General features: G+C 53.0%; 7 protein-coding genes, 1 non-coding gene and 1 pseudogene across 11 annotated transcripts in view; 4 read left to right on the top strand and 5 right to left on the bottom strand.

The window, feature by feature from the left end:
* Positions 1-2,183, top strand: part of SLC8A2 (solute carrier family 8 member A2) — a 25,890-nt gene extending 23,707 nt beyond the window's left edge. The window contains exons 8-9 of the mRNA XM_069457523.1: positions 192-470; positions 1,807-2,183. Coding sequence (XP_069313624.1) covers positions 192-470; positions 1,807-2,183 — 656 coding nt within the window. The remainder of the gene's footprint in view (positions 1-191; positions 471-1,806) is intronic.
* A 14,021-nt stretch (positions 2,184-16,204) lies between these two features.
* Positions 16,205-26,593, top strand: MEIS3 (Meis homeobox 3). The gene is made up of 13 exons (XM_069457064.1): positions 16,205-16,352; positions 17,979-18,160; positions 18,408-18,567; positions 18,664-18,714; positions 19,509-19,559; positions 19,687-19,836; positions 21,817-21,928; positions 22,117-22,265; positions 23,243-23,319; positions 23,520-23,578; positions 23,683-23,766; positions 24,128-24,197; positions 26,393-26,593. Exons 1-12 carry the CDS (start codon positions 16,341-16,343, stop codon positions 24,175-24,177), a joined length of 1,137 nt encoding a protein of 378 aa, XP_069313165.1. The 5' UTR covers positions 16,205-16,340; the 3' UTR covers positions 24,178-24,197; positions 26,393-26,593.
* Positions 26,594-41,066: 14,473 nt separating this feature from the next.
* Positions 41,067-67,781, bottom strand: DHX34 (DExH-box helicase 34). The gene is made up of 17 exons (XM_069457163.1): positions 67,757-67,781; positions 60,385-61,379; positions 59,325-59,636; positions 57,079-57,333; positions 55,900-56,002; positions 54,227-54,444; positions 51,772-51,946; positions 49,992-50,185; positions 49,253-49,354; positions 47,585-47,827; positions 47,177-47,350; positions 46,750-46,867; positions 45,738-45,844; positions 43,360-43,638; positions 42,384-42,560; positions 41,861-41,999; positions 41,067-41,215 (listed from the first exon to the last, which is right to left on the bottom strand). The coding sequence occupies exons 2-17, from the start codon at positions 61,087-61,089 to the stop codon at positions 41,082-41,084; spliced, it is 3,435 nt and encodes a 1,144-aa protein (XP_069313264.1). The 5' UTR covers positions 61,090-61,379; positions 67,757-67,781; the 3' UTR covers positions 41,067-41,081.
* C5AR2 (complement C5a receptor 2) lies at positions 66,778-71,810 on the bottom strand. Its single transcript, XM_069457164.1, has 2 exons — positions 71,652-71,810; positions 66,778-67,888 (listed from the first exon to the last, which is right to left on the bottom strand). The coding sequence occupies exon 2, from the start codon at positions 67,871-67,873 to the stop codon at positions 66,860-66,862; it is 1,014 nt and encodes a 337-aa protein (XP_069313265.1). The 5' UTR covers positions 67,874-67,888; positions 71,652-71,810; the 3' UTR covers positions 66,778-66,859.
* A 4,679-nt stretch (positions 71,811-76,489) lies between these two features.
* On the bottom strand, positions 76,490-87,816 carry C5AR1 (complement C5a receptor 1). Its single transcript, XM_069457812.1, has 2 exons — positions 87,780-87,816; positions 76,490-77,884 (listed from the first exon to the last, which is right to left on the bottom strand). The coding sequence occupies exon 2, from the start codon at positions 77,876-77,878 to the stop codon at positions 76,832-76,834; it is 1,047 nt and encodes a 348-aa protein (XP_069313913.1). The 5' UTR covers positions 77,879-77,884; positions 87,780-87,816; the 3' UTR covers positions 76,490-76,831.
* A 17,564-nt stretch (positions 87,817-105,380) lies between these two features.
* LOC138375162 (U6 spliceosomal RNA) lies at positions 105,381-105,484 on the top strand. The gene has a single exon (XR_011231424.1). It is a non-coding gene; the product is annotated as a U6 spliceosomal RNA (small nuclear RNA).
* Positions 105,485-112,467: 6,983 nt separating this feature from the next.
* Positions 112,468-113,330, bottom strand: INAFM1 (InaF motif containing 1). The gene has a single exon (XM_069456847.1). It carries the CDS (start codon positions 113,328-113,330, stop codon positions 112,914-112,916), a length of 417 nt encoding a protein of 138 aa, XP_069312948.1. The 3' UTR covers positions 112,468-112,913.
* Positions 113,331-114,087: 757 nt separating this feature from the next.
* On the bottom strand, positions 114,088-125,994 carry CCDC9 (coiled-coil domain containing 9). Of its 4 annotated transcripts, none has more exons than XM_069456842.1 (15): positions 125,929-125,994; positions 124,183-124,256; positions 123,933-124,037; positions 122,221-122,322; positions 121,848-122,096; positions 120,252-120,335; positions 119,988-120,161; positions 119,113-119,294; positions 117,608-117,654; positions 117,365-117,500; positions 116,886-116,979; positions 116,416-116,806; positions 115,967-116,059; positions 114,736-114,785; positions 114,088-114,152 (listed from the first exon to the last, which is right to left on the bottom strand). In XM_069456842.1, the coding sequence occupies exons 2-15, from the start codon at positions 124,183-124,185 to the stop codon at positions 114,135-114,137; spliced, it is 1,728 nt and encodes a 575-aa protein (XP_069312943.1). In that variant the 5' UTR covers positions 124,186-124,256; positions 125,929-125,994; the 3' UTR covers positions 114,088-114,134. The 4 variants fall into 4 exon arrangements, with proteins under 4 accessions (XP_069312943.1, XP_069312945.1, XP_069312944.1 ...); XM_069456844.1 differs by having other exon boundaries at positions 121,848-122,093; XM_069456843.1 differs by lacking the exon at positions 125,929-125,994 and adding an exon at positions 124,949-124,991.
* A 5,254-nt stretch (positions 125,995-131,248) lies between these two features.
* On the top strand, positions 131,249-131,305 carry LOC138375176 (U7 small nuclear RNA; annotated as a pseudogene).
* Positions 131,306-140,001: the final 8,696 nt, after the last annotated feature.

Here is a 140,001-nt window from a genome sequence, read left to right as displayed (position 1 = left end):
TATCCTCCTAGCTGCAAGGGATTCTGGGAAAGTATCTGTGTGGCTGCTGACATGGCCACACCTAGCTGCAAGGGATTCTGGGAAGGTAATTGGTTACGTGGGACTTGCTGTCTGGAAATTAAAATGGGGCCTCTGTAGGCGAGGAAGAAGGAGGTATGGGTGTGTGCCCCAGCTGGGTCGTGTGCCCACAGGGGACGAGGAGGAGGAGGAGGACGGGTCCCGGGAGGAGCGGCTGCCATCCTGCTTCGACTACGTGATGCACTTCCTGACGGTGTTCTGGAAGGTGCTGTTTGCCTGCGTGCCCCCCACCGAGTACTGCCATGGCTGGGCCTGCTTTGGTGTCTGCATCCTGGTCATCGGCCTGCTCACTGCCCTCATTGGGGACCTCGCCTCCCACTTTGGCTGCACCGTTGGCCTCAAGGACTCTGTCAACGCTGTTGTCTTCGTGGCCCTGGGCACCTCCATCCCTGGTAACACCCCGGGAGGCTGCTTGTTGGGGGCGGGGGTCTCAGAGAAGCCTGGCGGGGGCAGCACAAGGCAAAGATGCTGCAGACACAGGGCAGTGGAGGGTCCCAGAGAAATACAAGCCAGCCAGCGGGTCCTCCCAAGATGCAAGGTGTGACCTGAACCCTCCCCACAAGCGACCAGGTGGAATGTCCCACAGAATTAAAGCGTCGGGAAAAGGGAGGAACCAGACAATGGATTCCACAGAAAGAAGGGGGCTGGGCATGGAAGAGACAGGTGTCGGGAGAGGGGTCCCCTAGAAAGAAGTTGGGGACATCATAGAAACCACTCAGTGCGTCCACAGAAACAAGATGTTAATGCCCCCTCCCCCAAGAAACCAGACAGAGATTCCATAGAACCGTGCCGGCAGGCGGAACCAGAGCCAGGGCCGCGTCTCAAAGACTTAACTAATTGCAAACCGGATGTTAGACGAGGGGCTGCCACAGAAATCAGGTGGCCGGGCCTCCGAGACTAAAGGGTGTGTCCCATTGAAACACAACGGCCATGACCCCCTCTTCCCAAATAAACCCAGGGAGGGTCCCTTAGAAACAAGGTGGCAAGACCGAAATTCTTACAGGAGTGGGAAGAACAGGTGTGGAGGGGCTGAAACCTTTGTTTTCCCTGTCAATGCGTTCACCAGCCAGGTGGTGGCGCTGTAGGCCCAGAGAGCAGGCAGTGGGGCGGGGGTCTCACCTGCGGCTTTCTCATGCCTGCCCCCCACACCGGAGACCTGAGTTAGCAAGATGTCCGGGATTTGGGGAGGCCACAGAAACCAGGCTGTGCGCCTGATAGGACCCAGTGCGGGGACCGACAGGAAAGGGGTGCGCGTGGATGCGGTCTGGCACTTGTTTCTGTCCCGCCAGGCGGCAGTGGGATGGCTGGGCTCGTAGAAAACCAGCCAGTGGGTTCGTGGAATCGGACGGTGATTCCCATCAGTGGGTCCCGCAGAATGCAGGTGGCGGGTTCCGCAAAAATCGGGCACCGAGTCCGACAGAAGGCAGGTCACATCGAAAGCAGGAAGCAAGTCTCGTAAATCCCCTAGAAAACAGACAGCGGGTCCCGCTCAGGGCAGGCAGGTCCCTCGGAAAGCAGGGGGCTGGGCGAGCAGACAGGTGGCGACGGACCCTGCCTCTTGGGTGGGGTCGGGGGCCGCTAGCCCACACTGCCCGCACAGAGCTCCGGGAATGGGGGGCGGCCGCAGAAACTGGGGTCCTAGGGACAGCAGGCGACGGGCGCCAGGCGATGCCGGTCGTGTGGGTGGCGCGCGGAGCCCGTCCGACTCGCGTGTCTCTGCCCCCACAGACACGTTTGCCAGCAAGGTGGCGGCGCTGCAGGACCAGTGCGCGGACGCGTCCATCGGCAACGTGACCGGCTCCAACGCGGTGAACGTGTTCCTGGGCCTGGGCGTGGCCTGGTCGGTGGCCGCCGTGTACTGGGCGGTGCAGGGCCGCCCCTTCGAGGTGCGCACCGGCACGCTGGCCTTCTCCGTCACGCTCTTCACCGTCTTCGCCTTCGTGGGCATCGCCGTGCTGCTGTACCGGCGCCGGCCGCACATCGGCGGCGAGCTGGGCGGCCCGCGCGGACCCAAGCTCGCCACCACCGCGCTCTTCCTGGGCCTCTGGCTCCTCTACATCCTCTTCGCCAGCCTCGAGGCGTACTGCCACATCCGGGGCTTCTAGGGCCTCCGCGGGGACGCGGCCGCCCCCGCCCCCGGGGAGGGGTGGCGGGGCCTCGGCCGCACCTGCTCTCGGACCCTCGGCTCCTTTGCCCTCCCGACTCAGCCTCCTGTCCTGGGACTCAGCCTCTCTCTCCTGGGGTCTGATCTCCCCGGTCCTGTGTCCCCAGTAGCTCAGCCTCCTCCTCCCCGCCAGGGGCCTCCCCGGCTCCTCCTCTGGGGAACAACCCTGTGGTTACCCCACTGCCCCAGCTCGTCCCTGTTAGTCACCATCTGCACCGCCGCCAGGGGGACCACCCCGGTGACCATTCTTCTAGGAAAGTTAAGATCTTTCTCCCCAGACACCCAGCCTGGCTCTGTCCGATAAGTCTCCCTTCCCCGCGCCCCAGGGCCTCAGCACTTACCCTCCCTGGGGACCCGCGGAAGGAGGCTGATCTAGCCCAGGAAGTCCTAGATCTTGGCCCTTCCGCGCAGCCCTCAGGGAGTCACGCTCAGCCCCAGCGGGGAGGAACAGGTGCGTGTGACAAGGGCGCACACCTGTCCTGGTTGGTTTCTCCGCCCAGGCTCATGGGAGGACGCTCATTCTGGAGGCTTGGAGAAGCGAGGGGAGAAGTTTGGGGTTTAAGTCCCAAGGCTTAGCTGGAGGAGGCACATTTTGAACCTGCAACTTCTCACATTCCAGCGCCCCCACTCACCCTCCACTACCTCTGAGAGCCCAGCCACGCCTTGGAGGGAGGGGCCTGTGTGTGTATATAGTGTGTTTGGGGGAGGGTGGACGTGGGAGGGTGCATGTCCTGGGGAAGGGGGGTGACAGACTTAATTTTTGAGAGGGCAGCGGACTCCCTCAGCCATGAGAACCGGCTTGGGGAGGAGGCCGGAAATCAAAGGAAGTCCAGCTGATCTCCCCTGACAATCTAGAAGGTTCATTTTGCCCTCAGTGCCAGCCAATCCGGGCAGGACCCTCGAAGAGGAGACCGAGGGTCCCAGAGGACCAATGCTACAAGCCAGCAAATGCTGCCACATCTCTGCCTGATGGGGGGGTGGGAGGGTGGGGGTGGGGGGGTGGGACTGGACTAAGGGATGTGGGTGGGCATTTTTAACTTTGGAGGCCACCCATCTGTTGGTAGGCCATCTGCATTTTCTTATTGTTGATGTTTCCTGCCCAAAGGACACACCTGGGGTATGGGGAGTGCCACTCACTCCTTGGGCCCCTGGGATGACCCTGCTACCCCTATTCCTCCTGCTTCCCAAAGGTTTTTAGCATTCTAACGTCCTGTCGTGCATCGCATCAGCCCCAACATTCCAGACCCGTCACCCACTTCCCTTTTCTTCCCCAGCTCATCAGCATCAGTCGCTGTCGCTCTTCTGTGATTTCTGTAAAAGTTGCCATAAAACTTTGAAATTCTGCCTGAAAACAGTCATCCAGTGGGAAGTTGGGATTCAGGGCTAAGGTCTCTGGCAGATTTGGTCAACTGTGAAACCAGGTAATCTGGGTTTTTGCGGGCCCCTAGAGCTCTGCGGGACACACCCACATCTACCAGCTACACAGAAGGTCCACGGTGGGCTTCCACTAGCCACGCCCCCACCACCAACCTGGGGCTTCCACTAGCCACGCCCCCACCACCAACCTGGGGCTTCCACTAGCCACGCCCCCAACTATCTGCCACAGACTATTCCTCTTCGAAGGGAATCCTGGGAACACAAAAGGGAAGGACCCTAATTTGCCTGAGCCGGAGAGCTGGGGCTGATGGGGCTTCCCGAATAAAGCAAGTCACTTGCTCAGATCCTGCAATAGGAGGGGGGTGTGTGTGTGTGTGTGTGTGTGTTGCAGATAACAGGCACAGTCTATGGCAAGGTGTGCGGACTTGCGAGATAACGGTTCTTTCAGAGTCCTGCAAGTGGCTGGCGTGAACACCGTACGGTGTGTGGGGAGCAGCGAGAACTAAAGAGGGCCAGTTATAGGAGGAGAATGGACGGGGCTGGAGAGGGGGTTCAGGGAGAGCACGCTGGCCGGAAAGAGGTGGTGCACTCATTCGAATGCCGCAGCCGCAGCCGGGGCTACCGAGGAGCCGGCAGGGTTAGGGGAGACCACGAGGGAAGGTGCAGCACCCCAGGCCTAGCAGCAGGGGGAGCAGTTACCACACCTGGGCTGGAAGGGGTGCGGAGAGGTGCCCGGGGCCCGAGAGACCCGCAGCGGCGGCTACGGTGTAGAAGAGCGTCGCCACCCCCCCATCCTTGTCCCCACCTGCCAGTCTCCTGCTGTTGCCTCCCATGGCTGAACCCAGCCAGAATCCAGAGGTCAAGACAGGCAATGGGTGCCGGGGCACACAGGTCGGTGGTGGGGGGGGGGGGTGCAGGGGGCGCAGAGCAGAAGGGGGAAGGGGAGGGTGGACCTGGGGCCGCGGGTGTGCAAGTTGGGGCACTTCCAGCGCAGAGAGCGAGGGCCCTGCCAGGCTCGAGCAACCGAGGTGGGATAAGTGGAAGGACAGGTTCGGAGAAGATGCTGGATTGAGGTGGGTGAGTGCTGAGGGTGAGATGCCTATGCGACATCCAGAGATGCCAAGGAGGGCGACACCTAGGGGGGGCGCCTGGAGCTCAGGAGAGGGGACCGGACTCGAAAGAGGTTTGGGAGCATGTAAGGAGAGGGCATAAGCGGTGCCTTGAGGCACCGCAACACTCACGGGGCACAAGGGAGATGGGAGACCTGCAGATAGATGGAGAAGGAGAAGCCAAAGAAGTAGGAGGGGAGCCAGGAGAAGTTTCCAGAATGAGGGCGTGGCCCACGAGCCGGGGAGGGAGGTGAAGACTAAGAGGCGCCGAGGGTGTGCGGGCAGAAGGCCGACCTGGAGCGCGCAGGGAGTGGAGTGGGGAAAGTGAGGCAGAGCATGCAGATCTCTCTTTGGGGAGCCCCGATGTGAGGGACAGGGACGGGGTTGCTGGGGGAAGAGCAGGGGGGCACTGGCTGTGGGGGCACAGGGAGCAGGTGAGGGACTGAAGGCAGGGGGACCAGGGGGACCACAGCTGCAGTGATGGTCCCCCATGAGAACACCCCATGCTGGCACTGTGCTGGGCCCCCACTCGGTCTCCCTAAATCCACCACCAATTCTGCGAATCAGCCCCATTCTACAGAAGAGGAAACTGAGGCTCAGAGAGGTGAAAGTCTCACAGCTTGGAAGGGCAGAGATGGGGGAGGATGAGGTCCTTGGTGCAGAATGGGACGAGGGACACCTTTGTATTAACAGGTGCAAACAGGGGAACGGGCGGCGAGGCAGGCAAACGAGCGAGTCTGGGAGCAGGAAGATGAATAGGGTCTCAGCTTCCAGGAGGGACGTATTGAGAGCTTGGGACTTGCAAAAGACAAGGAACATCACAAATGTCCCTTCACCTCACCCCAAAGGTCATGATGCTCACCTGGATGTGAAGAACTCCATGGGGCCAGCCCGGGGTGATTGAATTGTCATGGGAGATGACACGGTGTAATGACTGGCTTTCTCTGTGCCTCAGTTTCCTCGTGTGGAAAGTGGGGACGATAATGATGCTAACGGGACCTGTTTCACAGGGCTGTTGTGAGAATTAAATGAATGTATATCAGAATCGCACATGGCACATAGTATGAGCTCAATAAATGGAAACAGTTATACTTTCCAGACTCGCCCGGCTTCCTTCCTCACTCTCAGATTCTGTCTGTCTGTCTGTCTCTCACACACATACACATACGGCACAACTGCCATCCTAGAACAGTCTCAAAAGGACAGAAAAATGCACAATTCCCACAGACCTGCTTTGCTACCTGATTCCATTTGCTGAATTACCCAAAAACCCAAGGGAGAAGAAATGGAGGCAGGGTCCTTCTTGTCCCTACAACCCCTGGAATTCTGTTGTTGTTGTTGTTGTTTTGAGACTCCCTCTGTTGCCCAGGCTGGAGTGCAGTGGTGCCATCATAGCTCACTGCAACCTCAAACTCCTGGGCTCAAGCGATCCTCCTGCCTCAGCCTCCCAAGCAGCTGGGAGTATAGGTGAGCCACAACTTCCTGGCTAATTTTTCTATTTTATCCTAGAGACAAGGTCTTTCTTGTGCTCAGGCTGGTCTCGAACTCCTGGCCTCAAGTGATCCTCCCACTTTGATCTCCCAAAGTGCTAGGATTACAGGCACGAGCCACTGTGCCTGCCCCTAATATTTTTATTAATAGTAGTTAGATATGGGTTTAGATGTGAATAAAAGGGATCTGAAATAATAGTGGCTTAAATAAAATAAGTGTTTATTTCTCTCTTGTGTAACAGTCCTAGTCTGGTACGACAACTCTATTTCATGAGGGCAGTCAAAGATCCAGCTCTCTTCTGCCTTGCTTCTCTGACATGGCTAGAGTGTAGCCTTCATCCGCTTAGCCCAGGGTGGCTGACCTCCAGGGTGTCATTCTAACCAGGAGGATGGACAAAGGGGACAGAAGGAAAAGGAGGGCCAGGGTCCACCTTCTCTTTCAGGCTTTGACCCAGGAGTTCTACACATCACATCCTTCTACACCTCAGTGACCAGACCTGAGTCCCATAGCTACATCTAGCTTCAAGAGGGGTTTAAAAGTATAGGGTGTTTGTTCTGAATCATCATGCTAAACGTCATAGAGAATTTTTCAGGAAAAGTGGGAGAATGGATGTTGAGGGACAATTAATAGCCTCTTCTGCAGAAAGAGTTGAGAGAACACAGAGCTGGTGCCCATGAGACGATGGGTACTGCGTGGAACCGCCCCTGACGTCAGTGCCAGAGGGTGTCAGACTCTTTGCCTCACCTGTGTGAAGATCAGGGTGCCAGCTGGAGTGTCTGACAAAACTTCCTGGGGCCATGTGCCCATGGCCTAGAAGAAGAAGCATTTAGCCCTTGGAGTTCCACTTTTACTGAGACCCACAGAGTAGTGAATTCCCCACACATAGGAAGCCAAACATTCGCCTCAACCAATGTCCACTTCTCTCTCTGAGCCGCAGCTTTCTCATCCATAAAATGAGGGTAAGCAAAGCACCTACGTCCTGGGTGTGTTGTGATGATTAAGTGAGATGATCCATGTAACAACCTCTGCACGGTGAAGACTTCCTGTCGTCATCATTGCCACCGTCATCAGCATCGCCACTTCAGCAGCAGCATCACATCATCATCGACACCACCACCGTCACCATCATCATCCTCACCATCATCACCACTGTCAACATCATCATCATCATCACCGTCATCACCACCATCACCATTATCATCACCACCATCGTCACCACTGTTAACATCACCACCATCACCATCACCACAAACATGAGCTTCACCAGCACCCCCTGACTCTCACCGTACGCCTCATTTACATTAGTTAAGTTAATGCCAACTGTGGTAATAGATGAACTCACAATTCTCAATGGCTTAACATAATCAAAGTTTATTTTGGACTCGTACTGCAGTCAGGCAGCCTGCCATGTGACTCTGCCTCCGCCAGGTCCCTGGAATATTCTCCATGTGGCCAACAGATGGGAGCGAAAGTGGTGAAGAAGGTACACCCACTTCTTAACCCCATCTGCCACATCACTGGGGCTCACGTGCCACTGGCCAGAACTGAGTCACATGGCGCACACTAGACTCGAGGGTCTGGGAGTGTAGTCCGTACCAGCCACTTCCCGGGGACTCTCTACTATGCAAGGGAAACACGAATGTTCGGTGGCCGGCTGGCTGTCCCTGCCACACAATAGGAAAACAGGACGACCCAGGAGAAGCTGAGGCTCAGGTCTTTTTTTCTCCAAACCCAATGCCTGCTGTCTCCTTGGGCCTTGGAAACTTGCCCCAGGCCCATCAACTGCTTCTTCCAATTCAGTGCGACCCTCGAACGCTCCCAAACACTGAAGCCCACATTTCCTCAGCCTCATCTTTCCAAAGAGTCCCCCCAGGTCCTTAGCCTCTTTTCTCCAAATAAATCTCCAGTTTAAGACCCCCTGCCTACCTTCCCCAATTTCCTACCCCTCGCACACCTTTCTCCGACGCTCCAAGCATCCTCCTGGCCCCCGGGATGCTCCAGATTCCCTGACTCGCCCCCTTTTCGGAAAGGCTGTCTGCTGCTACACAACAAGCCGCCCCCAAACTTAGTGGCTTAAAAGAGCAACGTGTTATGATCATGTCTCATGGTCCTGTAGGTGGACTTGGCTCACGTAGGCCCTGGGGGTTGACTTGGGCAGTCTTTGCTTGGGGTCTGTCCCACGTTTGCAGTCAGATGTCCACACTCAGATGTCTCCGACTCAGATGTCACTCACTCCCGAGGCTGACAGCTGACACGGGCTGTCACTGAAAGCTGAGCCGGGGCTGTCGATGGAGCTGTGTCTCCTGCGACCATTTCCATCTCTATTTCTTTGCTTCTTGTCCCTGCACTGCCGTCTCCCCTGTTTCCAGAGGTCTCTGCCTCTCTTTCCGCCCTGTCTTCTCCATTTTGCTAATCCCACCCCCACTTCTCTCTCCCCCCCTCTTTGTATCTTTGTTTCCAAGTGTGTGTGTGTGTGTGTGTGTGTGTATAGCATTTTCTATTGCTGAGCAACGAACTGTGCCCCTGAAACTTGGGGGCTTAAAACAACAGTGTGTTACTGTCCACAGTGCCTTGTGTGGACACAGTGGCCCTTCTGCTTCATGTGGCGCTGGCTGAGGTCACACATGTGGCCGTGTGCATTTCGGAGCTTGGCTGGAGCTAAAACATGCAAGACGCCCTGGCTTGTGCTGGCAGTGGGTGCCATCTGTGGGCTGGGGGGGGGGTTCCGTTCCCCATGCCGCCCCACTCCTGTGATAGGCTAGACCAACGTCCTTACCACATGGGGACCGGTTCCAAAACAGCACACTGGCAGCTGCAAAGCCTCAGGTCACTTCTACCACATTCTGTGGGTCAAAGCAAGTCACAAGATTCAAAAGGGAAGGGAAACAGATGTCATCTCTCGATGAGGTAAGCGTGTGCATGGAGCGGGGCAAGAATTGTCGGTGGTCGCTCACGGCAGCCCGAATAATAGCTCCCCGGAAGGTGTCCACTTCCTAATCCCCAGAATGTGTTACCTTATGTGACGAGAAAGGATTTTGCGGATGTGATCAAGTTAAGGATCTTCAGGTGGGGAGATTATCCTGGTTTAGCTAGGTTGGCCCTACATGCAGTCCCAGGCACTTCCATAAGAGGGAGCTAGAGGGAGAGTTTGCTACGCACAGGAGGCAGCGATGTGCACAGAGCAGAGAGAGACTGGAAGATGCTGCTGGTCTTGAAGACTGGGGTGATTCCGCCACAAGCCAAGGGATGCCGGCAGCCACCAGCATCGGGCAGAGGCAAAGCACTGACTCTGCCGGAGCCTCCGCAGGGAGTGTGACCCCGCTGACAGCCTGTTTTCAGCCCAGTGAGGTAGGTGGATTTTGGACTTTTGGCTTCCAGAACTGCGAGAGAAAAAACAACTGTGTTTAGTTTTAACACTAAGTTTGTGCTAATTTGTCACAGCAGCCACCAGAAACTAATATGGCATCTTTGGCGACGAGGCACAGCCACCTTTTGTCTTAGTTTCTATGTATCTCGACATCTTGACTCTTTTTTAAAAATTGTACTAAAAACACACATAACACGCAATTGACCATTTTAACCACCATAGTGTACATTCAGTGGCATTCAGTACATTCACAATGTCCTGCAGCCATCGCCACTATCTTGTCCCAGAACTTTGTCATCACCCCAAAAGAAAACCCCGTAGCCATCAGTGGTCCCTCCCCTCCTCCCTCCCCCCAGGCCCTGGCAACCACTGATCCCCTTCCTGTCCCTATGGACGTTTCACATCAATGGACTCAAATAATATGTGGCCTTTGGAGTCTGGCTTCTCTCACTGGGCATCGTGTTTTCAAGGTCCACCCGCGTTGTAACACGTAGTGGTGCTTTGTTCCTTTTTCTGAATGAATCCCTGTGACATGAGCGCCCACTGTAGGGACAGGCCCTGTTTTGTTCATCTACCATCAGTCTTGAACTCTTCTATTCCTTTCCACAGTTTAGGGTTGGGAGGTGCGTTAGGGTTCTCCGGGGAAACAGAGGCCGGAGGCTGGAGGTAGGGGAAGGGCTGTTGTTGCAGGTCAAGTTCAAAGGCCGCCTGCAGGTGGAATTGCTTCCTCCCGGAGAGACTCAGTCTCTTTCCCTTAAGGCCTTCAGCCGACTGCATAAGGCCCCCGGTCCCGCCAGTGCAATCCGCTGCGCTCACAGCAGCATCTAGGCAGGTGTCTGAACAAACTGCTGGGCACCACCGCCGAGGACGCACGTCGTTAACCACCACAAGAGGCATCTCTGTTCCCCTTGTGTCCTCTCTCTGCCCACCGCCAAGTCCACGCCCCCACCGGCCACTGTCTTAGGCTGAGCACCCCAGAAGCCAGCCCAGGCCGGGGTGGGAGGCAAGGGTCTTGTTTGGGAAGTGACCCCAGGAGGCACTGGAGGGTGACAGGGAAGGGAAGGAGGCCATTCAAGGCCGTGTTGATGAGCAGGTCACCCCGTGGGCAGTGGGGCCTCAGTCTCGCTGGGACCTCTCAGGGACCGTGCAGAACTCGCTCGGAGGTGCCCCGCCCGAGGGTGAGGACGTTGGGGTGTTTATCCATCAAGTTCTGTGTGAGGGTGGTCGTGCTGACCCCGGCACTTCCTGCCCCGGCCAGAGAGCGAGTTTGGTGAAGGGTTGCGGATGCTGGTGTGAGCGCTGCTGTTGGGTCCTAGGGGATACGAGTGGGGTGGTGACAGCCTCTGCTATGATTACCTCCCAGAATGGGGGGCTCACTACCTCCCTCTTTCAGTAAGTGGAGGCACCTCCCAGCCTGCAGCTTCCGGGCCCTCCAGGGAATCAGGAGGGGCTGGTTTCAGGTACCTCCTTCACTTGCTGTCCCCCTGAGGATTGAGGTCAGACTCTGGGGGGGACTTCCGTGCACACAAGGCTCAGGGGGAGAAGGGATGGGCGGGCCTCAGCACCCCCGGGGGAACGTGCGTGCTGGCTCCTGTCCCTGCCCTCTCCCTGCGAGGAGGAGGGAAGGAAACGTCCAGGGTGCTGGATCAGAGCAGGCAGCTGGGGTCAGCAGGGGCGGGAAGGCAGGGCTGGCGGGGCAGGGGCACAAAAACAAAAAGGGGGGGCACAGAACAGAACCTGGGGGCCAGGGAGGCAACAGAGTCAGAAATAAAGACAGAAGGACAGAGAGAGGAGGGCACAGGGAGAGGAAACCCGGGGACTTCAAAACTCAACGCCAGGGAGTTGAGAGAGAGAGACAGAGACAGTGAGGGCGCCGGGGGCTAAAGTGACCCTGAGACCCCTTCACCGGGGGACAAAGCCGGAGACAGGCGGCCGCCTAGGGATGCGCACAGGGCAAACCAGGGGTTAAAAAGGCACCGGCCGGACAGAGTCCGAGACAGCAACAGGGACAGAAAGAGACTCAGCAAGAGAAACGGGGCGAGGGCGAGAGGAAGGGTGAGGAGGAGGAAGAGGAGGAGAAGGGGGAGATCCAGAGGCGAGGCACAGAGAGAAACCAGCAGAGGAAGCAGATTCAGACAAAAAGGACAGAAAGGGCAAGGAGAAAACAGAAATGGAAGACGGGGGAGGGTGGCGGGTTGTTGGAGGGGGGAGTCTTGGGGTGGGAGAGTCACAACCCCGCGCCCCTCCCCCGCCCAGGTCAGGCGGGGTCCTCCCGGTGGCCTCTGCTGAGCCATGGCTAATGGTATGATTGCTTGGTGGGGCGGGAGGGGAAGGGGCGGCAGGCATTTGTCAGGGCGGTGACAAATGAGCCGCCTGAGTCGCAGCTTCGGTGATGGATGTCCCAGCGGCAGGCGGAGGGGCGGGTGCGGGGGTGGGGGGACCCACCAAGATAAATGTTTCCTTCTCCTGGAGCCAGGCCGGGCAGGGGAGGGGGGGCCGGGCAGGGGAGGGGGGGCCGGGAGCCAGGGCGGCAGGGAGTGGGGGAGGGGAGAGGGAGGAAGGGGGTGAAGGCGCAGAGAGATGAGAGGAAGGGGGCAGGGAAGCGCAGAGGCCCCCAGAGACAGAGAGAGACAGAGAAAGAGACAGAGAGATCATCCAAAGAGACAGAGGGAGAGACCTGTGAGACAGACAGACACACACACACACACTCACCCCAGGAAGAAACAGAGACACCAGGCCCGTCTTTTAGGGTCCTTCTTCCTCCCCCCAGTGGAGACACAGACCCTCAGAGAAGGTCTAGGAGGGAGAGAGGAGGGACAAAGTCTGGGCCCCGGGGAAGCAGGGAGAGAGACAGACACAGCGCTGTTGACAAAGAGGGGAAACTGAGGCAGGGCGCCAGTGGGACCAAGAGAGAAGACAGGAGGAGCCCTGAGCAGGTGCTTGCTCATGCGGTCTGTTCCTGCAGCCTTGGAAATCTCGTCCTGGGGACCGCTGGGGATAGCTGGGGATACCTGGGGGTCGTGGCTGCTGTCCCAGTGGTCCCTGCTCAGGTGGGGGCCGAGAGGTGGGGACTGCGGGGAGCCAGAGGGTCCTGGCCAGGCCAGGAGAGGTTGCCCAAACTGTGTCGCGGGGACCCAAGAGGTCCCCCAGATGTACTCACAGAGGGCTCCACGGGTGGGTGTGGCCTGGGGCTCTTCCCATATGTAAAATGGGGGCCGGGAGTCGCCCCCACTCTGAGGGGCACACCTGGACATGCGCAGCTGCGCAGTGAAGACACTCCAGATACCTGCATAGACAGGCCCGAATCCCACTCACAGAGGCACCGCAGCGACGCTGGGACCCCCTCCAGGACGAGGCCCGACCACCACCTGCTCCCTGCCCTGGGAGCCCGCTGAGAGGAGGAGTGTGTGTTAGAGACAGACAGACAGACAGACAGGCTGGGGTGGGGGAGCCGGAGCACCTCCCCTCTCCCCCTTCTGTCCCCAGCTCCCCCAGCAGTTTCTCTCCCAGACACCCTTGTTTTTTCCCTTCCCAACATCTCACTCCTTTCTTTAATTAAAAAGATTTATGCCGAGAGTCCGAGCCCCTGCTCTTGTCTGGGGGGCTGGAGGGGCCTTCTGAGCTCACAGCGACGGACGACAGACGGCAGGAACAACTCTGGAGTCTCTGTGTGTGTGACACCCCTGCCTGTCCCCTCCTCTGCCTGTCTCTCCCATAACTCAGCGCCTCTCCCCTCTCCGTGTCCCTCTCTGTCACTCCACCTTGCCTCTCTCCCAGCCACACCCCCTCATTGGACTCACGCCCCTCCCAGCTCCGTCCACTCACCCCCCACTGGGACAGTCAGACTCGGCCACACCTCTGGTTTTCAAAATCAGCTGGGGCCCAGGCGAAGGGGACTTCAGCCTACACCCCCACCTCAAGGTGCAAATTGAGGCAGGGTCCCCCGACCCCTGGGTCCCCCAACCCTGAATCTTGGCTGAGGGCGGGGCAGGTGGGGCAGACTGAAGAGCTTTGCATCTTTAATGTCAAAGTGATTTAAATTAATTTTCTGCTCCAAAACCCCGATCTTGGGGGCGGTTGCGTGGCAGTGATTAAAGGCTCTCCAGACCCCTTCGCCTCCCCTGCCTTAAAGGGCTAGCATCACCGTGGGACAGTCAAGGACTCTGGGGTCCTGGCACCCTCCAGTTTAACGGTTTCCCCACTATCTGTATCCCTCCCCTACCCCAAGCTCATTGGCCACCCTGCAGATGGGGACATCGAGGCTCAGAAAGGGAAGGACCTGTCTGAGCTGGGTCCAGACTCCAGATTCCCAAGGGACTCCTGGAGATGGCCAGGGACAAGGGTCAGTGGTGTGTCCAGGTGTCAGAGGAGAAAGCAGGGGCCGGGAAGAGAGAGGGAGAAAGGACAGGAGAGAGAACGGAAGGAAGAGAGAGACAGAGACAGGGACAGAGTGAGACTGAGAAACTCAGAGCAGGAGCTGAGCCCTAGGTGGGAGAAGAGGGGGCCTTCCAAGGGGCTTGGGGGGCACCAGGGCCACGGTCTCTTCCTCTCCTACCCCCACAGCTTTCCAGTGCACCCTCTCCTGCCGAGAAGTGCAGCAGCTGCCCTGACCCAATGCCTGATGCTGCGACTCGCCCCTTGCCTTGGGCCCTGGTGGTTTTGTTTAATTTCCACAAGACAGGAGGGGAGGGGAAGCAGGTTGAAGCAGGCTAGCCTGTTTATGACAGTCAGAAAACATACTCTGCGAGCACAGCAGGGGTGCTTGGGCCGCCAGCCCCTCCCAGCTCCCTCCTCTCTGCGTCCCTGTCCCCTCTCCCTCTGGGTCTGTCTTTCTCTGTATCTGTCCCCTTCTGTCCCTGGGTCTCTGCAGCCCCTCACCTCACCCCCATCTCTCTCTCTCTCTTTATTTGTCCTTGGTGATAGTCCTCTGTAGTGATGGTTTATAACTTTTGGGGGGAGTCAAGGATCCCTTTGTGAGAACAGGCACCTCCGTGGGGAAAAACACATCAGCACCACGTCCACGATTTCCCATGCAATTTTAAAGGTTCAAAGGTCTCCTGACACCCATTCATTCACCCTAACAGGAGTCTGAAGACACCAGGGGATAAAGACCCCTAATGTAGAAAATGTCACGAAGAGAATGAGTCCCGGCTGTCTCTCTCTTCTCCCCTAGACCCTCCCTCGCTGGCCAGGCACACTCCCACACTCATGCCCCAGGGCCTTTGCACCTGCTGTCCCCCCCAGCCAGGAATGATCTGCATGGCTCAGATGTCACCTCCTCCAAGAACTTTCCCTGTCCAGCCTATATAAACCACCTGCCCCATGCTGCCCTGTCTCAGAGCACTCCGCCTGGGGCATTATTTGGTATTTATACACTTACTCACTTGACTGGTCTCCGCCGCCCTCCTCCTCCCCAATGGAATGTGAGCACCATGAGGCCAAGAAGTTTGTCTTTTGCTCCCTGCTAGGTCCCCAGAACATCACCTGGCACACAGTAGGTGCTCAGTAAGTTGTGTTGCACAAATCTGTTTCTTGATCTCATTGGAAAGCCCGTTTCAAAGCTCCTCTTAGGGAAGGGGTGAAAGGTGTGGACCTTCTCTCCGACACATATGTAAGCAGGCACATTTACCCTCAAGTTTGGAGATTCCACAAACTCCCTGACAGCAGTTGAGGGGACTTCAGGCTAAGGACCTTCTAAAAGGCAGGGGCCAACGGCGGGCAGAGGGAGGGACAGGCACACGCACACACCGTCCAGTCCCCACTAGGTTCAGAGACAGAAACAACACACGCCCCCAGGCACACACACACTCTGACACCGCCGGGGACACACGGGCAGGCACAGAAGGCCACAGACACAGGCCCAGGAGTCATTGTCTCCCGGAGGAGGGAGGGGAAGGGCCGGAGCGAGCAGAGAAACCAAAATAAGAGGGTTTGCTTCCTCCCGTGGCGGGTTCTCCTCGGGTTCTTCTCACCAGAGAGGGGGGAGAGGAGGGGCGGGGAGGGGCAGGGGAGGGGGAGAACGGGGACCCGGAGTCCCGGCGACAGGCAGAGGCAGGGGGAGGGGCGAGGCGAGACCCGCGGCGCCGAGCGGGGAGAGGCAGAGGCGCCCCGGGGCGGGCGGGCTGGGGGACAGCGACCGCCGAGAGCGAGGCGGGAGGGGCGCGGGGCGGGACCGCGCGACCCCGCACAAAAGCGGCGGGAGGGCGGCGGGGGAGGGGCGCCGAGGCGCGCGCCCCGCCCCGCCCCGCGGCCGAGCCACCGGCGGACAGCGGGTTAAGCATCTCCGCCGTGGAACTTCCGGATGTGACCACAGAGCGGGGGAGACGCGGGGAGGAGGGAGGCGGCGAGGAGCCGCGCACCCTCCGGCCCCGACGCCGGCCCCGCGCCCCGCGCCCTCCGCTCTGCGCCTCCCGGTCCGTCCGCCCCGGGCCGGTTCAATTCGCCCCGGGCCCGGGGGACGCACGGGGGCCCCGGGGAGGGGCCTCGGGCCACCCTCCCCCGCCGGCTCCCCGCTCCCTCGCGACGATGAGCGCCTGGCCGTGACCCCCGCGGGGGACGGGCTGGGGGTCCATGCTCGCGGCCTCCTCCCCGGCCGGCGCCTGCCACTGACGGCGGTGGGGGTGGGGGGCGGGCGCCCAGCCTCCTGCCCACCCCCTGGCGTCCGCGCCCGGGCCGTCCGGGGGCTGCCCCTGCCTGCGCCCCCCTCGCCGGCCAGGCTCTGGAGGGACCCCGCAGCTGCCGCCGGCGTCAGCCCATGGCCCGGAGGGTAGGTCTGAGGGCGGGACCCCCGTGTCCCAGCCCGTTTCGCCTCCCCCCTCCCTGCATCTCCCCCTTTGGGGGCTCCGGCCCCATCGGCCCATCCGCCCTCTCCACCGTCTCTTTCTCTGCCTCTCCTCCCCTCCCTGGGTCTCCTTCTCTCTTCCCTCTGTCCTCCCTCTTGGCCCTTAAGTGTCCCCTCCCTGCCCCTCGGTCCCCCCCTGCCATCCCCCCTCTCTGTGTCCCTGGGTCGCCCCTCCCCCTTCTCTGTGTCCCTGGGCCGCTCCATCCCAGGCCCTTTATCTCTGCCTCCCACCATCCCCTTCCTCTTCTGCCCGCCCCTGTCCTTCCCGGGTCTACTTTTGTTCCAAGCCCCTCGCCCTGAGGGTTAGGGGTGGGGACACTGCTGCGAGAGGGTCTCACCCGCCGCCGCCGGCCGAGGGCTTCTGTCCTCTGGCCCGGGAGGGAGAGGAGGGAGGAGGCAGAGGAGGCAGGGGGGAGGCTCCCAGTTTGGGAGGGCGGGGCAGGGGCTGGGCGGGGTGTGAGTCCCCCACTGGGTGGGTGTGCGAGGGACAGCGGGGGGCGGTCGGATTCAACTTCAGGGCTCAGGAGAAGTTAGAAGAGGAAGTGGAAGAGGGGGAGCGGGACAGGCAGGCAGAGCCGCCCTGGCCGGGTCCAGGCAGGAAGGCTCCTGTGCCTCTTTGAGCCTCCGAGTCTTCCTCGCCAAGAAAGGGTTTGCCCTGGTGACTCAAAGGTCCCTCTGGCTTCCCGGGTGCGTGGTTCTGTGACAATGGGACATGCAAATCTCACCCCCTGCTCCTGCGTGTCTTCCGGGCTGTGTGCACAAGTGTGTCAGTGTTGTCACATGGAGTCGTCCTTTCCTTCAACAAGTGTTTGCCGGCTGTGAGCCAGGCACTGTGCCGACTGCCTCATTCATTCGTTCATTCCTGTGCTAAGCGTCTCAATCATTCATTCATCCCGGTGCCTGGTGTTTGGCTCTGTGTGTGCGCGCAAGGGGGTGTCTCTGGTGATTGGAGGGTCCCCTAAGCCTGCACGTGTGCTCCAAAGTGTAGTATATGGGGGGGTGACGGATACACTCGAGTGGGCTGGTGTGTGTGGCTGTGTGTGTATACGTGTGTGGTGGATCACGTGGCCAATGGGGGGTGACAAGTTGTTAAGACACACTCAGGTGTGCATTTTTGACAAATGCAGAACGAAACGGAAGTGGGGAGGCTGGGTGTGGAAGTGCACCTTTGGGTACAAACAGTGTCCTTTCCGTGCGAGGCTTCTGTCCCTCCCGGCTCCCTCCCTCAATCTCTGCCCCTCCCTTCTCCCACCCCTCTCGGAATCTCTCTCCCCTCTTCCCTCCCAGCTGACCCTACCTCTCTCCCTCTGGGTCCTCCTGCCCACATGTCAGAAGTCTCTGAGGGGACAGTTTTCAGTCCTCGCCTCCCTCAGACAACTCCGTGGGATAAGAGGAGCTTACAGGGGTCGGGGCTCAGACACTGGGGGACCAGAAGGCGGCTTCCTGGGACACAGGGGGACATCTCCTGGGTCCCAGGATAGGGAGGCTCCTCAGCCGCACGTCTGAGTCTCTTGACACCTCCCTGGGGCTCTCCCTCTGTCGCCTCCCCAGTATGATGAGCTGCCCCACTACTCAGGCATCGTGGACGGCAGCGCAGCCCTGGCCGGCTTCTCGGAGGCAGTGTCCTCAGCACCGAGAGCCCCGGGGCCCTATGGCCCACACCGGCCTCCCCAGCCCCTGCCCCCAGGCTTGGACAGCGACAGCCTGAAGAGGGAGAAGGATGAGATCTATGGGTGAGTGGGGACTGGGGCCGCTGGGGGCTCCACGTGGTCTGGGCTGGGTCTCTGGCTTCTTCTTTCTCCAAGGCTGCCTTTCCGTGTTGTCTCTCTCTGACTCTGTCTCTGTCTCTCTCTGTCTCTGTCTCTTCTCCTCCTGCTTCTCTTGTCCCCTCCCAGTTCCTCCACCCCCCCCCCCGCCCGCCCGCAGCCCTCCCCTCCCCTCCCCTCCCCTCATGAGCTCTCTCCTGTCCTGCCTCCCCAGACACCCGCTCTTCCCCCTCCTGGCGCTGGTCTTTGAGAAATGCGAACTCGCCACATGCTCCCCCCGCGATGGGGCCGGGGCTGGGCTGGGCACACCGCTGGGCAGCGATGTCTGCTCCTCCGATTCCTTCAACGAGGACATCGCTGCCTTTGCCAAGCAGGTGGGCACCCCCCGTCTGCCACACCCGGGGCGCCCGCGAGGAGGGGCGGGCGGAGGATGCAGGCTGTACCCCACTGGCCTCTCTCTTCCCTCCCAGGTCCGCTCCGAGAGGCCCCTCTTCTCCTCCAACCCAGAGCTGGACAATCTGGTGAGACCCGGGCCCTGGGCGGGACCCCTCCTGCACGGAGTCTCCTGTCCCGCCTGCTGTAGCCCTGGGGCCGGTTGGGGGTGCGGAGAGGAGGTGCCCCGGCCACCTTCTCAAACCGTGATCCCGTTGCCCCTGTGAGTGCGGTACAGCCGTCACTAGCTCTGTGACTCAGGGCAAGTGGCTCCCCCTCTCAGTGCCATGGCGTCCCCGTCTGTACAGCGCAGCTGCTAGTAACTCCTGTCCAGTAGGGCTGCCGTGGGGTTGAACGAGTTCGTGCGAGTCAAGTGCTTAGAACAGCGCCTGGCACGGGGTGGGACTCCCACCAAAACCAGTGGGAGCCGAGAGGGGAGGAAGGAGCGGAGGGAGGGAGAAGTACCCCAGCCTCTCCTGTCCTTGGCCCCCCAGCTCCCCCCAGGGCTCCTATTGGCCAAACCCTTTGGCAAAGGCTTCTGGGAAATGTAGTTTTCAGGTAGAGGGTGGGCTGGGGCTGGGGGGCAGGTCAAGGCGGGTGCACCTATTGCTGGAGCCCACCTTAGCTCACACCTCCTGTGACAGGCCCCTCTGTTGCTTCTCTGTCCTTGTCACTACCTCTGAATCTAACACCCTCCTTTTCCTTAATTCTGGTCTCTGTCTCTGTTCTGTTTCTCTGTCTGTCTGTCCCTGTCATTCTGTCTCACTCTTCCTGTTTCTCTGTCTCTCCTTTCCTCTCCTTCCCCAACTCCTCCTCCTCCTCCTCCTCCTCCTCCTTCCTCTCTCATCCCCGACCTGCGGTCCCTTCCTGTCCCTGCTTGCAGATGATCCAGGCCATCCAGGTGCTCCGGTTCCACCTGCTCGAGCTGGAGAAGGTGAGTGCTCCCACTCCGCCCCTCTTCCCCCAGGCCTCCTCTTCCCCCAGGCTCTCTCCCCACCCCACCCCTGTGCACCCAGCCCTGGCCCCCGGGTGGCCCCCCCAGTACCCCGGTGCCCCCCCAGGTCCACGACCTGTGCGACAACTTCTGTCACCGCTACATCACCTGCCTCAAGGGAAAGATGCCCATCGACCTGGTCATCGAGGATCGGGATGGCGGCTGCAGGGAGGATCTCGAGGACTACCCGGCCTCCTGCCCCAGCCTCCCGGACCAGGTGGGCCGGGCACAGCGTGAGGGCACGCACTCCCCGCACAGCCTCAGACACGGCCACCACACGTGTGCACGTGGTCACACACCAACTACACACAGGCTCAGGTACAGCCAGACGCTGGGACCCAGACTGGCCACGGTGCCCTTGCACACACACACACACATGCACGCGACCCTGACCATGTCACAGCTGGGCCCCAGCACGTATGCGCACCTGCGTATGCCACTCAGAGCCTCATGGCCCCGGACTCATCTGCAGATTTGGAAATAGACTCGCAGGCTTGGATCCAGCCACACAGAATCACACCCAGCGAAGCAAGGTGCTGCAGCGGCACACTGCAGGCACAGCCTGCACAGAGATAGCGTGGCAAAGCCTTGGGGAGATGTCACATGGGGACCACCCCTAGGCGGTTATACTTTCTACACAAGCAGCAATGACACAACAGGACACGAAGTCAGATACAGGCTCACAGCAGTCACAGAATGGCCTCACAGCCCATAATATGCACATGCTCAGCGAGAACCCCTTGTGTGTGATGATCGGTGACAAGTCACTCAGAGGCTCATATTCAGAGGTCTTCAATTCAGCCTCAGCTACACTCTCGTGACAATCACCCAACAGTCAGACCCACCCAGACATAGTCCCGGGTCATACAGTCACTGTGCGGGAATCATAGTAACCACGTGCACAGGACGGCAGAACCCTCAAGCTGCAGTCACACGCCCCCGTGATAATCAGTGTCACATCCAGCCATGTAGGCGTGGCAGAGGCAGACATAACCACGCTCGAATGCAGCTGCATTTCTGAGCTCCACCCCATGTAACAACCATGCCACAGCCACATCCTCTTTGGGGACAGCCATGCCATCTTGGGATCCTTGGATACAACTGCAGGGATGTAGGTACACTCATGCGCAGATAAGCCGTGTTCGCTTACGTGACACAAGAATGTCTCAGAACAGCTTTGGGACATCAACTTGGGTACATTCACTTTCAGCGTGCAGTCAGGCCTGATCCGCTAACAGCTCCAGGTGACAGCCACGATTGTGCTCACAAGTCTTCAGCAGCTGCACCCAACTCATCCCCCAATGTGTCGAAACACACAATTCTGCACACACACATTGAGCCTGGACAAAACTCCCCAGCAGGACACGCAGGGTGCACCCACGCTCGGTGATTTGGGGAGGGACTGGTCACAAAGTGGTGGGCACCCTGGGGCTCAGCGACAGTGGGCAGCTGTCCCGGGTCTGAAGGGTGGGTGAGGGAGAATTGCAAAGAAGCCCGGATGCAGTGCTTGTGAGTTGATTGCCCTGGACCACGAATCCAGCACATTCTCAAGTCGCTTGAATTGTGCTGGGGTCCTTACCCGGACGCCCTTACCTGCAATTCTGAGACACCAGAATCTCTGGAAACTCCAAGTTTGAATTGTTCTTTTTCATGAATTTAGTGCAGACTCACTCGGCAGCAAAATCTGACCTGAACTAATGAGAGGCTATTTATAGCCTTTATTTATTGCACTCAGTTAACTGTTCACCCACGTTGCTGCAGAAATGTTAATGAGTCTGATGATGAGGTTGCGCCCCAGACCCTGCTGGCGGTGGTTATGAGCTGCACGGTGCACGCGCTGATTTACTGTCTAAAAATGTGAAAAGTCCTGGATTCTGAAACACCTCTGGCCCCAAGGGTTTTACGGTGGGTGCCGTAGACTCATCTTTGTTGAGTGATTGCTGTGCGCCTTTATGTAAGCTAACTCATTGAATCTTTACCACACTCAGTAAGGTGGAGGCTGTTACCATCCTCCCTTTTCCAATTGAGGAAATGAAGGCACAGAGAGGTAAAGTGACTTGCCTGAGATCACACAGCGAGGAAAGAGGCAGGGACAGGCTTCCCCTCCAGGAGTCCTGGCTCCAGAGCCCATACTCTCAGCCATTGTGCTATCCTGTGCCCCAAGCCTTGGCATTAACTTCCAGCTCTTGTTTTCTAGAATAATACATGGATTAGAGACCATGAGGATAGTGGGTCTGTACATTTGGGGACTCCAGGTCCATCCAGCGGGGGCCTGGCCTCCCAGAGTGGAGACAACTCCAGTGACCAAGGTGAGAAGCTTGGGAGTTGGAAGGGAAACATGGGAGTCGGCCAGAGGATTGAAGTTAGATCACAAGTAGGACTTCCAGAGGGGCAAAGATAGCTGGGGTGTGGAGTGGTGTCTGGGGTGAGGGTTCTGGGGCCCTCTGGTCCCCCACTCTTCACTGTCCCCAACACAGCATGCCTGTCCCCCCCCCAGGAGATGGACTGGACACAAGTGTGGCCTCTCCCAGCTCTGGGGGAGAGGACGAGGAGTTGGACCAGGAGCGGCGGCGGAACAAGAAAAGAGGGATTTTCCCCAAGGTGGCCACCAACATCATGAGAGCCTGGTTGTTCCAGCATCTCTCGGTGAGAGCCCTGTGGCCCCAGGTACACGGTGGGCAGAGAGAGATGGAGAAGGATGGTCTCCAGAGACTGAGCCCCCAAGAGACACCGAGAGATGGGAGACTGAGGCAGGGGGGATATTGGGGGAGGTGCTCACGGGTTGGGGAATGACAGAGCAGCCATCAGTGAGCGTGACCTGTGTGCCAGGTGCTGCTAAGGGCTCTTAACTCACTCAGTCCTTCCCCCAAACCACCCACCCACCCACTCACCCATCATCCACCCACCCACCACCCACCACCCCTAGGAGGGAAGGGCTATTATAGTTCCACTGTGCAGATGAGGAGACTGAGGAACAGAGAGAGGTTAGGAGAATTGCCTAAGGCCACACAGCCAGAAGTGAGTTCAAACGCAGGCAGTCTGGCCTTACCCACTGCACCACACTGCCTCATGGGGAGAGACAAAAAATAGAGACAGGAAGAGGCTGGAACAGGAGGGACACAGATAGGGGGAGGACGAAGACAGAGCAAGGTAGAGACAGGGAGAGACTGAGTCACAGAGGAACAGAGACAGAAAAACAGAGACTCAGAGACAGGGAGGAACTGACTCAGAGAGAGAGACAGACACAAGAGAGAGACAGAGACAGAGAGAGCCGCAGAGAAAGAAAGCAGTAGGGAGAGACACACAGGGGCTCTGACAGAGACTCAGAGAGGGACAGGGCTGGGCTTTGCCTCCCTCGCCCACACCGCTGGGGCCCCCTCCCCAGCACGGCTCCCTAAGGACGCCTGGCCAATTAGCCTCTAATTGCTGGAGGGGGTGGGGGCGTAATTGCCGCAGGAAGCTGGCTGAGCGTCGCCGGGTCACCGGGAGCGAGGCGCTCAGACGCACACGCGGGCCCTCCCGGCCCCGCCCGGCCTGGGCTCGCCATCCCTGGGGCCGGGCAGGCCAGGCCTCCGGGATCGGACGGCGCGGGCAGGCGGGGTGACTCTCGCTGGTGGCCACAGCACCCGTACCCCTCGGAGGAGCAGAAGAAACAGCTGGCGCAGGACACGGGGCTCACCATCCTGCAAGTCAACAACTGGTGAGCGCCCCGAGGGTCGCGCGCTCTGTGTGGCCGCCGGGGCAGAGGCCTGGCGCTGTCCGCGGTGCTGACGGAGGCCCCGGAGCCCGCAGAGCCTGTCCCCCTCGCGCGCTTTCCTCTCTTCCCGGCTGTCCCCGAGTTCACCTCCGCCTCTCTCCTCCTCCCCTCTGCACCCCTGCGCTTCCACGACCGCCCCCCAGGTTCATCAACGCCCGGAGACGGATCGTGCAGCCGATGATCGACCAGTCCAACCGCACAGGTGCGGGCAGACTGGGGAGAGAGGGCCTGGGGTCCTGGGGGGACGTCAAAGCCGGGAACGGGCTTCCTGGGGCTCAGCCTGCAACCCCTCCACCCTCCTCGCAGGGCAGGGTGCCGCCTTCGGCCCAGAGGGCCAGCCCCTGGCGGGCTACACCGAGTCGCAGCCGCATGTGACAGTCCGGCCACCGGGTAAGCCCCGCCCCCAGGCCCAGCCACGCCCCTTTGCACCCGCCCCTTCTTTACACAAAGGCGCCTCACCTGAGATTGGGTTCCAGAGTGACACAGTGCGTCATTTGTATACTAGGGGAGCAGCTGATGCCAACGCAGATTCCTGGGCCCCCACCTTTTCCTCACAAAGCTCACTTCTTCCAGGCTCCGCCCACCACATTGGAAACCTCCCCTTTTTATTAAAGAGCTAACACCCTCTTAAAACACTACTCAGTCTATCCTGGTCGGGGGATCCCCTGGTGAAGGAAGGGGTGAGAGGGACTTATGGGGCATCCGGGGGTGTCTGGGGAAGACCCGCCAACCCTCCGTTTTTGTCTTCCAGGATCGGTGGGGATGAATTTGAACTTGGAAGGAGACTGGCATTACCTATAGAGGCTGGATTCAGGAGAAGTGTGAGTGCCCAAGGTCTAGGGGTATGCAACTCTCAAACCTCCAGAAGACCTCCGGACTCCAATAGTAGGCCCGCCCAGGGCAGGGTCAGCTTGGGTTCCTGAATTGAGGGCTCTCCTAGGGAAGATGTTTCATCCATCCATCCATCTGTCCATCCATCCATCCCCTCCCTCAACCATCCATATATTTATCCATCCATCAGTCATCCATCCAAATGGAATCCACTCGCCTACCCATCCAACCATACATTCACCCACTCACTCCATTCATCCATCCATCCACCCACCCACCCATCCACCCACCTCCACCCTGACGCACCCACCCACACATCCACTCATTTGTCTATCCATTCACCCACCCACCTACCTGCCTAACCATGCATCTACCCCTCCATCCATCAGCCATGCCTCCACCCGGCACCCACCATCCATAGGAACATACATCTGCCCACCCATCCACCCACCCTCACATTGGTCCAGCCACCCACCCACCTACTCAGACATCCCATTTGTCCGTGCATTCACCCCCTACGTACCCACCCAGCCATAGGTACATCTCAAAACATACACTGAACCCTTGCTCCAGGCCCTGACATGCCTCAGGTAGGGTTTGGCTCTTGAGAAGATTCTGGTCTTAAGGGAAATGGACATCCCCAATGACAGTCTGGTGCAACGGTTGAAACCCAGAGAAGGGAGTCATTAGCTAGTGCTGGAGTTTCGGGGAAGACTTCCTAGAGGAAGTGGCCTCTGGATGGGGCACTGGAGGATGAATAGGAGTTCACTGGGCAGAGTTGGGGATAAGGTTGGAGGTCATTATTTTACACTCCCAGGCCTTGAGACTCTCCTCTGGTATCATAGCAGCACTTCAGAGCATCTTCTCATTTAGTTCTCACAACCCCGAGGGAGAGAGAGAGAGAGACTATTATTATTTTCATTTTACAGAAGAGAGACTGAGGCTCAGAGAGAAGAGGTCACTTGTGCAGGTCCACCTTGCTCAGAATAGCAGAGGGAACAGCATGTGCAAAGGCCGGAGGGTGGGGGGTGGGGAGGCAGCCTGGAGTTTCTAAAGCACAGATCAGATCTTGACTCTCCCTGGATTAAACCCTTCTGTGGCTCCCTAGTGCCCTCTGGACGAAGTCCAGACTCTTTAGTTCAGCATCCATCCATCTACCCACCCATTCATTCATTTAATACACATCTTCTGAGCCCCTCCCTGTGCTGGGTGATGCTGGGGACACAACAGTGACCATGACAGCCCCAGCCCTGTGGGGCTTACCGTCCAGCGGGGGAGAAAGGCCCATCCCCAGGCAGTGGTGACCAAGAGTGGGCAGGGCTGGGATGTGGAAGCCCAGGAGCGACAGGAGCCCAGAGGGGACATTCGACTCAGGCTTTGGGGGAGGGGGATGGTTCAGGGAGGGCTTCCTGAAAGAGGGGGCATCTGACCCAGGATGGAGGATTCAAGGAGGGCTGCCTGGAGAAGAGGAGATGAGACCAGGAGAATGGGAGGAGTGGGGCGGGAGAAGGGTATCTAGCAGGAGATCACATCCGTGAAGGCCACAGCACTTGGAGATCTCCTGGCTGGGAGGCAGCCCCCGTCTCCCAGCACACAGAGGAGGGGAAGGACTTGGGCTGGAGCCGGCAGGCTGGGCGGGTGGGTAATAGGTTCAGGGCCAACAGAAAGGCCTAGCGGGTGAGAATGGAGGCCTGGGCAGGGCTGAGGCACACAGGGGGCGCGGGCAGCTGAGCCTGGGCAGAAGAGGTGGGCCAGCGCGTCCAGGGCCTCAGCTCCACCATGGCCGAGCATGGGGCGGGGACATGGTCCGGTGTGTGTCTGGTGACCTCTGGGGTCAAAAGTAAGGGAGGGGACTTCTCCTCCCACCACCTGGTTCCCCAAATGGGCCCTGTCCTCCCCCTCCTTTTGGTCTCTCCTCTTGTCCTTTCCTTGTCTCTCTATGTCTCTCGTTGTCATTGTCATATGTATGTCCACCTGACTCCTTTCTCTCCTCTCTCCCTCTGTCCCACTCTATCTGTCTCCTTGTCATTCTCCGTCGCTTTCTGGGTCTCATTTCCCTCTTTCGTGGTCACTGCATCTCTCCTGTCTGTGGCGCCCCGTGTCCCTGCTCTTTGTCCCCTCCTCTGCGGCTGTGGTGGGGCCAGTGCCCTCCTGCCTCCTCACCTGGGCTCTCCCTGCCCCACAGCCCCCGGCCTCCAACTGTGACCGCCAGCCTCACACCTGTTCCGGTCCCTGCCCGGCCCTCCGGCTCCAGGACCCACCTCCAAAGGCCCCTCCACTCAACGCCTACCTCCCTGGGGCCCCGCCGGGACACGGGGCCTGAGCGCCCACCCGAGGGTCTCTCCAGGACACCCACAAGGCCTCCAGGCCCTGAGCCTCACCTCTGTCCTCACCTCTGCCCAGGACTGAGCTGCGATCCTGGGCCTTGGTCTCCAGAAGGTGGTGGCTGGGGGCCCGCCTCCGGGACAGAGAAGGGACTGCGGGCGGGCGGGCTGGGCAGTTGGGGAAGGAGAGTCGCTCGGATCTGGGCGACATTTTGGGGAGATTCCTTCAGCCTCCCACGCACCCCCCTGTGCTCCCCCACTTCCCTTCTCTGATGTCTTCTTCTTCTTTTTTTTTTTTTTTAATGATAAAGTCTTGAAAACACAAAGGTACCAACTGGATTTCTTGTGTCTCTTCCAAGATTTCAAATTCTCATCGTTTGAAGTTTCTGGACCTCTAACAGTAATAATTGTTACTTTTTATCCCACCCGGGCACCCCATGTGTGTCAGTTAGCTGTCACTGTGGAACAAACCGCCCCAAAACTTTGTGACTCCAAACAGCAACTATTTTGAAGCTCATTATTCTGTGGGCTGGTATTTTATCCCAGGCCCTGTGGCCATGGGACTCCTGGCGCATCTGGGGCAGCTATGGGTCGGCTGGGGCCTGCTCCTGGCCATAGGGACAACGGGAGGGGACCTGAGGCCGTCCGGTTGGTTCACAGGGAGGCCTGGCTGGACATCCAGAGCGCTCAAACCTGGCCTGTCGTTTTCTCGGCTGGATTCTCTTGGCCACTGAAAGTCCACGTTTAAGGAAGAGAAATAGACTCTGCCACTTGTGGTCCGGCAGTGGCAGCTGCAAAGTCACCTTGCGAGACATATGGGTCCGGGAGGCATGAAGAATTGTGGCCCATTTTGCAGCAAGCTGCCACACTGTGGCTTCCTCTGCTGCCCTGCAGGAGGTGAGCACGAAGGTCCTTGAGAGTGGTGCGCACGATGGACGTGGGTTCAAATCCCATGTCTGCAACGCAGTAGCTGTGGCACCTCAGGCAAGTGAGTTCGCCTCTCTGGGCCTCGGTTTGCACACCTGGAAAATGGGGACAGTGGCGATGCCGGCCTGGTGGGATTGTTGTGCTGAGATGGAGACAGCGCTAGGGACGTGCTGAGGATGGTGCCCCGAGTGTAGCAAGCGCTCAATCGCAAGCGGAGGTTATTCTTTGACACAGGGGAAACTGAGGCTCAGAAACTGGGTTGATGGAGTCCACTGGGGCTCCCAGCTTACAAGGCCCCTCTCTGCTGCCCTGAGAGAGACCACGAAGGTGGGGTTGGGGCGTGTCCCTCTGCCCCTGTCTCCCCCTCCTTGTCTCTCTCTGTCCCCCTGACCCACATCCACAGGGTCCCCCCTCTTCTGTGTTCAGGTGAGGTCTCTCCCTCAGAGCAGGGAGAGACTCGTCACACCACCCGCGGGTCCCCTCTCCTGGGGGCCCTCAGCCCCTCTGCTGTCCAGGCACTTTCCCCGCCTGCTCCTCAGAGCCGCCTCGGCCTGGTCTCAGGCACCCCCAGCCATGTTCACTGCCGTGGTGTTCGAGGTCCTTGGGCACATGGTGTGTCACGCTGGGCATGGGGGGGGGCACCATGAAAAATGTGCTCCTGGACACCCCGAGCCCCTTCCGGGTGGGCCCCAGACAGAGATTCACAAAGGAACACACACAGTGCTATAAACAGACACTCAGATGCCAAGATGTGCGTGCATCAGAAACACACGGCAAACGAACAATATGCCACACTCAAACACAGTCACACCCAGGTGTGGGAACACACACACAGACACACACAGACACTGGGAAACTCCAGGAAGACCCACAGGTTAACCACACACACACTTCTGTCTCCACACGCACGCACATTTGCACAAAGTCACTCAAATGTGTTCTTGCACACTCACACACAGCTGCACAGTCGTGCTCATGCTCACACCTTCAGGCACATGTTCACACACTCACACATGTGCGTGCTCACGTGCTCAGAGGCGCGGACACATTCGCACACACATGCTCACACAGACGTGGTCCCACACAATCACACACACGTTTCTGCTGGCTGCTACACATTCGGGCCCACTGACTCACACTCGCACCCTTGCACGTACGCTGGTGTTCATGTACACGCACACCCCGGCTCCAGGACGAGCTGCTCGGCCCCACGGAGGCCACGACCCGGACCTGGTGGACTCGGATCAAACATCCCTCCTGCGCACGTCCCCTGCTGCGGGCGCCCGGCTCTCACATGGTGCCGCTTTGTTCCCATGAAGACGCCGTGCAGCCCGCTGCAGACTTGGAGTCGCTTAGGTTTAGACACTGACTCGTGCAAAGTGACCAGCTCGGTCCCCCTCCTGGGCCTCTGTCCTGGCTGCTCCCTTTGCCTGGGACACCTTGCCCGGCTCAGAGGTCACCTCTCCAGAGAAGCGGGAGCAGCCGAACCAAAGCACCCGGCCCAGTCACACTCTCATTGCCTCATATCTTGTCCCATCAACCACTGTCCTTGGAATTCTCTCGGTCACTTATTTGCCTGTTTTATTATTGGCTTGAGCCTCAGCCCGAAAAGCAGGGCAGGTGTTCATCTTTCTCCATCATCCCTGAGGCAGCAGCTGGTGCCCGGGACACAGGTGGCGAGGACAGGACCCAAGCTCATCGTTCTGAGGCTCAAACTTTGTGTATTCATGAAACAGGTGTTTCCTGCTCTGGGACGCCAGGGAGCGAGTGACTGACAGTGGACTGAGCAATTAAGCACGCTATTCAGTCACTTAGACGGTGGCAAGGGTCACGGAAAGAGGTTACGGGGTGGGAGTGTGGCTGCCACTTCTGTGACTTTACTGAGGCCTTCAGTCAGTGATTGCTGTGGCCCAGGCTCTGTCCTAGGAGCCTGTTAACCCTCAGACAGCCCGGGAGGTGGGTACCACCGCCGTCCCCATTTCCCAGATGAGGAAACTGAGGCCCAGAGAGAGGAAGTCCCCACCCCAGGTCGCACAGCTGGAGAGTGTGGAGCTCCATTCGAACCTGGGCAGCCTGGCTCCGGGGCCCGTGTGCTACCCACTCTGCTCACAGCCTCTTGTTTTAAAAATAGAATTCTCTAAGATTCTATGATTTTTAAAAAGCCTAACAAGAACTGTTTTCTGGGTGTGATATTGTTTTTGTGACTATGATTGAGTGTTTCTTTCTCTCCAAACTCCCCAGGACTAAAGCAGGAAGGGTGACGGGTAGACTGCAGGAAGGACTTCCACTCCCCCCACTTTGAAGGAAGATCGGGGGAGGGCTATGGGGGAGGCGGCAAGGACGGGCCAAGGCCTGAGGTCGGCTTCAAGGGGAGGCATTGTGTTCCAACCCCTGCCTGGCACAGGGGAAGGGTCTCCAAGGTTAGGACAGTGGGGGAGTGGGGGAGGGGCAACTCCCCTCTTCCCCTCCCCCATCTTCTCCCAGCGACTGGAAATGCCTCTCACTTAATCCTCTCTAATTAAACCAATTGGATGAGCCACCGGGGAGGAGGGAAATTGGACGGGCGATTAATTGTAACTAAAAATACCTCCCCTACTTCCTGGTTCTGGCAGTGGGTGGGCTTCGCTGAGCGGGAGGGGCCCCTAGTCCTGGGGGCATTCCACATCGTGGGGGGACCCAGATGGGTCTGCAGGGTGGGCCCAGCCAGGCCTGGACGTTGGTGTAGGGTCGCCATGGCGCGTCTGCTGTGGCTGTGGTCTGGAAGGCGGGGCTATGGGGAAGGATGGCTGCATAGTTGGAGCCACCGCCAGGGTGTCCTGCTGCTGAATGTGGTGTGTGGGTGTGTCACTCAGGAAAGGCTGTCTGTCACACCATGCCTCGGTATAGGTTGTATGTCTCTGTGTGAGTTTGCATCTGTGACTTCGAGACTCTGGGTGTCACTACGTGTACCTGGCTAGGATTGTGCGACAAAGCAGGAATTCACCATTGGGGCCACCTGGTAAGTATGTATCGCTGTGTCTCCGAAATCGCTCTTTCTGTTAAGGCGGAACTTACTGCTGCCGCCAAACTGGAAAGGCCTAAACCCAACAGGGACAATTGGACCCCAGGGTGGCGGGGGCCACGTGACCCAACTTAATCACCAAGGGCGAGGCAGGCGTAGTGCTGTGTGGACAGCAGCGTGAAAGCAGCTGTCACAGTAGTCTGACAACTGTCACGGTGTCCCTAGAAGGGTAACCGATGGGCAGGCTACTAAGGTCTTACTCGATCTGTGTAAGTGGGACAGTTCCACGTCAGGCGAACAAAAGTTTAACTTTCCATTCATAAAAACAGAGAGCCCCGCCCCTCAGTCAATTTCCAGACTGGAGCCAGTTCACAGGCCCAGAACCCCCTGAATGAGGCGGCAGGGGGTCCCCTCTGGGAAGGACCCCTTTATGCTACTGAAAATTTGTGCTGTTCATCTTTCTGCTGGCCTTCCCCGCAGGGACCTTTGGGGACTGTCGGACCCTGGCTCTGAGCTGACAATAGTTTCCGGAGATCAGAAACGCGCTGTGGCCCGGTGCTCGGAGCAGGGGCTTATGGGGCTCAGGTGATGGGTGGCGTTTTAGCTCAGGTCTGCCTCCCGGTGGCCCAGGGGGTCCCTGAACCCACCCTGTGGGCATTGCCCCGGTTCTGGAAGGTGTCTGGAAGGCACGCACACGCGGCCGCTGGCAGAATCCCCACGTGGTGTCGCGCTGCGGTGGAGGGCACAGGGGACCCCCCGGGGGCCACCTCGCGTGGTCCACCCAGCATCTGGGCGCAGGGTCGGCTGGTGTGTGGCCACGGGAGTCCCCCGCATGTCTGTAGCAGTGTGTCACTCCGGTGTGCGGCTTTGCATCCGCCTGTGCATCCCGCGTCCGCGGCAGCGTGACCGGGACATCCAGCTCCGCCGCCTCCGAATTCCACGGACCCGCCCCTCGCCCCACTCGGCAGGGGGGGCCGTGCAGCGGGCCGGGGGCGGCTTCCCGGAGGGAGGTCAGAGTCGAGACCTGAAGGATGACGAGGCGTAGGTGGGTCGGGTCGCTCCAGGCGGGACGGAAGGCGCAGGCCCAGGGGCGCCGCCGGGCGGCCGAGGGCTCGCGGGGACGGCAGTGAGCCTGCCTCCCTCCAGGGGGCGCTCGGGAGCCATGGGTTTTGTTTGTTTGTTTGTTTGTTTTGAGACAGAGTCTCGCTGTGTTGCCCGGGCTAGAGTGCCATGGCGTCAACCTAGCTCACAGCAACCTCAAACTCCTGGGCTGAAGCGATCCTCCTGCCTCAGCCTCCCGAGTAGCTGGGACTACAGGCACGCGCCACCATGCCCGGCTAATTTTTTCTATTTTTAGTTATTTGGCTAATTTATTTCTATTTATAGTAGAGACGGGGTCTCGCTCTTGCTCAGGCTGGTCTCGAACTCCTGAGCTCAAACGATCCACCTGCCTCGGCCTCCCAGAGTGCTAGGATTACAGGCGTGAGCCACCGCGCCCGGCCTGTTTGTTTTTCTGATAACAGCTTTATTAGGATCTGATTCATATACTGCAAAATCCCCCACTTAAAAGTGTACAATTCAATAGCTTTTAGTACGTTGACAGAGTTGTGCACCCATCAAATCAATTCTAGAAAATTTTCAACACCCTAAAAATAAACCCTGTACCCCCTTAACAGTGACCTTCCATCCACAGCCTCTGGCGACCCCCCAGTCAGTTTTCTGTCTCCCGGGACTCGCCTGTTCTGAACGTTTCCTGCGAGTGGGCTCAGGTGACCCTTCCAGCACGAAGCCCCAGATCGACATTTGGATTTCCAACTTGGTAAATAGCCCCACTTCTATAAGCAAATCTCGGTTACTTTTCTTATTGCCTCCGTGGTCGCCGTAGCTGACGTTTGCTGAGTACCTGTTAGGTGGCAAGCCCTGCTCAGGTGCGTGGATTAATGCGTCCAATTCTCACAGCTTTGTGAGCGGGGAACTATTATTGGCCTCAATTGGCAGGTGAGGAAATAGACGTGTAAAATGAGGATGGCCCTGTTCTCCTGGCTCGGGGGACTCTCTGTGATTCAGCAATATCAGCCCCAGAGGTCAGCAAACTGTGGCCTATGGTCTTGCCCTGTGGTTGTGCAAGATCCATACACTGAAAACTAGGAAATGTTGCTGGGAGAAATCAGAGAAGAAAGGAGAGAGAGAAAGACCATATCCATGGGGTGTAAGATATAATATTATCGAAATAGCGATTCTCCCTAAATATCTATGGATTCGAGACAATCCCCGTTGAAGTGTCAGCAGGCTTTTGTAAAAATCAACAAGCTGATTCTACACTGTATGTGGAGACGCCTAGGACCTAGAATAGCCAAAATTCTTTTGACAATAAACCAAGTTGGAGGATACATCGCCTCATGCTACAGAAGCCAGGACAAGGTAGCTACTTACAGGGAAAAGCTTCAACAACTAGATCAATGGGAAACCCGGAAATAGACCCACACACAATCGATTGATTTTCAATAAAGGTGTCAAATGAATCCAATGGGGAACGAATAGTCTTTCCAACAAATAGTGCTGGAACCATTAGACATCCTTATTGCAGAAAAATGAACATTTGAAAATGAATATTAGCTCACACCATACACAACACCTAACTGGAAGTGGACCATAGAGCTAAGGGAAGGATCTAAACCTAAAAAATTTCTAGGAGAAAAACTTCACAACCTTGAGGGTAGGTAAAGATCTATTAGGTAGCACACAAAACAGTACAAATAATAAAAGAGAAATGATAAACTGAACTTCATAAAAATTAAAAACTTCCATTCAGCAAAAGACACTGTTAAGAGGCCGGGCGCAGTGGCTCACACCTGTAATCCTAGCACTCTGGGAGGCCGAGGCGGGTGGATTGTTTGAGCTCAGGAGTTCGAGACCAGCCTCAGCAAGAGCGAGACCCTGTCTCTACTAAAAATAGAAAGAAATTAGCTGGACAACTAAAAATATATAGAGAAAATTAGCCGGGCATGGTGGTGCGTGCCTGTAGTCCCAGCTACTCGGGAGGCTGAGGCAGGAGGATTGCTTGAGCCCAGGAGTTTGAGGTTGCTGTGAGCTAGGCTGATGCCATGGCACTCTAGCCTGGGCAACAAAGTGAAACTCTGTCTCAAAAAATAAATAAAAAAATAAAAAGACAAGTATAGACCATATGCATATCTGACAAAGGACCTGTATCCAGAATATATAAAGAACACTTTCAAATTAATAATAAGATCTACAGCCCTTTTATAAGTGGCAAAATATTGTGTATAAACCACAAAAAGGAGGTAAATGAATGGTTAATAAGATCATGAAAAGATATTTGGCATCATTAGTCATCTTGAAAATATAATTCAAACCACAATAAATATCATTAGAATGGCTAATAAAAAATACTGACAACACTAAGTCAGTTTGTGAAGCAGTTGGAGCGATACATTGCTGGTGAGAGTGTAAATTAGTAAAGACTTTGGAAAACAATTTTGCAGACTCTACTAAAACCAAATACATGCATGTCCTGTGACCCTGGAGACCTACCCCACAGAAAAGCACCAATGTGGTCACCAAAATCCGGGTACCGTGTGGTCAAAGTGGCATTATTTCTAACAGGAACCAAGACCAATGTCCACTGACAAAAGAATGGATATCTTGTGATGAATTGATACAATACAACGAGTCAACCACAGTTGCAAGCGATGTCATGTTGAGCAAAAACAGCCACACACAGAAAGATATTTTACACTGGGCACCACCAGACGACAGTGTGAGAATGTTGGTCACTTCTGGGGGTTGGGGGAGGAGACCCAGCCAGGCCGCTAGGTTGGGGGACGGTGGTCTGGTCGTGTTTTATTTTTTGGTGGCCACAGGTGTTTCATCTAGGAAAATTCACCGAGCTGTTAAGATTCGTGCACTTTTCTGTATGTTATGCTTCAGGGGGACATTTTAAAAGCTTGCTGAATGGATGCGAGAACGCTGCGTTTGGAAAGATCCCGCCAGACGGCTTCCCGCAGACAAGTTCGGCTCCACGGTGGATCAGAAAGTGCGCGCTTCCCCACGGCCTGGCCAGGAGGGGGCGTCATCAATCTTTTTAATCTGTGCCGGTTGGCGATGGGCGGGAAATGATGTCTTGGTGAGGCTTATTTCACGCAGGGACGCGAGGATGCCAAAGCCACCGCCCCACCTGGCGTTTTTGTGGGGCCACAGCCCCACCGGGAACAGACGTGTTTTCCCAGGTAATTAATGGATAGCGAGAACTTCTGGTACAGTTAAGGGCCATAGAATTCGCCCTCCCGGGGCCGTGAGCCCTGGGTTCCCTGCATCCGAGGGACGCCTTGACGGCCACTCTGGCTGTTGAGGACTCCCCGGCCCCAGCTTACATCAGACTCTGCCCAGAGTGGGTCCCGGGACCTGAGGCCTCAGGCGTGCTTAGGGCTTCCGTTTTCAGCATCCCCCCACCCCCACTCTGCATAAATAAAAAACCCTCTTTCTTGCCCACAGAACATTCATTTTATTTTATTTTTTAAGATGAGGAAAGGGAGGAAAAGCAGGAACAAGCTGAGATGCTCTCGGGGGGCGGGGGGAGTTAGTCTCTCCCTTCATCCATTTCTTTCTCTATTTTTCATACCTTGAGTTGGGGAGATTTTCAGGGGTCACAACAAAAAGGGGATAGAAAGTTGATCACCAAAAAATTGAAAAGATTTGAGGGAGTAAAGTCACTGTAAACAAAGCCAGAAGACAAGCAGCAGACTGGAAGAAATGTGTGTAACATCTCTGGTGAGGCTTCAGAGCCACAACATGTAAAGAGCTATGACAAATCAATAAGAAAATGCCAAAGAGCCTAGGAAGAACATAGTTCACATATTTGAACCAGCACAGAGAGGAAATACAAATGGCCCAGAATAATATGCAAAAGTGCTCAAGCTCACTGGCCATCAGGGCAGATAAGAATAATGTGAATTAGTACAGCCTATCTGGAACGATGTTTGGGAGAATCTCTCAAATGACCAGTAAAAATGCACTTTACCTTGAACCAGTGATTCTACCTCCAAGGATTTATCCTACAGATGTCCATGTATCCAGAAATCACAAATGTACAAAGATATTGCCAGCTTTGTTTATAGAGGCAAAAGATTAGAAATGGCTTAAATGTCTCCCCATATGGATCTGGTTAAATAAAGTTTTGACACATCTGTATAATGAAATACTATGCAGCCATGCAAAAGAGTAAGCAAGCTTTGTACTGATTTGGAAAAATCTCCAAATGGTACTAAGTGGAAAAAAACAAGTTGCAGAACCATGTGTGGTATGACCCCATTTTTTAAAAAATCAAAACATTGTATTTCCAAATGCACATGTAATTGAATAGATTTACACACCAACTGGGATGGAATGATTCACAGCAAACTGGAACAATGACTAATTCTGCAGAGGGGAGGGAAGAGGAGTCGAATGAAAATGGGAAAGGGTGAGTTTTCTTTTTAAATCAATTTGATTGAGGCCCAGTTTACCTACAATAAACTGACGACACATTTAGACAAACACACCCATGCAAATACCGCCCCTACCGCAATGCAGACCATTTCCGACACCCCATAAAATTCCCCGATCACCCATCCAACTTCTGATCAACGCCCAGCCCCACCCTCAGCACCAGACAATCACTGGCTTGTTTTCTGTCTGTGTTTACTTGCCTTTTCTGGAATTTTGAACATTTCACACAAATGGAATCATACGGTGTATATATTCTGTTTCGGGCTTCATTCTCTCAAAATCGCGTTCCTGCTGTTCATCCGGGCTGTCGCGTGCATTAGCAGTTTGTTCCCCTCTTTGCTGAGTAGTATCCATTGTCTGAACGTGCCACCGTTTATTCGGTTTCTCAGCGATGGCCCCCAGGGTTGTTCCTGGTTTCAGACTGCTATGATTAAAGCTGCGAAGAACATTCACGTGTGAGGTTCCATGTGGACGTGTTTTCATCTCTCTTAGGTAAATATGTAGGAGTGGAACTGCTGTCGTAGGCTAAGTGGATGCTGAAGTTTAAAGGGAACTGCTGAACACTTTCCCGAGTGGCTCTTCCATCTGCTCCGGGAGACCCACTTTGGGGTCCTCCTTTGCATTTCCCGGAGGGCCAGCGAGGCCGAGCATCTCTCCGGGTGCTAACTGATGCTTTGGATATATCTTCTCTTTGTGAAGCGTCTAAGTGGTCCATTTTCCGTAAGTTGTCTTTTTTTCATGAAATGTCAGAGTTCTTTGCATACTCCGGGTATGAATCCTTGTTGGATATGTGGACAGCGCATCTCTCCCTGTGTGAGGTTGCGCCTTTACACCTTACTGTTGCTTTATTTTTTTTATTTTTTTATTTTTTGAGGCAGACTCCCACTCTGTCACCTTGGCTAGAGTGCCGTGGCGTCAGCCTAGCTCATAGCAACCTCAAACTCCTGGGCTCAAGCGATCCTCCTGCCTCAGCCTCCCGAGTAGCTGGGACTACAGGCATGCACCACCATGCCCGGCTAATTTTTTCTATATATATTTTTAGCTGTCCATATAATTTCTTTCTGTTTTTAGTAGAGACGAGGTCTTGCTCTTCCTCAGGCTGGTCTCGAACCTGAGCTCAAACAATCCGCCTGCCTTGGCCTCCCAGAGTGCTAGGATTACAGGCATGAGCCACCGCGCCCGGCCTTTACTGTTGCTTTATGATGAACAGTTCTTACTTAATATAGTCCGTGTGCTCCTGTTCACCTATACGATCAGCATTTTTGCATCCTGTTCAAGATAGTCAACAACTAGTTATTTATGTTCAGGCAGACTGTTGTAGGCATTGAGGGCAGAAAGTGCAGGCTCCGCCCCTAGGCATCCTGCCTCCCGAAACACTTGCTCGTGCGCAGAGCTGTGCGAGGATATTCTCCGCAACCCGCTGTGGCTAGTGTGCTTTCTGCAACGCGGGGAGCACGGGGATTGATTGCAACGCTAACACAGCCCAAGCTTCAGAGCCTCTCAATTGCACAGGCCTTTCCCAGGACCCTGAGCCTAATTTTGCTTGTAGCTCTATATTTTTTCCAAAAGAAAGCTCCCAAATTGTATGCGCCTTCGCCCCCACAAAACCTGGATCCACCCCTGATTAGATCAGAAAATTGGAAGTCACAAAGACAGTTGGGTAATAGCTGAAATCAATTATATTCTATCTATGTTGTGGTGTTGGCTGAAATCAATTGGGTAACAGCTGAAATCAATTATGTTCTATGTTGTGGAGCTCTACTTGGCTGTTAAAAAGAAGAAACATCTGCAGACAGCCTAGAACTGTAGTTAAGCGTATGGGCTTGAGGGCCAGGCAGCCTAGGTTCAAATCCCAGCTCTGTTACATATTTGCTGTGTGACCTCGGGCAGGTTACTCAACCTCTCTGTGCCTCAGCGCCTGTATCTGCAAAATGGAGGTAATGATAGTATCTATCTTGCTGAGTTCTTTCAAAGATTAAATGACTCCTTACATGTAAAGTGCTTAGAATGGTGCCTGGCACATAGTAGGCATTATTTGAGTGTTTGCTATCATAACACAGTGCATGCAATTTTTCTTGTAAGTTGGACAGAGATACAGATGGTCTAGGCCAGGCACAGTGGCTCACGCCTGTAATCCTAGCATTTTGAGAGACTGAGGCAGGAGGATCCCGTGAGCCCAGGAGTTGGAGGTTGCAGTGAACTATGATGAGGCCCCTGCACTCTACCTAGGGTGACTGAGCAAGACTCTGTCTCCAAAAAAACCCAAAAACAGGAACTCAAAACAGACAAAAATTACTATGAAAAAGCGTATGCACAGATGTTTACTTCTGTGCTATTGGAAGAGAAAAGAACAGAAAGAGTCCAAATCTAGAAGAGGAAGAAGGATTTACAGTGGTGGCATGCCAAGCAAGGGGATATGTCACAGCCACCAGCAAATCTAATTTTGGAAGAATTTATGATACTCTGGAGAAATCCTCATGACTTGCCCCAGAGAAGTATTAAATGGAGAGGACACGCAAGGACATACAGTGGAATCTTGAATGATTTAAAAATGCACATTTAGATACACTGTTATGTATTTATACATAGGCAGAAAGAAAGGTGTTGGGGAGGCTGCTCTCCACAGTGTTAACAGGGCTACCCTCGGATGGCGGATTGTGGGGGGGTTTTATTTTCCCCCTCACATCCGCTTCTCTGCACCTCTGCATTCGCTACCACGCTCTTCACTGCGGTGACACTGGGTGGGCTCGGCTGACTTCCACCCTCCTCCCGCAGCACAGGCTGAAGCAACAGCTGTATTTCCCAGACTCCCCAGCAGCTGGGTTGGAGAATTAGATCCCAACCTACGAGGTGTGGATGGCAGGAGTGACCCCAGAATCACAGCCAGGACCCATGTTCTGGAGCCAGCAGTTCCAGTGGCCTCAAGCGGCAGCGTCCCTAGCCAGTCAGTTCTGGCTGTCATTCCTGAGGGCGTGGCCTAGAGCCACTCCTCCAGCCTTCCACAATTTTGTAAGCACCCAATTCCCTGTATTCAATCCCTTCCTGTTCAAAACACCTGGAGTGGTTTCTAGTTAGGCTCTGATCCCTGCCAAAGACAATCATGCATTGCTTTTCCACTCAGGAAAAAAATATGTATTTATTTAGTATATTAGGCTTTCCAAGGTTTCCATATCTAAATGAAATCTTTGGGGAAAACAGACAGTTTAGCTGTGTTCATTTGTCAGGGGAAAAAAAGTGTCACAGAAATATTGAGGGGTTTATTCAACGTCACAAAAGTTGAAATTTACCACATGCTTTTTCTGTTTCTAATAACAGTGAATCACATTGATTTTCAAATGTTACACCAACCTTGCATTCCTAAATAAACCCCACTTGGCCATGATGTACTGTTTTCATATATTGCTAAATATCATTTACAAAACTTTTATTTTATTTATTTATTTATTTTGAGGCAGAGTCTTGCTCTATTGCCCAGGCCATGGGCAATACAGTGCCATGGCGTCAGCCTAGCTCACAGCAACCTCAGACTCCTGGGCTCAAGCAATCCTCTTGCCTCAGCCTCCTGAGTAGCTAGGACTACAGATATGCGCCACCATGCCCGATTAATTTTTCCTATATATTTTTAGTTGTCTGGCTAATTTCTTTCTATTTTTAGTAGAGATAGGGTCTTGCTCTTGCTCAGGCTGGTTTTGAACTCCTGACCTCGAGTGATCCTCCCACCTTGGCCTTCCAGCTGAACTTTTATTAAGGATTTTTTTGCCTATGTTCATGAAGGATATTGGCCTAGTGTTTTCCTTTGTTGTTCTGTCTTGGTCTGGTTTTGGCACTAGGGTAATGCCGGCCTCGTTAGCAGTCAGGATGTGTGTTCTACATCGTGGAAGGGTTGTTTGTGCTGGGTTGGTATCATGTCTTCCTTCCATGTTTGGTAGAGGTCGCCAGTGAGCCCACCTGAGCTTGTGCTTTGTTAACTATGAATTAAATTCCCTTAGTAGAGTTGTACAATTTTCTGTGTCTTCTCAAGTGAGCTTTAGTAGTTTCCGTCTTTCAAGAAACTCCTTCCATTTCAGCTGAGTGGATGAGTCTATCAGCATCGAGCTGTTCACAGTATCCCCTGACCTTTTCGCCTCCATGGTGGTGCCATTTTCATTCCCATACTGCACCTTCTCTTTCCCCTGATCCATTTCATTGCTCTTTTCAAAGTATCAGCATTTTATTTCATTTATTTTCTCCACCGTTTTCCCATTTTGTTTTGTTTTGTGGTTTTTTTTTTTTTTTTTTTTTTTTGAGACAGAGTCTCACTCTGTTGCCCAGGCTAGAGTGAGTGCCGTGGCGTCAGCCTAGCTCACAGCAACCTCAAACTCCTGGGCTCAAGCAATCCTCCTGCCTCAGCCTCCCGAGTAGCTGGGACTACAGGCATGCGCCACCATGCCCGGCTAATTTTTTCCTATATATATTTTTAGCTGTCCATATAATTTCTTTCTATTTTTAGTAGAGATGGGGGTCTCGCTCTTGCTCAGGCTGGTCTCGAACTCCTGAGCTCAAACGATCCGCCCACCTCGGCCTCCCAGAGAGCTAGGATTACAGGCGTGAGCCACCGCGCCCGGCCTGTTTTGTGTTTTTGAGACAGAGTCTCGCTCTGTCACCCCCGCTAGGGTGCCATGGTGTCATCATAGCTCACTGCAACCTCAAATTCTGGGCTCTGTAGTTCAAGGGGAAGCAGAGACTACAAGGACAGACTCAGGAGAGAGCAGCTGCCAAGGCGCGGTAAGATCCTGCACCTGGAATCGGGGGGGAAGTCCCTGCTGGGCTCTAACTCCCCAAGCCCACCCAGGCTCCCTCAGCTGGCACACTGCAGTAGGATGGATGGAAGCCAGATCCCACGGAGGACTGACAGAGGGCAGCTGCTGCATTCGGAACGGGCAGGAGCAGGCCTGGAGGTCAGAGTCGGGATACAGGCTTTATTGGCACATGTACTCTCTCCCCTGGCCGGGACTGGACCACAGTGCTGAGCCCAGGCTGGGAGTTCAGGCAGGAGTCCTGGCCCTGGCCCCGGGCTGGGGGACACACAGCCTTGTGGGCAGGCACCCCCTGCCCCTGGCAGGCACCCCCTGCCCAGCTCACAAGTGCTGCTTCCGGTGCCGCAGCACCTCTGTGGGCGTGAAAAGAAAGTCCTTCTGGCAGTCCTCGCAGTGGTAGGGCCGCTGCAGGGCAGACGCCTTCTGGAGGGGCTCGGGGGCAGCTTCCTCATCCCCTAAGGAAGGGAAAGGGGGAAGCCGTGACGGGCGTGCCACTGCATGCTCCCCCCCCCCCACCGCCAAATCCTGGGCACTCATGGGGCTCAGCTTCTCTTCCGGCCTTTGAGGAGTCCAGTTTTGCTTCCTCCAGGAAGCCCTCCTTGATTAACACACACACAGAGCCCAGTCTTTACCCTTCATCCACAACGATGAGACAGAGACTGAAAGACGCAGGCAGAGCGAGCCCTGGGGGGGAGGGGGCATGCAGCCCCGCTGCCATCTCCCCCACTGAATGCCAATGTGTGGCACAGACACTGTGGAGTCCCCTGGGTGACAACAGGGTGGACGTAGCCAAGGCAGAGACGTGGGACAGAGAAAAAGAGCAAGAGACGTAGCCACAGAGACACAGAAAGAAACAAAGAGACACAGACATGGCGCGGACCAGAGAGAGACAGACGCGAGAGGTGGCACTCCAGGCCTTTCCTGTCCTGGGCTCTGAGTCTTTGTGACAAGACCTGTGCGTGGCACCAGGCAGGGCCAGAGGGTTGAGGTCTCAGTCCCCAGAGGGTCCAGCGAGTGCCCAGATACACGGGAAACCCCCGTGGGATGGACACACAGCCGGACAGGCAGCGGGCCCGGGTCCCCCACGGCCCTGTCCTTGCCTGGGGGGCCGTCCTGCGGGGCCTGGGGGCAGGTGTTCTCGTGGGCGATGCGCTCCAGGGGCGTGAAGGGCATGTGCAGGCCGCAGCGGGGGCAGGTCCAGAAGGTTCGCAGACAGTCGCTGTACAGGTCCGCGTCGCTCTGCACAGGCGGGAGTCAGGCTGGGCCCACCGCCCTGCCCCACCCCCCCGCCGCCCTGCCCCACCCCCCGCCGCCCTGCCCCCCCCCCGCCGCCCTGCCCCCGCCCGCCGCCCTGCCCCCCCACCGCCCTGCGCCTCACCCCCCCCCCCCCCCCCGCCGCCCCGCCACCCACCGCCCTGCCGCCCTGCCCCCCTGCCGCCCACCGCCCTGCCGCCCACCGCCAGCGGGGACCCTTCCCAGCAGCCCGCGGGACTGCAGGCCCCGTCTGGAAGCCACACCCCTGGACTGAGTTGGAACGCGGTTGGTGGGCTCGGGGATGGGGGCTTCCTAAAGCCCCATCTTCAGGACGGCAGGGTGGGGGGATCGAGGTGGCTCCATGCTCACCGTGAGGCAGTTGTAGGTGAGGAGGTCAGTGACTGCGTAGCCCCCCTTGGTGGGGTGGGGGGACGGGGTGGAGCTGCCAAAGAGGCCAGGGAGATTGGGGGCAGCTGTGACGGTCTGGGGTCCCACATAGAGGTTCTGGGTTTCCAGCCCCGTGAGCCGCCGAAGACTGTAGGGAACCTAAAGATAGAGAGAAAGGAGACAGGGGGAGACGGCCTCAGGGACATGCCACCCGAGCACCTGGATCCAGCTGCGCCTGAAGCCCCCCCTTGGACTTTCCAGTTGTGGAGACACTCATGAGCACAGGCTCGTTTAAAACATGCTCTGACGCCCCATCCCTCGTCTCAACTACCCTCCCCAGACCCCCCTCTCGGCTCCCTGTCACAGGTGGGACCACATCCAGACCTTGGGCCTGGCCTTCCAGTCTGGTCATCTTGCCCTTTCTCCTGCTGGCACATCAGCCTTGTTCCCCTCTCCCCGGCTCACTGGGTTCCTGGCCCTGTCCTCAAGCCCCTCTACTCCAGGAAGTCAGCCAGGATTGCACCCTTCTCCCTGCACCCCATCCCCTCCCACAGGAAGAAGAATCAGAAGCAATTCTCCACTCCCACCTAAGAGGTGGAGGGTTGGTTTCCGGTCTGCTCTGTCCAGTTCTTCCTATTGTCCTCCACGAACACACACCTGGGGCTCCCCTGTCACATCCCGCATGTCCCGTTAACTAGGGAGTATTAACCACACACGCAGGTGCTTGGTTAACATCCGCTGAGTGAGTGACGCCGGGGGCACAGGGCCGTGGAGCCTGGGGTCAAATCCTGGCTCCACCCCTGACCAGCTGAGTGACTCCGGGCACATTATTTAACCTCTGTGGCTTAAAACCCTCCAAACACGCCCACGTTGAGGGAACTGGAGGCCAGGCCCTCTCCGGTTCGAAGCTCTGCAGTGGACGCTCCCCCTGGCCACAGGCAGCCCCGGTGGCAAGTACCTTGGATGCCATGAACTGCAGCAGGTCCCTGCTCAGGGCTGCCACCTCCTTGGGACTGATCGGCAGCGCCTCCTCTTCCTCCTCCTGTGGCCGCGGCCCGGCCTGCCGAGCCAGTTGCCGGTCCAGGGCGCCTTCCCAGCGCGCACGGAGCCGCAGGGCCGCTGCCAGGAGCCGCACGGCGCTCTCGGCATCTGCCAGCTGCAGCTCTAGCCAGCCGTCGGCCACCAGGCGGGAGCAGTCACCATTGGTGTCCAGGGACCGGCTGAACAGCAAGAGGGACTGGCAGGCAGGGGGCGGGAGGTAGGGAGCGGCTGTGAGGGGCAGGGTGCCATCTCTGAGAGGCCCGCCTGGGCTCCCACCCACTCACCCGCTCACGGGGATACCACTGTGAGCAAGACAAAGGTCCTGCCCGCAGGAACCGGCATTGCACTCAGACAGACAGACAAGGTTCAAGAGTAGAATACATTGTGTTTTAAGAAGCTGCAAAGCCAAGGGAGGGGACAGCAGTAGTGGGGGGCAGATTTGTGGTGTGCTGGGAAAGGGAGGCTGCATTTTAAAACAGGGTGGCCGAGGGACAACCGCCACTCACAGACATAACGTGGACCCACGCGCACACTCGCTACGGGACAGGGTCAGGGCCGTAATCCCCGACATTGCGTTTCATGAGAGTATGCGGGGAAATGCTCTGGGCTGGGGGCAGAGGACGGGATGGGATCGGCCCCAGGGCGATATTGTGGGGGCTGGGGGATGGTACAAGAGGACTCTGTACTATTTTACCTACTTGCGTGTGTGACAGTCTCCAAAGGAAAGGGGACTATATAAGGTGACGGAGGTCCTAATTACCTTGACATGATCTTTAAACATATGAATGCATCAAAGTATCACATGCATTGGTACCAACTTGGTGTTGTTTAAAAAAAATCACACGCACCCTGGAAGTTTCTATGTCTATCACGTATCAATAGGAAGTTTAAAAAAGATTCTCCATCACAGACAAGCCATAAAGGGGGAGGAGGGGCAGCACCTTGGCTGGCAGCTGTCGCCCCTATCGTGCGGGGCAGTTCCCCCGCCCCACCCTGCTGGCTTTCGTCCGAGCACCCGCACCGCCTTGCACTCCTGTGTGGTCACCTGCGCTGCCTGCCTCCCCCAGCGTCCACGAGCAACACGTGCACGGGGAGTTTTGTCCACTTGGACCACGGCTGCGACCCCGCACCCGGACACGATAGTGCCTGGCGCAAGACAGGCGCTCCAGGAATGTTTCAACGACTACAGGAATGGAGAGAGCAGGGCGAGTTTTCGTGGTGTCGGGGACGGTGTCACCAAAACCTCCGGAGGCTCTAGAAGCCCTCGGGGTTTCTCTCTTTCCTCCACAGTCCCTGGGACTGACTGAGAGGGTGCTGGTCACAAGGCCATCCAACCGATGGGGCGGCACGAGGGTGTGGTGTGTGAGCCTGAAGCTCTGGCTCAGCCCTACTGCTCGCTGTGTGACTGAGGCAGGTGACAGGCCCCCGCCCCTGCCCGAGCCTGAGTCTTCTCCTCTATATAGTGAGAATCGCAGGCTGCGTGACCTGGGACCACAGAGTGACATACAGGGAGCACTCGAGGTATGGCAGCTACCCTCTGGCGCAGGCACACGTGCAAATGCATCTGCAATTTGAGCGTCCTCCGCCCCCACCCGAGGCCAGCTCTCTCCCTCTCGCCTGATGGCTGCAGTCACCTCCTGGCTGGGCTCTGTGCTTCTGCCCCACGTCATACCAGTCCTGGCCCTGCTCAGAGCCCTCCTGGGGCTTATGCCTCACTTGCCTCTCCGGCCTCGTCTCCACCACGCTGCCCCCACGGACTCTGCTCCAGCTGCTCCAGCTGCTCCCCATGTCTGCCCCAGGGCCTTTGCACGTGCCCGCCCCCTGCCTAGGATGCTCTTCCCCTGGGATCCACATGACTCCCTGCCTTCCGGTCTCTGCTCAGTGAGGCCCACCCTGCCTCACCTCACACCACACCCACTGCCCTCCCCTCCCTCTTCCTCCACCCCCTCCCCCTGCTCTTTTGATCTCCCCTGACTCTTCCCACCCTCTCAAATGCACTCAGTGCTCTACTGCCTTTACTGCTACTGGCTGTCCTCCTGGCCAGGGAGCCCCAGGAAGGCAGCGGCGGGGCTCGTTGCCCAGTTCCCTGCTGCGTCCTCAGCACCCGTAACAGTGCCTGGCCCACAGCAGGCACTCGGCAAGTAACTTGAACAAATCCGTGAATGAAAGAAAAGCCGGCAGCCTCACCAACAGTCCGAGGCTCAAGCCTGCAGCCAGAGGCAGAAGCCAGCTCCTCCAGGCCCGCCCTGGTGCCCCCAGCCCAGCGGCCTAGCAGCTACCAAACCTGAGACCCACCTGGAGGGCGGGGACGCGGACGCAGTTCACCAGGTATGGCTTGTTGGTCTCCAGCAGGGAGACGAAGGTGAGGAGCTGGTGCTTGCTGCTCATCTTGTCCTTGTCCTCTGGAAGGGTGAACAGGGCAGCTCAGGCCCGGCCCTCACCCCCACCCATCCGCCCCGAGGGCTGCCCGTCCCACCCGGTCAGCTTACACATCTGGACAAAGATGTGCTCACGTTAACAATAAGATGTCTGCAACTTGTTTTTAAATACTTTGCCAGAACGGATACGAACTGGACTATTCGGCAACATTAAGAAATCAGTTAATTTTGTGAGTAATGTAAAAAATGGTCCTTGTCATTTTTATCACTAAATGACATGATATCTGGGATCTGCCTTAAAATGCTCCATCCAGAATGAATGAAGGAGAAGACAGAGAAGAAACGAGGGTGGCACATGCAGACGGTCCCTGACGCTGGGGACCCCCCAGGGCTCATCACTCTCCACTCGGATGATATTTAGATATTTCAAAATTTAAAAAAAGAGGAAAAGTAATAGGAAGAGGGTAACCGGACTAGGAATTTACAGCTGTTAAAGGTTAGGGAGAAAAGTTTCGAATTTTCTTAAATACTGAGAGGACAGACCTTGTGTTTCAGGCTACTATCTATCCCTTTACTAAAGCAGCTGTCTTCTCTACACACGGGAGGAAGGGCGGCGTCCTGCAGAGCTCAGACAGACACCTGAGGTCGCAGGAGTCCAGTCCCTGCCCCAGCACACAGGCCGCACCCTGCGGGGCCTGGCACGGCCACACGGGCTCAGTCAGCCACCAGCGCCGTGGGACAGGTGAGGCTCAGCGGGGGGTGATTCACCCAAGGCCACTCGGGGAGGTCCGGCCCTGGCACCTCCCCTCCTGCGCCATCATGGGTGGGGTGTCAGAAGGAGCAAGGCGGAACCCCAGCTGCTAAGGAGCCCCTGAGGTCCCCCCTTCCCATCCCAGAGGGGGGTTCCCTCCGGCTCGGGCTCACTGTACCTCGGCTCCCTTCGCGGCCCCCGGCCTCCTGCTCCCGCGTGTGCAGCACCTCAGGGCTGCCGGCGAAGACGCAGGTGGGGTGCAGCACGGTGCCCTGCTTGGCCCGGGTGTGGAAGATCTGGAGAGGCCCAGGGTGGGACAGAAGCCTCTGATCTGCTCTTCCTCTGCCCTCCCAGCCAGGTCCCCTCCTCCAAGGAGCCCTCCCCGATCCCCTCCCAGGCTGGGTCAGGTGTCCCCTCTGGGCTCCCACAGTCCCCTGGGCTCCCCCATCTCAGCCCTGTCCACTCTGGTTCTCTAATTTGGGATCACGTCTGTCCCCCCTACTGGACTGTGAGCCCCATGAGGGCAAAGCTAGGGTTGTTTCGGTCACCGCTGTGTCCCCAGCACAAGGCAGGCACTCGGGGAATGTGTGTTGCAGCAGGCCCACCTGGTCAGACTCTTTGCGGCCGCTGTTGAACACGTCCGGGATGGCCAGCTGCGGGTACAGCCCCCGGGCCAGCACCAGCTTGAGCAGGGCCAGCTGATCGCGGCTCAGGTCCCGGGCGGAGCTGGCAGCTGCCTGTAGCTGCTCCAGGTTGTGCCGGAGCTTGAACTTCACATCCTGGTGGGAACGCGGGAGGCGGGTTCCTGCGGGGCCCTCCCCGCTACCTAAGGGGCACGTGCCCGAGGGGTTCTGTAAACCACGGGGCCTGATCCTGTCCCCGGAAACCTGGCTCCTGGGGTGAGGGCAGGCTGTGTCCCCTCAGACCCCGGGGCAGGGCTGTGTCCTCAAAGTCCCCCAAGGTGGGCCAAGGCTCCACCCACCCAGCGCAGCCCGGCCAGCCCTAGACCCCACCTGGATGTCCACGCTGTCAGCAGTGCCCTGGGAGGCTGGGCCGGCCCGGTCCTCGTCGCTGGAGCAGCCCTCCTGCTCCTCCTGCAGCCGCAGCACCTTGCGCCTGCGCCCCCCGCCCTCCTCGTGCTGGCGCTTCAGCTGGTACAGGGCCCGGCGCTCGCGGCGCTGCTGCAGCCGACGGTAGCTGTCCTCCGCCTTCGTGGCCTGGGCCCTGGCCAGCAGCCCGTGGTCCTCCAGCAGGTCCTGGGGGAGGGCGGCCGAGAGTGAGGGACACAGGGCAGTGAGTGGGCTCGGGCTTCGGTTCCTGCCCCACCGGCCTGGGGGAGGCCCCTCTTCCCTGGTCCCGGGTGCCGCACGGCCCTGTGGGTCTCCTACATGAGCCCTGCTGAGTGTGGCCTGGCAGTGCAGCATCTGGGACATCTGAGGACTTGGCAGAAATTCCAAGTCCCAAGCCCAAACCACAGCCACCGAGCCAGAATCTCAAGGCTGAGGCCGGGAATCTTGATCCAACAGAACCTCCAGACAACTCTAATATACATTCAACTGGAGACCTCTGCCCTCGCCCCTGCCCCCAGCATTGTAAACAATCCCCAAATGACCCGACTTGACTGGACCGTGTTTCCTGCAGCCCTGACAATGGCTGTGTGCACGCGCGTGTGTTACAGTGTGCCTGTGAAAGGGACCCACACTTTCCAGTAGATTCCAAAGTGTCTGAGGACCAACAGAGGCCGAACGCTGCTCTAGCAGCTGGAGACGTCAGTCAAGAGGGACACTCTGAGCAATGGGACATCAGTGGTCTCCAACACGGGGACCTCAGAAATTGCACAGGAAGCCTTGCCTAGGTGACTGGTCGCCCACTCTGGGCCTCAGTTTGTCCATCTGCAACCAAAGGGGATGGATTACAGAGGGAATTTTATTTTATTTTCGTTCTGTGAATACTACACAACCACTGAGAAGTATGTAACTGCCCATCTTTCTGTACCCAAACGGAGACACGTCCATGGACTATTAACGAAACAAAGTGCAGAACTGTTTGGGTATAGGAGGAATCCAAATCTTTTAGATTTTAAAAGAAAAGTATCTCCCCACCCACTCACCTATAATAATAAAATCACTGCAAGCCCTTGTATAGACCCACCTACATGCTCGGCCCTGTTCTAAATGTGCTACGCATGTTAACACATTTAATCCCCACAGCCTCCCGGTGAGGCAGGTGCCATTGTCACTTTCTCTGTTTTCTGAGGGGAAGCTGAGGCCCAGAGGTGAGCAGTGACATGCCCAGGGTCACACTGTTAGCACGTGGCGGAGCCAGGATCTGCCACTGGGACGTCCAGCTCCGGTGTGCCGGCCCCGACCACCACCCTAAGCTGCCTCCCAGCACTGAGCCTGCGCCGCCAGCTCAGCACCCCCGGTCCAGAGGACCAGGTTCTTCATGAGGATGTGGCATGTCACTGCTGACCCTGTCAGCCCCATCCAGGAAGCCCTCCTGGATTTCTACGCCCCACCGCCCAGGCTACCCCCGCCTGGTCATCTGCTGGGGGAGGGGTGGACGCAGGGTGGGACTCTGGTCTGGTGGCTGTCGGGAAGGAGAGGCAGAGTGCTCTGGAGGGTGCTGACAGGATGTCTGTCTGGGCAGGCCTGGCCCCCACCCCTCCACCTGAACCTCACCTTGAACTGACGCCGCAGGTTGGCCATCTCATAAAGCCGATGCTCCTCTATGCCCCGGCGGCGGCACCACTTGCGTGAGTTTCTGCTCCGTTCGGATTTCACCTGGGCAGAGGTGCAGACACCAGGGTGTCAGGGCCTGGCCAGCTCCGGTGGGCGGTGGGTAGGGGCTGACCACCCAGCATGGGCCCAAACACCACCCCTCGGAGGACGCAAGGAGGTGGAGGCCCTCACCTTCTCCAGGGCTCAGCCCCAACGCACCCCCCTACAGAGAGCCCTCCTTGACACCTACGCTGGGGCGGGCAGCCCCTCTGGGCTCTCCCAGCCCCTTGGACTCCCCACTCCAGCTCTCTCTGAGTTGCCACTGTCACATCACTGGCCCATCTCTTTGCACTGGGTTGTGAGCCCCAGGAGCACAGGGCCAGGGTAGTTTCAGTCACCCCTGGGTCCCCAGGGCTGCCCAGTACAGGGCCAGACCCAGAGCCCTAAGGCGTCTGGACTTCCTCCAGATGGCGCTGGTTCTTATCAGCGCCCTAGGCCCCAGGCCCCGCCTCAACCCTGGGCCTGGGCACTCGCTGTCCCCTCAGCCCGGGGCATGAATGGTGGAGACTAGGTCCTCCCCAGGCAGGCCTGGTGGGGCGGGGTGGGGGTGGGGGTGGGGCGCAGGGAGGAGCCACAGCGCAGGCGGCCTGACCCTGCGCAGAGGAACAGACAGGCAGGAGGGCCCCGGCGCCAGCCTCACCTGCACCCAGGTATTGAAGACATTGAAGAGCGTGAAGGGGTCACCCTGGTCGCTCTCCAGCGGCCGCCGTGCAGCCGCACACTCCGGACTGCTCTGGGCGCTGCGGGTGAAGGGCGACTGGACGCTGAGGGCGGCCGCGATGGTGAGCACGGGCTCCTCCAGGTTGAACATGGAGCCCAGGATCAGCATCTTCCCTGCGGCAGCGGGCACAGGCTGAGCCTCCTGGGCTCCAGCACAGCCACACCCCTCACCCCTGGGGCTCTGGGGGGGGGGGGGGGCCCTGACCCTTCCTGTCACCCTCCAGTCCCGCCCCCACCTCCCTCCATCTCACCCACTGACGGTCTCAGGGCCCAGCTGGGCTGATTCAAACCCACACACACTGTGCTTTCTGGTCACATGACCTCAGGTAAGGGCCTCAGTTTCCCATCGGGCACACAGAGGGCACTGTTTAAGTGCTGGCTGCTACTGTCACCAACTTCCCTGCTCTTCTATTTACAACCCGAGCTGCCGTGGTGTATGTCTCCCCTCCCTCTGGAGTGTGACCTGCACTCGAGCTGTCACTTGGTCTGCTTGGTGCAGTACACAACAGGAGCTGCCTTTGTGCCTACGGCAGGACGAATCTTCTGCCATCCTTGTTTAATTCCAGGGTGGAGGAGGAAGAGGGAGGAGGGAGAATATGCGGGGAGGGAGAAAGGCAGAGGTGGGGTTGGGGCAGGGAGGCAGGGAAAGAGGGAGGAGGGGCAGAGGGATGACAGGGAGGACGTGGAGAAGGAAAGTGACAGGAACAGTATCCCAACATGGCCAAAGAGCTGGTAAAACACCGTCTCCACCTGTAAACACTCAAGAGTGGGAATCTCGGCTGGGCATGGTGGCTCACGCCTGTAATCCTAGCACTCTGGGAGGCCGAGGCGGAAGGATCGCTCGAGGTCAGGAATTCGAGACCAGCCTGAGCAAGAGGGAGACCCCCGTCTCTACTAAAAATAGAAAGAAATGATTTGGACAGCTAAAAATACATATAGAAAAAAAAAAAATTAGCCAGGCATGGTGGCACATGCCTGTAGTCCCAGCTACTTGGGAGGCTGAGGCAGGAGGATCGCTTGAGCTCAGGAGTTTGAGGTTGCTGTGAGCTAGGCTGACACCATGGCACTCTAGCCTGGGCAACAGAGCGAGACTCTGTCTCAAAAAAATAAATAAATAAATAAAAACATAATACGAAATACTGCAAAAATTTTTATATTGATTACACGTTGAAATTATGTTCTGGATATATTAAATAAATTATCAAAATTCATTTCACCTGTTTCTTTTTGGTTTTTCAATTTGCTTATTAGACAGTTTTAAATTATGGGGCTCACATCACATTCCTATATTTCTACTGGCAAGCATGCGCAAGTATTTGCACGGCTCCCGCCCCTCACCTCCATTTCTTTGCACAAATGTCACCTTCCCAGTGAGGCTGCCTCGAGGCCTGTATTCTAAATGGCAATGTCCCAATCAGGCCCGACACTTCCCATTCCACCTCCTTGCTTTCTCTTCTCCGTAACACTTAGGACCACCTGATCTACTATATATTTTCCTGATTTATTGCTGGCCTCTTTCACCAGAATGTCACCTCCATGAGGGCAGAGATTTGTGTCTGTTTTGTCCACTGCTACACCCCCGGCATGCAGGACGGTGCCTGGCACAGAGCAGTCATGAATGAACGAATGGGCCCTGGGAAAGAACAGGCCCTGTACCTGCTCTTGGTGCCCTGTATGATCACGCACAGGGGGGTCCTCACCAATCACGACGTCCACAGGCAGCTGGGCCAGCAGGGACCCGATGGGAGTGAGGGCCTCGGAGCTGTCCAGGGCCCCCTGGTCCTGGAGGTAGAAGATGGCAGTTTCCAGGCTGGCTGTTGGGGGGGGCTCGATGAAAGGGAAGGTTCGGGGGTCCCCCACGCTCATGCTCTTCATCTGAAATGAGAACCATATCTCCGGGATCAGGGATCACAAATTATGATATTTTAAAACTCCCAGTGTCAAGATCCATTGTACAGAGGTCGGAGGATGGGGCATTGCCTGTCTCTGTCTGCCCAGCACATCTTCCCCCAGACCCTGACCGTGCAGGAGGAGCACCTGACCTGAGCTGGACCAATCACGGTTCCTCAGTCCCTGGTCATAGCAACTGACCATAGAATGAACACATGACCTGAGCTGGGCCAATCAGAAGCCTTCCCTGGGACTTTGCAAACTGAAGCTGGGAGAAAGCAGTCCCAGCATCCTCTCTAGTTGTAAGTGGCCAGGATAGACGCCCAGAAATGCTACAGTTACTTTTTCCATTGCCTGGAAATCTGCCCATCTAAAACAGATGGGGAAATGCTTGTATTGTTCCTAAGCTAGACACGCACCCACTACATCTACATACAAATTGATAAAAGCCCCCTTTCTGTCTACAATAGTTTGAGATGTGTTTCTTTCACTTGCAATTAAAAGAATCCCAATTAATTCAGAGGCCCACACAGGTAGCAGGTGGTGGGGAAAAAGAAGTGACAGCACACACCCATCACCAGGCCTAACAAGACATTCATAAGCAAACACTAGATGACTAGAAGTCTTCTGGTGATTAGAAGAAAAGGCTGGCGTGGCAGCTCGTTTGACCGCCAGTGAATGAGAAGAAAGCTCAGAGAGCCTGCTCACCTGGCCCCTGATCCAAGGACACTAGAAGTTCTGGCCATCCACCCAGCAACCAGCATTCCACCTTCCTCCTGCTAACCAAGCCTTGATGTTTTCTGGGAGATCACCCAATACTCACTAAACGACCTTTAAGTTAGAAGTTAGAAGCTCTGGGGTTGGGGGCAGGGCATGGATTATTTCTTAAGATCTCTAGGTGATTCCAGTATGCAGCTGAGCATCACTGCTCTGACCCAGTCGGCCAATACCACAGCCCCAGACACACACAACCCAGTTCTGCTGACAAGACAGGACGGGAGATTAGCCAGGGACTTCTGGAAAAGGTTTCCACAGCCATAAAAATTAGACCCACGAAGGACAGTTCCTTGCTTCTGCCTCTGGATGGTAAAGAGGGAGGTGATGATGTGCCCACAGATGCCACAGCCAGGTGGCATTCGAGAGGCAGGCTCCGGAGCCCAGTGGCCTCAGATAGAATCACAACTCTGCCACTTGCCAGCTGTGTGACCTGGGGCAACTCACTTTACCTCTCTGTGCATCCTTTTCCTCATCCCTAAATTAGGATGATAACATAGAGCTTTTATGAGGATCAAAACAATTATAAACATAAAACACTTAGAACAGGACTTGGCCCACAGTAAGCACTAGATAACTGTTTTTTATTATCATCATCATCATCATCATCATCATCAAGAGAGCCGCTGACTGAGGTTGGAAAGATGGAAAGAATCTAGGCCTTATACGACATCGCTGATCCACTTCAATAACCAAGTCTGGAACCTCCCTGACTCAGGGCTTCTTATTAGGTGAAACAGATTTTCTGTATCGTTCAAGCCAGCATTATTTTAAATGGCAGGCTGTGAGTCACTAGTGGGTCAGAGAATCTAAGCAGTGGCTCACAATCAGCATTCTTTACAAAAGATGAAATCGAACAGAATAGCAAACAGCATGCACCACCGCCAGGAAGGGGCTGGTTTGTGCTACTCCCACACGTGGCCCGTGGCAGACACCGTCACTCTCTACCCAGGAGGAGGTGAGCAGATGGCAAGTGTGCTACGGGCAGGCCTGGCCTGCAAACCCTCCTTTGCTCCTCGCCCACCCTCTGTCCCCTTCAGCTGGCTGAGTGCACACGTTGAAAAGGCCCCAGGGAGGCGCTGGAGCCACGAGAGGGGAGGGGCCTAGGTGCACGAACAAAGAAAACTGCCTGCCAACCTCAAAACTAAAACTCTGCTGTGTTAGTCATTTTAGTGATTGAGTCTATCTAGGCTGAAGTAACTAATGAAATGACACATCATGACATAAAATACATTGAGAAACATCGCTTTTAAAAGTCACTTCCTGTTGGGTTTCCTGTTGCAGTTGAAAGCATTCTGATTGAGTCACGGGTTCCTGCTTTGGCCCTGAAGATCTGAGGAACGATTCACCCCTCAACATGGGCTTTGACATGTGGAAGGCTTGAGTTCCACTCAGTGGCGCGGCCCGCCTTGCCCTTCCTGGCCCCGGGACCCTGGGACCGGTCCTGTCCCGATGCCTCCCTGTACCAGCCCCTCCCTGCCCGTGCCTCACCTGCAGCACCAAGGCGTCCAGGGCCACCCGTCGAATTTCGGGGACAGGGTAGGGGGCGAAGGCATCATAGTCCGATTCGGCATAGAGGCGGAAGCAGACCCCAGGGCCCGTGCGGCCTGCCCGGCCCTTCCGCTGCTCCGCGCTGGCCTGGCTGATCCAGAACTCCTGCAGCCGCTGAAGCTTGGCCTGCGGGTCGTAGCTCATCTCCTTCACCTTCCCTGGGCGGGGCAGGGCGGGGCAGAGGGGACGATGAGGGAAGGAGTCTGCGTAGCAGTCACCTGCAGCATCCACACCGTCCCCACGCCGGGCATTCTACCCACTCCACTGTTCACTTACGCTCTCACTACTCCTTTACGCTCCTAACGCTGAGAGCTTATTCTGGGCCCAACCCTGACATTTTGCTCATTTATTCTTTCATTTCCTCATTCACACATACTGTCATTTATTTTCTCAAGTCTTTGCTCCTTCAGAGGTGTGGTCATTCAACAAATAACTTATTAAGCACCTACTATGTGCCAGGCACTGTGCTAGGCACGAGGGATACAGCCACAAAGGAAACAAAGGCCCTGGTCTCACAGGACTGAACACAGCACCATCCTTCATTCATTGCAAGACCAAACTTTTTCGCATTTTCTTGTTTCTGAAAACGGGACACACCTTAAAATCAATAACATGTCAATGTTTGGCAATCTCTTTAAACTTTCTTAATGGTACATGAAATTTTTTACCATAATGGTAAAATGTTTTACCATAACGGCACCCCAGAGTCGATACAATAAGGTAAATGCTAACATTCACTGAGTATTCACTCTGTGCCAGGCACTGTCTTGAGCACCCAAGTGTATTAACTCATTGAATCTTCACAGCCTGAGTTTGCTGTTATTACTGCCACGTCACAGAGGAGCAAACTGACACATGGAACGTCAGTAACATGCCCCTGATCACACAGCCCCAGTGAACCTGGCCAGGCAGGCTCCAGTGTCTCCTAACCACTATGCTATTCTGAATTTCTAGAGAACATTCTAGTTGGGAAGATAGAAAATAAAACAAATATGGCAACAAATATAAAATACTAGTCCCACTCATATGGGAAGTGACAGTGGAAGGAGAAGGGGGATACCACTTAGAATGGACAGGGTGGGCCTCTCTGATGGGGAGACATTTACACAGGCCATGAAACAAGGTGAGGGAGTGAGCCATGTGGATATCTGGAGAAAGAAAGCTCTCAGCTTAGACAACAGTAAGTGCAAAGGCCCTGGGGCAGAAACTAGCTTGGAATGTCTGAGAAAAGTTAGGTTGTGGCCACTGCTCCACAGCCCCAAATGCCACCTGCAGGCTGAGCATACCAATTCTGAAAATCAGAAATCCGAAACGCTCCAAAATCAGAAAAATTTTGAGTGCTGACATGGCGCTCAAACGAAATGCCTGTTGGAACATTTCGGATTTCAGGTTTTCAGAGTTGAGATGCTCAACTGGTTAAGTCTAATACAAATATTCCAAAATCTGAAAAATCTGAAATCTGCAACCCTTCTGGTCCTAAGCATCTCAGATATGGGCTGTTCACCCTGTACTTCTTGCTTCAACCTGGAGCTCCTCACTGCATGTGCACATCTAGAGACCTGGCACTTCCTTCTCGGTCCTTGGGGTGGGGGGCGGGGCCGGAGACCCCTTACCAGAATCTACTACGAAGCGGATCCCATCAATGGTGACTGACGTTTCAGCGATGTTGGTGGAAAGGATGCATTTCCTAACTCCAGGGGGTGCCACATCAAATACCTGGGGAAAGGGAGGAGGTGGCATCAGGGACTAAACTCAGCTCTGATTGACCTGTGTGTCTAGTGACTTCCTGGATGTCCCATGGGCACCTCACACTCGTGTCTAAAACAGCCTTGGCAGCCTCCCGAGTCTCTTCTTCCTTCAGGGGTCTCATTCTGAAGATGGCTCACCCTCCAGCTCACTCTCCAGCCCATCACCTGGGCCGTCCCAGGCCCTCCACCCCTCAGCCCCACAGCCATACCTGAACATTCTGGAATTTCACGAATTCCTTCCCTCCTCCCCACACTCCTGACCCCTGCCCTGGTCCGGGCCCCTCCTTCCCGCTGTGATCCTGCTCCAGCTTCCCCTCTCATTTCTGGCCTCTAGTCTCACACCCTCCAACCCACCCACCACGCGGCACCCAGAGGGATCTGCTAGCGCGCCAGCTGGCCTTGCCCTTGACCTTGCCCAGAAGCTCCCCACGGCAGGCACCACACTGGGTTAAGGCCGCTTGTGGTCCAGCCCTGCCCGCCTCTCCGGTCCCGTCTCCTGACGTCCCCTTCACAAGCTGGGCCCCGCCACCCTGCAGGCTGTTTCCCAGTGACCCCATCTTTCTCTCACTGCTGGCCCTTTGCACACGGCCTTCTCTTGGCTCTCAGAGACGGTCAAGCATAGTGGTTGGGACCAGGAGTCAACAACTACAGCCTGTGGCCAAGTCCAGCCTGTCACCTGTTTTGTAGATAAAGTTCCATTGGAACATAGCCTGGCCCGCTCAGCGTACGGCTGCTTTCATGGTGCAACAGTAGAGCAGAGCAGCAGTGACAGCCTGTGGCCCGCAGAGCTGAAAATATTTACTCTCTGACCCTCTAAGGAGGTTTGCCATCCTCTGGTTACGAGCGTGGGCTCTGGGGCCAGATTGCCTGGGTTCATAGCCTGGCTCTGCCACTTGGAGGCCATGTGACTTTGCATACGTTGCAGCCCCACTGACCAGCGTTTGTGGAGTCACATCCGTCCTGCGTGGAACCGCCCTGACCCCCTCCCCTCTCTGGTCCGCACAGACCGTTGCCTGCGCTGCTCCGCCCGGCGTCACGCGGTACCTTGTCCTGGTCGGCCACAGAGAGGGCACTGTGTAGCGGGAGCACCACCCAGCGCTGCGTGTGGCTGGCGTAGGTCTGGGCGGCCTCGAGCACGGCACCGATCTCCGCCATGCCGCTGAGGAAGACGAGAAGGTCACCGCGCTCCTCGGGGGGGTACTTATTGTCAATGGCCTCCAGCACCCTCAGGAAAGGCCGAGGGTCCAGCTTCTCTGACTTGGATGCAGTCGGCTCTGCCTCCTGCGGCTGGTACACGACCTGCGAGGAGACAGCCCCCGGCGGGAGCACACCTGTCCCTCCAGCTCAGGGCAAGGGCACAGGGAGACCGCAGGCTTATGGAGAAGACGTGGGTCAGTCAGGTGGCAGACAGCACACGCCAAGTGCACAATTTAGCGGATGTAACAAAAAGACAACAGCAAGGTAACTGGAGAGATTCTGGGTGCTGCAATGTTTGGTTTTTTTTGAATCTGTGTGCTGGCTACATGGATGTATTTCATTTGTGAAAATGAATTGAGCTATACTGTTATGATATGTATTAATACATTCTTTTGTATTTAGAATATGATAACTTCTACGAGAAAAAAAAATTCTACGTGATAGAACCAGTATTAAAACCCTAGAAATCACTTCTCAGGAAGCATCCTCGTTCTTTTTGTATGGCTGCTTGGAAGACAGATTGACGGACATTTAGAACTGGAAACCATAGGGACAATGAAGTCCTTCCTGCAAGTTTCTCCCATATGGATGAGGACACTTCCTAGGACAGTATTCTCCACCAGAGGAATATGTGGCAACGTCTGGAGACATTTTTGGTTGTTACAACTGGAGGACGAGAATGCTACTAGCATCCAGTGGCCAGGGGAGCTGCTAAATACCCTACAATACACAGGAGAGCCCTGACCACAGAGAATTCTCCAGCCCTTCTATCCAAAGGAAATCAATATATAAAAAAGATACCTGCACTCGTTATGTGTATCACAGGACTATTCACAATAGCAAAGACACGGAATCAACCTCAATGCCCAGCAATGGAGGACTAGATAAAGAAAATGTGGTATATACACACCACGGAATACTATGCAGCTATAAAAAAGAATGAAATCATGTCTTTTGCAGCAACACGGGTGGAACTGGAGGCCATTATCTTGAATGAAACAACTCAGACACAGAAAGACAGATACTGCACATTCTCATAAGCAGGAGCTAAATAATGTGTACACGTGGGAGCAGAGTGTGGAACAATGGAGACTTGGATAATGGTGGGAGGTTGCTTGGTGGGTACAATGTGTGTTGCTTCAGTGACACATGCTCTGAAGGCCCTGACTTCATCACGATGCATTATATCAATGTAAAAAAATTTCACTTATACCCACATGAATATATAAAAATAAAAAATAAATGGGAGAAAAGAATCATCCAGCCCAAAATTTCAATACTGCTGGCTTTAAGAAATCCTGCCCTATGAGATGGTAGACTAGCAATAAAGGAAAAGGAGCCTGGGTCCCTGAATGACCACATGGAAGAGAGCTGCTCACCAGCCTGGACTGGCTGGACTCTTACATAAGAGAAATAAATTTTTATCTTATTTGAGCCCTTATATTTTTAGGTTTTTTTGTTATAGCAATTTAGCTTTTACTCTTAACAAGCACTTAGCACCCTACCTGGCACATTGTAAATGCTCAGAAAAAATGACAGCTTCAAAAAAAGAGAGAATGTCCTTAATAGAAGAGATGCAAAATATAGCAGTAGAGAGAAGAGAATGCCCAGGTTTGGCCAGTGCTATGGTTTTGATATTTGACCCTCCAAACCTCATGATGAAATCTGATCCCCAGTGTTTGAGGTGAGGCCCAGTGGAAAATGTTTGGGTCATGCAGGAGGATCCCTCATGAAAGGCTTGGTGCCACCCTCAAGGTACGTGGGTTCTTGATCTATTAGTTCCCCTGAAAGATGGTTACTAAACAGAACCTGCACTCCCCTCCCCTCTCTTGCTTCCTCCCCGACAATGTGATCTCTGCACAAGCCAGTTCCTCTCTACCTTCCGCTGCAAGTGGAAGCAGTCTGAGGCCCTAACCAGAAAGCCAAGTAGATGCCAGCATCATGCTGCTTCTACAGCCTGCAGAACCGTGACCTAATAAACCTCTCTCCTTTATAAATGACCCTGTCTCGGTTATTCCTTTATAGCAACACTAAATGGACTGAGACATGCAGAGACCAGGTGGGAGCTCTGAGTGGGAGGAGGAAGCACTCACCGTGATGGGGAAGAGCCGGCCAGGCACCTGCACCACAGGGGCATCACCGAAGTAGCTGGAGAAGAGCGAGATGTTGATGGTGGCCGACATGAGGATGACCTTGAGGTCAGGCCGCTTGGGCAGCAGGCGCCGGAGGACACCCAGCAGGAAGTCGTTGTGGAGGTGCCGCTCGTGGACTTCATCCACGATCAGGACCTCGTACTGGGGCAGGCTGGGCTCCCGCTGGATTTGCCGCAGAAGCAGCCCAACTGTCAGGAACACAATCTTGGTGGCTGCCGAACGCGTGCTCTCAAAGCGGATCTGGTAGCCAACCTAGGGCGTGAGGAAGGCCCAGAGTGCTGTCAGGAGAGGACCCAGAGCCTGGGCACTAGCCCCCCACCCTGCCCAAACAGAAAATCTGAGCAAATGCCATGCCTCTGCATCAGACTCCGCAGTCCAACGGGCCTGAGTTTGAATCTCAGCTCTGCGACATTGGGCAAGCAATGGCATCCCTTAGAGACCTATTTTTTTCTCCTAAGTGCTGTGAGAATTCCATGTGATAATGCACATAAAGTATCTGGCACAGTGCCTGGTGTATATATATTAATTATAATAACAATAATTAACCTTTCTTTGTAATTAACCTTCTCCCTTACTATGTGCCAGGAACTACTCTAAATGCTTTTTGTTGGGCATGGTGGTGCACGCCTGTAGTCCCAGCTACTCGGGAGGCTGAGGCAGTAGGATCGCTTAAGCCCAGGAGTTTGAGGTTGCTGTGAGCTAGGCCACTGCAGGCCAGCTTGGGTGACAGAGCAAGACCCTATCTCTTTAAAGGAAAAAAAAAAAAAGATTGATAAACATTTAGGACATTTCCAGTTTTGGCTGTGAAATTGCTATCCTGGTAATGCTAGCACCTTTGTCATCTGGCTCATATAGAAACCAATCTGTAGATAAAGTTCTAGAAGAATCACTTCTGGGTCAAAGGATAAGTGCTTAACTTTTCTGAAACTGCCATGTGGACAAGCAACCTATTCCCCAAGGTCACGCTGGAAAAATCGGAAACCTGGCATGTCGCACTCACCTGCGAGCCGTACTGACTGAGGCTCTCAAAGCCAACACGCTTGGCCAGCGAGATGCAGGCGATTCGCCGGGGCTGGGTACATGCCACGTGACTGAAGCCGGCAGCCAGCAGGTACTGGGGCACCTGAGTGGACTTGCCACAGCCCGTGTCACCAGCCACCACCACCACCTGATGCTTCTTGAGCGTCTTCAGGATGCGGGTCCCATACTGGGCGATGGGAAGTGCTGCCCGCTCACGCTGCAGTTTGGCCAGCCGCCCAAACACCTGCTTCTGGCCAAAGTCCAGGTAGTGCAACAGGGCTCGGCGGAACTCAGACACTCTCTCTGGGGGCAGGCGCCCGCCCGGCCCCCGAGAGCCCCGCACGTCAGGACCGAGGACAGAGAGGTTGATGCGGTACCGAGGGTCGTAAGTGCGAGGTAGGTCAGCCAGGGCTGGGATACTGTGCTTGGGATGCCCGGGGTCTTTCTCCTCCTTCCTGGAGGTCTTGAGATTCTGGAATCTCTGCAGGCGTTCAAAGAAGGTCCAAAACTTCTGGCACTCCTCAGAACCCTGACGGATACAACCCTCTTCACCGAAGAAGGCATCTTCCAAGAGGCGACGCGTCTCTGGACAATTCCAGTCCCATTTCTCCAGGGCCTTTTCCTCACTGGGAGCCTGGCGGTGGTCTCGGTGATCCCTACCCTCCCTCGTTCGGGGAGGAGGCATGTTGCTAGTCACAATGCTACCACCAATGTGGCCCAAGTTCCGGTCACCTGGACAAAATAGCTTATCTATCCCCCACCTCCAGAGTAGGAAGCCAGTGCCTGAGATAAGGAATTACTTTCTCTTCAAAAAGTTAATTTTCCTCCTCGTTCACAGTACAGGACCACCGTGGATGACAGGGCTAAGTGGCCAGGGGCCTGGCTGAGCTGGCGCTGCACAGCATATACCTCATAACTCCTGTAGTGACCTCTGGGATGGGCACAAGTTTATACTGGGTTTTCAGGCTCTGGATGCTTGGGAAAGAGAACAGAAGACATTCAATCATTTTTAGAAATATCTGTTAAAAGCCTGCTGTTTCTCAAGCACTGGACTAGGAAAAGGAGATAAAGAATAAGACCTCCTGAGTTCTCACAGACGGCCACGGTCACGCGAAAGAGACACACACTCCCAGACTGACAACCACACTCCCAGACTGACAACCCAGTGACGGGAGCCATGGAGTCCAAAGAAGGTGCCTGCCCATGCCTGGGGGTCAAGGAAGGATCCCAAAGGAGGGGACGTTTGACCTGACACCTAAAAGAGGAGTATGGGTCGCGTGGCCAATAAACAGTAGAACTTTGCTGTAAGAGGAAATAACACGAGAGAGGCGGGATATAATGAAAAGAATAAGGCAAGGGTTCTGAACCTGGGGCTCACAAAGCTTCAGAGCATTGAGATTAAATGCAAAATTTTGGCTGCGTGTAATGGCTCACGCCTGTAATCCCAACAATTCGGGAGGCCAAGGTGTGAGGATCGCTTGAGGCCAGGAGTTCTAAACCAGCCTAACAAGAGTGAGACTCCGTCTCTACAAAAAAAATAAAAATAAGAAATTAGCCAGGCACAGTGGCAAACACCTTTAGTCCCAGCTACTTGAGAGACTGAGGCAGGGGTATCGCTTGAGGCCAGGAGACTGAGGTTGCAGTGAGCTCTGATCATGCCACTGCACTCCAGCCCAGGTAGCAGGGCAAGACCCTGTCTCTAAATAAATAAATTCGAAATTTTGCAAGTGTTATGTAAGTATTACTTTTGCCTACCTGGCACAACCCTTTACCCCTTTTCTGAGAACAGTATCCACCTTCCTTTGGAGAACCACCCTTCCTCAATTCCACACAGTTCTGAGGGTCTTTAAGCCAGGGAACCCCTACTCTTTGGGAAAGTGACAAAGGCCTAGCCATTCAGCGTATCCTACTCCCCCTTTAACCAGTGACTGGCCTGGGGAGTGGACACATGACCCAAGCAGCACCAATCAGTGTTCTTTGGAATTTCGATTGGTTACTAGGAGAAAAAAGCTCTCACTTTATTGTGACAAGTTTGATATAAACCGGAGCAGTTTGCAGTAGTTCTGGAACATCATACAGTCTTTCCTAGAAACCTACCCTAGAGAAAAGCCTGCACATGGGCACAGTGAGGCACACCCAAACATGGCTACTGTGCAACTACGGGGAGAAAGGAGAACGACGGAGGGGGCAGAAGCTTGGCAGCATCATTTAGTGCCTAAGGCTTAGTTCCCCTCTCAGCTACACAAGAAAATGCCTTTTTGCTTAAAGTTGGGCATTTGACTTTCAGCTGAAAAACTCCTAACTAATAAAGAGCATACCCTCAATGTGCAACTTTCTGGAGGGGAGTCCATCACTCAGATTCTTAAAGGGGTTTATAATCTTAAAAGGGTTCAAAGCCTTTCTTGGTAAAGGCCTTGGAATCAGGCAGATCTGGGACTGAATCTCAGCTTCAACATTTACTAGGTGTATGCCCACTGGAAAATTAACTTGGGATGGTTTTCTTCATCTATAAAATGGAGACAGGCCAGGCACACTGGCTCATGCCTATAATCCTAGCACTCTGGAAGGCCAAGGCAGGAGGATCACTTGAGGCCAGGAGTTCCAGACTAGCCAGGGCAACACAGCAAGACCCACCTCTACATAAAAATAAGAAAAATTAGCTGGGCATGGTGGTGCACACCTGTAGTCCCAGCTACTCAGGAGGCTGAGGTAGGAGGATCATTTGTGCCCAGGACTTCAGGGGTAAAGTGAGCTATGATATCACACCACTACACTCCAGCCTGGGTGACAGAGCAAGACCCTGTCTCTATTTAAAAAAAAACAACAACAGAAAAAAAAAAACGAGACAATATCCAATCTCAAACCATTGCAATGTTTATCACCTAGCCTGGTACAAAGAAGCTAAATAGTAACTAGTTTTTCTCCTACCACAAGAGATGACAAACATGGGGAAAACAGCGGGACGAACTGTGGTATATAATATGGAAAAAATTCCACTCACAAGGCCACAATTCCCCTTCTTAATGGTATTAGCAATGCTCCACCTACTCTGCCTTCAATTTCTCAAGGGCCATCATGGAACAGTTCAGAGATTGAATCTCTGGGGAAGGGGGTTGGCGAGAGGCGGGGTGGCAGGGGGGAGGGGGACACTCAGGCAAACCCTGGAAGTTACTAGAGCCAGGTACAGGCTTCAGGTCTCCAGTGAGGAAGAACTTGCGAACTGGCAGAGTTGTTTCCCACCGAAACAGCAGCCTATGGGGAGTGCACATCACTTCCTGCTAAACACCTGGGCTGGCTGAGGCTAAGGAGGCATCACCTTCCTGTTCTAGGAGGGAGAATGAGAAGGCCTTGGAGGGCTACCGTGACATGAGCCAATGATTCACAGCAAAGGACAGGGACAACGAAAAGCAGAGCGTTCCTTTCAGGCTACAAACTGCCCACACATGCTGGGGTCAACTGAGAGCATCCCGTGCCTCTCAAAGAGTCTCTTCGGCTTTTAGATTGTCTAGATCTTCTAGTTTCTGTGTTTCTCACCATCTCTCGGCCTATTTCTCCTAGGCCGTGGCCATTTGTGGGTTTGTTTCCCTCTCTCCTCCTGGGCTCTTCATCTTCAAGCCTCCCCTTCTCTTTCAGTCCATCTTGCCCACCACCCTCATTTCTCTTCCCTTTCCTAGTCTGGTCTCATCCCTCTTCATTCATCTGAGTCTATTTTTCAGTATGATTTTCTCTGTCACCCAACTGTCTCTCTCTTCATCCCTTTTCAGTTCTCCAGTTGTCTTTCTCCATCTCTTTCTCCTTTTCTTTCAAATCTTTTTTTCTGGTTCTCCATTTTTGTCTCCCTCCATTTCTCCATCTAATACTTTGTCTCCCAATCGTCTGAAGCTTTAATAACCAGCGCCTACTTACTTGCTTACACATGTGTGTGTTCTAAATCCTATGTATGTACACATCACACTTTTCTCACAACCCTGAGAAGGTGCTACAAAGCTCCCTATTTCACTGAGCCATAAAGACGTCAGGTAAGTAGTAAGTGGCAGATAAAGAATTCAAATCTAGAGATTTGGATTCCACTTCCTCCCTTCTCCATTTTTCGCAAGATTCGCCACCGTCTTTGTCGGGTTCTCCCTATTTCACTGTCTCCATCCTTATCCATCAGTGTCTTGCTTCTCCATTTAAATCGTTCTGGGAACACGCCCACTTTGCTGGTGTGTCTCCCCAATCGACCTCACATTTTACTTCCAATAAACCTTTATCAATTTTTTTTAAATTAGAACAAATCGTTCCCCTCGTCAATTTCTGTACCCTAGTGTCCAAGCTACCCGTTCTACATTTCCCTCCACGTGGTGTGACCACACCTCTTGACCTCGTGTTCTCTGTGAGCCTTTCTCGGCGGAACCCATCAGCCTCTTGCCCACGGTCTCCCTAGCTTTCAGCTTTCCTCCTCTCTCATGCTCCCCATCTTTCGGCCCCTCAGTTTCTCTAAGCTTCTTCTAGTGCCTCCATTCGTCTGGGACTTCTCTGTCCCCCAGGTTGTCTCAGAGACGCTCAGGATCCATCTCCGTCCGCTTCTAACCGCCCTTCGGCTCCCTTCCACATTTCCTCTCATCTGATAATATCCCTCGCTCCTGGGCTCGCTTCTCGATCACCTCCCACGCGGTCCAACACCGACCCCCACCGTCCCCGTCTCTGCGTCCGCCCCACCTCCCTCACCTCACTAACCGTCGCGAACGCCTCAACTTCCGGTCCCAAGAGGCCCCTCTCGCGTCCGTAGCCAGTCCTGCGCCTGCGCACGCCGCTCTACGGCCTGACCCCGCCCCGCCGCCGACGGAGGAGCCAGTCGGGAGCCAAGGGCTGCCCAAGACCCACCTTACGCCTGCGCACAGTACGCTCCCGCCCCGCCTCGCTTTGGGCGGAGCCTCAAGTGACTCTGCGCCCTCTAGAGGCCCGTGGAAGCGTTGCGGTGGAGACATGCAAGCCCCGCCTCCCCGGCCCCGCCCCCTCCTCCCCGAGGTACGGCCACTTGCACCGTGTGATCGATCGCTAGGACGCTGGGGTTTTACCTCAAGAGAGGTCGCCGGAGCCCAGCCACTATTAAAACAGTCCCGTGATCACTCTATTAATGTATAATTTACTAATAAATAATCCAAGTCAAGCCGCCAGCTCCCAGCAGGGGCCATTTCTGTCTTGGTCATCCTTTGTTCCCCCGCGTCCACCCCAGGGCCTGATGTGGGTATACGGTCGCGAAATGTTTGTTGAATGAATGACCAAATGAATAGAAAAGTGAATCCTCTTCAATATAGGAAAGCAACACCATAAGGTACACGTGGAAGTTCAGTGTTCTAGAGTTTACTTTTTAAAGTAGCAAAGTAGTCATAAAGAATTTTCCAACATACCCAACACTGTTTGCGTAAAAATAAAGGGGACTGCTAAAAATATTTCTGAAAGAAAAAAGAATCTGGGCACAGTGGTGGGTGCCTGTGTGGATGTGGGTGCCCCAGCTACTCGGGAGGCTGAGGCAGGAGGATCGCTTGAGCCCAGGAGTTTGAGGTTGCTGTGAGCTGGACTGATGCCATGGCACTCTAGCTGGGACAACAGAGGGAGACTCTGTCTCAAAAAAAAAAAAAAAAAAAATCTAAGTCAGACCAAGACATCCCTATGCTCAGAATAGGGTCGCCTGATTTAGCACACACACAAATTACAGAAGGCCCAGATTTCAGATAAACAACAACAATTTTTTGGTGTAAGTATATCCCATGCGATTATTTGGGACATTGTAACACTAAAACATGTGTTGTTGTTTATCTGAAGCTTAAGTTTTTACTGAGAATCTTGCATTTTGTCTGGTAACCATAGCTCAGAACCCTTCCATGGGCCCCCAAATGTGCTATGGCCTAGAAGACTTTACAAATCTGCCCCCCACTTTGTCTCACACCACTCTCCCCCTCGCTCACTCTGCTTCACTCGTGCCAGCCTCGTCACTGTTCCTGGAAAACGTCAAGTACCTCCTGCCCCGGGGCCTTTGCTCTTGCTGTTCCCTCTGCTTGGAACGCCCCTCACCCAAATTTAAGCATGACTCCTGTCCTTTCTTCAGGTTCTGGCTCAAACATCACCTTACCCAAGGGGCCTCTCCTGGCTAAACCCTCCCCTCCCCCACCCAGCCTGCTCTATCCCCTTAGGTTTTTTAGCACTTATCACCATTTGACATACTCTATATTCCTTTGTTTATTGTCTGTTTTTCTCCACTAGAATGTCAGCCCCTGAGGGCAGGGTTTGTGTCTGTGTTGGTCACTGCTATATGGCCAGTGCCTATAACCGGGCCTTGCGGGTGCATAATGGATGTTTGTTGAATGAATGAAGGAATAAAATGAAGACATTAGTGAGCTCCTGGATCCAGCTATGCCTGAAGCCCGTTTTGTGAAATGGGGTAGGAGCATACAAGCAAGTGTGCCTCTAGCCTACAATTCCATCTCTGAGACCAGGTCATGGCTGGTGGATTTCTTGCTGGCCACACTTTCATCCTTGTCCTGGGACTCCCTCAGGGCCCAGTGACATGCAGCGGGCAGTGACCAGTGGAGTTGAGCCCTCCCGAAATACAGGAAGAGCACAGGATTGAGGCAGCTGTGAGCCAGGGCAAGGCCCACGACCAGCGGATCGGCCCGCAGGGCTTGGGCCAGGAGCGCAGAGTTCCGGGCAGCCATGGCGAATATCAGTCCCAGGAAGTGATAGGGAGCCCAGCAAACGAAAAACCCCACCACGACGGCCGTGCCCAGTGGCCAACGGCGTTGGGCGGCGTGGCACAGGAGGGCACCGTGGCAGCTGGCCACCACCACCAGAGGCCCCAAGAAGCCAAAAATAAAACGGGTGACAGCCACTGCGACCTCGGTCCTGGCTGAGCCACCATAGTCCACCACACACTCCAGCCGGGGAGGGAAGTGCTCCTGGTGCAGCCGGCGGTAGACAGCAGAGGGCACAGTGAGCAGCAAGGCCAGCATCCAGGCTGCCACACAGGCCACCTGCACCCCCCGTGTCTGCTGAGCCGCTGCCCACCGGGTGGGCCTGAACGCCAGCAGGCAGAAGTCAGCGCTGAGAGCAGCCAGGAGCAGGACGCTGGCGTACATGGACAGCAGGATGACCGAGGGCAGCACCCGACAGCCCACTGCCCCATATGGCCAGTGGCCCCTGCCGGCAATGGGCACCGCCAGGATGGGGAGAGACACACAGCAGAGCAGATCCGCTGCGGCCAGGTGTAGCAGCCAGGTGGCACTGACCCTCTGGCGGGCCTCCTTCCCGGCCACCCAGGCCACGATGGCATTGCCTGGCACCCCCACCAGGAAGACAGCAGCATACAGTACCAGCGAGGCCACACGGAGCGAGCCGATGGAGTGGCAGGCGCCATCCGGGCAGTCCACGGGGAGATCCCCAGTGTCGCTGTAATCCCCGTACTCGTAGCTGAAAGACGTGTTCTCCATTCAGGCCCCAGATGCCTGGACAGGAAAGAAACAGGACGAAGACCCAGTGAAGGAGATGCTAAGGCCCTGGGAGCCCTGGGGTGTCGGCAGCCCAGCCCGTCAGCACCTTGCAGACTGGAATAGTATGATGCTAGAACTGCAGCACATCAGAGCACTGGAACTCTGGAGTGCTGAAGTTAGAACACAAGCTCATGAGCATCCCGGAATTCTAGAATATTCCGACGTTAGAACTCTATCTTGATAAAAATCTTGGAATTCCAAAATATTAAACTATTAGAACCCTAGCCACGTATTATTTGGAGTTCTAGGGCAGCGGTGTCCAACAGGACTTGCAATGCTCTCTATCTGTGCTGTCCAATGTGCCAGCTGCCAGCCACATGTGGCCGCTAGCTATTCAAATGCGGCAAGTGCGACCGAGGAACTGAATTTTCCATTTTCATTGATTTTACTTCATTTAAATAGCTACCGTGGCCAGTGGCTACTTATTGGACAGTGAAGTTCTAGCACATTAAAATGTTAGAACACCAGCATGTTAGCAACCTGGAACTCTAGAATTTAAATTATTAAATATCTAAAATATCAAACAGGGAAAAGGTAAATATGTATTCACAGCAAAGGTATTTGTCTTGGTTCCCCTTCATCTGTATTTTCTAATCTTGGTGCAATGATAAGGTACCTCTAAAGCAATTTTTTCATCTTTGTTTATATAAACTATTACTTTGCTGTCTGCATGTTATAGTAAAACACGCAGAAGCAAAGTGCACACGTCACAAAAGGGACAGCTCACTGGGTTTTATAACCTGAACACATCTGTATAGCTAGCACCCAGATCAAGAAACAGAACATTCTAGAATCCTCGTAGAGCGATTTTAAAAAGTAGTGATAACCAGGCATGGTGCCTGTAGTCCCAGCTACTTGGGAGGCTGAGGTGGGAGGATCGATTGAGCCGAGGAGTTTGAGGCTGCAGTGAGCCATGATAATGCCACTGCACTCTAGCCTCGGTGACAGAGACCCTGTCCCAAAAACATAAAATAAAACAAAAACACAAAATGTAATAATAATGTTAAGAAAGTAGGGAAAATAAAATGAATTCTCTGTCATTCATTCATTCATTCAGCACTCTTTCTGAGCCCTTTTCTGTTCCAGGTACTGTTCCAGGTGCTGAGGCACAGCAGGGGACAAGGCAGACAAGCTGGCACTCCAGTGGGAAGAGTCGGACGGTAAAGAAATAAATAAACAAAATCCTTGGTATTTTAGAAGGTGAACAATGTATGGGAAAAAAAATCGCACAGGAAGCCAGCTGTGTTGGAATTTTACATGAGTGGTCAGGGAAGGCTTCGCTGAGAAGGTGCCATTTGCATAAAAGCCTAAAGGAATGGAAGGAGGGAGATGTGTGGAGATGGGGGGAGGCATCCAGGCAAAGAGAACAGCCAGTGCAAAAGCCCCAGGGATGGGGACATGATGTAATAATAATGTTCAAGGAACAGCAAGAAGGCCAGTGTGGCTGGCGTGGAGTAGGCGAGCGGGAGAAGGTAGGAGGTAAGAACAGAGTTATCAGGGGCAAGATCACGTGGGGCCATATGGGTGTCCTAAGGACTTTATCTCTTATTTCAAATGAGACGGGAGCTGTCGGAGGGTGCTGAGCAGAGAAGTGACATAATCTATCATATTATAGCAGTAATAATAACATTATTATCATTATCATTATGACAAGCCATCGCGTAGTGAACACTTTGTGTTATGCGCCAGGCATTGCTCCAAGCAGCTTTAAACATTGTATCATTTAATGTCTATGACTGACTGAATTTGACACTATTGTTATACTCCTTCCGCAGAGGAGCAAACTGAAGCACAGAGAAGTTAAGTAACTTACCTAAGATCACTCAGCTAAGTAGACAACAGAGCTGAGTTTCAAACTGTGTTAGTGCCACTGCGGAGCCCTATGCCCTAGAATACTGTGATCCCAAACACTTAGACTCTGGAGTTGGAAGGCAATGTAGCCAGTGGCCCTGAGCAGACCTCAGCTCTGTGACCATGAGTGACAGACACTGGCGGTTGACTGTCTCACTTTCCTCATCAGAGAAATGAAAGTCATCGAGGTGAACAAACCTCACGGGTTTGGGGAGCCCGGGGCAATGAATAAGTGGAAAGCATGTGGCACAGAACAAGGCTTTGGGTAAATGAAGCTTTGGGGAGGACACGATTCCGAGTCCCCGCCCCCCCCACCTCAATGTCAGAGTGGCCCGGCCCTCTGGCTCTCTGCTGACTCTTCTGGCTTGGCTGGCACTGCCCAGAGCTCCAGCTGGTGTTGACACACAGGAAGGACAGAGAGGAAGTTGGGACACTCCTCCGCAAGCCCTCCGCCCTGCCAGGTAGCACAAGAGACCAAGCCACTTTATGTGTGTGTTTAGAGTGTGACACTCTGCTTTCATATTATTTCCACCCCTAGAGTCAAACAAGTGCAGGATTTAAAAACTCAACCCCCGCCCCACCAGCTGTGTGACATTGGGCACATCACCTAACTTCTCTGTGCCTCCAAAAAATCGGAATAATAATAGACCTACCTTAGAGGGTGTTCCTTAGAGGGTGTTGTAAGAATTCAATGAGTTAACAGGAGAGCCAGGCAACACTGGCCCGCAGTGGCGTCACATGTGTGCCAGCTCTGTTATCACTGTCCCCAGGCTGCCTCTCTCTCCCCTCTCAGATCCCGCCCTGCCCAGCTCTTCTGATTACAAACAGTCCAGGAAACAGGAAACTTTGTGTGCATCAGCGACGTTATCAGTCTATGGCATTTCTTTTGTAATATTTTAACCCGAAATGGGTGCTTTCAACACTCGCTGTTCCATCTCTTCATCTTTTCCACTTAATGTGTTTTAGATCTGTTTTCCTATCCACCTATCTGTACACGCACCAATACAATTCTTCACAAAAGCTTCAAAAGTGGTCCACCGGCTGCACAGGTCATGCTTACTAACCAGCCGCAGACTAAAGGACACTTAGTGGTAATGGTAAAGATAATCACGACAAGCATTATTATTATCGTATTACTTTTTACAATAAACAAAGTCCCTTTGTATGTTTACATACAGATCGTCCCCGACTTACAATGGATCGGCTGAATGATTTTTTGACTTTACGACGGAGCCAAAGCGATATGCATTCAGTAGAAACCATCCTCCAGGTACCCATACAGCCATTCTGTTTTTCACTTTCAGTGCAGTATTTAAGAAATTATGTGAGATATTCAACACTATATTGTTTTGGGGGGGGGGATGAGACAAGGTCTCGCTCTGTCACCCAGGCTGGAGTGCAGTTGTGCGATCATAGTTCACTGTAACCCTGAACTTCTGGACTCAAGCAATCTTCCTGCTTCAGCCTTCCAGGTAGCTGGGACTACCAGTTTGTGCCGCCACACCCAGCTGATTTTTTTATTTTTTGTAGAGATGGGGTTTTGTTCTGTTGCCCAGGCTGGTCTTAAACTCCGGGCCTCAAGCGATCCTCTCGCCTTAGTCTTCCTAAGTGCTGGAATTATAGGTGTGGGCCACCGTGCCCAGCCCATTTGGATCCTTTGACCGAAGCTCTGCTGTTGGGCTGCCCAAGTTAATTCTGAGACTCTGGGACTCTGGCATGTACTCCAACGTGTTGGCATTCATAATAAGATTCCACTTTCCAAAGTCTATTTCTGACGCCTAGATTCTCAAAGTAATGATTCTAAGAGCGCAAGATCATGGAATCCCTCCCATTTCCTCCTTCCCTCCCTCGTTCCCTCCATCCTTACCGTCTCTTCCAAGAAGGTCCCCAATTTTGCCAAATGCCACTTTAGACCACAATCCCAGCCCCCGGCCAGGGCCCAGGAAGTCTGGGGTCTCTCCCCGTGTCTGGCAGCTGGTGGAGTCCTGGGAGCCCACCCTGTGTGCCAGGGCTCCTATGGGACACTTCTTGCACTGCCACCTCCCCGGCCCTAGTGAGCCTTCATGAGCAGGAAAAAACAGGAGTGGCCTTTCCCAGTCCCAGGGTGTGTTTGTCCTGGCTTCTTCCCATGACTCACATAGCCCAAAATTATGGGGCAGCCGGTGAGGCTGGAGAGGGCTCTGGTGGCAGGAAAGCTGACCCTGTGTCCCCAACACTAATCTCCGAGTCCCGCTTCCTGGAAGCCAGACCTACTGTGGTTTGACCTTCAAGGCCTAGAGGGCTGGGCCTGGATGAGGTCTCCCCACAGCACACCACTGCCCACTAACCCCGGCCAGGCCACCCTTCTGCCCTCTGCAGGACACAGAAAATATTCCTCCCTCCTCATACGCCTTGAGGAAGACAGCCCAGGGTCGCAACCTCCACAAAAAGGCCAACGCAGCCGAGCGCCAGGCCTGAGGCCTCAATAGTAGACAATACACAGACAAGTCCTGTCCCCACCCTGGGCCTCAATTTTCCATCTATAAAATGGGAAGATGTTGGCGGTAGTGGTTCTTAACCTCCTCTCGCAGCGCAGCACAGTGGCTGAGAACAAGGACTCGAGGCCCACACTGGTAAGATTCGTGCTTCAGCTCCACCCTCATCGAGTTTCAGGGCCTCGGCCGCTCTGAGCCTCAACTTTCCTTATCTGTGAAGTGGACGGCTGCAATGTGCACTGCACAGATTGGAAACACGAATAACAGCGCCTGGCACACAGGATATGTGGTGTGCATGTTTGTTAACAACAAAAAACAACATCATATAAATTCTTAAAATATACACCCACACAGCACAGGCCTAGCGAGAGGAAGAGGCTCTCACTACTGCTTCGGAATCTCACTGCTCAGCACTTCTGTGTTCCCGCTTCTCTCCGCACATACTTTAGGGATTGAGGGGATATATTTGTGCATTTCTCTTGTTGTTGTTTTAGGGAATAAATTCCTGTTGTTAGAGGAACTTATTTCTGAGGCAAGAGGCCCGGGCTCGTATCCGACACTGGGTGACCCTGCCCTGGGTAGAGACAAACATACCCTCAGTTTCCTCTCCACCCGTCTGTCCTCGTCATTCACATCCTGCCAGCCCCAGGCCCCCGAGGGAACCCACCCTGGTTGGAAAGAGACTCCGAAGGAAGAACCAGGGAGGGAGGCTGTCCTTCGACAGCTCAAACTTTCTCTGACCCAGGGCGTTTACAGTGGTCTGTTGCTCAGATCACTTGATCTTAATAAACTCCTCACCTAGCCACTAAGTCTCTGGGCATAAGTCTCAGATATTCTGGGAGGCAAAGGTTTTCTGGTGTCGCTGGAGGAGGGGGCTCTCGCCTGGGGGTCTGGGATTTGCTGTGGGCCAAGGACAGGGTCCCTGCAGGCTTCAGAAGGCAGGATAGTCTGTGTAGGGGGGGTTCTCTCTCAGCAACCCCCGTGAAATGCTGAGTACCAGTCCCTCAACTCACTGGCCATTTCCAGTTCTTTGAATGAGAACATCCTAGAAGGTTATTAAGTTTACCCATATAACACTGCCATTTTTGTAGATCAAAAAAGGTTGATTTTCAGCAAATCCGTAAGAAGTCAGAATGCAGATTGGTGGTCACCAGCGGGTAAGGGGAGAGGAAATAGGGAGTGGCTGCTTCATGGGTATGGGGTTTCCTTTTGGAGTGAAGAGAATGTTCTGGAACTAGATAGCAGAAACAGTTATACGACACTGTGAATGTGCAAAATGCCACTATTGGTAAATTTTATGTTATGTGCGTTTTACCACTATTTGCAAAAGCAATAAATAAATAATTACACCCTCTGACCCCAAAATAGGTTGAATTTTGGCAATTTCATAGAGTTCAACCTAATGAAATTATAGAAGCCTGACAGGATGAATGTCTAAGATGAGGGAGCCAAAGTCTTTTTTCTCTTTTGAACAATATAATATAAAACAATATATATCATGTGACATATGATGCATGGAAAAGGATGTCTTAACATACGTGCAAATCGTAAAGCACAACCGTAAAAGGAACATCAGTGAAACCACCATCATTCTTAGAATCTTCGATTATCTAGATCAAGGATTGGTAAATACTTGCTGTCAAGGGCCCCAGAGAGTAAATATTTTCACTTTCGCCAGTCGCGATATCATTCATTTGAGGTCTGTCACAATGACTCAGCTCTGCCCCGGCAACATGAAACCCTCCATAGAGAAATGGGCATGGCCTGTGTTCCAATAAAACTTTATTTACAAAAACAAGCAACGGGCCAGAGTTTGCTGACCCCTGATCTAACTCAAAGGCTCTGAAGGCTAGGGTATTAGAATCACAGACACTTAGAATGTTGGAATCACAGCCTATCGGACCCAAGGGAGCCTACAGTGTAAGTTACAGATGACTTGAATCACATGATTCTAGAATGTTCTAGATTCCAGATTCTGGAGCCTTGAAGGGTTAGAAGCACAGAACTCCAGCAATTAGATGTTAGCATTTTGTAGACACTCTGGAACATTAGTCAAGGAAGTCCGGCCCTGAGCGCTTTGACACTCACAGCCACTGGCCGCATGAGGCTACTGAGTATTTGAAATATGTCAGGTCTGAGGTCAGAAGTGCTGTTAAGTGAAAAATTCACACCAGATTTCAAAGATTTAGTACAAAAATAAAAAAGAGTATTAACTCTCTCAAGAATTTTTTTATATTGACCATATATTGAAATGATACTCTCTGAAATATATAGGGTTAAATACAATATATTACTACAATTAATTTTATCTGATTGCTTCGGTTTCTTTGTGCTTGTATTTTGCTTGCCTGCTGGGAAATATAAAATCACGTAGGAGGCTCACGCTATATTTTCATTAGGCTGTGCCCGTCTAGAGTGATACCCTCCTGGCTCTAAGAGGGGTGAGGCTCAGGAAGGTCGCGTGGCACCGTTGCAGAGGAGGAGAACCGAGGGGCACAGCCGGCTCAGCCAAGCCCATCTCCCACTTCCCTTCCCCATCACTTCCCCTTTGGCGCTTGTTGACCCAGCAGAATTCTCCAGGCCGCAGATGTGGCAATCCTCTAGCCCTTGGCCCACTTCCTTCCTGGGCAAGAGTTGCCAACACTGGGTGGAGGCTACCTCAGGAAGGCCACCTGGATGCTACTCATCAGCCTTCAGGTGTTTCTAGAAGACCACTGTGGGGCCCAGCTCTTGGGATAGTATCTCTCTCCTGAATCAGGGTGGGGGGGAAATACTCACTGCCTACAACCCACTCCCCAAACCAGGAAAGCTAGAGGATGACCAGGAACAGAGATGGAGTATAGGCCGGGCGCAGTGGCTCACGCCTGTAATCCTAGCACTCTGGGAGGCTGAGGCAGGTGGATTGTTTGAGCTCAGGAGTTCAAGACCAGCCTGAGCAAGAGCAAGACCCCGTCGCTACTAAAAATAGAAAGAAATGATTTGGACAGCTAAAAAATATATATATAGAAAAAATTAGCTGGGCATGGTTGCGCATACCTGTAGTCCCAGCTACTTGGGAGGCTGAGGCAGGAGGATCGCTTGAGCCCAAGGAGTTTGAGGTTGCTGTGAGCTAGGCAGATGCCACGGCACTCTAGCCTGGGCAACAGAGAGAGACTCTGTCTCAAAAAAAAAAAAAAAGAAACATTCTATACTATATTGATATTCATATAATATATACTATTTTTTAATAAAATTAATAGATCATTATATTGTTCTTATGATAACATGATTATATTATTGAATATTTTATTATTATTTCATCTGTTTCTTTTTACTTTTTCGATGTGGCTACTAGAAAATTTAAAACTAAATGTGTGGCTCACCTCATATTTCTGTTGGACGGTGTTGGCCTGTACAATATTTCTAGACAATCTACATACCCACACATGCACAAGCTCTAAGCAGAAATATCGTAAAGTCAATTACTCATTATAAATAACACGGTCAACATTTCAATACTTAATATAATTTATTTTCATCATTAAAGTCATACACACTAGTTTTTGAAAGCTCGAAGTGTTGCATACTGCATGATTCCACTCAATAACCTTCTTGAGATGACAAGAGCGCAGAAATGGATAGTGGATTAGTGGCTGCCAGGGGCTAGGGACGAGGCTGGGGAGGACGAGGGACGGGGCGTCCCAGGGACCCTCGTGGCCACAGCAATGTCCTGAATGCTTCCTGCATCAATGTCGACATCCCGGTGGGGAGAATGCAATGCCACTTTGCAAGGTGTCACCCTTGGGGGAGATGGGACAAAGGGTACTCAGGAGCCCTCTGTATTATTGCTTACAACTGCGTGGAGTCTGCAGTGATCTCAAAATAAAAAACTCTAATTTTCTTTTTAAAAAGTACAAAGTAACAGTTTTCCAAGTAAAAAGCATTTTTTTACAGTCAGACACTCAGCATCTACCCAGCCAATGTTTCTCCAACCTTAGCCTTTGGCATGACTTCCTCATCTTTTTTCCATACCATATACTATCTTTTTATTTAATGCTTAAAAAAAAACTCCAAATAACATTTTAACTTAATGTTTTTCTTTAAATCAACTCACTTACAAGAGCTTAGATAGGAACACGTAACTTTGTCCTAACCGAGAATAATAACTTCAGAGTTGCCAGTTACATTGTTTCCAACTCTCCATAAAATAAATACATAACTGGGTTTTTTTTTTTTACATGGGAATGTTTCTATTTGCATGTATTCTAATATCCTCTGTTCACGCTTTCTGCACACACACAGGACATATTGCCCTGTGCGACACCACAGATACATTGGCTTCTGTTTGTTTTTCAAAAGTCTGGGATGGAACGACAGGTTGGGGCTCCCCGAAAGGAAGTGTTAGTCCTGGAAGTGAGGAAGGATGAGGACGGTCACCCTGGAAGAGGAGTGACAAGTCTGAGAAAGACAAGAGGAGTGAAGAAGGGTTCGCTGAGATGACACCACCCCGCCAAGAGCGGAGTTCAAACAAGCCGAGCGAGAGTGGCCCCAAAGGAAGGGGGACATCAGCCGTGGTGGCCCAGGTGGCCTCGGCTCACACGGCTTGGCTCTTCTCTGCCGAGGTGTCCACGGTGGAGCGGGTGAAAGACTTGCTCTCCCTCACCACGGACTCCTCGGTGAGCACGTTGCGGAGTAAGCTGGGGAGGGATTTGCGCAGTCGGCTGTGGAAGCCCTGGCCGGCCACCACGTAGATGACGGGGTTGATGCAGCAATTGACATAGGCAAGAGAGACGCACAAGGAATCCACCTTTTGCACTTGGTGGAAGACGGGTGAGGACGTGGGGAGCAAAGCCATCATCATCCCTGTCACCTGGTAGGGCAGCCAGAAAATAAAGAAGCTGGCCACCACTGCCACCACCACCTTGAGCGTCTTGGTGGACCGCGTGGCCCTGCGGCTCCACGCCCGGAGCAGGAGGAAGGTGTAACAGAAGGTGAGGGTGAGCAGGGGCCACAGGAAGCCCACGACCAGCCGGACGCTGGCCACGATGCGCTCCTTGTGCCTGCCGTCTCCGCCGTAGTCAACGCCGCATATCGTCTTGGGGGGGAAGGGCTCCTCGTGCAGCGTGCGGTACAGGAAGGACGGGATGGTCAGGAGCACGGCCAGGCCCCAGGCCACAGAGCAGGCCACCCAGGCCAAGCGGGCCCCTCGGAAGTTCTGGCACCAGATGGGGTCAAACACCAGCACCAAGCGGTCGGCGCTGATGGTGGCCAGGAGCAGGATGCTGGCGTACATGTTCAGCAGGATGAGGGAGGGCAGGACGCGGCAGGCGGCCTCCCCGAAGGGCCAGTGGTTGTGCTGGATGATGGACGTGAACAAGATGGGCAGCGCCAGGCAGGAGAGGAGGTCGGCCACCGCCAGGTTGAGGAACCAGATGGCATTGACGGTCCGTTTGACCTCAAATGCCGTCACCCAGACCACCAGGGCATTGCCTGGCACTCCCACCAGGAAGACAATTGCAAAGATGAGCAAGGCCAAGATGTTCAAAGGGTGCAGGGTGTTAGAACGGTTATCCACAGAGATGTTCGGGTCCAGGTCGAAGTTGTCATAGGAGGAGTAATCAAAATCGGTGCTATTCTCCATGGGGTCCTAAGTGGAATCAGAGAGGCCGGGAGAGGGTAAGTCTGCAGACCCGTGCTGAGGGGCCTGTCCCAAGCATGTGGCTTTTTGCCCACATGAGCCTCACGTTTCTCCAGGGAAATGGGGATGCTGAGGGCTGAGAGTCAGCTGGGATGTCAAATATTTATTAAAATATTGAAACGCTTCCGTGCTGATAGGGGTCCCTGTCACCCTGGGCCTTCCCCACAAAGCCCCTGGGTTGCTGGACTTCCCCACAATCCAGGAACCCAGTGGTTAAATCTTACCCCTGCTGCAAACCTGTAGCCACTACCCATTCCGACTGGCCAGTGCACATGACACGCTGCTTGTTAGATATATCTAATATCATCTACAAATGGCGATGATATGAATGGATGGCTTCCCCCACGCACGCACCCCCACCCCCTCACCCTGCCTTCCACCGCTGAAGCCACCGGTCAGCTCCGTGTCCAGTGTCCGAGTGGCTACCCAGAGAAGAGAGTGGTTTGGCCATGGCTCACTTGTCTTGGGCACAAAATTTAAGGAAGGGCATCCCAACACTCAGTCATCAAGATAAATAACATTTTAATACAATATTTTAGAGAATCAAAATTAATGCAAAAAAAAAATCCAAATTGTATTTTCAAGCAGAAGCCAGCTTTTGTTTGTTTTACAACCCTGCATTATCGTGCAATTGGAGAGGGTCGTTTCCCATCAGCCCACGGGTTGCAGTCCCAGCTGGGCAGGTTTAGAGAGGGTCACACTGTGACCACGCATGCAAACATATTGGGCAACTCGGGGGTTTTATGTGTAGTCATGGATGTTTTGTGGGTTTGGTGGGGGTTAGAGTTTTATTAACCTTTTCTACTTGGTTCAAACTAGGGGAAGATATTTTGGGAGTGTATATAGCGGGGCACAAGATGTATGCTTTTGCCCTGGGCGCTAGTCGTGGCTCAGTGTGGCTCTGGGCTTAGGTGCACTGGCTTTGGAGTCAGTCCCCTGGGGCTCAGATCCTCACTGCCCTGAGTGAAGCCTGCAGTGGCCTTTCTGCAAGTCCCCTCGCTGCTCCCGTAGAGTGCCTAGCAGGCCAACAGTTCTGACTCCCATCATTCCCAAATCCTAAGCCATTAGGAGGACTTTTCAGTCTGGGCAGAGACAAAATGTTTGTGGGCAGCAAGAGGAAGACTAAGAAACAGGAATAAGAAATAGATTTTTCCTTGCTGGGGGGATGAAAGGAAGACAGAAGAATAGCAAATGCAAGAACAAAAGGGACCTCAGCACCCAGATCCGGTCTCTAAATACCATTTGTCATTCAAAGGAACCAGACCTCCTTGGAGAAGCTTCATTCCTATTCTGAAACAGGAAATATACAAGATGAGCCCACGACATCTTGTGCTAGAACATGAGGAAATTCTTTTTTTTTTTTTTTTTTCCCAGAGACAAAAAGTCTCGCTCTGTTGCCTGGGCTAGAGTGCCGTGGCGTCAGCCTAGCTCACAGCAACCTCAAACTCCTGGGCTCAAGCGATCCTCCTGCCTCAGCCTCCCGAGTAGCTGGGACTACAGGCATGCGCCACCACGCCTGGATAATTTTTTTCTATATATTTTTAGTTGTCCGGCTAATGTCTTTCTATTTTTAGTAGAGATGGGGTCTCACTCTTGCTCAGGCTGGTGAGGAAATTCTTTTAAAATGATGGGGCCAGGCGCGGTGGCTCACGCCTGTAATCCTAGCACTCTGGGAGGCCGAGGCGGGAGGATCACTCTGGGTCAGGAGTTTGAGACCAGCCTGAGCAAGAGCGAGACCCCGTCTCTACTAAAAATAGAAAGAAATTAGCTGGACAACTACACATATATACAAAAATTAGCCGGGCATGGTGGCGCATGCCTGTAGTCCCAGCTACTCGGGAGGCTGAGGCGGTAGGATTTATTGAGTCCAGGAGTTTGAGGTTGTTGTGAGCTAGGCTGATGCCATGGCACTCTAGCCCAGGCAACAGAGACTCTGTCTCCAAAAAAAAAAAAAAAAAAAAAACCGAGGGGGATCTGCGGTAGATTAAAAGAGATTTAAGAAGCGTATCATTGAATAATCAATAGGAAAATTAGACCTTTTTTTAGACAATCTGAGGAGGTTAAAAATGGACTGGATAGTTGATGACAGTAAAAATTCAGTGCTAATTTCAAGGAGTGTGAAATGGTATTGTGTTTATGTTTAAAAAAAAAAACCAGGCAAGGTCCTTCTGCGATGGAGCTACACAGCAGGTGAAACAGGATGTCTTGGGTTCGCTTTAAAACACTCCAGCAAAAGAAATGGCTGGAGGGAGAAGGGGAGAGAGGCAGAGAGGGAGGGAGAGCGAGGGGGGAGGGCAGGGGAGAGGAAGAAAGGAAGGAGGGAGGGAGGAGGGCAGGGTGCGGATGACTAAGGATGGCAGTGTTGACAACTGTCCAAGCTGGGGGATGGGCACACAGGGGCACGTACTATCGTTCTCTCCACTTTCGAGTGTTTGAAATTTTCCATGGTAAAATAAAGGACAGAAAGGTCCTTAGCACGTATTCCCAAACGCAGCTGCAGGACGCTGTCATGCCCCCAGGAGAGAGAAGCTACTGGTGGTGGCAGCTGGGCTGCCCAGAGCCTTACAGGCAAATCTGTCCAGAGGCACCAGTGCCGCAGAAACCCCACCCCCAGCCCCGTGCAGCCCACTGAATGGCCCATCATACTAGGGCAGCCGGTACTTACTGAGCACCTGCTCTGTGCTGGGCAGGGCATTTGCTCTTGCAATCCTGATCCCGACCCTACAAGCAGGTTCTATTAATACGCCCTTGTTACTGATCAGGAAGCACAAGGCACCACAAGGTGACATAGGCTGTTCCACGTCACTGTCACGTAGCTAGGAATTCACACCCATGCAGGCTGGGATGCAAACCCAGATGGGCTGCCCCTGACCGCCCCCAAGGGGGGCTGTGGACGAGGTAAGGACACTTCAGGGGCGAGTTCTGTGACCCGTGGAGCTCGCTCATCCCTGAAGGCCGCTTTGACACCAACCCAGGGAAAGGGGGACAGCAAGAAATAGAAATCCTTATAGAAACATTCAGAGCTAGATTTTCAGCTCTAAATAGTTGAATTTGCACTCGAATTTGCAGACTGAGGTTTATAGCTCTAAGACACCCACCCGGAAGGTTCTATAAGATGAACAATGCCTAAGTACCTAGTGTAGTGCCTGGCACACAGGATGGGGACAAGAAACTTCAGCCATTGCTATTATTATTTATCGATATTATGGTTATCAACAAGCTCAGAGCCACATCTTTCTCTGGACCACTCTTTTTTTTCTTATTTCTTGTCCCCTTACATTGTCCCAAGTTCGGCCAGGCTGTGGTCAGTGGGCTCATGTCAGTGATTAATCATTGCGAGTCGTACCTGTGATTAATTTTTTTTTTTTTTTTGAGACAGAGTCTCACTCTCTTGCCCAGGCTAGAGTGAGTGCCGTGGCGTCAGCCTAGCTCACAGCAACCTCAAACTACCAGGCTCAAGCAATCCTCCTGCCTCAGCCTCCCAAGTAGCTGGGACTACAGGCATGTGCCACCATGCCCGGCTAATTTTTTGTATATATATTTTTAGCTGTCCATATAATTTCCTTCTACTTTTAGTAGAGACAGGGTCTCACTCTTGCTCAGGCTGGTCTCGAACTCCTGAGCTCAAACGATCCACCTGCCTCAGCCTCCCAGAGTGCTAGGGTTACAGGCGTGAGCCACCGCGCCTGGCCCCTGTGATTAATTATTACGAGGGAAGATGTCAGCGACAGCTAATGAGTGAATGAACAGGGCGTGGTCTCACCGTGCCGTGGAATATTACTCAGCCATGAAAAGGAACGAGGCACTGACACATGCTACAACTTGGGCGAATCTCAAAAACCTGATGCCAAGTGCAGACACAAAGGAACACGTATCATACGATCCCACGCGTAGGAAGCGTCCAGAATAGGCAAATCCATAGACTCAGAAAATAGAGGAGCGATGCCAGGGGCTGGGGAGAGGGGAATGCAGAAGTGACCGCTAATGGGTGCAGGGTTTCTTTTTGGGGTGATGAAAGGCTTTGGAAATAGAGGCTGTGGTTGCACAATGCTGTGAATATACCAAATGCCACTGAGTTGTACACTTTGAAATGGTGAATTATAGCATTCGATTCATTCTGCTCAATAAAAAATGCCAATGTGACGAAGCCAAGGAAGGGCTGAGGAACCGTTCCAGATTACAGAGCCGGGACAACCGCAGGCAGCGTGGGGTCCTGCACCAGAGCCTGGAGCAGAGGAAACAAAGCCACTGTCGTGGGCGTCAGGGGACCATCAGGCCGGGTTGAATACGATGACGTGTGGACTAGGTGACAGAGTCGTGTCCAAGGGGAGGGTTCCTGACATGGATGACTGCTGTGCTCATCTAGGGGAATGTCCTTGTTCTTGAGAAAAAGACACCGAAGTGTCTAGAGGGAAAGGGACTTCCTGCCTGCAACTTACTCTCAGAAACGTTTAGAAAGAAGATGACAGATACACAGATGACAGGGACAGATGGATGGATGGATGGGCAGATGGCTTCATGGATAAATAAATGATCGACACGGTAAATTTAAAGCATCTGCATAAAAACTATATGACAGTTCTTTGTACTAGTCTTGTAATTTTGTTTATAAGTTTGAAAATATTTCAAAACAGAAAGTTTAAAATTTGGAATATTTCCATTAGTAAGTAGTCCCTGCCATCAGCCACCCACCCCAGCACCCCGGCTTCCCATTTCCTACTTTGGGACACTTCCGACTCCAGGTCCCCGCGCTCAAGTCACTAAAGGGTTAATGCTTGGCACAGCGGGAGGCCCCAGACTCTGTACCTTAGCAGATTGTTAAATATTTTGAATGTCCCCTTGGATGTGACACCTGAAGCCTCTGCCGGTTTACAAGCTGTCAGCAATCCTTGGCTGGAGAACAAACGACTCAGTTCCCCAAAAGAGGAGCCCCCCTCCCCCCTCCCCCCCTGCCACCGATCCCTCACTGCCTTGTCCCTCCCCTCATCAGCTGACAGAGCTCCCTTCCTGCCATGAGCTCACTCCATTCCCTTCCTCTGGTTGACTTCATGGAGGCAGAAAAAAAGTGCTGATTCTAACACCCTGTGGTTTCCAGAATCTTCCAGACGCTAAGGGCTCACAAAGTTCTGCCATTGCAGCACCTGACAGAGACTGGAAATGACTGAAGTGGCCAGCAAGAGGGGAGGGGACTGGCTGCATTAATGCTGGCACATCCAGGCGACAATACTACACAACTATCGAAACGAATGAGGAAATGATTTGTGTACTGATGTGGAAAGACCTCCAAGATCTGGGGGACAGGGGACAGCAAAAGCAAGGACAGGACAGAAGCGTGTGTAAAGTATTCTACCTACAAAAGGGGCATCTCTCTGTCTCTCTCAATATATAGATAGATACACAGATAGATTGTGTGTGTGTGCACGTGTGTGTGTGTGTGTGTGTGTGTTGCTTCCGTATACACAGACTAGCTCTGGAAACCTGTAGCAGTGGTTGCCCCCAAGGAAGGGAGGTGGGGGACCGGGGGACAAGCATTGCCATCAGCTTCTCCCTACATGTGCTTTTGTTCTTGAATGAATAGACATGAGTGTGTTGCCCATTCTAAAAAACTGAATATTACATAAAATATATCAAACAGTCCGTGGTTCGACAATGCCAGGGGTCTAAGAAAGATTCTAAGAACATTTCTTTATTCGTAAGAACAAATGGGTCTTAGCTCCCTTAGAAAGGGGATCCGTTCATGACATGCCTGGCCCCTGCCCTCGGAGAGGTTCCAGTCTACAGGGAGAGAGAAATTAATCAACTGTGACGAGAACGGAGGGTGTTTAATAGAGAGTCTGGCCTGGTTTGGGGTCAGGAAAAGCATCCTGAAGAAATAAAACTATGGCCGGGCGCGGTGGCTCACGCCTGTAATCCTAGCACTCTGGGAGGCCGAGGCAGGAGGATCGCTCAAGGTCAGGAGTTTGAGACCAGCCTGAGCAAGAGCGAGACCCCACCTCTACTAAAAATAGAAAGAAATGATTTGGACAGCTAAAAATATATATAGAAAAAAATTAGCCGGGCGTGGTGGTGCATGCCTGTAGTCCCAGCTACTCAGGAGGCTGAGGCAGGAGGATTGCTTGAGCCCAGGAGTTTGAGGTTGCTGTGAGCTAGGCTGACACCACGGCACTCTAGCCCGTGCAACAGAACGAGACTCTGTCTCAAAACAAACAAACAAACAAAAAAAAAAAACTATACAGCTGCAGTGCTGTCCGATATATAGAACTTTGCATGATGACGGAGAGGTTCTATATCTGTGTGTCCTTGATGGCAGCCGCCAGCCACGTGTGACAGCCAAGTGCTTGAAATACAGGTGCATCTGGAAAACTGAACTTTTAATTTTCTGTCATTTTAATTACACGTAGAGAGCCGCACGTGGATAGTGGCTACCATATTGGACAGTGCAGGTCTAGAGCTCCTTAGGGGTTCCTAACTGTCAGGCATTGCTCCAGGTGTGTCCCAGGTGTTGCCTCGTTAATTTCCTAATAACAATACATATCTAAGGCGCACAACATAAAGAGGGGGTGCTACCATTGTTCCTAAGCTCACGTGCTCATTTTAAGAAGAACCCGTGTCTGGTCATGGAAAAAGGGGTGCAGAGCAGACACTGGGAGGAAGAGGAGATTGGAATTGTCCAGGTGAGGCGAGGGACAATGGTGGCTTAGACTAGGGAGGCTGCAGTGAGGAGACATGAATGGATCAGATGAGAACAAGGTGATGGAGAGGTACTTAGGAGAACAGCAGTAATAGTTGCCAAACTCTATTTTAAGCCCTTTTCATATATTATCTCATTTAATCCACATAACATTACCTTATTTAATCCAATAACCCTAGGAAGGTTGTTGCAATTGCAACACCCATTTCATGGATGAGAAAACTGATGCTACAGAGAAGTTAAGAGACCATTCCAAGTCCCCACAGTTAGCAAGCACAGAGAAGGGAGAGAGTCGACCTCCAGAGCCCTCTGTCTGAGTAGCTCCCAGGCCTAAAGTGCAGTGGGAGTGAGGGGCGTGCATTCTAGGTAGAAATGCTCTTGGATAAGAGGGAAGCCACAAGCCACACACCAGAAAGTGAAAGGTCAGCAGGGCTGGCAGGTGGCCAAGATGAGATTGGCATGTCTGCAGAGGCCATGTTAAAGAATGTGTATATTATGCTGGGGTAATGGGGAGCCATGCATGGCTTCTGAGCTGAAGAGGGATTGGGTTAGAGTTTCAGTTTACAAACGTCCCCCTAGCCACTGTGAGGAGACGAGACCAGAGGCAGAAGGACCGGAGAGGGGGCTAGGGCTGTGATTTGGGCTAGTGAAGATGGGGTCCAGATGGGGCTGATGGCCAAGGGAAGGAAGAAAAGTGGGAAGAGGAGATCACAGAAGAGGCACAACGGGCCACATGTGGGCAGTGGCTCTATGGAACGAGGAGCTGATAAACATCACCTCAGCCTTTTCCCTCCTGTCTGGGCTCCAGTTTCCCCATCTTTCCAATAAGGAAAGTTCTGTCAACGGTCCACCATTAAAATCAGGATAACAGACCCACCTAGGAACACTTTCCAAGCCAGTAATTACAAAGAAGGTGAGGTCTGCTTTTCCCTTGAAAATCCCCACTCCCTGTTCCCCCACGACACACAGAAGCACATAAAACCATGACAGGTTGTGACCCCGAGACGTTGGGTTCAAAGGTGGGGTCAGGCACCTCGACTCATTTATTTTCTTAAATTGGCATGATCTTAGCAATGAAAGATCCCCGAGCATTAAAAAACAGAAACACTCACATTTTAAAAACTAAGTGAAAGGGCCGGGCGTGGTGGCTCACGCCTGTAATCCTAGCACTCTGGGAGGCCGAGGCGGGCGGATCGCTCAAGGTCAGGAGTTCGAGACCAGCCTGAGCAAGAGCGAGACCCCGTCTCTACTAAAAATAGAAAGAAATTAGCTGGACAACTCAAAATATATATAGAAAAAATTAGCCGGGCATGGTGGCGCATGCCTGTAGTCCCAGCTACTCGGGAGGCTGAGGCAGGAGGATCGCTTGAGCCCAGGAGTTTGGGGTTGCTGTGAGCTAGGCTGAAGCCACAGCACTCTAGCCCGGGCAACAGAGTGAGACTCCGTAAAAAAAAAAAAAAAAAAAAAACTAAGTGAAAAACACAAGCCTTCAGATCTTTGGCTGACGCGATGAACTGCCTCTCAAGTTGGCAAAGACAAAACAAATCATTAGTCCAAAGACATAAGTAGAGGGACAGTTTTAGTTTTAAAGACAATATTGGAAGCAACCTAAATCTCCAATGATGGACGTGAAGCCTCCTATTGGAATATTTTGCAGTTAATAAAAAGACAGAGGCAGCTGCTTTGAAATACATGCAGGTGAAGTACCTTTTTCATAGGTTAAGATGAAATTTGCTCTGTAAAGTGCTTACTTAGCACAATGTCTGGCATACAGTAAGCACTCAATAAATGCTGGTTAATAATATCATTACTCATGGAAAAATGCAAGGTGCAGAATAATGTATAAAACGCACTGCTATTTGCAAGAGAAAGAAAGCATTGACATGTCACATGCATTGAGCACCAACTGTATGCCAGCCATTGTTGTACAAACTTTCCACGTATTACTTCGTTTAATTCTCTCTGCTGACCCATGATGTGGCTTCTAGTATTAGCCTCACCTTAAAGATAAGGAAAAGGAAGCCCAGAACGCACAAGTCTCCTTGGCTACTACACAGCAGAGGCAGAAGTTGAACTTGGCTTTGGGGTCCCCCCATATCAACTAGTCCTCACTTTGTTCCCTAAGCATCTATTCTTGGGCATCTGTGGACTATTTCTAGAAAGATCCACCTTGATACACTGGTCCCCATGGTGCCTCAGGGGACAATGACAAGCAGTCAAAGAGGCTCCGGGGTGGGCAGGTCCCTCTTGCTGGGACCATTGCAGTAGGGCAGGGAGAGGGAGTTTTTACTGAATACCCCTTGATACTTTGGAATGTTTTATGGAAAGAAATAAAAATAGAAGCTGAAAGTCTCGTTGGCCCAAATCAGACCTCAGGGTGGGATGAGGGGGATGGAGCGACCTCACGCCCCTTCATGGTCCTTCCAACTTGTCTTCCGTTTCCCCTTTCATGTGGATGAAGCAAGGCCAGAGGCCGCGTTACCGCAGGTACTGCCTGGCAGCTCTGGGTGGAAGGGGGACCCTCGTTTAGCCTGGGATGAGCGACCTGGCTCTGCCCCCACACGGCAGGACCCAGCCCAGCTCTGCATCTCCCTGGGCCTCAGTTTCCCCACCTCTTTCATTCAGAACCTCCGAAATGCCATGTGAATTACGTTACCATCCTTCCAAACTAGCTCCTTCCTCTGTTCCCTAAAGCAAAGCTGGCCACGGTTACTCTGTTCTCCTACGTACCGTGTCTTCACCTTGACCTTGCTCTCGGCTGACTCAGCTAAAGACCCTGCCATGCCTGCAGGCTGGGAGGCCTTTCCAGATTTCTCCATATGTGTGTGGAATTCGTACTCATCGTATCTTCTTAGTCAAGGTGGATCTTTCTAGACCCAACTCAAGGGTCTCCTCCGCTGGGGACCTTCTCGGGTCCCCAGCCCTGTGGGGTGACTGTGGCTCTTGTAAACCCTGGATGGTCTTATTCCATGGCCACATCCCAGCCCTGGAGGTGAGAGTCTGGGATGCGGGAGAGGGGAGACGAGGAGAGGGAGGAAGGAACGGGACACATGAGCAAGAAGGGAGAGTTGGGGACAGAGAAAGGGGCCCCCGGGGGCAGAGACAGGGGACTAGGGAAAAGGGCTCCCGCGCCCACTCCCCTTTGAGACTCACCGTCTTCTGGGCTCGGGGCTCCCGACGAGATGATGGATGGGTGATCGAAGGTCCCTCCGGCCCATAGGCTGTGGTTTTTAAAGCCGCAGGGAAGGTGCAGATAGCAGAGAGGAAATGACCAGTCTTCCCTCTCTGGAGTTCTCATTGGTCCGCGCACTGGGCTCTGTGGCCAGGGCTCCCTCCGTGGAGCACACACCCAGGGGACTCTACACACCCCCTCCCAGTCAGAGAAGCGAAGCCAAGGCGCAGAAAACTGAAGAAGTTCTTGCTCCAAGAAGCAAGGATGCTGGGTGCAAGGCGCTCCGGCCCAGGCTTGGCCCCTCTCCCAGCCTTAGTTTCCCCACTTGGGGCCATAACTCTCTTTCCTTCTAGAGCCCCAAGCTTCTGGGGGAAAGTCCAGTTGGCCTAAATACCCCTGGGGCCCCTGGAGAGCAGGGACTGTGATCCCCAGCCCCCCAGCCAGGCTGCTTTGAGGCCCAGAGAGGCCAAGCAGGTCTATGGAGGTGGCACAGCACTAGGGTACATTTTGCTGTTATTAATAAATCTTCCTTTTAGAGTTTTGAAGCTGGCAGGACAAGGTGCCACCAACTCCCCCTCCACTTCCCCTGCCAAGCCACAGCCATCTGGCTTGGAAACGAAATCCGCATGTCATCCCTTCCATGTTTACTCTGCCTCCCTAGAGACAGGCCAGAGCCTTGGACAAGGCAGGGGGCAATATTTCCTTCCTGTGGTTTCTGTATCGAATTACCACAAAACGGGTGGCTTAAAACACCAGATATTGATTCTTGCTCAGTTCTGGAGGCCAGAAGTCCAAGATCAAGATGTCAGCGGGGCCACACTCCCTCTAGAAGCTCCAGGGGACAATCTGTTCCTTGTCTCTCCCACCTCCCGGCGGCTGCTGGGGTCCTTGGCTTGTGGCTGCATCACTCCAATCTCTGCCGCTGTGGTGGCACCGCCCCTCCTCCACCGAGTGTCGCAAATCTCCCTCCGCCTCCCTCATAGGAGGACGTTTGGGATCAAATGGGGCTGCCCGAGTGCTCCAGGATCATCTCCCCGTCGCAAGATCCTTAACTTAATCACATCTATAACGTCCCTGTCACCAGGTAAGGTCACATATTCACAGGTTCAGGGGATTAGGACGTGGACTTCATTGGGGGCTATTATTCTGTCTGAGAGGGTACAGAACAAGTGTGCCCATTGGTAGCGAAAAGCCCTGTGTGACAAACTAAGGAGCCTAAAATAGATCCATAAATCTAAAATCTAAAAAGCTGAAAGAGATCCACAAATCCGTCAACCCCTCACTGCCTCGGCCATATTACCCTGATCCAAGTGGCTACCACCTCTTGCTGGGACCATTGCAGTAGCCTCCCCCCTGGGCGCTTCACTGCCCCATAGAGTCTGATCTCCACCAGCAACCAGAGGGATGCTATTAAAATCCAAATCAGATCGAGACACCCCTCTGCTCAGAACACAGCTGTCTGATTTAGCACACACGCAAATGCCACAATGCTCAGTTAACCTTGAATATCAAATAAACAACAAAGGCCGGGCGCGGTGGCTCACGCCTGTAATCCTAGCACTCTGGGAGGCCAACGCGGGAGGATCGCTCAAGGTCAGGAGTTCGAGACCAGCCTGAGAAAGAGCGAGACGCCGTCTCTACTAAAAATAGAAAGAAATTATTTGGACAGCTAAAACACATATAGAAAAAATTAGCCGGGCATGGTGGCCCATGCCTGTAGTCCTACCTACTCGGGAGGCTGAGGCAGGAGGATTGCTTGAGCCCAGGAGTTTGAGGTTGCTGTGAGCCAAGCTGACACCACGGCACTCTAGCCCGGGCAAGAGCGAGACTCTGTCTCAAAATAAATAAATAAATAAATAATATAAAAAGAAACAACAAATAATTTTTTAGTATAAGCATATCCCAAATATTGCCTGGCACATACTTATACTAAAAAAATTGTATCATTGTTGTTGTTTATCTGAAACTCAAATTTTATCTGGCAACCATATCTCAGAACCCCTCCACGGGTCCTACTACAATGAGTTGCAAAACTTACAATGATTAAGAAACAGTCTTATTTTTTTCCATGCTGTTCTGCAACTCTGCAGTAAACCCACATCTTTCCCCCACGGTACTTTTCTACCACAACCTTCAACTTTTAAACATCTGGTTTTCTTTTCATTGCGAAGGCAATCTGTGTTCATTGCAAGCATTCAACCAATGCAGAAATGCACTCCTTCCCTGCCCCCCCAAAAAAAGAAAGGCAAGAAAGGAAGAAAGAGAAAGAAAGAAAAAAAGAAAAGACTAATACTGAAAAGTCCCTACTCATCACTCTTCCTAATTCAGTTTGGAGTGTATTTGTGTATTTACCCAGAATTTCACAAATGTGGTGTTTGTGGTGGGAGATGGACACGCAGGTGCGTGATGCGCTGTTCAGCAAGTTTTAGTTCCGCTTAATGAAACCATGTATACATTACTCAGCAGGATTTTGAAGGTCAATTTGTGGGATTTGGGGGCGTCAGAGGAATATGGTGTTGTTCTGACCTTGACCTCCAGGGGGCGCTGGAGCGGGGAGGCTCGGGAGACTAGGCCGCATCCACCTGACTTTTAGGACTTTGGACCAAAGCTGCATCCCGCCTTAACTCATGGGTTCTCAACATTTTCTGTGCCCTGGACCTTTGATGGAGCTACGAACCCTTTCTTAGAATAATTTTTTGTAACTTTTTGTGTTGATAGAATGTCCAAATGAGAGACCTTGCAGGAATACTGAAAGCAACTCCTGCATTCTCTTGTCCAGACCCGCTCATTGCTACCACCTGATGACGCTCGTTACTACGCTTCACCTGTGTATTTGGGCGTGGGGGGCGGGGGTTAGAAATCAGGGTTTTCCGGAGAAACAGAACCAATGAGACATAGAGAGATTGTAAGAAATATCTTAAATATTTCGCACAATTGCGGGGGCTGGCAAGCCCTAGGAAACTAGTAGAGGAGGTATATATCCATGTCTGTAACATGTATCTACTTGTCTTTTCCCCTGAATCATTGACAGTTGGAAACATCATGTTCCTTTACCCTAAATTTTTCACTGTGTATCTCTTAAGGACAAAGCTATTCTTTGTTACCACCACAGTATAATGATCACAATAAGGCATCTGTGCCCTCACTGAAACTTCATCAACTGTGCCAACAATGTACTTTACCACTTTTTTTATTTGTTTATTTTTGACACAGAGTCTCACTCTGTTGCCTGGGCTAGAGTGCCATGGCATCAGCCTAGCTCACAGCAACCTCAAACTCCTGGGCTCAAGCGATCCTCCTGCCTCAGCCTCCCGAGTAGCTGGGACTACAGGCATGCGCCACCATGCCTGGCTAATTTTTTCTATATATTTTTAGCTGTCCAGATAATTTCTTTCTATTTTTTAGTAGACACGGGGTCTTGCTCTTGCTCAGGCTGGTCTCGAACTCCTGACCTCGAGTGATCCTCCTGCCTCAACCTCCCAGAGTGGTAGGATTACAGGCGTGAGCCACCACACCCGGCCTTTTACCACTGTTTTTAGAATGTTTTTTGCAAATAGATTTTAAACCCCTGGTTCTGTGTTAACGGTGCAATAAATCCTTTGTTAGTTTGAAAAGTGTTTGTTTTATCACTTCCCTATTGGTAGAGTTTTAGGTAGTTTCCAGTGTTTTGGTTATACCGTCACGAGCACCCTTGTACATATATCCTGGAACTTACAGATATTTATTGCAGATGACTCTCTAGAAATGAAATTGCGGACAGAGTGTGTCCGCACCATTCTCTATGATTTATGCTGGTGTCCCTTCATCCTTGTCTCCAAGATGCAGACCTGTGCTGCCACCAGACACACGTGGCCACCGAGCGCTGGAAATACAGTGAGTCCGAATCTAGATGGGCTGGAAGTAGAACACATGTACTGGATTCCAACAGAACAGCTCTGCTCCAGAGCCACCGTCAGCCCACCTGGAGCCTTCGTGTGAATTATAATGAGGTGCCCTTCCCACAGCCCGGGGCACACACACGAGGTCACAAGGAGAGCCACTTCTGACTTTTACCTTAAATTCAAATTCAAATTCACTTCTTTCTCATGTATCATGCTCAACTCACGGTTTCCACTTTGGGGTCGAAGTTGGCTGTTTGAGCTCCCCTCCTCTGCCAACAGGAAGGGGAAAGGGAGACATCCAATAAGTAACACTCAAAAATGTCACACTTTGCTTCCCACTCACAGCCCGTTGGCTGGAATGTAGCCACACCTAGCTGCAAGGGAGGCTGGAAAGCATAGGTTTTAGCTGGGTGACTCTGTGTCCTGTTAAAACTCTATTACAGGCGGGGGCTCGGTGGCTTACACCTGTAATCCTAGCACTCTGGGAGGCTGAGGTGAGAGGATTGCTTGAGGTCAGGAGTTCCAGACCGGCCTGACCAAGAGCAAAACCCCGTCTCTGCTAAAAATAGAAAAAATTAACCGGGCGTGGTGGTGCATGCTTGTAGTCTCAGCTACTCGGGAGGCTGAGGCAAGAGGATTGCTTGAGCCCAGGAGTTGGAATGCAGCTTGGACAACATAGCTAGACCTCCTCTTAGGAAAAGAAAAAAGTAGTCCTGAGGGGCCTAAAATTTACACAATGCAGGGCTGGGCACAGTGGCTCACACCTGTAATCCTACCACTCTGGGAGGCCGAGGCAGGTGGATCGTTTGAGCTCAGGAGTTCGAGACCAGCCTGAGCAAGAGCAAGACCCCATCTCTACTAAAAATAGAAGGAAATTAGCTGGACAACTAAAAATATATAGAAAAAATTATCCAGGCGTGGTGGCACATGCCTGTAGTCCCAGCTACTTGGAAGGCTGAGGCAGGAGGATCTCTTGAGCCCAGGAGTTTGAGGTTGCTGTGAGCTAGGCTGACGCCATGGCATTCTAGCCCGGGCAACAGACTGAGACTCTGTCTCAAAAAAAAAAAAGATCATAAACTGAGCTGGGTTGGGGAACAAGGAGAAATGAGTCAGGGTGGGGTGGGGTGACATTCTCTTTGGTTGTCCAACTTTAAGGCCATAGCCCCTGCCTACCCAAAGTGTGGTTGCCGGATCTGGTAAGAGTCCTCTGGGCATCTCCGGTGTGTGTTAGGAATGCAAGATCTCAGGCCCTGCCCCTGCTGAATTATTATAGAACCTGCATTTTAACAAGATGTCCAGGTGATCTCTGATCACCTTAAAGGCCAAGACACACTGCATGAGAACGTCACCAGGAGAAATTGGTCCAAACGTCCCTGTCCTGCTCTCACCGTGCAGACGGCGCCCCCCTGTGGAGATGTTTTAAGCTCTCGCCTTTTTTAACGGGGGTCTGTCTCTATGGATGAGTTTGACCGTGGGCGCATGCATTTGCAATCAGCTGAAGATCTGAAATGAAAGCAGAGAGGTTTTCTTGGAAATAAGCAACTTATATTATTCTTTCACTTTCAACTGTTTAATATGCCCTCCGAGAAGATGACAAGGTCGGGGGCGGGGGGCGGGGGTGGATACCACATGAGAAAAATGAAAATAGAACAAGATCTGCAGAAGAATGGCAGTTTTGCTTGGGTTTCCCCAAAAGCAGATTCTGAGACAACGACTTCAGTGATGGCAGTTTATCTGGGAGGTGACCAGCAAACAGGAGGGATTTAATAGAGAACCGAGTCAGAGAATAAAGAAAAGCCAATAAAGGGGCCGGGCGCGGTGGCTCACACCTGTAATCCTAGCACTCTGGGAGGCCGAGGTGGGAAGATCACTTGAGGTCAAGAGTTTGAGACCAGCCTGAGCAAGAGCGAGACCCCGTCTCTACTAAAAATAGAAAAATTAGCCAGGCATGGTGGTGTACACCTGTAGTCCCAGCTACTTGGGAGACTAAGGCAGGAGAATTGCTTGACAGGAGTTTGAGGTTGCTATGAGCTAGGCTGACGCCACGGCACTCTAGCCCAGGTGACAGAGACTCCATCTCAAACAAAAAAAAAAAAAGCCAATAGAGGGTGTGTTAATTAGTGGGCTGCAGGTAGGGGCAACTGCGGCTCCATCCTGCTGGGGGATCCTCGGACAAACCAGGCAGAACACGCCTTGGCATCTTCCCACGGGAGGATGAGGAGGCTGGGGCGTTGATGCAGCAACTCCCACCCTCCTTTGGGAAAGAGTTGCCCCATGGGACATCAAACTCCCCCACGCTTTTGGGATGCATCTGGGGTCCAGGTAGGTTCAGTGGTGCCAGAGATGTGGGTGCTGGGTTGAGAGGTGGAGAGGCTGCCCATGGGCTGGAAACTGCCAGCCCCAGCTGCAGGTGACCCTGGGCAGGCCAAGGGGTTGTATGGAAGGGCGTCAACAGTGTCCACCACACAAGGACAACCCTTGACAATCATTTTTGCCAGAAACTCATTTCTGCTCTGGCCAGAAGTAGGAATTCTCTTTTTGCCCATAGTTTTTCTTTTTTAATTAATAGAAACCAGTTTCTCTACTTTACCTCTAAATCAATACTCAAATATATATACATATATATATATATATATATATATATAAACTATCATGTTTAAGGAGCACTGAATTGTTACATTTTCTGAAGCACAAAATTTTCAGCATGCCCAGGAGGCTTAAATATCTCAACTGGGCTTAGGAAAAACTATACCCAATGAAGTAGAGCTAACAAGGCACGTAAAATAAGCATAATAAGTATCCTTAGAGAAATAAGGGAGGATATTGCCAACTTGAAGCAAGAAGAGGAAGTTATGAAGCAGAACCTAACTGGAGATAAGGGATAGGAAAAGTATAATTATTGAAATGAAGAACTCACTAGCTGTGAAGAAGAGCAGAATAGATAAAGCTGAAAAATGAACGAGCAAGGGGACAATACTATCCCTGAAGCATCAGGAAGGGACAGAGAGAGGGAAACGGAAAGGAAAAAATTCCAGATATGTGAATGATATAAATAAAAGTTCCAACTTCCATCCAGTGGAATCTCCCTGAGAAAGGGCAAAGAGAGCGTAACTAAGGAAACAGTATGCAAAAAAAAAAAAAAATTAGCTAAGAATTTCTGAGGACTAAGGACCCAATCCTTCACACTGAAATGTTTGCTGCATGATGCACAAGATAGATTCAGGGGGGAAATAACGAAACCAAACAAATATTAGTCATATTTCAAAATATCCAAGAACGGGAGAAAATCACAAAAGACTCCAGAAAGGAAAAAAATGGATTACTTACAAAAGCATAAGAATCTTATCAAAATATACACATGCAACTAGAGAGGTGCTTAGAGGAAACTGTATACTTGTGAGGACATTGATCAGAATGCCGTCTTTAGAGAGAGGGCAGAGAAGAGACCCAGAAAAAGAGGTCACGAGAGATGGGAGGTGACGGGGTGGGAGGGGATGATAGGAAGAGATGACGGGTATCAAAGAGTGACCGAGAAGGTAAAAAGGGGAGACAACAGGAAACGCCCCGCCCTCAGCTCTCTCTTTGATTTTGCCATTTTTCTGATTTGGGGACGGTCTCTGTGTGACCTGGGTTGTGGTATTTAAAGGAAGGAACGTGGGCGATGAGGGAAAATGAGTCTTGGGAGTCCCGTGGGTCTGGGTTGTCCTCTAGGATTCAGGGACAGGGAGGCAAATGGGGTCCCCCAGTCTCTGCTGCAAATTTTAAGCAGAAAATAGCTCAGACAAAATTCACTCTCACCAGGAGAGCAGAATGAGGGTTCTATGCCCCAAAATATCTCCCAAGAAAGGCTATCAGAGACAGAGATTTGGGGGGCCATACAGGGGCTTTCTTTCCTTTTTTTTTTTTTTTTATTTAAGAGACAGGGCCTCTCTCTCCTGCCCCGGCTGGAGTGCAGTGGCACAATCACAGCTCACAGCAGCCTCGAGCTCCTGGGCTCAAGCGATCCTCCTGCAGAGGCTCTCATCCTGAGCTTCTGGAAAACTCCCAGGCACAGAGAGGCCATGCAGGTCCACAAGGGTGGCCCAGCACTCTGGTGACTTCCTCCAGCCAAGTCCTCCCGTCCTACTGGCAGTTTCAGGGTTGCTGTGGGAGCCACTCAATGATCAATCTTCCCTTTTCCCCACTTCACCTTTTCGACCTCACCCTTCCCTGACAGTCGGAGATTTCCTGGTCTTGGGCTGGGTTCCAAAGCAGACCTCAGGATGGGATTCCTGTAGGAGTAATTTATTGGAAGGTGGTTCCCAGGAAAAAGCTACTGGGGAGTCAGGAAGTGGGACAGGGAAGGTAAGGACGCCAAGACGTAAATGGAAGCACATCACATGTTCACAGATTAAGAGACTTAATATTGTTAAGATGGCAATACTCAAAGCAATCTATAGATTCAATGTAATCTTTTTTTTTTTTCTTTGAGACAGAGTCTTGCTCTATCAGCCTGGCAAGAGTGCAGTGGTGTCATCCTAGCTCACTGCAACTTCAAACTCCTGGATTCAAGCGATCCTCCTGCCTCAGCCTTGCAAGTAGCTGGGACTATGGGCGCCAGCCACTGTGCCCAGCTAATTTTTTTATTTTTAGTAGAGATGGGGTCTCTCTCTTGTTCAGGCTGGTCTTGAACTCCGAGTTCAAGCAATCCTTCCGCCTTGGCCTCTCAGAGTGCTAGGATTACAGGCGTAAGCCACTGAGCCCTTTTTCACATTATTAACTCAAGAAAAATGGGTGCCCCTTAAAGATTTTTTAGGATTAGGACACAAAAAGAGCCCAATCAGGACTGTAAGGTGGATGCTTAATGATTTCCCATCAAGACTCACAAAATTGCCCTTGTTTGATGAGAGGAATGATCAGGAGTATTGTCGTGGTGAGGAAGGACGCTCTGGTGCAGCTCTCCGCATGTTTTTCTGCTAAAGCTTTGGCTAACTTTCTCAAAAACAGTCTCGTAATTGTTACAGCCCAATCTGGGTCCCTTGCTCACGCCCAGGGAAGCCCAATACGCTGAGATAGCAGGGGTTGCAGCAGAGAAAGAGTTTTATTTCACAAGGCACCGGGTGAGGAGATGAGAGTAATTTCTCAAATCTATCTCTCCAAGAATTTGGAAGAAAAGGCTTTTAAAGATAATTTGAGGGCGAAGGGCTAGGGAATTGGGTCTGCTGGTTGGTGGGGGATGAACTCATAGGGTTGGGAAGCAGAGATTATCTTCTCAGTTGGGAGAGTTCCTGGGTAGGGGGGCGTCTCAAGGCTGTTGGATCCATTTCCACACCTGTCAATGGGTCTGGTTGGCATCAGTGGGTACCCCCCAGCCCCCAGAATGCAGAGTCTGAAAACTACTTCAAAGTCCAGTCTTAGGACTCACAACAGCAATGTTATCTATAGAGTCACAAGTCTTAGGACTTACAACAGCAATGTTATCTGTAGAAGCAGTAGGGGGAGTCACAAGCCTTGCACCTGTCAGGGAGGATGGTGCCATTAAGCAGTGACCAGTTATAGAAACAAGGAAGTTAGGGAGCAATGGCTGGTTAACTTCTGGCTATGTCTATACATTTATAAAAATCAGGTTTTGATTACTATTTATACCTTGTGGCTCTACATTATTTTAATACGGACAGTTTCATAATAAGCAGATGTGATCGTTCTTTGGCCCTCAAGATAGCCAACAAGCAAAATGCCTTGAGCATCTCCTAAAACTGTTGCCATGACCTTTGCTCTTGACTGGTCCACTTTTGCTTTGACTGGACACATCCACCTCTTAGTAGCCATGGCTTTGATTGTGCTTTGTCTTCTGGATCATACTGGGAAAGGCATGATTTGTCTCCTGTTACAATTCTTTGAACAAGTGCTTCAGGATCTTGATCTCCCTTGTTTAACATTTCCATTGGAAGCTCTGCTCTTGTCTGCAGCTGACCTAGGTCCAATGGTTTTGGCACCCAATGAGTGGAAAGTTTGCTCAACTTCTAACTTTGCAGTCAGAATTGTGTGAGCTGAACCAATTGAGGTGCCTATAGTGTTGGCTATTGTTTCTGCTGGTTTCAATCCTCGTCAGTTAGGGCACCAAGATTAATTTTTTCCTTGCAAATTGATGTGGGTGATCTGCTGCTGCAAGATCATCTTCAACATCATTTCATCTCTTCTTAAAATGAGTCATACGTTTGTAAGCTACTGATTTCTTTGAGGCATTTCTTTGAGTCCCCATAAATTTTTTGTAAAGCATCAATGATTTCACCATTCTTCCACCCAGGCTTCACCATCAATTTGATGTTTGTTCTTGCTTCAATTTTAGCAGAATTCATGTTGCTCTGATAGGGACACTTTTCAAACTGATGCCTTATCCTTCTTAATGCCTCCAACTAGGTCCTGTTCAGACATCTTATAACAAGTTAGTACGAGTTTCTTTTGGCACAAAACATTTTTTAAATCCTTGCATGGTTTTTTTCATAGTATGCATTTTCCATGAATTTTCTGAATACCTCCATCTATGGGCACCAAAAGACACGTACTCAATGTTCACAGCATGGTTTATAATTCACAGCATTCATTTGTAATAACCAGAAACTGGAAGCTGCCCAAATAGCCATTAACAACAGAATGGATAAATGGATATATCACACAGTAGAATATTACACGATGAGAATGAATGATCTACACTTAAACACAAAACATGGATCAATTTCACAAACATTATGTTGGGCAACAGAAAGCAGTTATTCAAAAGTAGACTATACTGCGTGATTCCATTTATGAAGTACAAAAACAAGCAAAATTAATCAATGGTGTCAGAAGTCAGGTTAGTGATTACAAAGAAATGATAAATGCCTGCAGTGATGGATACGCCAATTAGCCTGATTTGATGAATTCACATTGTATGCCTGTTTCAAAACATCACATGTACCCTACAAAGATATACAATCATTATGTACCCACAATAATTTTTTAAATGGGCAGGGCACCATGATTGTATATTAGGGCAGCTTCTCCTAGTCTCTTGAAGATCTATTTTTGATTTCTCTTGATTGTATAAATTGAGCAAAACCTTTGTAGGCTCCCCATCCACCTCGCCCTTCTGTACACAGTTTTTTATTAACCATCTCCAAACCTCTCTGCAAGTCAGGCCCTATTGGATAATTGCATTCACTTTGCTTCTGATTTTTAAATGCCACTGCCTGGCTTCTATTACTTCAGAATTTTATCACCCTCAATGCTATTGGTGAGCTCAGTTCTGTGACAACATCTTCTACCATCAGCACTAACCTATCAATCAGAGGTCGCCCATGTGCCCAATCCAGCCCACTGCCTGTTTTGCAAATAAAGTTTTATTGGAACACACAAACACAAAGAAGTTAGGTTAGTGATCATCATTGGTGGGGGACAGCCTGGAAGAGAGGACAAAGCGAACTTCTGGGGGCTGTTCAAGTTCTGTTTCTTGATGTGGGTGCTGATTACACAGGAGTGCTCAGCTTGTGAAAATTTATTGAGTCAGTTTCATGATGTGAGCACTTTTCTGTATGCATATTATACTCAGTAAACATTTACCCAAAATATGATATCACCTAGTAGTAATGAACTTTTCTCACTTCCAGAGTCTCTTAATTGCTTAAGATTAAGCTGTCACATCTGGAACAAGACAGCTCGCTTTCCAGGAATTGAGAATTCAATAATGCATTTTGATTAATTTAGCAGAAATGTTTCTGTAGCTGTTGTGAGTTTCCAAGGTCCTACCATGCAATCTCAGCCATTTCTCTCTCTCTCTCTCTGAGATGGAAAAACCCAACAGCACAGGCTAATTATGTTCCCAAACATTTCCAGGTAGTTTCTAGTTCCATGATGTCCAATGTGACAGCCATTAGCCACATTTCAAGCGTTACATTAATGGCTAAGGTGGCTTTTCCAAATTGAAATGGGCTGTGAGTATAAAATGCACCCTGGATTTCAAACACTTAGTTTAAAAAGAAATTCAAAATATCTCCTTAATAATTGTTTATTGATTACCTATTTAAAAGACAGTATTTTAAATATAGTGAATTAAATAAAATATATTATTAAAATTAATTTCACTCTTTTCTTTTGTTTGTTTGTTTTTTTGTTTGTTTTTTTTTTTAGAGACAGGGTCTTGCTATGTTGCCCAGGCTGGCCTCGAACTCCTGTGCTTAAGCAATCCTCCCACTTCAGGCTCCTGAGTAGCTGGGATACAGGTACACTCCACTATGCTTGGCCTCATCCTTTTCTTTTTGTTTGTTTAATACAGCTACTAAAATTTTAAATTACCTAAATAGCTTGTATTTGTTTCTGTTAGACAATGCTGTTCTAGAATGTTCCCCCACAGTTAGAACACATCCTAAATTATTGCCAAAATTTTGTTTTCTAAACTACACATTGCATTGAATTTTATGTGATGGATGATCGTGTATTTTAGTTGAACAAAGTTGAATTTTATTCCTCAGTGGTGAAGTTGGTGACTCTAGCTATAATCATCCGATCCTCTCAAGAGAGAGGCAGTAATATGTCAGTCATACCAGACACTAAAATAATAAAAGAAGACAGCTCATTAGAGGACATGAGTATATGGACATATGTGTGGGCCATTTTCTCTCTAAAGAAAAATGTTCTAAAAGAGGAAGTTTTAAAACAACTACATTGAGTCATCTTATATTTTTCCAAATGTCAGGCTTGATAAAATGTTAGATAACAAAAAACTGGGTTTACTGTGCAGTGAATTCTGATTTCTTTTCTTTCTTTCTTTCTTTCTTTTTTTTTTTTGCTTCAGAAACTGGAAAATAAAAGTAAAATGTTTTTTCAAAAATGTGAAAGTACAGATTCTGGGGCCAGAATGCCTGCTTCAGATTCTACCTATGAGCTGCATGACCTTTAGGCAATTTATTTCATCTCGCTGAGACTCAGTTTCCTCACCCTTAAAATGGGTATATTGAAGCCTACGCCATGGGGTGGTTGTCACGTCGAGTGAGATCATGCAGCTGGAGGGATAAGAGTAGTGGTGGTATGAGGCACGTGGTTATGCTCAGTTATTGGAAGCTATTATTATAATAAGAAAAACTTATTATTCAGCTGGTCAGTGGGCAGAAGCATAATCTTGTGTGTTCTCAGGGAATCAATCATAATCAGAAGGAAAGAACTTGGAGGGGAAGAGAAAATCACAATGGACCCTAGACACCAGCAGAAGAATGTCAAGGCAAAAGGAAAGATCAATGACACCAAAAAACTCCAAGAAACAAAGCAATATAAGGGTTCAAAGGAGTCCATTGGGTAACACGTATGGCGTTTGTAAAACTGGTTAGGCCAGTTTGGATGCACCATAGAGTGCGAGGAAAGGGTTTGGCAGAGCCAAATTGCCATGTGTTCATCTAAACCTGTTTCCTCTGCCTCCTGGGCACCACTTGGACTACATTTCCCAGCCTTCCTTTCAGTTCTCTGTGGCCATGTGACTGAATTCCATGCAATGGAACGTGAATAGAAGTAATATATGCTACTTTCAGGCTTGTCCATTAAAAACCTCCTGTAGGCTGGGCGTTGTGGCTCACGCCTGTAATCCTAGCACTCTGGGAGGCCAAGGTGGGAGGATCGTTTGAGCCTAAGGAGTTCGAGACCAGCCTGAGCAAGAGTGAGACCCCGTCTCTACTAAAAATAGAAAGAAATTATATGGACAACTAAAAATATATAGAGAAAAAAATTAGCTGGGCATGGTGGTGTAAGCCTGTAGTCCCAGCTACTCGGGAGGCTGAGGCAGGACGATCGCTTGAGCCCAGGTGTTTGAGGTTGCTGTGAGCTAGGCTGATGCTACGGGCACTCTAGCCCAGGCAACAGAGTGAGACTCTGTGTCAAAAAAAAAAAAAAAAAAAAAAGAAGAAAGGAAAAAACTTCCTGTGAAGCCCCCCAGATGACATCTTCCCCTTCTGATACCTGAACACAGAGGATCTAGTGGAGACCATCATGGCCCCATGAGATGGAAGAACCACAAGATGGAAGATCCTGGGTCCCTGAGTCACTACATGGAAGGTCCCCTGCCAATTGAGAGCATTAGCATCGTCTCTATTCTGCTCTGTTATACCACAGAGACTTTGAGATGTATCTGTTACAGCATCTATACTTACCCACACTAACTAATATCAGACTTGGCCTGGGGGGAGGGAGATGAGAAAGTATACTCTCTATAGACAGCTTATATAAACAGGATCACAGCGGGACAGTTTGGTGACACGCTCACTCAATGCTCAATAACCTTTACTTCTGCATTCTGCAATCCTATCTGATTTCTCCTATCAGCCAGCTCCCTGCTGCAGAAACTTCCGTTCTCCTTTAACACCATCCCAACTGCCCGCCCTGGCACCCCCCAGAGGTGATGACTTGCAACCGCGCCAAAATTAGAAAAGTTGGCCCCCAACGCTGAGCCAGATTTTTACTTAGATTCGTTTAACTACCAATCAGGACACAAGGAAGAGAGGCCACTCAAAAGACTTTTGCTGCCACATCACTCCCCATCAATTTCGAGACTCGGTGGTATACCTATTGAAACCGTCGTATTAAAATAATGTAGAGCCACAAGGTATAAATATTAATAGTAATCAAAGTCTGATTTTTATAAAACAATAGATATAGCCAGAAGTTAACCAGCCATTGTTCCCTAACTTCCTTGCTGCTGTAACTGGTCACTGCTTAATGACACCATCCTCCCTGACAGGCGCAAGGTTGGTGACTGCCCCACTATTTCTATAGATAACATTTCTGTCGCAAATCCCAAGACTTGTGCCCCAAACTGGGTCTTCGAGGGATTTTTCAGACTCTGCATTCTGGGGGACAGAGAGGGTGCCCACTGATGCCAACCAGACCTGTGGATAGGTGTGGAAACGGATCCAACAGCCTTGAGACCCCCCTACCCAGGAAATCTCCCAACTGGGAAGACAATCTCTGTTTCCCAACCCTATGAGTTCATCCCCCACCAATCAGCAGACCCAATTCCCTAGCCCTTTGTCCCCAAACTATCTTTAAAAGCCCTTTCTCCCAAATTCTTGGGGAGATGGATTTGTGAAATTACTGCCATCTCCTCACCTGGCGCCTTGCAACATAAAACTCTTTCTCCGCTGCAAGCCCTGCTGTCTCAGCATATCCGCCTTCACTGGGCGGTGGGCAGGGGACCCTGTTCGGGCTGTAATAGTATTACCTATATGGAATCCCACTATCAGTTCAAACAATCCAAGAATGCCAAACCCCACTTGGGGATGGAGAGAGATTAATAATGGTCCCTAAGTCTCCATTTTCCCCTGCATCCAGCTAAACACACAGGCACCCAACCAAAGATCACATCTCCCGTCCTCTTTTGCAACTAGGTGTGGCCACTGAAACACGTAGGACCAATATGATGTGGGCAGAAATGATGTTTACAACTTCTGAGCGGATTCACTCTTCGCCTTCTAATTGGCTGCTATCTGGTCGCATCCATGAAACGTCTGGGACCACGTAGATAAAAGCCGTGCCCTGCAGACAGACAGCAACGTGACAGAAGGTAGGCCGGGGCTCTAATCACGTGCAGCCACCGTCCTGCCATCTTGCTTCCACTGAGATGTTAGGTGAGGGAGATACAGACCTTTATCTTGTTTAAGCCACTGTTACTTTGAGTCTCCAAGACAGCAATTGAATCTATATCCTAAATAATTCAGTTAGACGTGGATCAGCTGTGTGTTCATCCCACGGTCAACCCCTAAAGGGGGAACAGAGTGACTGTTCCAGCAGGAAGGAGAAGACACAATCATTTTATTACCTTACCCAGGACAGACATTTCCAGGTCAAGATGTGTGTCTACCTTTCTCTTATCTGAGGGAGGAGTGCTTCTCTGTTCTAGAATAAAAAAACAAGATGGCTCTTTGATCACTGCATGCTCTGGAGGGGAGAATGCTTCATCTTTACATCGCCACAGGGGAAGGGCAAAGGGGCCAGAGAGGGCCAAACTTGCACTTTTATAATGGTATTAATCTCACCCATGGGGGCAGAGCCCTCATGTCCCCACCACCTCCCAATGTCCCACTTCCTGAACCACCACAGTGGCAACCGACTTTCAAGATGAGTTTTGGAGGGACAAACATTCAAGCCATGGCAACCCCCAATGGGAATCTGAGCAGCCCATATCCAAGTCTTACACCAGACGTCTCCTATAACTGTGAATAGCATCCTCTCAGCGGGAGTTTGACTTTCCTGCTATTCTTTTTGCATTATCGGAGTTAAAGAGAAACTGAATGTCTAGCAATTAACAGGGCATTTCTCCTTTTACAAATTAGTCAAGTGATTCATAAATACATTCTGGTAAACAATCTCAACAACGAAGAAGAGAGAAAAAGCGCGAAGCAATGAGCATCCTTGTACATGTACCTTTGTGCACCGTTATGATAGGACAGTAACCGAGGTGGTGGAACTGCTCCATATGGGGTCTAGGGTAGGTGACATTATGGGCCCCAGCTCTTCGCCCCTCCCTGTATCCACACCCTTGCCATGTAATTCTGCAGGGCCCTCCCTTTGTGGGTGGTACCTCTTCCCAATTCTTGACACCGCTTGGCCATGTGACTAGCTTTGCCCAATAGAAAGAGAAACAAGGAAAGCGTTACCAATTCTGAGCCCAGGCCTCAGGGGGCATTGCTCACTTTCACTTGCATTCTCTTACTTCTCTCGTAATCATAAGAGGGACATGTCCAGGCTAGGCCACTGGTCCCAGAAGACAATGAGAGATACAAGAAGCAGAGCCACAGTCAATGGAGCCCAACTAATTCAGCCAACCCCCACCCCACATACAGACTCATAAAAAATACTTCATTGTTTTAAGCCACTGAGTTTTGGGGTCATTTGTTACACAGCAGTAGCAAACTGATACTAAGAGTTATACTTCTTTCTTTAAAGCAGCAATCCCCTCATCCACTGCAGAATTTTTTTCAATGGTGCACCAAGTATGGACAGTTGAGTTCATGGCATGCTTCACCGGCCTAAGCAATGCCCCTCTCTTGTTGAATTTCTTGTCTTTTAGCCCCAGTAGGCAACCATGCTAAATTGTTTAATACACATTACTTAGAGTCCTTAATGTTAGCTGCTCTAACAAACAAGTCCGCAAGTCTCAAAGACTCAAACTAAAAGTGAAGACTTGTTTATCACGTATGTAAAGCCGGGTGCAGGTCCTGCTGACTCCTCCACCATGTAGCTATGCCATCAGGAACACGTGGCCTTTAAGATGTTGGTGGATTAGGAGAGAGAGGGGGAGGAAGCATGTATCCTTCTAATGGTCTCACTCCACAGGTGACATGTCACCTCTCTCTATATATAACAATCTCATAGCAAATATTCAGGGGAAGGAAATTCTGACATATGCTACGGCACGGATGAACCTTGAAAACAATATGCTAAGTGAAATAAGCAAGGCACAAAAGAACAAATACTATGTGATTCCACTTACATGAAGTACCTAAAATAAGCAAATTCACAGAGACGGAAAGTAGACTAGAGGTTCTCAGAGGCTTGGGGGAACGGGAAATGGAGAGTTAATGTTTAACGGATTGAAGGTTTCAGTTTGGGAAGATGAGAAAGTTCTGGAGCTGGATGGTGGTGATGATTGCACAGCTATGTGAAGGCACTAATGTCACTGAATTGCATACTTAAAAATGGTTAGTGCTCACTTTGGTAGCAAATATTCTACAATTGGAACAATACAGAGATTAGCATGGCCCCTACACAAGGATAACATGCAAACTCATGAAGTGTTCTGTATAAAAAAATTGTTTCTAAATGGTTAAAATGATAGACTTTATGTTATGTATATTTTAGCACAATCTTTAAAATCACCAAAACATGCAATGGATTTATTATGATTATTTTTAATGAATTGATAATTTTTTAAAATGTATCTGTCCTAATTTAATACCTAAATATTGATAACTACAACCCACATTAAAAACAAACTCTTTGGAGCTGCCGGTGAGTGGTGGCTCACGCCTGTAATCCCAGCGCTTTGGGAGGCCAAGTTGGGAGGATCGAGTTTACAGTGAGCTATGATCATGCCACTGCACTCCAGCCTGGGTGATAAAGTGAGACCCTGTTTCCAAAAAATAAATAAATAAAATAAAACTCTTTGGGGACCTCAATAATTTGCAAGAACATGAAAGAATCCTATAACCAAGAGTTTGAGGACCACTGTTTTATGTACAGTTGGGTAAGTCTGAAGGCAGCGGCTAAGCTACCCTGCTACCCTCCACTCCTGCCCCTCTCATCCGCCTACTTCCACCCACCCCCAATTCCCGAACCCCCAGCCCCTACCCGCTACCCACCATCTCTGGAAGAGTTTGCAAACTCCCAGGAATTAAATGTAAAAATGTAGGTCAGTTTCCTCACGAGTAGACAGGCGACCTCTAGTGGCAATAAAGGTATTGCTTGACAGCACAAAACCTCTCTGCTAAGTCATTTTGTAGAGTCCGCTGAAATTCCCAAGCAGAGGCGCAGATGGTTGCTAAAATGAAGACTTTCTTTCAGCATATAAACTTTAAGCCGGCACTGCGCAGTGGCTCACTCCTGTAATCCTAGCACTTTGGAATGCTGAGGCGAAGGAATGCTTTAGCTCAGGAGTTCAAGACCAGCCTGAGCAAGAAGGAGACACTCCCGTCTCTGCCCCATCTGTACTAAAAAATAGAAAAATTAGCTGGGCGTGGTCGTGCGCGCCTGTAATCCCAGCTACTTGGAAGGCTGAGGCAGGAGGATCGCTTGAGCCCGGGAGTTTGAGGTTGTTGTGAGCTATGATGACATCACTGCACTCTAGCCGGGGCAACAGAGCAAGACCCTGTATCCAAAACACAAAACAAAACAAAATCCCCCACAAAACTTTAAACCTGCACCATGTACAGGTTTAAAATGCGTAGAAACACATTTTCATACACACAGTCACACGGACACACACAGAAACACACACACACGAAAACTAACACAGACCCACGTATGCACTCAGAAATACTGTCACACAGAAACACGCTCTCACACACTGACACACTCATACAAACACACAGACACACTTTCATATACACACACAACACTAAAAAGAGCGTATCATTAACAAAGGGAACTTAGTAAACCAATGTCATTGTCTAGTTTTTAAAAAACTATAATGGAAAATTGGTTTTCTTCCCAAAGCCATTAAATAAATGTTGAACAAATAATTAAGATGAATCTAGGTTTGGCCACGGGCCAAATGACAAGTCCACAATCCCTTAGCTGCAGTCCCTGCGGACAGATGTATTTCAGAACTCAGAATTGTTCCAATTTTAGGCTGGTCAGAAGGCAGTGAGTTCTCAAGTGACTGTTCACGGTCAGTCCCAGATTGAACTCCTCGTGCTACTCTTTTCCCCTTCTCGCTACTGCACTTGACTAGTCTAAAAACAAAAAAGAATCGTTCCAATTTTAGAAAGGTGATTCTAAGCAAATGTCGCATATTATGTAATATATGGATCTCAGAGCCCTATGGCAGGCGCCCCCCCATCAGACGTGTTAATATTTTTGCAGCAAAGTATGTGAATATTCACACTAAAGGAGATAAATAAAGAGTATAAATAGCTCATATTATTTGATTTGCCGCCATGTGAGACTGGAGCAAAATTACCCCCAAAAGAATTTTTGGTGGTCAGAGATTTGGGGAATTCGGAATTTTAGACACGAGATTTGATTAGCAGGCTCCTTACGTTTACATCCATATATACCCCTGCTTTAATTGTAACTTTTCGGTTCCAGGTTTGGGGGTGGGGGATAAGCGGGGGTGGGGGTAGGATCCAGGGAAACGGTGGTCCTAGAGCGCCCCCTATTGGCAGCCCCCGCCCTTGCAGTTGGGCTGCCAAACTGGGATGTCCACGGGCTGCCAGAGCCAGGGTCCTGCTGGGTCCTGATTGGTCCAAAGCTTCCTAGTAATCCCGCCTTCACTTGCCTGTGAGTGGTTCAGGAACCTAAGCCTTAACCAACCAACACCTGACAGTCTCCTGGTACAGGCATTGTTTCCGAGCTTGTCATGTGACCCATGTTGATCCAATCAGATTGAAGGAAAGCCCTTTTGGTATCCGGTAGGGTTCAGGCCTCCTTATCTCACAGCCGCTCTCAGGTTTCGGAATCTCTGGGCGCTTGCACTGCTGCCTTGAGGGGAAGCAGCTTGCGGATGAGGCCCACTCTGCACACAGACAGGACTGGAAACAGTTTAAGTCCCCATGCTGGGGACCTGTTCAGCTGTCCTTTAAAGAGATCCTGTGTCCCTGATCACAGCTGTCTGGCACTCCCATGGCGTGGGTGCCAAGGCCACCCATGCCTCCCTTGGACTGCTCCCAGCCAGTGACAGAACACGGATGCGTGTCAGTGCAGCCATTGCTGCCCCCCGCCGGACTCATTTGCTCAGGGCCCCACTCGTAAACATCCCCGCCAGGCTTTCTCAGCACTGTGTTGCAGCCTGAGGCTCGTCCACACGGTCCCTCCTTCCCTTGTCATTTCCAAAGATTCTCCCTGCCACACACGCTCCCCCTCCTTCCCCTTTAACCGTCACAAGTGTTTTCCTCAACAAATGTTTTGCACATCTAATCGATCTTGCCATCTGCTTTCCACAGGACCCGAACTATCATAACAAAGTCCCCAGTGACACCAGATAGAGGTTAAGAGCAGAGGATCTGGGATCAGACTGCCCAGCCCTCAAATCTTTGTTCTGCCACTTGTTTGCGCCACCTCTCTGAGCTTCGGTTTCCAAATTGGTAAATGGCAGATGATAATAATTACTTGCCTCATAATCTGGTCATGAGAGTTAGATAAATGAAGTGCTTGGATAGGGTCTGGTTGCTCTGTCAAAGCCTGCCCATCTTCTGCCCATTCTGGGTACGTGAGCCAATAGAGTTTCCTGTTGTCTAAGCCAGGTAGAGTTGGGCATGTCTGTTACTTGTAACCAAGCCCTTCCTGATTCATGCATTACCCTCTGCCCGCCCCCAAGTCAAGCTACCTGAATCGAAAGAACAACTCAAAGAATATGATTAAGGAGCCTCCCCCAGGAAGCCCTCCCTGATCCCTGCCTCTGGGCTCCCTCAGCCCACTGAACTCCCTCATTCCAGCCCCACCCATTCTGGATCATTAATGTCTGGGGACAAATCTGTCCTCCACTGAAATGTGAAACCCATGAGGGCCGGACCGAGGTTGTCATGGTCACCCCATGTCCCCAGCACTGCTCCCCACAGGTCTGCACTCAAAGTGACACCAAGGAATCACCACCATCTTCGGGGCTCTGACTATTCCCAGCCCTGTGCTGAAGGTAGACACAGGCCTGGCCTTGAGTTTTCACAACCCCCCTGCAAAGCTGGGACTGTTGTTATCCCCTTTTATGGATAAGGAGACTGAGGCAGAGAAGTGAAGTTACAAGAGAATTTTTGGAACCTTTTTGAAATCCGAAAATCCATGAAGGGCAGGCATGGATCTCTTCAAGTTTCCCCTGGACTGTTAACGGTGGGAAGACAGTGAGAGGCTGCAGAGGGGCATGTCCCTTTTAATCAATATAATTTAGAATTGGAGGTGGGAGAGAAGGGAGAGACATAGAAGCACGGTAGAGAGAACACAGTGAGTCTGCAGGAGACAGGAAAGGAGACCTGAAAAGGAGGAGAAGGCTCTGAACACCCTAACCTTGATGCTCCCCAGTCTCTGGTCCCAGCAAGGGTCTCCCCATCCCCCCAGGTGACCCTCTGTCACACCCCACAGCCAATCCGTCGGGTGCATGTTCAAAATATATATTGTTTTTGGTGGTTCCTCAATAAATTAAACACAGGTAATCAAGGAACTCTCCAATTCCACTCCCGGGTACCCATAAGAATTAAAAACAGGCGTTCAAACACAATCTTGTCCACAAATGTTCATAGCAGCACTATACACAATAGGCAGAAGGTGGAAGCAACCCAAAGGTCCATCAGATAATGAACAGATAAACAAAACCTGGTATACACATCCGATGGAATGTTCCTCAGCCACAGAAAGCAGTGAAGCACCAATACGGGCCATAGCATGGATGGAGCCTGAAAACACGATGCTGAGTCAAAGAAGCCGGACACAAAAAGCTCTATATTCTATGATTCCTTTTATGTGAAATGTCCGGAATAGGCAAGTTCCCATGGATAGGAAGTCGACTTGTGGTTGCCAGCAGCTGAGGGGAGAGTTAGTGCTCAGGTATGGGGTCTCATTTTGGGCAGATGAAGACATTCTGGAGATGGCCGGTGGTGATGACTGCAAAGCACTGTAACTGCACTTAATGCCATCGAACTGTGCGCTTTACATTGATTAAAATGGGAACTTTTATACTATGTGTATTTTACCACTGTACATTTTGACCAACCACTTCTCCCTTCTCCCCAAGCCAACACCCAAGTCCACGCCATGGCCCACGAAGCCCTGACCAAAGTGCTATTATCTCTCCCCTGATCTCCTCCTCTCGCTTCCCCCTTGCCCCCTCACTCGCTTTGCTCCAGCCACAGTGGCCTCTTTACCGTTCACTGCACAAGCCTCAGGGCCTTTGTATTTCCTGTTCCCACTGCCCTACCCTCACCTGCCTCAAGCTTCTACCCAGAAACCAGCTTTTCCATCACTCCCCACACTTGATCCTGCTTCATTTTTCTTTTTGTGCTTATGACTACCTGACATACCATATATTCAAGTGGTTAACTATATGTCTTGTCTGTTACCCGGCTAACATGTAGTCCCATTGAGAGCAGAAATGTTTGCCTGTTTTGTTCACTGCCATGTCCCTGGTGTTTTTATTAAAATAAGCCTGGTGCACAACAGGTGTTCAAAAAATATTTGCTAAATGAAAGATTAAAAGATAGAGACCAAAAGAGAGACAGAGAAACAGGAGGAAAAGGAAGAGAAGGAGATAGGGGAAGGGCAGGGAGGCTGAGACTGGGGGTGGGAGGGGGGGAAAGGGGTGGGGACACGATTAGGCGGCATTGGGGACAGGAAAGGGAGAGCAACTTGGGAGATGTCAGGCAAGACGGGAGAGAGAAGTGTGGAAGAGAAGAGCAAGCGCGCTGGGGTAAGAAAGCAATAGAGGTGAGACAGACAGTGGTAGAAACAGAGAACACCGAGGGACGTCAGGGACAGACGCAGGGACACACACACAAACACTGAGATGCAGAGAGACAAACACAGAAAGAAAAAAGATAGAAGAGATACAGAAACAAAGAAAAGAACGATTAGGAAAAATGGGGGCCAGGCGCAGTGGCTCACGCCTGTAATCCTAGCATTCTGGGAGGCCAAGGCGGGATGATCGCTCGAAGTCAGGAGTTCGAGACCAGCCTGAGCAAGAGCAAGACCCCATCTACTAAAAAATAGAAAGAAATTAACTGAACAACTAAAAATACATAGAAAAAGTTAGCCAGGCACAGTGGCGAAATGCCTGTAGTCCCAGCTTGGAGTCCTAACTCCGGAGGCTGAGGCAGAAGGATGGCTTGAGCCCAGGAGTTTGAGGTTGCTGTGAGTGAGGCTGATGCCACGGCACTCTAGCCCAGGCAACAGAGTGAGACTCTGCCTCAAAAAAAAAAAAAAAAAAAAAAGGAAAAATGGGGCTGGGTGGGGACAGCTGGAAACTCTAAGGGGGGGCGTGGGAACAAACAGAGAGGTCCCTCCCTCTAACTCAGCTTGTACTGATGTCCAGGGCTTTGGGCCGACTTGATATCCCTCGGGATCCAAGCTGGGGCTTTTAAAGCCCTGAGGGACAGAGGTGGTGGAGACATGTGACACCGTTCTCAGGGCTTTAGATCACTAGCTTATTTATTCCTCGGAGCCTCTCTCTAAGCACTCTCCCTGTCTTCATTTTCCAAGACCAGAGAGATGGCGTGACCTGCCCAAAGTCACACTGACAATGAGAAAAAGAGCCGGGATTTGAACTTGGGCAGCCTGGCCCCAAAGTCAATGCTCCTAACCACCACCTATTACTGACTGTAAAGAGGTGCTGGCTCCCTAAATTCCACTGTCTACAGTCACCTCTCCCCGTCTGAGAGAAGAGGCTCAGCTTCCCTCTCCCTGGAGAGCCTCCAGCTCAAGGGGGTTGGCTGGACAGGAAAACCGCTTCCTGCTTGCCAGATCCCAGGCCCTGCCTAGGGCCAGGCCTCAGTCTTCCAGAAAGGAACATGGACGCAACTACCTCTGACTCGTTCCCCAGAAGCTAGACCTGAGTTTCTCAGCCTTGATTACTCCGCATTGCAGGCCAGAGAGGTTGTACTGATCTTCAAAGGCAGCACAGTGCTCTGGTGACTTGCTCTGAGGTTTCCAGAGGCAGAGAAGTGTCACCAGCCCCGTCTACCTTCATCTCTCTAGCCCCAGGAACAAGGCAAGTATCATTCCCTCGTAGCAGCAAACTGAGATCTCAGGGTGATTTAGCCTCTGACATGCTAATTCTACTAACAGCAACCCCCAGAACCTCAGTTCTTGCCCCCAAATCATCCCACCTTTCTCCTGTCTCCCACGCTGTAACACAAGGGCATGTTACAGTGAGAAGTAACATGTTACAACTGCTTCTCTCCAGAAAGACACCTGTCTTCTGCCCCAAGCACATAAAACACTAGGAAGTCCTTCATACTGTCTGACCTTCAAAGGCCCTGTTGTTGATAAGCCTCTTCTCCCCGCTCCAAACCGAAAATTACATGAAGGCGATGAAAGAGACGGGCTTCCTAGGGAAAGGAAAAACCCCCACAGCCCACCAGGGGCAAGAAAAACAAAGGCTACACCCCAGGGACTTCCCCTCACAAACGTGGGAGGAGACATCTCTGCAGACAACAGGACAGACACAGCACGAGGCACCTGGGGCTGGAGTTTATTGCAGATGGACAGACAGACACAGAGATTCGGGGAGATGAAAAGGGTGAGCTGCGGACTCTGTGCTCAGAATCCTAGAGGGGGAGGATAGGAAGCAGAAGTCGGGATGGAGTCCGCCAGATGGTGGAGGACCCGGCCTGACAGCAGAGGAGCTGCAAGGGGTGAGGCCCCGAGCCGACACCCCCTTAGCCCCCATTCTTCAGGATGACGGCTCCGGAGACGCTGGGCGATGTCATTAAGACGGAGCCCGGGCCCACTCGGTGCCAGCGCATCCATGGCATGGAGCACCGGGCTCTCGAGGGCTGATGGTCCGGGTTGGGGTGGAAGGGAGGGTTACCCGGCTCCTCACCCCCCTGCGGTCCCTGGCGTCTCTCTGGGCGTCTGGCGGCTTGGGCCACGGCCAGGGTCGCTGCGGCGGCGGCGGCGGCTCGGTGGCAGCTGGAGCTGGGGTCGCGGCCCGCCGGGGGCTCCCAGGAGACAGGAGATGGAGGCAGCGGCGGGCACCGGGGCAGGCGGCGCGCCGGGGCGGGCAGCACACGGAGGGGACAGCGCGCTAGGCAGCGGGCCCGCGGGGCCCGCTGGGGGCCGCGTGGGGACCCAGATGAGACCGTAGTACACGGCGAGCAGCACGGCGGCCAGCGAGACGCAGAGGAAGTAGGCGCAGACCGGGGCCAGGCGCAGCCAGCGGCCCCGCGGGCCCTCGCTCAGCCCGGCGCTGCCGGGGCTTTCGCCGCCACCGCCCACACAGCTCGTGCCTCGCATCCCCGCAGCCCACTCCGCCAGCACCGCGGCCGCACAGGCCCCGCCCCGCACGGCCCCCCCCCAGGACTGCCTCGCGGTCTAAACCGCCCTCCCCCGACTCCGCCCCCGCCAATCATGACCACGCCCCCTCAAGGGCGGGTCTTCCCCGCGGCATGGGCCCGCCCCGGCCCCGCCCCCGTCTCCAAGCCCACCCCCTTCACACGCTCAAGCCTCGCCCAGCGCTGTAGCCCCGCCCCTCAGCCTCAGCCCGGTTTTCTCCCCATGAACCTGACTGTCCACTCCAGCATTCGAACCCGCCCTCTTCCCCCTCTGGCCTCAACACATTGCAGACCGAGCCCCCCTTTCCTCCTCACTCCACAGAATCCCGCACAGCATTCTGGCCACGGCCCCACCGCTGGCCACCCCCATCAGCGTTAGGAGCCCCCATCCAAACCGGCTCGCAGAGGCCTAGCCCCACCCCCACATGCTAGCTCCGCCCCGTGTTCTAACTCCGCCTACTATGATTCTGGCCCCGCCCATGCACCCTAACCCCGCCCCTCCTGGCACCAGCTGCCTCCTTTTCCACGCAGTTAGCCGCCCTCTCAGGGGTCCTGAGATCCAACTCCACCTCCAGAGGTTCCAGCTCCGCCCCTCGTTCCAATCGCGCCCCTTCCCCACTCCCCTCAATTTCTCCCTCTCCCTAGAGACATGGGGTGCAGAGTGAGGACTGGGGAGAAGAACACAGGCTGGAAATCCAGATAAACCCCTCCTGACGCCCCCTCCCCATCAAGGCGGGGAAGCTTCAGTCCCCTCCCAGCAGCGTCTTCAGGAATTCGGGGAGGCCTGCGGGAGGGGGAAGACGTGTCAGGGTGGGTGGAGAAAGGAAGACCCCTTCCTCCCGCCTCTATCCGCCACGGAAAAGCCCGCCAAGCACAGCAACCCAGCCTGCCCCCGCCAGAAACACAGTTCGAGGGTTAGCGGAAGCACTGCGTTTAATAGAGACGAGGCTGACGCCCGAGTGATTCAAGCCCTTCGGAAGAGTCGCCGGCTATTTGCCATGCCCCAGATGTAAGCTCCTGGAGGCGGGAAATTAGGCCTTGGGGACTGCACCTAGCCTCCCCCCGTCCCCCCCCCCGGCCTCCATGGGAGGCTAACACGGAGGCTACGTCCCCCACGTGTAGGGCCTGGACCGAGTCCTCACAAAATTCAGACCACTGCCCTGGCCCCACCCCGGTCACTGACCCTGGCTCCTCCCCCCTTACATTTAACCCTCTCCTGGCTGGTGTGTGGCAGAAGCAGAGGACAGAGGAGCGAGGCGGCGGGAGGTTAGTGCAGAGCGCGGAGGCCGGAGGCCCTGGTCCGGCGGGCGCGGTCAGCGGGCGGCCCCCGGTGGCGGAGCGGCCGCCACCACCTTGCAGAAACGCACCCTCTGGAAGTCGGTGATCTCCGCTGTCTCCTGGCCCTCGGGGCCTGCCTCTGGCGAAAGAAGGGAGGATCAGAAAAGGAGGAACAATCTTCCCACCTCTCCCAGTCCCAGGACCCCCTCGCCCCGTGTAGCCACGCCCATCCCAATCGAGTCTGTTGCAGCTGCCCCGCGCTAAGCGGTTTACCGGCCTCAGACTCCTTTAATCCTCTCAGTGGATCCACTAAGCAGCATACACCCCCAGCGTAACCCTGTTTACAACCGAGGAAACACTGGGGTAGCCGTCACCGAGCCAATACGTGGCCAAAGACAGCGAGCTTGGGCCCTCGCCCACCCACCTACCCAAGATATCCCCTCCGATCCCAGCCCCATCTCCCAGTCCTAACTTCCATCAAGCGGGCCCTACAGCATCCGCCCTCCCATTTCCTTCCCCACCACCGGGCATCCTAACCAGCCCTTCCCTCCTCGCTGTGCCCCAATCCTAATCCCACGTGGTGGGGTGGGGGTGAGGGGTCCCTGGTTCAAAATCTGACTCCTGCCCAGTGGAAGTGAGGTTAGGGGTTCCACCACTTGCTCCCCTTCTGTTGGTCCCAAATTCTAATCGGGTCAGCATTTATTCTAATTCAGCCACCCCACTTGTTTGCACCTCAAAACTCTAATCCCACCCACAGCTAAATCCATTCCTCCACCCCTTCGCCCTTTTCTAACCTTTATGGGCCAGTTCAAATTTCAAAGTCCAGCCCTAAGCTACCTACCCTAGTACCAGCCCCACCCCATTACCTGTATCTTGCTTCCAAAAAGCCCTGGGGTCAATTTTTTGTTGTTGAGACAAGCTGTCACCGGGGTTAGAGTGCAGTGGTGTCATCATAGCTCACAGCAACCTCAAACTCCTGGGCTGAAGCGATCCTCCTGCCTCAACCTCCCAAGTAGCTGGGACTACAGGTGTGCACCACCACGCCTGGCTAATTTTTTTATTTTTTGTAGAGACGGGGTCTCCTGCTGCCTCACTCCTCTGTCCTCTGCACAGGCTGGACCTCTAAATTCTAATGCCATCCTCTCTCCACCTCCTCGCTTCTACCTCTAAGCCCCACCCCCGTAGCCCCAGCTCCTGCAGCAGTCCCACCCACAGTGAGGCCTGCGTTCTGACCTCACCAAATGCTACCCCCACATACTCCTGGTGGAGCCTCACCCAAGCCGTTCTGCCCCTTGGCCCCCACCCCATGCACTTCCCCACCTGGAGCTGCCTCAGACCCCTCCTCTTCAGCTTTCTGGGTTCCTGGGAGGCTGGGCCCACTCTCCAGGGAGGCAGGGGCTGGCTGGTCACCTCCTAGGGAAGGGGAGGCCCAGTTAAGCCCCCTCCCACATCTCCCCACCCCAAGAGAGAAGGCCCAGGGGGAGTTAGAGGGGACTGAAGGACACACTTAGGGGAATGTCATTTGAGGATGTGAATTCTTTATTGGGGAGGGGGCTCTGAATGGCCCAGGGCGGGCTCTGGGAGTGGGCATTCTGGAAACAGGGGCATGACGCTACAGAGGGGGCAATGGACTGCCCTCCCCAGCCGCCAGGGCTGCGGGGCACACCGGGTCCTGGGGCCCAGCCCCCAAGCATCCCCACCTCCAGCCACACCCCTGGGGCATGCAACAGGCAGCAAGCTTCATGCATTCCCAAAAGGCCAGGCCTCACCCGAAGAGAGGGCACCAGCGGGGTGGGCGGTCCGGGGAGAATTCAGCTCCATCTCTTCACCCCAGTCGGACACAGGCTGGTGGCCGCCAGGTGGTGAGAAGGGGCTGGAAGGTGTGGCAGGGGCCTGGGGAAGCGGCAGGGGCTCCTCGCAGCTGGACGAGGCTCTGTCAGCGGGCTCACTGGTGGGGTTCCCAGCGGGGTCAGCCTCTTGGGGGTGGTGGTCTTGGGCTGGTTCTTCCTCCTCCTCACGGTCGTCTTCCTCCTCAACATCTTCCTCATCCTCGTCCTCACTCACATCCTCACTCATGTCCTCCCACTCTTCATCTTCCTCCCCCTCGTTCTCCTCCCCCTCATCCTCAGGCCGGTGGGCAGGGGCAGGGGTCTCAGGTGGCTGTGGGAACAGAGTGGGTCAGGGAGGTGCAGCCCCAGGCACCTCCACATACCCCTGCCCCGCAGCAGCCCCGCCTCACCTGCGTGGGCGTCTCTGTGGGGGAGGTGGGCTGTGGGGCCTCCGGGGCTGGGGACACTGCCTCCTCTTTCGTCTCCCAGCGGTCATCATGGTCACTGGAGGGGACAGAGGAAAAGGGTGAGGCCCAGGTGGAGAGGGACAGGAGGAAGGGGCTGCATACCTCCCACCTCTCCCAGAGGAGGAGCTGCCCAGAGAGGACCCAGCATGTTGGAGCACTGAGGGAGTGGTGGACGTGTGTCCCCAAGTGTCAAGGACAGAGATAGAAGGGGGGGCAGGTGGCAGGAGGGGAGATGGGTGGGAGGGGGAAAGAGGACAAATGAGGGTACAGCCAAGAGCCATACCCCAACCCCCTAAAACCCAGTCCCTGTAAGACAACCAAGACCGGGACAGACAGATGGACCCATACATTCACAGGCAAGTCAGAGAACACCCTGGGGACAGCCCTGGAGGGGTGAAAATGCTGGGGACGGGTGCCCCCACCTGTAGGCACGGGGAGCTGCCTTGGCCTGGGGCCGGCTGCTCTTTCTCCTCCTGCGACTGCTGACCTCAGCTTTGTGCTGGGACAGGAACTCCCCAAAAGTTGGGGGCTTGGGGGGCCGGGTCCAGCCCTGGTCATCTGCAACAGAACCCAAGAGTCAGGGGAGGGGGCGTGGCACAGCCACCTCTCCACCCCCAGGCCCAGCCCAGCCAGCTGCCTCCTCCCACCCAAGGTAACCCACGCACCGTAGCGGTGGGACGGCTCGTGGGCAGGGGTTGGCCCATCCTTGAACCTGCGGGGGGACAGAGAAAGCAGGGTGAGCAGGCAATTGGGGGGACAAGGGAGCAGGAGGATTGGGGAGAGAGACGGGGAGGGATCAGGGTCCACAATCAGATCAGAGGGACAGAAGATCAGCTAGACAGGGGACACTGGTTAGACGTGGCAAGAGACCAGGTGGAAAGGCAAGTATGACATCCAAGTGACAAACAGAAAGAAAAAGATTTGACTGGCCACAAAACCAAAAATTTGGGAGGGGGTACCACAGACCCTTGCCAAAGTGCATGGCCCCCAGCTCACTGCCTGACCTCACTCCCTGTCACCCTCTGAGCTCCCCTGCTAGGCAGGCTCTCTGCCGCAGGCGCTCACACCTGCTGTTTCTGGAACATTCTTCCCCAGCCTTTCAGGGGCTTGGTGAGGCTTGCTCCCTCACCTCTGTCAGGCCCCACCTTAGAGACCTGCCTGAACCTCCACCTAAAATAATATTACATGTATTACCTAATCCAAAATAACAACCTGGCCCCGTCTCCTCACTCTGCTTCAATACTCGGCACATCCTTCCCATCAGACACTAAGTTCCAGGAAGGCAGAAACATTCTGTTCACTGCTGTTTCTCCATCACCTAGAACCTTCCATGACACACAGGAGAGACTCAATATATATTTGCTGACAATATTAAGCATCATGGTATCGATGGCAAAAAAAAAAAAAAACCATTGTAAAAAAAATTTTTTAAAGAAAAAATATTTGCTGACAAAAGCAATGCACACAGACGTCATTAGACTTGTAGATTGCTTTGGGGACATAAAAGAAAAACAATGACTTTCTCATCCTAAACCCTGAGAGCATTCCCCCAGAAACCTACTCCTTAGAAACAGTGGCTACAGTATCGGTGCAAAATACTTCTCCCACCTGCATGTGCTTGGCTCACAATTCAAAGGGAAAAAAATAAAAATGCTCCCGACCACCAGGCAAACAGACAAAATCCTTATCTTTAGCCAGAGCCAAAAATAGCAGTTATAGGTGTAAGAAAACCTTTAAGGCAGCAAAAAATAAAGGATGGGTTTAAACCCCTTGGATAGGTTAAACTCTCAAAGACTGCCTTTCATAGGCTCTTCCAGAACCTTCTTCTTGACTATGGAAGTTGGTCCTCATGACATTGATGCGATGACTGACTAGATGTTTCCTGGAACCCGAAAGGGAGCAGACTGAGTCCAACCTGACTGGAGGGGCCAAGCCCAGTGGGACCCACAGGTTAACGTCCAGCCTGGAAAGGCCGAGGCCAGCTCACCTGGAGCACATGGGACAGAAATGCTTTCATGTGCCACTGAGATTTGGTGGCTGTCATGCAGCACCACTGTGATGTTGTACTCACTCACTGCCATACAGGTGGAGAAACCAGAGAGAGGCAAAGGAGTTAGGGGTCAGGGCCAAGTTCAAGGAGGAGCCCAATGCAGGCGAGCAGGAGACTCACATCCCCTCAGTCTTCTCAGCGTCCCACTCCCGCCGCCACTGGCCGGTGGGCTTGCGGTGTCTCTGCAGCCGCTCCTGGTCAATCTTCTCCCTCTCCTGCTTCCAGCGCAGGTACTCTGAGCGCTCCCGGCCCGTCATGGACAGCGTCATGTCTCCAACACCGCTCAGGCCGGCCCGGCGGCCCTGCCCCACCCCAGCGACAGGCAGTCACCGGCGGATCCAAACCCACCCCACCCCACCCCTCAACTCAGAGATGGATCCACTCACTCAACATCACAAAGCAGACACAAGAACCAGGTCCACTCAAGTGTCACCTCCTCACAGAGGCCCTCGCAGCCCTCTCTTTCTTAAGAAGCACCCCTCTGTCCCTCGACCCTGCCGGACTTTTCTTCACAGCATTTGGCATTGCCTGACATCTCACTGCATTTTTATTTACTTAGCTCTCACCGGGACAGATGTCACCAGGGCATAACTCTCATCCCCAGCATCCCAAACAGTGCCCAGCACACGGTAGGTGCCTAGTTGGTAACAAGGCAAAACCCCAAAACCATAAAGCTATAACTGCAGCAGTGTGGCACCAGCGAAGAGCCGACAGGCAACTTGGGGATGAACCACCGGTGCCTGTCCCTCCTCTCCTAGGCCGGATCCCCACTCCTCACACAGCCACATGGAGGGTGTATCATAAACGCTCCAATTATCAAGGATGAGGGAGAACCCCCTACCAGGAATCAAAGCATGCCCCAAATCCTTAATAGTTAAAACTCTGTGCTACCAGCCAGAGAGAGACACTGTGGTCCCCGTCTGTCTCGGTCTGCCGTGCACTCAGGCCCTGTCAGAACACTGAGTGTCCAGGGTGCCCCTGCTGCCAGCACCCACCTGCCGCTCGTGCTCAAGGCCGCAGCGCACCCGCTCGAAGTCGGGGCCCCCCCAGTTGCGCCCGTGCCGGCGGCTGCCCTCCCGGCGGTCCCGCTCTGGCTCATCCAGGGGCCCACTGCGTCGCCGAGGGTCATCCAGGAAGTTCCGCACGGGGTTTGGCTCCAGCACCCCTTCCTGCGGGCGGGGGAGGAGGCGTTGGAGGGTTCTGCAGGGGCTCGGGCAGCTCTGCCCCGCCTCAGGGACAGGGACGCCTGCACTACTGACCCGCTGGTTGCGCTCGTACTCTGCGATCTTCTCCATCTCCTCGTTCATCTTCTCGATGTTCTGTCTGCGCCGCTCCTCCCACTCCTGGGGGGCAGAGGGGACAAAGATGGAGACACCCAGCATCAGGGGACTACTCAGCCCCTGTGCAGAAGAGCGTTGGCACAGCAGGCCCGAGACACACGGTGTTCCCAGCCAACGGTGACCTGAGGGGGCGGCTCACTGTGCCCAGACTGTGCCTACGGCACGGCACACACTGCACGCCCGCTGTCCTCCTTGGGGTCCGGAACGTTGGTATGTACTAGGCAGAGGGAGCCTCTGTGACTGTCTCCAATTAAGAACTCCTCACGCGCATCCCGGTGGACACGTGTGGTCACAGTGCAGTACTAGAAGAATTAAACACATCCCTTGTGGCTCCACAGGGAGGACTCGGCAGCCCGGGCACCTTTTCCCCTTGCTGCATCTGCTGTGTCCCTTCACTGTGACAAATCTAAGTCGTGACTCAGACACATGCTGAGCCTCGTGAGTCCTTTTAGCAGATCACCAAACCCGGGAGTTCAGCGCCAGGGTGCTGAGGACATACCATGGTGGCCACGGTGGTAATGGTGGCAATACCAGTACCAACCCTGGCAAATGCCCAAGGGACCCCCGGCAACCCCTGCCTCCACAGTAACACAATTTCAGATGAGCACAAGGCCGACAGTCTCCTTCGCAGCTGGGCGTGGCCGGGTGTTGCAGTTCACCAACAGCATGTGAGAAGTGATAAAACCCTTCTTTCCCTTTCCTGGGAACTGGACCTCAACTGTGTCAGCGGACCCAGCTTTCCCCATGCAAACAATGACCATGCCCCAGGGGACCAACAAGCAACAAAAAGCAAAATAAAATAAAATAAAATAAATAAAAATAAAAACAAAAGGCAGGAACCTGGGTCCCTGAGGGACATCATGGAGCAGGGTCTCCCCACCTGGATCACTCGCCTCGCCACAGGGCTCAACACACAAGAGGGAAATAAACTTCTACTCTACTTGGGCCGCGGCACTTTGGGACCTTTCTGTGACAGCAGCTTAGCGTGCACAAACAGTAAACATCCGCACTGACTGAGTGCTTACTCAGGCCTTCGATGCCCAATGTCACAGAACGCTTACAATAGTCTTTAGATTTCATTCTTATTTCTGTGTGTGAGAACCGGAAGCTCATGGGGAGTGACGTCGGTGAGGTCACTGCTCCCCACAAACAAACTCGGGGACTGAGACAGGCACAGAGAGAGCACCGCGCACGAGCACACCAGTCAGTCAGCGGGCGCCTGACAGACGGACGGTGCCAGAAAGGGAGGAGACAGAGAAGGGCAGAGAGGACAGGCAAGAGAGCACACACCAGAGAGAGGGAGAAAAAGGGAGGCACAGGGACAGCACAGAGCACTGGTGGGGGGAGGGGGAGGGAAGGAGACATGGCGGGGAGACGGAAGAAGGGGGAGAGAGAGAAAGACACACACACACACCCCTAAAGACAAACGAAAAACAGTCCACTTGAGAGTAGGAACAGAGAAAAACGAGACAAGGGAGTCCCAGCCCGGGGCTTCAAGCCCTGCCCAGCTCCTACCTTGGACTTGCGGTCAGCGGTTGAGCCATCTCCAGCTCCAGAGAGATGAGGGGACCCCCGGCCACGGCCCCTCCGGCCACGACCCCCAGCTCCTCCTCGAGGTTGCTCCCCGGGACTGTCCTCCCAGCTGCGGGATGTCCGGCCCATGCCTGCCCGGCCTCCCTGCTGTGGGGGAGTCCGGCCTCCCTTGCTGGACCCCGGGGGCCGAGAGCTCCCAGGAGACCTCCGGGAAGGACCCAGGCTCTTCTCCTGGAAGACGGGAGAGGGGAAAAGTACAGTCACTGGGGCAAAGAGACTGGGATGGGACACCCCATGCCCAGAGAGGGCAGCTACCAGGATTGAGGCCACCCACCAGCCCTGGAGATGAGCTCACCGCCTCGACAGCCATGTTCTCCTTCTCCACCAAGCGGCCCTTCCGGGGAGCTGTCACTGCCACTCCCTCAAGTTCAGCTTTCTTGCGGTCCTCTTCAATCTCCTGGGAGCAAGCAGCCGGTGGGGGGCGAGGATCAGGTGCCCTGTCTGCCATCTGGACTCCCACAGTCCCCCCGAATCCCTCCTAAATCTGACCCCAGCCCAGGCCTCTCTCAAAACTGGTCATTTCAGCATTATTCCTCAAACTCTGTTACATTGCTCCCCTGCTCAGAACCCTCCTGTGGTGCCCACCTCAGAATAAGTGCCTTCCCCACAACCTGTGGGACCCTCCAGGACCTGGCCTTGTACCTCCCTGACCTCCTCTCTCAGCCTCTCCCCCTTGATCACTCTGGCTTCCTCACTCTTCTCAAAACACACCAGGCTCAGACCTGCCTCTGGGCCTTTGCACTGGCTGATCCCTCTGCCAAGAACACCCTTTCCCCAGAGAGCCTTCAATGCCTCCCTCCCTCGGGTCTCTGCTCAAATGCTGCCTTCCCAGCGAGGCCTCCCCAGCCACCCCGTAGAAACCAGCTCCCCACTGTTCTCGCTGTTCTTATCCAGTACCTGGCATCGTGTGCATTTTGCTTACTGTCTGCCTCCCCGACTGCGACAATCTGCCTGAGACAGGAATGCGTCTACTTTGTTCACTGACATATACTCCAAGCCTAAAACACTGCCTGGCACACAATCGAAACTCAATTGTTTTTTAATGAATGAATGCATGAAGAATGAATAAATGAAACCCATGCCTCCTCCTGGATCCTGTCTCAGGGACAGCCCACTGCCTGCTCTTGGGCCTTGTCCTGGACCCTCCCTCTTCCCCCAGCTGCCCACTGGTAACCGCGTCCCCCTCGACAGCCCTGTCCTGAGCCAGACACCTCCTCTCCCCCTAGGGTTTCTGCCCTAGCTTCCTCCTTGGTCTGTGGTCTCCAGTATTGCCTCCTCCCAGCCACTGCCACAAAGCAGACAGACGGGTCTTGCTAAAAAGCTATTCTGACTTAGTCCCCCTTGATAAAGCCGTCCTTGGCTCCCCAGTGTGCTCAGGAGAGTCCAAAACTCTCAGCCTGGTGGCATTCAGGGCCCTGCACGGCCCAGCCCCTGCTGACCTCTCCAGATCAATTCTCCCCCAACTAACACTCCAACTTTAAGCTCTAAGCTCTCGCTTGCTTCCAAGTATTTACACAAACTGTTCCCTCCCTGAAACACGTTCCCCTCTCCTTTTCAACTGGCTAATGTCTGCTCACCACACAGGCCTCAGAGTGCCCTCCTCTAAGAAGCCCTCCTTCACGTCCCCAGGCTGGGTCAGGAGCCCCCCTCTGGACTCCCAAACACCCCCAGAGTCCCTCATTCACCCTTGTCCACGGTGGCTCGTTAATGAATGAAGACAGGGCTGTCTCCCTGACTAGACTTGAGCCCTGGAAGAGCAGGCCTAGGGCTGTCTCAGTCAAGGCTATATCCCTAGCAGCACAGGACCTGGTACAGTGACACCTTGGTGAATATTTGCAGATGAATGAATGAATAATGGAATGAAGGAAGGAATGACAGGCTAAGGCCTTTGGCTTTTATCCTGACAATGATGCGGAGCCATGAAAAGGTTTTAAGGAAGGGAGAGGTGAGAAAAACTCACTGCGGGGAAGAGAGGGGATGGGGTCTCCCAGGGCAGGGCTAGGGCACCTGGTAGCGCCGGATGAGGGCCTCATTCTTCCTCCGAAGAGCCTCGATCCTCTTGTCCAACTCAGCATCCTTCTCCTCCTTTGATTTCAAATCCAGTGTGGCTGCCTGAGACCGGGAGGCAGGTGAGGGATGGGGGAAAAAACCCTCCACCCACACCAGGGCCATTCAATCCAGAGTCTGAGAGTCTGTCCCTTGCATACTGTCCTCTTCCCCAAAGCTCAAATTCTAGAGACCCCACTTTTAGTCTCACCATTTCGATGGCTGGGCAGGGCCAGGGTTCCAGCAAACCTCCCCTGCAGAATCAGGATGCAGCACTGAGGGTTCCTGAGGGCAGAAAGGACAGAAGGACTAAGGTCAATGGCCCCCCTATCTGCTTCATCCTACCCCGTACTGGGGGATCCTCACACAGACACATAGACACACAGACACACACACAAAAAAAACAATCTATACTCCAAGAGAATTCTAGCCCTCACTCTCACTCCCTCTTCAAGACCTAGCCCTGCCCCTGGAAAAATGTAGACTCCGCTCCTTCGTGATCTTTATGGACTCACCCACTTCCCTTGTAAACACTGTTGTCAAACCCACCTTGGGAATGTTCTGGCCCCACCCAACCGCTTAAGGAAACATCCAACATTGCTCTCCTCCAAAGGAAGACTCTAGTCCAGCCTCCACGTGCCTGTGGTAAGAGTTTTAGCCTGCGTTCCTTACCTCAAGAGAGCTCAAACTGCACAACCTGCACAAGAAAGTTCCTCCCAACCTGCACAAAATTCTTAACCCGCCTTCCCGTGTCCATTCTGGTGTCGCTCACATCCAGTGAACATTCTAGCTCTTCCTGGTAAGCTTCAGAACCATCCCCAATCCTATACTCAAAGTTCAAACCCCATACTCTCAGAGAACATTCTAAGTCCACGTCTCCCTCAGGGATGTCCCAGCCCTGCCTCCAGCATCCTGAGAAAGCTACGGCCGCCTCCCACATCCCTCGAAAAGATACTGAAAACGGGCCCAGTACCCACCGGCGAGGCTTCCAGGACCTGGCTTGACCTCCCCAGTGAATACTTCACCTGCCCCAACGAGAACAAAACTTCCTGGGCCCGCCCCCGGATTTAGAGTGAAAAGCTCCAACCCAGCCCAGCCTGGCTGGGAACGCCAGGGCCCCGCCCCCGGCATCCCGGAAACCGCTTTGGCCCCGCCCCCCACTAGGGAAAAAACTTTCTGGCCCCGCCCACACCCTTGCGTCATTAGCTTGGCCTCGCCTCCGACTTCCCAGGCACCCCCCCCGGCCCCGCCCCCTGGCTCCCCAGGCGCAGCCTGAGCCCGGCCCCGCCTTCTCATGTTATTCCGGCCCCGCCCCCGGCTTCCACAGCCCATGCCCTGGCCCCGCCTCCGACTTGCCTTGTCAACTTTCTGGTCACGCCCCCGAATCCGCCCCCGCCCCGTAGCGACAGCATCTGGCTCTGCCCCCGGCTTCTCCAGCCAAGGTTCCGGCACATCTGCCACCTTACCCGTCAACGCTCTGGTCGCGCCCCTTGCTCAGGCACAACTTTCTGGCTCCACCCCCAGCATGCCCCATCAGGACCCTGGCCCCGCCCCCTGGCGCCCCGCCACATTTTGGCCCCGCCCTCGCCTCCGCGTGACGCTCTGGGCCCACCCCCGACTTCCCGCCAATGATCTGGATCCATTTCCACATGAAGCAAAACTTTCTGACCGCGCCCCCAGCGTTTTCGGCCCGCGTCCTGGCCACGCCCCCAGCACGGACACAACTTTTAGGCCCCGCCCCCAGCTGCCCACTCATACCCGGGCCCCGCCCGCAGCCTGGCCCGTCGCGCCCCGCCAGCTTCCCATGTGGGCGTCCTGTCCCCGCCCCCCGCAGAGTATTCTGGCCCCGCCCCCGCTGGCTGCTCACTACCCCGCCCGCGCCTGCTCCCGCTCCCCCCACGTGGGGTTTTAGGCCCCGCCCTCTCTAGGCGCGCTCCTGGCCCCGTCCCCCGGTCACCTGTCCCGGAGACCCCGCGGCGTCCGCGACTCCGGCTCCGTCGGCCTCTGCGTCCGCAGCTCCCGGGCCGTTTGCGTCATTTCCTACCCACACCACGTGAGGAGGGGAAATAAAGAGGGTCACTTCCGGCCCTGCCGTCCCGTTTCCGGGAGCCTTAAAGGAGCCGCGCCCCCGCGGGTGGAGGCCCGAGCGGGTAGGCCTGGTCTCCATTGGGGATCCGGAAGCTTATTCAACTTCCTTCTTTCTGGATTACCTCCGTTCAGGAGGAGAAGACACATACATCACTCTGTGCCCTCTACCTCTTTGTTCAAGCTAATTCCGCCTCTAGCCCATCATTCCTGGTTCCCGTAAGTAAGGGCCAGGCACTGGGCAGTGACAACTGGAAGCCTGACCTGGTTTGACCCCCTCCTACCAATAAAACCTTGGAGTCAGTTTTAGAAGTTAGAAATTTTCAACCGCTAGAATTATTCATTCATTCTCTAAATCAACATTAAGTGCCAGGCTCTGTGTTGGGGAAAAGGTGGAAACGGAGTCAAGATGAGGAGGAAGGGCCCCGCGCCGTGGCTCACGCCTGTAATCCTAGCACTGTGGGAGGATGGTTTGAGCTCAGGAGTTCGAGACCAGCCTGAGCAAGAACGAGACCCGCTCCCCCCCCCCCATCTCTACTGAAAAAAAAAAAAAATAGAAATTAGATGGACAACTAAAAATATATAGAAAAAATTAGCCGGGCATGGTGGTGCATGCGTATAGTCCCAGCTACTCGGGAGGCTGATGCAAGGAGGATCGCTTGAGCCCAGGAGTTTGAGGTTGCTGTGAGCTAGGCTGGTGCCACAGCACTCTAACCTAGGCAACAGAGTGAGACTCTGTCTCAAAAAAAAAAAAAAAAAAAAAAAGATGAGGAGGAAGGCAGACCCTAGCCCTACCTTCATGAGGGAAGACACAAGTAAATGTGAAATAACAGCTACCGTGGGAGATGCCTTACCAGAGGAGCAGGAGGAGAGGCCTGAGGGTAAAAGGGGCTGACTGTTCAGGCAATGCACATAGCCTGTGCAAAGGCCCTGTGGTGAGTGAGCTTGGTGCATTCCAGGAACTGGAAGACATTCAAAGCAGCAGCTGGATTTGGCTACAGAATCCCTAGGGGTTGCATGTATTAACCAAACTTAGACACAATAAACCCATTATGACATGTGATCAATGGTATGGAATATCTTCACCAGTGGTGATAAACAGTTATAAGTGGACAGACTAGATTCCCAGAGGTGGTAGTAATTTTATTTTGTGATTTAAAACATGGACAGTGGAAGTACCTGGTAATCCCTTGCCCCTTATATGGCTACTCTTAACAGCCTTTGAGAGATCTCTACACATACAACTTAATCTTCTTACAATTGCCCAAATACCTGCCAAGTTCACTAGATCACTTACCTGGGCCCTTTATTCAAAGGTCACCTCCTCAAAGAGGCCTTCTGTGAAACTACCCATTTAAAAATCACAAAACCTCCCATACCTTTTCCTGTTCCTGGCTTTATTTCTCCATTTTACCATTCGTCCTCTAAACTACCATATCTTTTACTTATTTATCTTGTTCACCGTCTGTCTCTTCCACTATGTTATCTGTTTTATACATGATATGTCCCCCGTGCCTCCAACAGGGTCTGGCACACATAGTAGACTGTCAAAAGATATTTGTTGGTGGCTCACGCCTGTAATCCTAGCACTCTGGGAGGCCAAGGCAGGCGGATTGCTTGAGGTCAGGAGTTCGAGACCAGCCTGAGCAAGAACGAGACCCCCATCTCTACTAAAAATAGAAAGAAATTAGCTGGACAACTAAAAATATATAGAAAAGATTAGCCAGGTATGGTGGTGCATGTGTGTAGTCCCAGCTACTCTGGAAGCTGAGGCAGGAGGATCGCTTGAGCCCAGGAGTTGGAGGCTGCAGTGAGCTATGATCACACCATTGTACTCCAGCCCGAGCAACAGAGAGAGACCCTGTCTCTAAAAAAAAACAATAAAACAAAAACTTTTATTTAAAGGCACATAATGTCAAATTTTACAGTGCGGACTCTGAAGCTGGATTTGAATTCCGACTCTGTCACTTACCAGCTGTGTAACCTTGGGCAACATAAGGTACAAAATTTTCCTGGGCTTCAGTTTCCTCATGCAAATGGTAACACCTCTCTCTGAAATGCGGTGTGCAAAATTCAGTGGATTACTGAGTTAATACACATAAGGTCCTAGGTACAAGGCCTGATGCATTATAAGTTCTCAATGAATGGACAGAGACAGACCCAGGTTATGTGGGGCCTGAAGCTTATCAAATTTGGAAGCACTCTTGGACGAAAAAGAATAAAGTAAAATAAGACCACAAGGGCATCTCCCCAGTTGCGGGACAGAGTGGAAGTGTGGCATTTGGAGTGTCACTCTCCATTTCTTTGCCACTCCCAGCCAGCCAAGGAGGTGGGCGCTGTCATGCCTGTCTTAGGAAGGTACAGACACAGAGAGTGGATGGCACTGGCCGTGAGTCACCCACCTGACCTAAGAGAGACGCGGTGGAGAGCAGGTGAGTTCATGGACTCAGGTCGAGGCTGCCTGGGTTCAAATCCCGGCTCTGCCACCTGTACCGTGGGACCCTGGGGAAGTTACTTAACTTCTCTGGGACTCAGTGTCCTCTGCCATAAAATGAGGATAATAATAACCCACCTCATTGGGTTATTGGTGGGGGGTGTAGTGGACTGAATAATGACTCCCAAAGATACGCATGTCCCGATCCTGGGACCTGTGAATGTTATACGCAAAAGGAACTTTGCAGCTATGATTAAACTAAGGATCTTGAGAAGGGGGATTATCCTGGATTATCCAGCTAGGCCCAGCAGAATCGAAAGGGTCTGTATAAGAGGGAGGCAGAGGGAGACTTGTCACAGAAGAAAAAGGACATGTGAAGGTGGTGGCTCACATCTGTAATCCTAGCACTTTGGGAGTCCTAGCTGGGAGGATCGCTTACGGCCAGGAGTTCGAGACCAGCCTGAGCAACATAGCAAGACTCTGTGTCTACAAAATATAGGAAAACTAGCCAGGCATGAGTGGTCTGCACCTGTAGTCCCGGCTACATGGGAGGCTGAGGCAGGAGGGTCGCTTGTGCCCGGGAGTTTGAGGCTACAGTGAGCTGTGATGATGCCACTGCACTCTAGTCTGGGTGACAGAGCAAGACCTTGTCTAAAAAAATAATAATAATAAAATAAGGAAAGGAAAAGGCCATGTGACACTCAAGCATGATACTGTGCTGCTGGCTTTGAAGATGGAGGAAGGGGCCACAAGCCAAGGAATGCACAGAATGTAACTTTATCCTTTTTTTGTTTGTTTTTTGTGGGTTTTTTTTTTTTTTTTTACTTTTTTTCCTTCCTTTCTGGCAAACATGTAGAACAAAAGAATACAGTTTTAGAAACTGGAAAAGATAAGGAAACCCATTTTCCCCTGGAGCCTCCCAAGGAAGTGTGGCCCTGCCAGCACCTTCATTTTGGCCCAGTGAAATTGATTTTGGGCTTGTGACCTCCAGACCTGCAAGATAATTGATGGTGTGTTGTTTTATGGCAGACACAGGCTCTTAGAACAGTGCCTGCCATACAGTAAGTGCATTTAACTGTTATGATTATTATTACCTGAAGCCCAAACAACTCCAGCTCATCACCTATAGGCAATGTGCTGCAAATGTCTGCTAACGTATTGGGGAGAGGGATGTTCTCCTTCAATTGGCTTCATGGTTCTAAAAGGTAAGTGCCTAGTTTATACCCATTTTACAGATTGGGAAACAGGCTCATCAAGGTTCCCCTGCCCAAGGCAGCACAGCCACTGAGTGACTGTGTTAGTTTCCGAGGGCTGTTGTAACAAATCAACACAGACTGGGTGACTTAAAATAGCAGAAATGTATTGTCTCACAGTTCTGGAGCCTGTTGCTAAGCCTGAAATGAAGGTGTTAGCAGGGCTGGTGCCTCTGCAGGCTCCGAGGGAGAATCCATTCCATGCCTTCTGGCTTCTGGTGGCTTCCAGCAAGTGCTGGCATTCCTTGGCTTGTAGACGCATCGCTCTAGTATCTGCTTCTGTCTTCACATGGCCTTCCTCTCTGTGACTCTGTCTTCTCCTTTTCTGTCTTTTATAAGGACATCAGTCATTGGATGTAGGGCCCACTCTCATCTGGGATGGTGTCCTCTCAAGATTCTTTAAACACATCTGCAAAGACCCTTGTCTTTGTCCATTTTGCTGTTGCTGTAACAGAATGCCACAGACGGGGTAAGTTATAAACAATAGTTTACGTGCATGACAGTTCTGGAGGTTGGAAGGCCAAGATCAAGGGGCCACATCTGATGAGGGCCTTCTTGCTGTGTCATCCCATGACGGAAGGGTGGAAGGGTAGAAGCGCATGTGCATGAGAAAGCCAGACTCTCTCAGTAACTAACCCATTCCCACAGGAATGACATTAGAGCCCTCAGGACCTAACCACCTGTTGCTAAGCCCCACCTCTCAACATTGTTGCATGCGGGATTAGGTTTCCAACACATGAATTTTGCAGGACACATTCAGACGATAGCAGTCCTATTCCAGATGAGGTCACGCTTGCCAGCCTCCACCTGGCCCAGCCCTACACAGAGTCCTTCCGATGGAAAGAGGCTGCCCAGAGCGCCCTGGGCAGGGCTGTCCTGCCTGTGCCTGGATCTTGGCACCGTGTGGTGTGACATGTGCTGACCCCTCTGGCCACCTCGCTCCCTTTCTCAGATGCTCACACTCCATGGTCTCACCCAGTGGTTCTCAACGAGGGGGCGATGGTGCCCCCCAGAGGACATTTGGCAATGTCTGGAAACATTTCTGGTTGTCACAACTAGGGAGAGGGTCCTATTGGCGTCTGGTGGGGAGAGGCCAGAGTGGCTGCTGAACGTCCTCTGATGCACAGAACAGCCCCCAAAATGAAGACTCGTCCAGCCCCAAATGTCCATAGGCCAGGCGTGGTGGCTCACGCCTGTAATCCCAGCACTCTGGGAAGCCGAGGCAGGAGCATCACTTGAGGTCAGAAGTTCAAGACCAACCTGAGCAAGAGCAAGACCCTGTCTCTACTAAAAGTAGAAAACATTAGCCAGGCATGGTGGCACAGGCCTGTAGTCCCAACTACTCGGGAGGCTGAGGTAGGAGGATCACCTGAGCCCAGGAGTCTGAGATTGCAGTGAGCTATGATGATGCCACTGTGCTCTAGCCCAAGCTACAGAGCAAGACCCTGTCTTAAAAAAAAAAGAAAATAAAAGAAAAGAAAGAAAGAAAGATAGAAAAAGACAACAAGTGTTACAGCTCTTTTAGAATTTGTCTAGCAGGGTTTCCTCAACGGAAACTCAAAATAAAAAAAAAAAAAAAGAAAAAGAAAACGTCTGACAAGGACATGGGACAGTTGGAACTCCCATCTGCTGCAGGAGGGAATGTAAAATGTTTCAGCCACCGTGAGTGGGTTCTACTACAGCTCCGCACACACACACTCTATGCGCCCGCAATTCCTCTCTGAAGCATTTGCGCAACAGACGTGCATGCACGTGCTCACCAAAAGCCCTATCAGGTACACGAATGTTCACAGCGGCTTTAACATAATAGTTCTTGTTATGGATTCAGTTGCTCAGTTGTGTCCTCCCAAAATTCTTTTTTTTTTTTTTTTTTTTTTAAGAGACAGGGTCTCACTCTGTTGCCCAGGCTGGGGCACAATGGCAGGATCATAGCTCACGGCAGCCTTGAACGTCTGAGCTCAAGCGATCCTCCTGCCTCAGCCTCTAAAGTAGCTGGAACTACAGACAGGCACACACCACCATGTCAGCTAATACTTTTTTTTTAATTTTTTTTTTTAATTTCAGCATATTACAGGGGTACAATTGTTTAGGTTGTGTGTATTGCCTTTACCCCACCAGAGTCAGAGCTTCAAGCGTGTCCATCCACCAGTCTGTAATACTTTGTTATGGTGGCCCTAAGCAAGCCACACAGCCCCAACTGGGAAACAACCCAAATGCCCGTCGCCAAGAGACTGGATAATTACGTTGCGCTGCCTTCACGCAGAGGAGTACTCTACAGCAATGGAAGTGAACAGTCTACCCCTGCCCGCAACAACGGGGATGAATCTCCAAACATCAGGCTAAAAAAAAACCAGACGGACACCAAAGAGAACATACTTCGTGGTTCTGTTTCTAAGGAATTCTAGAACAAGCAAAACTAATCTCTGCTGTTAGACTTCAGGATAATGATTACTCTGAAGGGTATCAACTAGAAGAGCATGTCTGGGAAGGGGGCTTATACTGTTCAGTTTCTTTATTGGGGGCTTTGGAGAAGCATGTAGGTTATGCTTCAGTTTCAGTAATGGTCCTCAGGAATCTACAAAATAAAAGTTCAAGAAATAATCATAAAAAATACTTTGTATTTGCTCGAGGAATGGAGTTAAGTTCTAGCATTAGTACATAGTTGCAGTTCTTCCTTGGTCAGAGATACACTTTTTTTTTCTTTAAAAAAAATTTTTTTAAGACAGAGTCTCACTCTGTTGCCCAGGCTAGAGTGCCGTTGGTGTCAGCCTAGCTCACAGCAACCTCAAACTCTTGGGCTCAAGGGATCCTCCTGCCTCAGCCTCCCGAGTAGCTGGGACTACAGGCATGCACCACCATGCCCAGCTAATTTTTTCTGTATATATTTTTAGTTGTCCAGATAATTTCTTTCTATTTTTAGTAGAGATGGGGGTCTCGCTCTTGCTCAGGCTGGTCTCGAACTCCTGAGCTCAAGCGATCCTCCCGCCTCGGCCTCCCAGAGTGCTAGGATTACAGGCGTGAGCCACCGCGCCCGGCCCAGAGATACATTTAAAAAAAAAAAAAAAAAAAAAAAGTTCGTAGCTGCTGAGGGCTGACCTGAGGTCTTGGGGAAAATTTGAGTCGTGCGGGCGAAAGCGTTTCCCACCGCCACCAGGGGGCGGTGCGGCGCTCTCCCTGCCGCTCGAGACGGGGACATTCGTTTGTTCCAACAAATGGTCCTGAAACCTTGAAAACCTACTTTGTGCCTGGCCTCCTTCTGGTTTTCCGATCTGTGAAATGGGAACGAGCGTGTCTCTCCCGCCATGGGGCTCACCTTCTCCAGGAAGAGACAGACAATAAGTAGCTAAAGAAATGAATATGAAGTAGGAGCGCTGTGGAGTGAAATAAGGCAGAATGAGGGGACGGAGATGGTTCCGGAGGGCCTCCCTGAGGAGGTGACATTGGGGCAGAGAACTGAGTGAAAGACGGGGGCAAGCCAGGTGAATATGGGGCTTCCCAAGGCTCTGAGGATGCTGGCCTGGCCAGGGGACAGTCGAGGGAGGTGGAGAGGACAGAGGCAGTGCCTCGGGGCTCACCTGGAGAGGGAGACTGAGGCAGGCCCCGCCAGGCCTGGCAGGCAGGAGGCAAAAGGCAGCACATTCTCCGACAGAAACAGCGCAGGGCAGGGTACAAAGCAGATGAGCTCCTATGAGGCTGGGGGGGAGGCAGGGAGGCAATCCTCCAGTCCTGCCTGGAGGAGGCAGCCGGAGGCTCGAAGCTGACAGGTTTCTCCGGGTGACTGAATGAGTATGTGTATTATTTTATCATGATTGGTTTAAGGTCCTGTGTGACTTGATTATCACTGTGTCCCCAGCCCTGTCTCTATCAGCATTTAATGAACTCACTTTTGCGACATGCGCTATCTCATCAACCCATCCTGCAAGTCTGTGTCAAGGCTATGCTTCTAATCCCCATTTAACACAGCGCAAAACCAAAGCCCAGAGACACTGTGAGCTGGAATTTGAACCCAGAACAGTCTTTCTGATCCCCACAGCCCACTACACTGCCTCTATAATAAATTATTATAGTTATTAGTAGTGCTGTGACTGGACAAAGTACTTAACCTTTCTGTGCCTCAGTTTCCCCCATGTAAAATGGCACAAATGAGAGCACGTTTTGAGGGTTAAATGAAACAAAGTGCCAAGAACAGTGCCAGGCGAATGCTATGGGTGCTACCTACTATTATCTGGGGTGTTTTTTGGGGGGGGTGTTTTTTTTAAGAGGCATGTTCTCACTCTGTCACCCAGGCTGGAGCGCAGTGGTGCAATCATAACTCACTGCAGCCTCCAATTCCTGGACTCAAGCGATCCTCCGCCTCAGCCTCCCAAGTAGCTGAAACTACAGGCACACGCCACCATGCCTGGACAATTTTTAAAATTGTTTGTAGAGACGGAGTCTCACTATGCTGCCCAGGCTGGTCTCAAACTCCTGACCTCAAGTGATCCTCCTGCCTTGGCTTCCCAAAGTGCTGGGATTACAGGTGTGAGCCACCGCACCAAGCTATTATTACTATTATCTAGTATCCATTTAGTCCACAAATAACTGTTGAGCGAATCACGCAGGCTCTACTTTCAACATGAATCAATCTAAATAAACCCAGAATCCTGCCACATCTCTCCCCTCCACCTCCTGCCTCTCAGGATGGTCCTATGAGTCCGACCAAGTCACGCATGTAAAGCACGGAGTTGGCACAGTGCCCAGCACATAGTGGGTGCACAGACTGTGAGAGGTGCAACCGTGATGACGACGATGATTGGTCTCTCAGCACCTTCATCCTTCTAAGCCGCTCAAGCCAAAACCTGGAGCCCCCTAAACTCCCTTCTGTCCCTCACATTCACACCCAGGGCCTCAGCCAATCCCATCAGCTCCATCTTCAAAATATGTCCCAAATCTGACCCCACAGCCTCCACCCTCGTCCAGTGGACGCCACCTCCAGCCATGAGTCACGACAGTGTCCTTGGGCTCCCCGCTCTCTGCCCCACAGCCTGTTTCCCACTTGGCCGCCAGAGGGCGCCTGTTAAAAATTTAAGTCAGCGCGCGTCCCTCCTCCGCTCAAAGGCCGCCCTGGGCTCCCGTCTCCCCTTCCGCCCTTCTCCCCTCTCTCACTCCTGCCAGCCCTGCCAGCACGCTATCCCTTCACTATCCTGGACACGCCCCCTCTGGCCTCGGAGCCTTCGCACCTGCTCTTCCCTCTGCCTGAAGCACTCTTCCCTCCCTCCCCTCCTTTGGGGCTTTTACTCAAATATCGCTTTTTCAGGGAGACCCTGCTCAACACTCCTGGGCGCCCCCCTGCTTCTTTTTCCTATTTGGAGACTCACTTCGTATTGTTGTCTATGTGCTCCCCTGTCTTTCCCCTCCCAGCCCACGACGGCGGGATTTTTGTCTGTTTTGCTCACAGCGGCATCCCCAAGGGCCTGGCACAGAGGAGGCCTCGCTTGTAGACGCTGAATGAATGAATATAAGAATAAATGCCCAGAGACATCTTGGGGTTAACAAGCATCCCGTCTGCCCCCATTTCATAAGCCCAGGAAGGTTGGGTTCAGCAGTTGTGTGACCTTAGGTGGCCGGCTTCCCTTCTCTGACCTCACACCCTCAAGTGCAAACGGGATTTAAAACTGTGTGTCTCCTGGTGCTGAGCTGAGGACTAACTGGGTTTGGGCTCGTGTTTGCGGCATTCCTGAGCTGGCCACGTCATCCGGAGCAAAGGTGGGCTCTTTCCGTGGCGCCTGCGCTTCTGCCTGTCGCCACTCGGGGGCAGCAGGCGCCTGGCGGATCCGCCCGCGCGGCCCGCGCCTGGAGAGGAGTGGGGGCACCTCCGCCAGAGGAAGCTGATGAAATCCAAGCCAACTTGCAGTGAGCTCATCCCGCCCGGGCGCTCCGGAAGCCATGGGGCCGCCTGGCCTCCGCCTGGCCCAAGCGATAAAGCTCGGGTGCTGAATGAACCAGGGCGGGAAGTCCTTCCTGAAGTCTGCCCTGCGTGGGGCCTGCTGCCAGACGTCTGGGCCTGTGGGCGAGGATGAAGTAGCGAATGGTCCCCTGGCTGTCTCCAAAGAATGAAAAGTGAATTCAGAGCAGGCCTATGGGGGTGACCGAGAAAGAGGATGGGGGAAGAGAGTGTGGGAAGGAGAGACAGAGACAAGAGGTGGGAAGAGGGGACAAAGGTGGAGAGACTGAGGCAGAGGAGGGGGAGACAGAGACAGATTCAGGGAGAGACAGACCAAGAAAGTCAGATGGAAAGACAGAGACAGAGGGAGACAGAGACAGAGATGGAGGGGACAGAGACAGACAGAAAAGGGAAGGCAGAGAAGGGAAAGACAGTCCTGGCAAGACGGATGGGTGAGAACGAGAAGAAAGAAACAGAGATGGGACCTAGGAGACAGAGAGCTACAGGGAGACAGAGATAGGGAGAGATAAACAAGGGGGAGACAGAGACAGAGAGACCAAGCGAGTGGCAGAGATAGGGACAGCGACGCAGAGGTGAGGGAGATGGAGTCAGAGTAGGGGACTGAGGCGCAGAGTGAGGAGGGCAGGCAGGGGCGAGGCAGGGCCGGGAGGGGCACCTGGGCCAGGGGTCGCCCGCAGGGGCGGACCCTGTGCGATCGGGGCGGGGCCCCTCCCAGCCCCCAGCCCCCAGCCCCGCGGCTGCGGCGCGGGCCGAGTTACCAAGTTACCAAGTTACCGCAGGATTCGGGAGCTTCTCACTGGTGAGGCCACAGCCAATCAGAGAGCAGCGCTGCTGTTCTCGGGCAGGAGGCCTGGAGACACGCGCACCTTCCCCCGACACCCAGAGAAGCGCGCTGACACACAATCACAGCGGCGGGCGCGCGCGCGCGCGTGCACACACACACACACACTGTCCCAGGGACACGCAGCGTCGCCCCCCCCCACAATCACAATGACACACACAGTGACATACACACGGTCCCAGGAACATACAGTGACACACAGCATCACACAGACACACAAAATCGCAGGGACACAGACACAGTCCCAGGACACACAGCACTGCCCAACCCGCAATCACAGTGACACACAACATTGCCCAGGCACATGTAATCTTTATGACATATGCACAGTCTCTAGGACACATCACCTTAAGACACACAATATCAGTGACACACAATCAACACAGTGACACCCTCACAATCCCACAGCCAATTGGTCCTGACACACACTATCACAGTGATACAACCACAACAATGATACATTCCATCACAATGAGACACAATACTGTGCAGACACACACAGGTGGCACACAACCACAGCGACATACACCATTGTACAAATGCACACACTGTCTGTGACACACAGTCCCACAGGCACATATTTCAGACACAATCACAATGTCACACACATAATCCCACCATACACAACGTTGTCCAGACACACACAATAACAGTAACATGCACGCAAATCTTCCCCAACACACTGTAAAACACATTGGCACACACTATCACAGTGACACGCAGTCCCACCACACACAACATAACACACATACCACTGACACACACAGTGGCACACACAGTCCCATGCACACACACCATCGCTATGACACACACACAATCCCACTGACACACAGCATTACCCACATCCATACAACTACACTAACACAACAGTATAGCGACATAGCGCTTCATAAACCTTCCCACTAACACACACCACTCTGAAACATACAATCCAGTGTCACACAAACACAATCACATGGACACGCACCATCTCATGGACACACTCCAGCACACTGCACAGAACAGCACACTTGTCACACCATCACATTCACACACAGCACACCAGAACATCACACAATAGCACACTGACACACAATCACATTGTCACAGCAGCCCCATGACACATGTGGCATTGTGACATATGTAGCATGCTGACACCATCACACTGACACACAATCAAGTGATACACAACAGCATACTGACACAACCACCACCCTAATATGCCAACACCCTGACACAACAGCACACTGACCACAGACCTACAGAGAACTCTCCAGCACACAAACACAATCACGCAAACACACACACCCCCATCCCTGCCCTTGCCCCAGGAAACTGTTGGATGTGGGACGCTGGGGGAGCGATGCTGGGTGGGCTTGTGTGTGTGTGTGTGTGTGTGTGTGTGTGTGCTCTGCCTCCCCCTCCTGGCCCTTCCCCGGGGGCGGGGCCGTGCGGCAGCCGCTGTTACCGGGTAAACTTCCCCGCCCCCCCCATCGCGGCCATTAGTCAACCCCCCCCCCAGGATGATGTCATCGCCTCATTCTGGAGGCTGAGTAATCCTCGACTCCGCCCCCCCCCAGGTACCAGGGTAGGGGCGGGCCGCACCTGGGCTCACCAAGCCTGAAGCTGGGATCTGGAGCTGCTGGCTCCGCTGCCTTGAGTCTCCCTGGGGAGGGAGGGGGCTGAAGAATCTGGGCTTCTGGGAAGTGACCTAGGGACGCACATCCAGGTCTCTTGAGGCTGAGGGCTCCCAACCCTGGATCCACGGTGGCCACCTACCGGTGCCAGGAGGCTGGGTCTTCCAGACCTGGGGTCTTGGGCATCCCAGGGGTCTGGGACTGGGGAAACCCAGGGCCCCCTTCCTCCCTCCCTTGCCACACCACTGTCTTGCCAAGTGTCTGGAGGATCTGAGACTCTGGGTTTGGACTACAGAATCCTTGGCACTATGAGGCCTGGGACCCTGACACAGGGTGGGAGGTCGGGTGCTAAGGAGTAGAGAAAGTGGCTCTGAAGTCAGACGTCTAGTTCCTGGGAGAAGAGCAAACCGGACCCTGGGGAAAAGGGCTCAGAGGGAGGGGAAGTGGTCAGGTCTGTGCCTTGGGGCTGGGCAGGTGGTCATCTGGATGAATTGGACACCTGAGCGTCCGGTGACTGCTGGGGGCAGGAGTGTCTTCCAGTATCAACATGGTGAGGACCAGGATGCCAGGGAGCTCTGAGGCATCCTAGGGCCTGGGGCTCAAAGGCCTGAGTCCATGTTTCCTGTGGGGGTGGCGAGCTCGGTCCTAATTTTCACAGGAGCAGACACGCCTGGGTTCCCTTCTGGGGGGCACCTGCAGCCCTTGTTTCTTGGGGCCGGGACACCAGCATCTCCTGGGGGGAGCAGGCTTACATCCTAGTTTTCACAGGTGCAGACATGCCTGGGTCCTTTTAGAGGGGGCAGGGGCACCCCTATTTTTATGGGGTCAAGACGCCTGGGTTCTCTTCTGGGAAGGATCCTCAGCCCCTATTTTCGAGAGCCACGATGCCTGAATCCTGTTTGTGGGGGACAACCAGTCCCTGTCTTCCTGCGGTCAGGATGCCCAGGTCTCCTTCTGGAAGGGGGACACTTGGTGTCTTATTCACAAGGCCAACTTCCTGGGGTTAGGGACCGGATGTGCAGCCCTGTTTCCAGCCCATCCCAAGTGCCCATCCTCACCCAGGGGTGCGGGACAGGGGGGTAGGGAGGTGGACGGTGCCCAGCCCCGGTCTCACCCCAGCCGGTCGCAGGTTTGCAGGCCGCGCCCCGGCAGCTCCCCGGGGCCCGGCTCCCCGCCCCCCGCGCCGAGGGCTCCCCTAGATCCGGACGGGCGGGCGGGCGCAGCGGCGGCCAATGAGCGCGCTCGCCGTCTCCGGGAGCCGGGCCGGCTCTGCCCGCCTGGCATTGGGCACGCAGTGGGCAGCGGCGGGCGGGGCCTGAGGGTCCTCGCGCCTGGTTGGGCCAGGCTTGTTGCTGGGTAACGGGGCGGCGAGTTTCCCCTGGCAACGGCGGCGGGTACCGCTCACTGGCTGGCCGGGAAGGAGGGGGGGCGCGGGCGCAGGCAGGCCCCGCAGACCCCAGCAACAGCGCGCGGCCCCCGCCCCGCCGGGAAGCGGTAACCTTCACACGCGCGCCGGCCGCTCGGACCCTGCGGACGCCGGCGCCTCCGCCCAGCCCCCACCCGGCTCCGGTCCAGCCTCCAGGCCTGCAGGGCCGCCGCGGAGGGGGACCCGGGAGGCCCCCTCCCCACCGCGGAAAGCCAAAGCCGGGACTCAGGTTCAGGCCCTGCAGTGGAAAGTTAAGTCCTTCCCAACTCCCTCTTCCCGGGCTGCGAAATCTCCTTCCCCGGATGGCAGACAAGATCTTGGGGACGGTCGTGGGTCTGCAGTAAACTAGCGAGGACATCTATTCTCTTTAACCAGCGCTTCACAACCGGGCCTACTACTGCCGAGCACAGTTCTAAGTCTGTCACAAATAT

Source organism: Eulemur rufifrons, chromosome 24 (assembly GCF_041146395.1).
Source record: "Eulemur rufifrons isolate Redbay chromosome 24, OSU_ERuf_1, whole genome shotgun sequence".
Classification (NCBI taxonomy): domain Eukaryota; kingdom Metazoa; phylum Chordata; class Mammalia; order Primates; family Lemuridae; genus Eulemur; species Eulemur rufifrons.
Note: the sequence above shows the minus strand (reverse complement) of the source record. Positions and strands in the feature narration are given on the sequence as shown.

Excerpts from the sequence above, each read along its gene's own strand:
- MEIS3 (XM_069457064.1), top strand. Across the intron at positions 21,929-22,116 it reads AGACAACTCCAGTGACCAAG|GAGATGGACTGGACACAAGT; the intron begins GTGAGAAGCTTG and ends TCCCCCCCCCAG. Across the intron at positions 23,579-23,682 it reads CGACCAGTCCAACCGCACAG|GGCAGGGTGCCGCCTTCGGC; the intron begins GTGCGGGCAGAC and ends CCCTCCTCGCAG.
- DHX34 (XM_069457163.1), bottom strand. The coding sequence starts at position 61,089 with ATGCCTCCTCCCCGAACGAGGGAGGGTAGGGATCACCGAGACCACCGC. Across the intron at positions 50,186-51,771 it reads GCCTGTGGACGTCGTGATTG|GGAAGATGCTGATCCTGGGC; the intron begins GTGAGGACCCCC and ends CCGCTGCCGCAG. Across the intron at positions 45,845-46,749 it reads GGGCCGCGAAGGGAGCCGAG|AGGACAAGGACAAGATGAGC; the intron begins GTACAGTGAGCC and ends TCACCCTTCCAG.
- C5AR2 (XM_069457164.1), bottom strand. The coding sequence starts at position 67,873 with ATGGAGAACACGTCTTTCAGCTACGAGTACGGGGATTACAGCGACACT.
- C5AR1 (XM_069457812.1), bottom strand. The coding sequence starts at position 77,878 with ATGGAGAATAGCACCGATTTTGATTACTCCTCCTATGACAACTTCGAC.
- INAFM1 (XM_069456847.1), bottom strand. The coding sequence starts at position 113,330 with ATGCGAGGCACGAGCTGTGTGGGCGGTGGCGGCGAAAGCCCCGGCAGC.
- CCDC9 (XM_069456842.1), bottom strand. Across the intron at positions 116,807-116,885 it reads CCACAGAGACGCCCACGCAG|CCACCTGAGACCCCTGCCCC; the intron begins GTGAGGCGGGGC and ends CTGTTCCCACAG. Across the intron at positions 116,060-116,415 it reads CGCTGGTGCCCTCTCTTCGG|GAGGTGACCAGCCAGCCCCT; the intron begins GTGAGGCCTGGC and ends CCCCTTCCCTAG.